Here is a 144,179-nt window from a genome sequence, read left to right as displayed (position 1 = left end):
AGGGGCAGTAGAAGGTGGGAAGTTGGGAGGCAGGGAGGGTGTTTGAGGGAGTAAGATATCCATATTGAAGTCCTAGCTACATTTCCTATCTCCTTTGGTAACATACCTGATTGTTTATTCCTTCTTTTACTCTCCCCTTTGATCTTTTTTTATTTATTAGATCTATCCTTATTACATACAAACATGTTAAAATCTATCAGCTATCAGGGGTCCTCAAACTTTTTAAATAGGGGGCCAGTTCACTATCCCTCAGACTGTTGGAGGACTGGACTATAGTAAAAACAAAAACTTTGTTTTGTGGGTCTTTAAATAAAGAAACTTCATAGTCCTGGGTGAGGGGGATAATTGTCCTCAGCTGCTGCATCTGGGCCGTAGTTTGAGGACCCCTGAGCTAAGTGATTAAAGGCTCCCTCAGACTGGCCAGCTTCTCTAGTAGGTGCTTATACACCAAATTGTATTTGGGGTGGAGGGACAGAGAGGAGAGGCTGTATAGGAAGACCCATTTAACAACTATAGAAATCTATCTGCTCTTAGAATTAGCCCATATTTTTCAGTTCCCCAGTGTTTGAAGAAGGAACATCCATACCACCTTTGCCCTCCATCATTACAGTACTTTGGAGGGTGGAGGCCCCAACCAACCAGAACTTCTTGTATTTCAGCAGCCTCTTAGGAATTCATACCTCCTCCTTTCCTAATTCTTTTGAGTGAGTCACTCATCTCACAAGTTGAAAACTCCCTTCCTCTTCTACCTCCCCATATCGTCTTTATCAGTGTTGCCCTCCTTCTCCTTTGGTACCCATTCTCTATTATTTAACAAGTTTTTCTTCATCACAGATTGATTCTTTTCTCAAATAGTTCCTTTTCTTTCACTCACAGGAACTTGAATATGAGGACCACATTAAATTCCTGACCTCCCTCTCCAGTGAAAATTGCCCCTTCTCCTATGACCCCTGACAAAGAATTGCCTTGCTCCTGCCAGATCCTCAGTCACTATGACAACCTCTCTTCCATAAAAATTCATCTAAACATTTCTGTAACCTGGGCTAGAGCCTTGTTTCTGAAATCTCCTTGCCTTTGTGTCACCTTTTCTTTTATTTTCTAGAAAATCCATATCTGGCTTATAGATGTTTCATTCCATACAGACATGGTACTGATACCTAAACCAGGTAGGTTGAAAACAGAGAAAGAAAATTATAGACCAATCTCCCTAATGAATATTGATGCTAAAATCTTAAATAAGATATTAGCAAAAAGACTCCAGAAAATCATTCCCAGGATAATACACCACGATCAAGTAGGATTTATACCAGGAATGCAGGGCTGGTTCAATATTAGGAAAACTATCAGTATAATTGGCCACATTAATAATCAAATTAACAAAAACCATATGATCATCTCAATAAATGCAGAAAAAGCATTTGATAAAATCCAACATCCATTCCTATTAAAAACTCTTGAGAGTATAGGAATAAATGGACTTTTCCTTAAAATAAACAGGAGCATCTATTTAAAACCAGCAGTAAGCATCATATGTAACGGGGACAAACTGTAACTATTCCCAATAAGATCAAGAGTGAAACAAGGTTGCCCACTATCACCATTACTATTTAATATTATATTAGAAATGCTAGCTTTGGCGATAAGAGTTGAAAAAGAGATTAAAGAAATAAGAATAGTCAATGAGGAAACCAAATTATCACTCTTTGCTGATGATATGATGGTGTACTTAGAGAACCCCAGAGACTCTACTAAAAAGTTATTAGAAACAATCCACACCTTTAGCAAAGTTGCAGGATACAAAATAAACCCACATAAGTCATCAGCATTCTTATATATCACTAACAAAACCCAACAGTTAGAGTTACAAAGAGAAATTCCATTTAAAGTAACTACTGATTGTATAAAATATTTAGGAATCTATCTGCCAAGGGAAAACCAGAAACTTTATGAGCAAAACTACAAAACACTTTCCACAAAAATTGTCTGATCTAACCAACTGGAAAAATATTAAATGCTCTTGATTTGGGTGAGCAAATATAATAAAGATGACCATACTACCTAAACTAATCTATTTATTTAGCGCTATACCAATCAGACTCCCAAAAAACTAATTTGATGACCTAGAAAAATAACAACAAAGTTCATATGGAAAAACAAAAGGTCAAGAATTTCAAGGGAATTAATAAAAAATAAGAAAGAACACTGGGAAATGAATAGAAACTGCTTGCATTTTTGTTTTTCTTCCCAGGTTATTTATACCTTCTGAATCCAATTCTCCCTGTGCAACAAGAGAACTGTTTGGTTCTGCACACATATATTGTATCTAGGATATACTGTAACCTATTTAACATATAAAGGACTGCTTGCCATCTGGGCGAGGCGGTGGCGGGAGGGAGGGGAAAAATCGGAACAGAAGTGAGTGCAAGGGATAATGCTGTAAAAAATTACCCTGGCATGGGTTCTGTCAATAAACAGTTTAAAAAAAAAAAAAAGATGTTTCATTCCAACCCTTGCCCTCATGTCTTCAATATTCCCATTGATGAATCCTCAAACACTTTGAACTACCATTTTGTCAATTTCCTCATCTCCCAAGAACTAAATCTTCACTCTCTCATGGGTATTCACAGGGATTTTTACCATTACTATCATTCATAACTGTTGTCTATGAATTTGAACTCCAAAATTTCTCTTTTTGATTACAATCTAATATTCTTCCCTCTCATTTCTCATGTCACCATCTATGTCTTCTCTTGTTTTCCTAGGCTGTCACTTTGGTCCTGCCTTAAATTATAGTTATTCGATAGTTAACCAATTACAATAAATATTGTCTTCAATCCTTGATTTTTCTCCAGCCATTGTTCTTATCTTGTCATTTTTCAGCCTAGATTATCCCACCATCCACCTTGTCTGATGCTGAATACCAAGGGATTTAAAATAGCATATCACTATGATAGCCAATGCACTACAAATTCATGCTATCTAATCTCAATTTTGCTATCAGAACTACATGGAAAGCCTTTTATACATCTTTGAATCACTGTTTTATCTGGGAGTAATTCAAATCACTCTTTTCTTCGATCCCAATGTCACCCTCAACTATTTTACTATTTTATTCTTATAATCAAGGCTAATTCCTTCCCTACTTCAGGACAACATCTTCACAAATCCTCAAATGGACTTTCTGGCCAAGTTTAACCCTTTCAATTCCTACCTCCTTTGGTAACACACCTGATTGTTTATTTTTTTTTCTTTCTTACCTTTGATTTCTTTTTATTTACTAGATCTATCCTTATCCCCTACAAATATGCTAAAGTCCATCAGTTCCTTTTAAAAAACACATTCTCTTGATCCCACAATAACTAGATACCTCCCTATTAATTTCCTTCTATGCATTGTCAAAAATCTAGTATCATTTATACTTAATGACTCTACTTCCTCACAGTCCTCTCCCATACTTCTATCCAATCAAGTGTTAATCTGTTGATTTTTATCCTCACAATTTTTTTCTTATCTCTTTCTTTAATCTACTCATATAGATACCATTCCAGTTCAGTCTCATCACTTCTGACCTAGACTATTATAATTATCAAATTAAATTATTATCTGTTCTCTTGAAATCAATACTCTTATTATTTCCTGCCTCAGTCCTTTTACCTAAGGTTCCCATGCCTCTGATGGAAAAAATAAGACCCCAACAAAAAGACCCCAGGTTTTTGGTAGATGAGTAAGTCTTAGAAAAGAACATTAACAGGAGAGTGCCTGAGTTACTGTCCAAGCTACTCCCTGAAGCAAGTAGAGAACACTGACAGAATTATCTCATACTAAAATGGACTTTTTATTTTAAGAATAAGACCTTTTGTCGTCCTTAAGTGAGCCTATAGTTGTAGCAGGCCCTTATTGAATTTCTTTTGGAATTCCTTGCATTGACAAAACTTTCATGACCCCACAATTACTTTATCCAATCAGAAGGCCAAATCATGATGTCAATCCCAAAGTTATTTTCCTCCTATAAAAGAACCTGCTGATACCCTACTTCTTTGCTAACTTTAGGAATTTAGCCTACCTTATGGCATTGCTAGTAAATTAGGAATTTAGCTCTTTCTTATTGTATCTTAGGGAACAAAGTTTCCTTTGTTAACTGCTAACTCCTTTTAGGATTAGCCCTCTACCAAACATCACAATGACTGAATCCTTTTGCTTATTAACCATCACAGTAGCTAGTTCATTAGGAACTTAGCCTGCCTTGTGGCATCTTCCCCTGTAATTTATTATGGTGTTTTCTCCTTTGTTAACCAGTTCCACTGGGGAACTGAGATTGTGTCTTTTCCCTTATTAATGACTAAACTCCTCTTTGGATATTATCTTGCTGCCAGCAACATAATAAAATCTTTACTTCTTGATTTGGAAATGGTCTAAGCCACAGATTTTTTTGAGACACCTCATGATACCAGCTGAAGCCCCACCATATTTTGGGGTTCATCCATACTCCAAAATTTGGTGGCCCATATGGGGAGAGCCCTGAAACCTCAATAAATTGGAGGGAGTTTAGTGCTTCTGCAGTCCCATACCTCATCACCTCAATGTATTTATTGTCTCCATGGCTCAGAATTTTTGCCTTTCTTCAAGGCTAACTTCAGGTGCCCTCTCCTCTAAGAAGCATTTTCTGATTTCCTCTTGCTTTCGGGTGTTATTTGTATAAAATATGTTCTGTCCCTACTATCTCAGGGACAGGCAGGGTACTTAGCCTCAGATGATTTTAGGGTGCCCTGAGAGATTGGGGTATTTCTTTTCTACTATCATTGGCTCAAAACACCACTATGCTTCACTTCCCCCCCCCCATCACCACCATTGTTAAGAATCAGTGACTAGCACTCTATGTCCATTTAATCACTTAACATCAGGAAGCTTTTTTTAAAAGGAAAGCAATGGCTACATAGCATTGGTCCCATCAAGTTCAAGTCCAAAGAGAGACATTGCAGCCAGATGAGTCCTTCTACTGGGCTGGAGCCCAGAAGTTTATTTTTGAAATTAATTCTTGTATTAATGACCATTTACCTATGGGACCCATCCTGGATTCTGACTCCTGAATTTCTGTGGTTCACTTTTTTCACTTTTGAACTCTCAAGAGGCTCTACTCCCCTCAATTAGAATGGGAAAGAAAAAATGAAAAAAGTTAAGGAGTAAGTTTCATTTTATGGGTGTGGTGAGGGAAAGGGGAAGCATATAGACTCAAAGTGAGGGAGCCCCATTCTTCATGGCCTTCCTTTAGACATTATATGAGTCATTACCTGTAGGCGATCTGTCCGAACGATCAAAATTTAGATCCCTGAAACCTAGAAAGATATCTTTGAGTTGAGGGGCTAGCTTTTTTTTTTTTTTTTTTTTTTTGCTGAGGCAATTGGGATTAAGTGACTTGCCCAGGGTCACACAGCCAGGAAGCATCAAGTATCTAAGGCCAGATTTGAACTCTGGTCCTCCTGACTTCAGGGCTGGTTGTCTATCCACTTGCCATCTGGCTGCCTGGTAAAGAATTCTCAATGCTACCAATGAAACCTTCTATTTGATCCTAGAACTAATGAGGAACTAATCATATTTTCTCTGGTTACCCTTATGTGGGGAATTCTCTCCCTCCTCATCTCTACCCCTTCTTTAGCTTGGCTTTTTTCAAGTCCCAGCTAAAGTCCCACCATCTATGAGAAGCCTTTCCTGATCTGCCTTAGTGCTAGGGCCTTCACTCTGTTGATTCTCTCCAGCTTATATTTTGTTTGTATACAGTTGTTTGCATATTGTCTCCCCATTTTTCTGTGAGCTTTTTGAGCTTTACCTTTACCTTTCTTTGCATCTCTGGCTTGGCACAGTGTCTAGCACACAGGAAGCAATTTATAAATTTTTATTAGCTGACTGATTGGCCCATCCCTTTCCTGGTCCCACCCACTTGCTACCTAATCCTGTAAGAATACTTTCCATCTACTCTGTATATATTTTATATGTCAGTATTGCCTTTTCCATTAGTCTATATATTCCTTCTGGGCAGACACTGGTTTCATTTCTCCCCAGTATCTGGCTCATAGTATATTTAATAAATGTTAGTTTGTTGATAAATTACAAAGCCCATACTTTATTCATGTCTGTGTGGCTAGTCACCTCTCCCCTATTTCTTCCTCAGGATCCCTCAAACTTACACTCTTATTTGCTTCCTCTAGAGAGGGCACAGAAACTGAGCTAAGCTGGCCTGTCAGGGGTCCTCAAACTACGGCTGTGGGCCAGATGTGGCAACTGAGAACGTTTATCCCCCTCACCCAGGGCTATGAAGTTTCTTTATTTAAAGGCCCACAAAACAAAGTTTTTGTTTTTACTATAGTCCAGCCCTCCAACAGTCTGAGGGACAGTGAAATGGCCCCTTATTTAAAAAGTTTGAGGACCCCTGCGTGAGTGACTAGCTGCTTTAGTGATAGAAGGCAGACGTCAGAGAAAGTTGGAATTTGAAGGAAGGAGTGGTTTCAAAGCAGGAAAAAACAAAATCAATGATGTGGCACATGGCTGACAAGAGTTTCATGGACAGGCAGCATGGCAGGGTAGGGAAAATAACTCAGTTCAACCAATGCATTTAAAGTATCTACACCATGCAAGATAAACATTCCAGTTCAGAAGTTCGAGATTCAAATCCCAGATCTCCTGTACATTTACTTTGCTGTGAAACTTTGGGAAAATCATAAAGCTCTCTGAGATTTGGTTTCCTCATTGATAAAATACAAGAATTGAGCTAGATGATCCCTGAACTCTAAATAATAATAACTAACATGTAAGAAAATTATCATATTAATATTCATAAGTAAACATAGTTAAATAATTAATGATAATAGCAATTATTAGTATTTATAAATTTCATTAGAAATTAGATCCTTACAAAAGCCAGTGAATTAAGTGCTATTATTATAGAGAGTTGGGCTGGATTTTTTGTGTCAATCAATCTTCCTTCCAAAGCAGGTTCTACCCCAAGAAAGCTATTTTAAACATAGATTATTATGAAAAATCTTTGCAAGGTAACCTAGTCCCTTTATGCCTTAGAGGAAAAAAGTATCACCACCATTACTCCACTTTACACTCTGCCCCCCAACTCTCTCACAAATACATTTTAAATTCGGTAGAAATAAGAAAAGAGATAAAGACAGCTTGGAAGAATAATCATGTTAATTAGATTGATTCTGCCTGGAAAAGGCAAGAGGAACAGCCTTCCATAAAGGTAAATCCAATTTCATTTCATTGAACAGAGGCTTAAAGTGAACTCTCCAATCACTTCTGAAAGGCATATAAAGAAAGTCCCCAGAGAATGAAACCTGTCTGAGCTCATTTCCATAGAAAGGACCTACAGGTTAGTGCCAAAGGGACCAGTAAGGAGAGGAAATGTGTAGGAGAGATCATTGAATTGTAGAATCTCAGAGCTGAGGGGACTATAAAGAAAAGTTAATCCAGGAGTTCTTGAACTCCTGTTCATGAATCCCTTTGGCAGATGTGGACCCCTTTTCAGAAAAATATTTCTAAATGCAAAAAATAAAATATATGTGCTTGCAAAAGAAAGCAATTATTTTTAAAAGCTTATTTTCAAAATATATGCATAATTTTCACTATTCAGCCTTGAAATAACCTTGTGCTCCATTTTTTTTCCTCCTCTTTCCCCTATCTCCTCCCCTAGATGGCAAGTAATCCAATGTCTGTTAAGCATGTGCAGTTCTTCTATACATATTTCCACAATTATGTTGCATAAGAAAAATCAGATCATATAAATGGTCAAAGGATATGAACAGACAATTTTCAGATGATGAAATTGAAACTATTACCACTCATATGAAAGAGTGTTCCAAATCATTATTGATCAGAGAAATGCAAATTAAGACAACTCTGAGATACCACTACACACCTGTCAGATTGGCTAAGATGACAGGAAAAAATAATGATGAATGTTGGAGGGGATGCAGGAAAACTGGGACACTGATGCATTGTTGGTGGAACTGTGAACGAATCCAACCATTCTGGAGAGCAATCTGGAATTATGCCCAAAAAGTTACCAAATTATGCATACCCTTTGATCCAGCAGTATTTCTATTAGGCTTATATCCCAAAGAAATACTAAAGAAGGGAAAGGGACCTGTATGTGCTAAAATGTTTGTGGCAGCCCTGTTTGTAGTGGCTAGAAACTGGAAATTGAATGGATGCCCATCAATTGGAGAATGGTTGGGTAAATTGTGGTATATGAATGTTATGGAATATTATTGCTCTGTAAGAAATGACCAGCAGGATGAATACAGAGAGGACTGGCGAGACTTACATGAACTGATGCTAAGTGAGATGAGCAGAACCAGGAGATCATTTTACACTTCGACAACGATATTGTATGAGGATGTATTCTGATGGAAGTGGATTTCTTTGACAAAGACTCAATTTCAATTGATAAATGATGGACAGAAGCAGCTACACCCAAAGAAAGAACACTGGGAAACGAATGTGAACTATTTGCATTTTTGTTTTTCTTTCCGAGTTATTTTTACCTTCTGAATCCACTTCTCCCTGTGCAACAAGAGAACTGCTCGGTTCTGCACACATATATTGTATCTAGGATATACTGCAACATATTTAACATATATAGGACTGCTTGCCATCTAGGGGAGGAAGTGGAAGGAGGGAGGGGAAAAATCGGAACAGAAGCGAGTGCAAGGGATAATGTTGTAAAAAAAATTACCCTGGCATGGATTCTGTCAATATAAAGTTATTATAAAATAAAAAAAAGAAAAAGAAAAATCAGATCATAAAGGAAAAATATGTGAAAGAAAACAAAAAACAAGCAAACAACAATAAAAAAGTGAAAATACTATGTATGTTGTGATCCACATTCAGTTCCCACAGTGTAAGATGTAGAAGGCTCTCTCTGGGTGTACATGGCTCTCTCCATCACAAGACCATTAGAACTGGCCTGAATCACCTCATTGTTGATGAGAGCCACATCCATCAGAATTGATCATTGTATTGCCATGTACAATGTTCTCCTGAAAACTGGTTGTTTTGAAATAAAGTTATCAAAATGTAAATAAATTTTTTAAAAGCTTACAACTTCACAGACCTTAGGTTAAGAACCTCTGATCTAATCCAGCTTTTCTTTGAAAGATGAGAAAATTGCAGCCTAGAGGTATACAGTATAATAGAGCTGGGCAGAGAACCGGCATTTCCTGACTCCCCAAAACAGAACACTTTTGACTTCACAATGCAATAGTAAATGTTAATTCAAAATACTAATTATTTACACCTGTAATATAATATATCATTAACAAGAATATGGAGAACTTATTGAATAAAGGCCCTTCTGTGTGAATGTCTCTGAGATCTGGTTTCCTCATCAATAAAATACAGAAATTAGTCAACATGTAAAGGATTGCTTGCCATCTGGGGGAGGGGGTGGAGGGAGGAAGGGGAAAAATCAGAACAGAAGTGAATGCAAGGGATAATGTTGTAAAAAATTACCCTGGCATGAGGTAAATAAAAATCATTAGAGATCAAAAAAAAAAAAAAAAAAAAAAACAGAAATTAGGCTAGATGATCCCTAAGGTCTAAATAATAACTAACATATAATAAGAAAATTATTATATCAACATTAATAATAACTTATCATAGTTTAATAACAAGTATTTATGCAATTTGTGACATCTCTTATCATTTAAATTCTTCATCTGTATTAGTTTTGTCTCCCCAATGATCTTTAAATCCTGTGAGAACAAGGACTACATCACAGCCTTTTTGTAGCCTCCTATAGGTTAATAAATACTTGATGAATAAGTCAATGTTTCAATTCAGATCAGATTGCTGATATCATGGAAGTTATTGGTATCAACAGAGGAAAGACCTTCATACTTCAGACTGTGTGGGTCAAAAAGCATTAATAAAAAAAACTGGATAGATCTCTAGAAGCAAAGCAAAGTTTATTATACATTCTCACCAGAATCAGGTGCCCCGCCCATCGAGCAGACTATCGAAGGGAGGAAGCACCGTAGGGGCAGGGGTAACACTTTTAATCCCTAACACAAATTCCTCCTCCCACCACTGACCCTCATCCTTATTGACTGAGGATCTCACATTCTAAACGTGGGAACTATCCAAGAAATTGAACTTGACCAATAAGTACATAGTTGCCCATATTTGGCTGAAATAGGGAAGATAACAGGAAGGGAAGTTAAGTAGGCCCTTAGGGGGATAACAGGGAGGTGATAGCAGAGAGGAGACTTTAAGTATGCTCTTAGGAGAATAGCAGGGAGGAGACACTTTAAATATGCCCTTAACTTAATGCTTAAAGTCCTTCAGGCCTACTCAAACTTTGAAATAGATGAAGCCTTACTCGATTTTCACAACTGTCTTGAAAGATCTCACCTTATCTCCTTCACAATGATAAGAACATCCCAGCATCACCTAAATCTCTTTAAATTTCAAAAGCAAAGTCCATCAAGAAGAAGTATTAATTGCTAGGGCTACAATGAGTTGAGCTGAGCAACCACCAGTGCCTCATGTTCTAATATGACAATGCAATAGTAGGTTGAGCATTACTGGTACCAAGCTACTGTGTTGGTGAAAGAGGGAGGAGGGAAGGCACTGAACTTGTAGTCAGGAAGATCTGGGTCCAAATCCTGTATCAGACATTTACCAGCTGTGTGCCAGCCAAGTCACTTAATCTCTCTGTGCTTCAGTTTTTTCATCTATTAAATGAGGAAGTTAGACTCAGTGGTCCTTACAGAATAAAATTCTACTATTTCTCCTATATCTCTCTGTTCTTCATAGGTCATTTTCCTAGTGGCCCTTGCATTTATGAATTTATGGTTCTAAACTCTGTAATTTCTTTTTTCATTTCATATACCAATCCTCTTTGAAAATGTAGTATTTCATTTGAAGCTAATCAAAGGTAGGCAAGTACAAGCATTTCCATTTTACAGATAAGGAAACTGAGATAGTGACTTCAGTCATGTAGCTAATAAATAAGTGAGCCAGAACAAGAAGTCAGTTCTACTGAGTCAACCAGTAGTTTCAGGCAGTCCTGAAGCCTCAATTTGGGCACAGGAAGAGACTATAGGAATACGGAAGAAGAGACTCCAGAGATTATCTAGTCCAACCCACTTATTCTACAAAGAAGGAAAAAAAGAATGGGTGGATCAGCATATCTCAAGGATATCATAAATAACCCATTTTTTTGGTAAATTTTTTATTATTTTAATATTAAATACAAAAAAAAGAACATTTCCATGTATATAGCAGAACATAGTAAATGATTGAAATAGAACAATAACTTTACATTTCAAAAAAACCTATATAATTTAATACACATTATTTTCAAAGCTACCAAGCTTTTCTTTGTTTCCTTCTGGGTTTTCTTTGATTCTCTGCTGTGTACTTTTTACTTCCCCATCTCTTCCTACCCCACTTTCCCACCCTAATTCATTTACAATTAAATGAGATATAAATATATATGTATATATGTACTATATGTGTATATATGCACATTGCACTCATACATAGATATAAAACAGTACTGTACATATTTTTGCTTGTCACCTTTTCTTCTGGAGATTGATAGAATTTTCCTTCACAGATCTAAGTCTTTCCATGTTTTTCTAAACCAACTAACTCATCATTTCCTACACCAAAGCAATATTCTAATACAATCATATCCTATCTGAGAGATTGTCTATGAAAGTGTCTTTCCAATTTTTCTGCATTCCTTCAATTCTTAGTTACTTAAGTTCTATTTATACAAGAAATTTTTAATTTAAAATAATCAAGATTATCTATTTTACACTCCAATAATATTATCATTTTATAATATAGTTTAAGGTGTGATCCTGCTGAATCTTCTTCCTTTGCATTTTTTTCTTTGGTTTCTTTGAAATTCCTGACCTTTTGTCCTTCCAAATGAACTTTGTTATTGGTTTGTTTTTTTTTTCTTATTTGGTAAAATAACTTTTTAATAATTTAAGATTAGTTAATTGACAATTTTTTTATATTGGCTTTACCTACCCATGAACAATAAACATTACATCAATGTAGTATTTTTTTTTAAATTAAAGCTTTTTATTTACAAAACATATGATGCATGGGTAATTTTTAAACATTGAACCTTGCAAAGCCTTCTGTTCCAAATTATCCCCTCCTTCCCCCCAATCCCTGCCCTAGATGGCAGACAGTCCAATACATGTTAAATATGTTGAAATATATGTTAAATCCAATATATGTATACATATTTATACAGTTGTCTTGCTGCACAAGAAAAATCGTATCAAGAAGGAAAAATAAAAACTGAAAAAGAAAACAAAATGCAAGCAAAGAACAATAGAAAGAATGAGAATACTATGTTGTGGTCCATACTCAGTTCCTATAGTCTTTTCTCTGAGTGTACATGGCTCTCTTCATCACTGAACAATTGGAACTGATTTGAATTATCTCATTGTTGAAGAGAGCCATGTCCATCAGAATTGATCATCATATAGTATTGTTGTTGAAGTGTATAATGATCTCCTGGTTCTGCTCATTTCACTCAGCATCAGTTTATGTAAGTTTCTCCAGGACTCTCTGAAATCATCCTGCTGATCGTTTCTTACAGAACAATAATATTCCATAACTTTTATATACCATAATTTATTCAGCCATTCTCCAATTGATGGGTATCCATTCAGTTTCCAGTTTCTTGCCAGTACAAAAAAGGCTGCCCCAAACATTTTTGCACATGTGGGTCTTTTTTCCTCCTTTAAGACCTCTTTGGGATATAAGCCCATCAATGTAGTTCTTGTGTCTGTTTTGGCTGTTATACTTTCAGGTATTTTATACTGCTTAATTATTTAAAAATATTGAATAACATTGGTGACAATGTAGTTTTCTTATTTTTCTTTTTTAATTAAATCTATATTAGCTTTAACTTTGAAATCATAATTACTTCCTCTGCTTTTTTTTATAAAATAAATTCCAGTCCATCCTTTATTTTATCTTTGTGTGTATCTCTCCTTTTTATTGTTTCCTGAAAATAGCAAATTATTGAATTCAAAATTTTAATCAGCTATCCATTTCTACTTTATGGGTAAATTTATCCTATTCACATTCTAAACCCTCCTTCCTATTTTTCCTCACCATTCTTTTCACTCTACTCTCTTTCTTGATACTTTATTTTAAAGAATAGCATGGCCTCTTCTGCTAGGGGAAAGTGACAATGGCCTCATTGGGTCACTTGCACTGATTCATTTTTTGATGACCTGAAAATTACTAAGGGATTATCGTAGTTGGGATTCTTATTCAGATATACTTTGGATTAGATAGATTTTCAGGTACTTTCTTACACTGAGTCTGGGATTCTGAGTTCAGACTTTTCATCATTTGCTTTTCAGTGAGGCTGATGAAATTCAGAGTATGATAAAAATGGTGTGGGGTAAAGATTCTTCTTAGAATTGGAAAACTGAAGGTTTCCAGAACAATCAAAAACCACGCATTTCTAGAGCATTTAGTCTGGTAAAAGCCCTGATAATTGTTTTAATATCATTCACATGCAGTGAAAGAGAGATTGCTGTGCTAAACCTCTCTACTCTAGAGACTATAAATGGAAATGCTAAAGCACTTCAATTCCACTTACCTCCAACTGATGATAATCAAACACCAACTAGTCATGTTTCTACCACTTTGCAGTTCCAAAAACAATTGTGCTTCCCCCTTGTTGGTCTCCTGATGCCAGGAGCTCAAGAATACTAAAGTTCAGTCTCATTTGTTCCCTAAATTTCTTTAGTGGATTTCCACTCTAGAACATCTTTGAAGGAGGAGCCATAAAATTCACTACACCACTTAGAAAAATAAAAAACAAATAAAGTCTTCCCCCTTACCATTCTGATGACTTTAACTCACCATACATATGTGAGAAAATTAGTGGTGTTTCTTTAAAAAAGTTACATGGGTCTCTCAGCATCACCATCCTGATCTTGATGAATTCCAGAATTCATTCTAACGCCAAAATGCAAGGGTTCTATAGTTAAAGTTGCCTAGGGAGCAGGCCCGGTGTAATTGGGGAAAAACCTCAAATACCACCTCCTAAATGTGGTCTCTCCTGATACCCACCTCCATTACCACCACCTCTTTCGCATTCATGAGTACTTTCCCATCAATTACTTTGAATTTACTTACTGTAATAAGGAGAGGGGATGAGTCTACTCCTCACAGATTGCAAAAAAAGCTTTTCAGGTCACCAGTATAAATGAGGGTTGTGGTAACTGGCTTCTAGAAATGTGTGATGACTACATGTGATAGAGAGGCTTACTCTCAGTTTAAAGCATGTACAAGTATCCTCTCTCTGCTTTGCTGGGGAAATTTAGCTGCTAAGTTAGAATGGAGAATGCTCCAGTGGAGGGATTTGACCTTTCTCTTTGTTGGAGGTGACTGAGGCAAGAACTTCTGAAAACCTCTGAGGATAGACAGTGACCTGCTTTCCTCATTTAGGGCAATATGTGGCCGTTGATATGACACCTTTGTTTCTTTGCCTTTTTGCATTTGTTCTTTCCTGTTCTAAGTAGAATAGATCAAGCCATGACCCTCATGACTTTTGAAATGTTGGAGGAGCCACCAAAAGTCCAATGATGAAATCCAGTGGCAATGACTAGTTTGGCTTCAGCTAAGCTAAAGAGCTACTCCAGCCTCAGGGACCTGTAGGACCCATCCCTGGGATACCATTGCCACAGCTATTCATCCAGAACTGAATGTTATAGGGAAAATTAAATTCCTCTTAATTTTGAGTTTATTCTCCCCCAGCACCAAGTAAGAACATAGAAAAGGGAAAGGGTGCCTTCAGTTTTGGCAGTAGTTATGCTTTCTAATTGTCCTCGTTCTAGATACTTCCCTTTGTAAAAGCTAATTGATGTTAATTATTAAAGATTTCACAGAAATATTAATGAGCAATTTATATTTAAGTCCTAATCACTTGTCTGTTAATAGTTGGTTACTGTCCTTCATTCTTGAAGAGGACCAAACAACATCACTATGTTAGAGTCATGTTGCAATGTGTCCAACTGTGATTGATCAGACCAATACAAGCTCAGAATACTCTATGACAGCTTGGACACAGATAGTCCATATGAACATTTGAGATGGATTCTCTATCTTTGCTCATTTCACATTTCTTTCGAGCTTCTTCACTTCTGCTTTGCTCATAGAGCACAGTACCTTCTCTGATGAGTGCACACCATGCTGGGTAGTTGTGAAGGGCTGAAACGCTTGAGTTCATGCACTGAGGTTCAGACAAGTAAGCACTTAAGGCTAATTACCAATTGGACAATACTCCATTAGCATTTGCTTGGAAAATGGCCCGCCCCATCATTCTGTGCTGGCTCGATTTGTTGGTGGATAGAAAGATTGGGAGGAAGGAAAAAAGGGTGAAGTAGGACAAGCAAGTGTGACTCCGGGCGGTAGAAGAAAGAGAAGATTCCTATGTCCACTCTCTCTCCTCTCCCTTCGACAAAGAATAAAGATCAAGAACTTTTGCTTATCTTGACTCCGGCTGATTTTAAAGTATCCAGGATGCTAACACGGTCATCACAGGTAGTCCTAAATCAGTGTCTCCCTTGTTGTATATTCAAACCTTTTAAAACTTTTTAATAATAGTTTTTCATTTTCAAAATATATGCGAAAATGGTTTTCAACATTCACCCTTGCAAAACTTTATGTTTCAAATTTTTTCCTTTACTTCCACCCATCTTTCCTTCCCTAGACAACAAATAATCCAATATAGATTAAACACATGCAGTTCTATACATATTTCCACATTTATCATGCTGTACAAGAAAAATCAGATCAAAAAGGGGAAAAAATGAAATGAGCAAGCAAACAACAAAAAGGTAAAAATACCATGTTGTGCTCTACATTCAGTCCCAATAGTCCCCTTTCTGGGTGCAAATGGCTCTCTTCATCATAAGTCTATTGGAATTAGCCTGAATCACCTCCTTGTTGAAAAGAGCCACGTCTATCACAGTTGATCATCACATAAAGTTGATGTTGCTATATACAACGTTCTTTTGGTTCTACTCACTTCTTTTAGCATCAGTTCTCTTTGTAAGTCTCTTTAAGCCTTTCTGAAGTCATTCTGGTGATCATTTCTTATAGAACAATAATATTTCATAACATTCATGTGTCATAACTTATTCAGCCATTCCCCAGATGATGGTCATTCACTCAGTTTTGTGTATTCAGTTCTAAAGTTCTTAAGAGAGACCTTGAAGGCTGTTGATTAATACATTGTTATGGGAGAGAACTAAATAGGGGTTTGTAACAAGGGTTTTAGGAAAGCCTCACATTACCTTAAGGTGCCAAGAATTAATTCTGAGGACTCAATTTGCTAGTGGAGTTGGGATTCAGAGAAAGTCCCATAATCTATATAAATGCTAAATGTAGTATATTCTTTGCCCTGATGGAATATAAACCTTGAGGGCAGAGATTATTTCATTTTTGTCTTTATGTTCTTATCTCCTAGTTATTGCCTGGAATATAACAGGTGTTTAGTAAATGCTATTGATTCATTGAATGCTTATTACTCAAAATATCTCCCCTAAACACATAGCTACATTCTCCTACTTGCCAGAAAAGTAACCTGAAACCTGAAACTTAGAAATACAAAGTAAGTTGCCCAATGTCAAACAATTTAATGTCAAAAGTAGGACATGAGGGGAGGATTCTGGGAAGATGACAGAGTCGGTAAATTTTAATTTGGTAAGTCTTCAGATTTCCCCCACAAATAGAATACATTTGTACCTTGGGACAAACACAGATTGATCAAAAATTGGAACAGGGATCCTCTAAGTACAACCCAAGAAGATCTGAAGAAAGACCCTGGGACAGGAATTAATCAGAGGGAAGTGCAAACTCTAGGTTACCTGTGCAGAAAAACCTTAGGGTGTTTTTCACCGCAGGTGGAATCACAGAATATTTCACCTTTTGGACTGTTTGTAGAGTCAAAGTCCTGAATCCAGGAAGACTGAGTGAAACTGGACTGGTCAGGAATGCCAGGCCCAGCTGTGCTGCTCACTCACTGCCCTGGGTGAGAAGGAACCAGCACATCAGTACAGAGGCAGTGAGGTAGGGATACCACTCACTGCAGGCACTTGCTGGAGGGAGAGCTCTTGTTTTGGGGTTCCATGTCAGAGGAGATCTGAAGGGAAACTTGAGGTACCATCCTCTCACCCCGTGATTAGAGGTGCTTACACTAATATTTCATTTTTTAAAAAATGAGCCAGCAAAGAAGAAAGAACCCTACCATAGAAACATACTAAAGGAACATGGAAGACCGGGGTTCATCTTCAGAGGAGGATACTGCTGTTAAAAAAAAAAAAAAGCTTCCACCCCAAATAGTAACATTAAATGACTCCCTGCCCAGAGAATTTATAGAATAATTCAAAAAAGAATCAAATAAGAGACATTGAGGAAAAAAATTAAAATCATCCAAAAAAAACAAGATTATGAAAAAAAATTTAACTAACTAGAAGAGGAGATACGGAGTTTCAAAGATGAAAATAACTCTTTGAAAAGTAAAATTGGAACTGTATGGATCTGCACACATATATTGTATCTAGGATATACTTTAACATATTTAATATGTATAAGACTGCCTGCCATCTTGGGGAGGGGGTGGAGGGAGGGAAGAGAAAAGTCGGAACAGAAGTGAGTGCAAGGGACAATGTTGTAAAAAAAAAATTACCCATGCATTTGTTCTATCAATAAAAAGCTTTAATTTAAAAAAAAAATAGATATTCCAAAGTGGAAGCAAAGGTTACATATATCTTGGAATAGAAGAAAAATATTTTCAGACATGATTAATATGTTGATTTGTTTTTTTCTGACTTTCCATATTTGATTCAAAAGAGTTTGTATTTAGAAAGAGGGAACAAGCTAGAGAGTAATGGAAAGTATACCTCTTAAAAGTATCAATTAAACATTTTTTCAAGATGTAGGAAAAATCCAAAAATAAATGTAAAGAGATACAGAAATGAATAAACCAGTTATCTTACTTTAAAAAAATTTTTTTAATTGGGCAAGGGGAAGCCATTGAAGCTATTAGAGACCTAAAAATAACAAAACAGATAATGAAGAATGAAAAAATAGAACAGAATGTGAAACTTAAGAAAAACAACAAATCTGGAGAACAGATCAATAAGAAAAAGATATAAGAATAATTGGACTGCCTGAAAGTTGTGACCAAAAAAAGAACCTTGATTCAATAATGCAAGAAATAATCTAAGAAAATTGTCCTGGAGTGATAGAACAAGAGGGAAAAATAGAAATAGAAAAAAATTCACTGATCACTACCTCAAAGAGATCCTTTGTGGAAAATGCATATGAATATTCTTGCCAAACTTCAAAGCCCCCAAGTCAAAGAGAAAAATATGAAAAAAAAAGGAAAAAAAATCCAAATATGCTGGAGCTACAATTTAAATTGTATAAGACCTGTTAGCAGCCACAATAAAAAATCACAGATCCTGAAATCATATCTACCAATAATCAAAAGAACTAGGCCAGCAACCAGATAGCATATCCAGCAAAATTATCTATAATATTGAATGAGAAAAAATGGACATTCAATGAACTTGCAAATTTTCAGAACTTTCTATCAAGTAAATCTGAATTTAATAGGAAACAACATATAAGAGCCAATATCAAAGATCAGTTTCACGGAACTCAACATGTTTTTTCACATGAGTAATCTATATCATATGTTTAAGATTGACATCACCAATATGGTACCTCAAAAGAAAGATTGAAGCAGAGATAAGATAAAAATAGTAATCATGTTATACAAATGAGATCAGAGGAAGAATAGATACAGAGGTATTAGAGAAGGGTGAAAGGCTCATAGTTCTGAAAACCTACTTCCATCAGGAATGGGTTAAAGAGGGAACTATAACTATAACTATAACTATATATATATGTATATATATATAGTTATATATATGGATGGATGGACAGAGAAGCAAAGGGTGAGGGAAGAAGAAAAGGGAGGGATCCATGGTTGGGAGGAGGTTAAGTAGTAGTAAGGCAAGTTAAGAAGCAGAATTAAAGCAAAAAATTGGTAGGGATAGGAAAGATATGTGTCTGTGTTTGTAGGTGAGAGAGGGTATGTGTGTGTATGTATGTTTAGGTATATATCTACATTTATAAAGATAAATATATACTTTCTTAACTATAGCTTGCTTAGAGGAGGGTAAAGGGGGGAAGGAATAAACTAAAAAAAGATGCACATCAGAGAACAAAATAATTTACAAGGAAGTAAAGAAAAGATGTACACTCATGAATATAATTTCTTCTATATATACTACATATAGGTATGCAGAGTAAAGCTGATTAGGTACCTAGGAGACACACTGGGTAGAGTGAGGGGCCTATAGTGAGGAAGATTCATTTTCCTGAGCTCAAATCTGACTTCAGACATATACTAGCTATGTGACCCTATTTGCCACAGTTTCTCATCTTTAAAATGGTCTGGAGAAGGAAATAGCAAACCTTCTGTATGTTTGACAAGAAAACTCCAAATGGGGTCAGGAACAGTAGGACATCACTAAAAAATAATTTTATGTTAACACTAATAACTCACTGGATATTGATTATAAATTCTTAAGATTTAAAAAAAATGGGGGAAAAGATAAAATTAAAATAAAATAAAAAAAACTTGAAATCAAATCCTCTGACTACAAGTACCAATTGGCCAATGCTTTTTTCACCACACTACAAAGAATCTCAACTTAGTAAAGGTGATCCTGAGATAATATCTCTATTAGGGAATACTTTCACGCAGGATAGTACCCAACAGACTCAATTCTGATACAGCCTTTGGGAATGTAAGGTTATCTTCTAAAACATACTGAGATCATTGGAATAGAAAAATGTATTCTTAAACTGTATTAACAAAAGAAGAATCAATAGCAAGATAGGAAATCATTTAACCTCTGTTTGCCTTAGTTTCCTCATCTGTAAAATGGAGATTATAATAGCATTTACATCCCAGGGTTGCTATGAGAGTCAAATGAAATACATGCAAAGGGTTTAAAGGCACAGTACCTGGCATGTGATACACACTTACATAAATATTGGATAGTGTGATAAAACCACTGTTCTTTGATCTAATTTGATCATTTCTATTATTTCCATTTCTTTATCTCAGAAGGGATTTCGATGAGATGGAGTATCACTAGAAGAAAGTATCTGGGATGGTAAGAGGGGTAAAAACCATGTCATATGAAGACCAGATGGAGAAATTGGGAATGTTTAGCCTAGAGAAGAAAAGATAATATAAAGAAATTTGTTTTGCTTGTTCTCAAAGGACAGAACTGAAACTAATAGTTAGAACTCTTAGGGAGACATACTTCAGCTTAAAACTTTCATAATAATCAGTACTGCCCAAAATAGAATGGGCTGCTTGAAGTTCTCCATCATGACCACACGTCATAGATAGATTCATTGATTTGGGCAGAAGTAAGACTATATGGCCTCAGAATTCCCTTCTAATTTTAAGCTTCTTTGAAACTCGAGGATGTGAGCTCAAGTAAAGTGAAACGTACTATGTACAAAGTAATAGCAACGTTGTAGGATGATCAGCTGTGAATTACTTTGCTATTCTTAACAATACAATGATTCAAGATTACTCTGAAGAACTTATGATGAAAAATGCTATCCACATCCAAAGAAAGAACTGCTTGTCTCTGAATACAAATTGAAGCATGCTTTTTTGAACTTTTTTTTTAAGTTTTTGTTTTTTGGGAGTTGGGAAGATCTATGTGTTTTTTTTTTTCAAAACATGACTTTTATGGAAATGTTTTGCATAACTTCACATGTATTTTCTCAATGCGAAGGAGAGGAAAGAAAGGGAAAGAATCTGGAACTCGAAGTTTTAAAAACAAATGTAAAAAAGTTGTTTTACATGTAACTGGGAAAAATAAAAAATATTAAATAAAAAAAATTATGAAGGTTGTAAACTAGTCCAAGTATTCTGAATGTAATTTTCATTGCATCATGGTCTGAAAAGGATGCATTTACTATTTCTGCCTTACTACATTTGAGTTTGAGGTTTTTATGTCCTAATATATGGTCAATTTTTGTATAAGGTTCCATGAACTGCTGAAAAGAAAGTGTATTCTTTTCTGTCTCCATTACATTTTCTCCAGAGATCTATCATATCTAACTTTTCTAGTATTCTATTTACCTCTTTGACTTCTTTCTTATTTATTTTGTGGTTTGATTTATCTAATTCTGAGAGTGCAAGGTTAAGATCTCCCACTATTATAGTTTTACTGTCTATTTCTTCTTGCAACTCTCTTAGTTTCTCTTTTAAGAATTTAGATGCTACCCCACTTGGTGCATATATGTTTAATATAGATAGTGCTTCATTATCCATGCTACCCTTTAGCAAGATATAATGCCCTTCCTTATCTCTTTTAATTAGATCAATTTTTGCTTTAGCTTGATCTGAGATCAGGATGGCTACCCCTGCTTTTTTGACTTCACCTGAGGCATAGTAGATTTTGCTCCAACCTTTTACCTTTAACCTGCATGTATCTCCCCGCTTCAGGTGTGTTTCCTGTAAACAACATATTGTAGGATTCTGGCTTTTAATCCATTCTGCTAACCGCTTCCTCTTTATGGGGGAGTTTACCCCGTTCACATTTACGGTTAGAATGACCAATTCTGTATTACTTGCCATCTTGTTAACCCCGGTTTATGCTTTTCTCCCTTCTTTCCCCTTTCCCCCCCTTCCCAGTATTAAGCTTGTGAGCACCACTTGCTTCTCACAGCCCTCCCTTTTTAGTATCCCTCCCCCCGCCTTAGAGTTCCTCCCCCTATCTTACCCCTTTCCCTCCCAGTTCCCATATTCCCTTCCGCTTAGCTTATTCCTTCCCTTTTCACTTTTCCCTTCTCACTTTTCAATGAGATGGGAGAAGTTTCACCATAGATTGAATATGTCTTAAGATTTTTCACTTAAAGCCAATTCTGAAGGCAGTAAGATACCCACTATATTCATCCCCCTCCATTCTTTCTCTCAGATATAATAGGTTTCCTATGCCTCTTCATGAGATGTACTACCCCCACTTTACCCTTTTTCTGGTACAATGTCCTTTCCACATCAATTTCTAGAACAAGGTATACATGTATTCTTTATACATTTATATAGTCAAAATATAGTTCCCAAGATTAATCTTTACCTTTTTAGATTTCTCTTGAGTTCTATATTTGTAGATCAAACTTTTTGTTAAGTTCTGGTTTTTTCATCAGAAATAGATGAAATTCGCTTACTTTTCTTCCCTGGAAAAAGATGCTCATTCTCGCTGGGTAAGTTATTTTTGGTTGCATACCAAGTTCCTTAGCCTTTCAGAATATCATATTCCAGGCCCTTTGATCTTTTAATGTGGATGCTGCCAGATCCTGGGTGATCCTTATTGTGGCTCCTTGATACTTGAATTGGGTTTTTCTAGCCGCTTGCAATATTTTTTCCTTCATCTGAGGATTCTGGCATTTGGCCACTATATTCCTTGGTGTTTTGATTTTAGGATCCCTTTCAGTGGGTGATCGATGAATCCTTTCAATGTTTATTTTTTCCTCTGTTCCTATGACTTCTGGGCAGTTCTCTTTGATAATTTCCTGGAAAATAGTGTCCAGGCTCTTTTTTTCATCATGTTTTTCTGGGAGTCCAATGATTCTCAGATTGTCTCTCCTGGATCTGTTTTCCAGGTCTGTTGTTTTCCCCAGAAGGTATTTCACATTTTTCTCCATTGTTTGATTTTTTTGGATTTGCTTGACTGATTCTTCTTGTCTCCTCGAGTCATTCAATTCCACTTGTTCAATTCTGATTTTCAGTGAAGTATTTTCTTCACTCACTTTTTTAAAATCTTTTTCTAATTGTCCCATTGAGTTCTTTTGTTCTGTGGAATTTTTTTCCATTTCGCCAATTTTGTTTTTTAGAGAGCTGTTTTCTGTTTCCAGTTCACTAATCCTATTTTTCAAGGATTTTACTTCTTTATCCACTCTCTCTTTAACTTTCTCCAGGCTCTTTTGCCAAGCCTCCCTCTCCTTTTGCCAAGCCTCCCTCTGCTTTCCCCATTTTTCTTCTAGCTCCCTTGTGAGAGCCTTTTTAATCACTTCTATGAGGTTCATCTGTGCTGAGGAACAGATGATCTCCTCCTTTGGGGATTCACCTGGGGACTGTCTGTTTTTAGTCTCCTCAGGATTTAGAGTCTGCTCTCTATCTGTATAGAAGCTGTCAAGGGTTAAAGTCCTCTTCAGCTTCTTGCTCATTGTGTCTAATAATCAGAGACAAACTACCAAAGAAAAACAGAAAAAACTGGAGTCTTTCTTTGGGGGAGGGGCTGGGTGTGTTATCGAGCTTCCTCTACAGACTGCAGGGGGCAGCAGTGAGGCACTAGCAGGACTGTGTGCGCCTGTGCACTGAGATCCCAGAGCGTGCTGAGTCACTGTGGGGGGGGGGGGGGAAGGAGGGGGCGGCCAGGTCCCAAGAGACTCCAGCTGTTTGGGGTTGTATTCTTCAGCCCTGGTGTTTTTAGCTTCTCTGCTGGGCTGCTGACTTGCTGCCGGAGCAAAGTATCCAAACCTGTAGCGAAGCTCTCTCCGCAGAGACGGCTGCGATCACTCCCCACCCCCTCTCCAGTCTGCTCCTGTGCTCTCACTGCTGCTGCCCGCCGCCTGCGCCCGATCTAAAACCGCCCCAGCCCTCCAGTAAAGACAGACCTTTCTTGGCGGATCTCAAGGATGGCTTCTCTTGGTAACTATTTGTGGGTTTTTTTTCAGTCAAGCATTGATTCAGAGGCTTGTAATAAAGTGGATAGTGAGAGAAAGCATGGAGCTTATGCAGCTGTGAGCCTCCTCTCCGCCATCTTAACCGGAAGTCTAGTCCAAGTATTCTGGAGAACAATTTGAAACTATACCCAAAGATATAAAACTGTGCAAATCCTTTAACTCAAAAATACTACTATGTCTGTGCCCAAAGAAATCAGAGAAAAAGTAAATGGGCCTGTCTGTATAAAAACTATTTATAGCAGCTTTTTTTTTTATAGTGGAAAAAAATTGGAAATTGAGGGAATGCCCATCAATAGGAATGGCTGAAGAAGTTGTGGCATATGATTGTGATAGAATATTATTACATTATAAGAAATGATTTCAGAAAAATTTGGTTCCAGAAAAATCTGGGAAGACATATGTTAACTAATGCAGAATGAAGAGCAGAACCAGTACACATGTTGAGCCCTATTTTGGGGGATCTGTGTTTTGTCTTCTCTGTTTTTATAAAAACCTTAGAAATGCTGAAGTATCAGGAACAGCTAAAAGTACAGACAAAGCTACCAAAACCTGGAAAAGTGACATGGTTTTTCCAAGATCACTCAACAGGCTAGTGTCAGAGTCAAGACTCAAGCTCATATCTTGTGCTCCTGGATCGGTGTCATATAGAAACTGTTCTTTACAAGATTACTAGAAATTTTTTAACTCTTGAATCTTATGGCCTCTTCTCAGCCCTCTTCCTTCCCCCTCTGGAGTACCTGGGATTCTTGAAACTGCCTCAGAGATTAAGGACATTGCAGCAGAATACCCAGCAGTTACAGTGAAATTTCTAAGTGATTACTAAACATAATGCACCTAACCAAGCTACATCTGGCCAATTGCTCCAAAATGACTTTTTTAGTGGTATTTCTTGCTGCCAGCTACTTCCATGGAGTGAAGACAGAATTAAGGGTGGGAGAAGGGCAGGAACTGGGAGATTCAGTCAGAGTAGTCTGGGAAGATACAATGAGTAATATAAACTGCTTATCTGAACAAGGCATGGTCACTGGTGCCATGATGTCTACTAATCTCATTTATTTCATGATTTGTTGCTTTTCTCAAAGAGAATAATCTATTCCCATGTTTTCTTTAGGGAAAAATACATCATAATTATCAATATTGTCACATTGTATGTGGATTAACATGGTAGCACTATTAGAGGAATTAAATTCACATGATCTCTCCAAGGCAAAGGTTATTATAGGGAACAAGAATATGAAAGCTTTATTTCACTCTCAAATTTGGTAAACTCACCCTTTTTTTTCTGCCTTTTATAGATTTCCTGTTTTAACATCATCATCCATCATCCCCTAGTGTTTTGCTAGGCCAACAAGGTGAGGTTTTTTACATTCAATTCAACTCAAGTTATTGAGTACTTCTTGTGTGCAAAAGGGAGTGAACATATGAAATATTTGAAGTTTTCCTTTATATTAATAACTGATATAGCATATTAGAGTTTATAAAGCACTTTATGTATATGATTTCATTTGATCAATCATTTTTTCACTCATGTCCTACTCTTTGTGACTCCGTTTAAAGTTTTCTTCGCAAAGATATTGGAGTGATTTGCCATTTATTCTTCCAGTTCATTTTATAGATGATAAAACTGATGCAAATAGGGTTAAATAACTTGCCCAGGATCACACAGCTAGTAAGTGTCTAATACTATATTTGAACTCAAGAATATGAATCTTTCTGACTCCAAGCTCAGCACTCTATTCACTTCAATCCTGTGATATGTGTTATAGATTTTATTTTTCCTATTTTGTAGAAGAAGAAACTCAAACTCAGGGCTCAAGATCATACAGTTTGTGTCAAAATTTGAATTTATACCATAGTATCTTTTAAGGCCAGAACCATTTCATCATTTTGTCTCTCTTCCCATAATGCACTAAAGACCTCATTTTTTTTCCTGAGTGGCTTTTTCCTTGCCTGAAAGAAAACATTGTTAATAATAGGGTACTCATCAATTGATAGAATAGCTAACTACATCAAGGAATGTCAATATAATTATTGTCATTTATGCTATAAGAAATAATAAAAGGAATAGTTTTAGAAAAAACTGGGAAGGCTTAGATGAACTGCTTCAGAGTAAAGTGAGAAGAATACTCTTGTTCCTTGTTATTTGACTTTGCATATTTACTTCGAGAGTTTTCTTTTTGTTGTTGTCCAATTGAGCAAGGAGAGATCAAAGGAAGAGAAAATAGGGGCAGCTAGGTGGTTCAGTGGATAGAGCACCAGCCTTGAAGTCAGAAGGACCCGAGTTCAAGTATGATCTCAGACACTTAACACTTCCTAGTTATGTGATCTTAGGCAAGTCATTAACCTCAATTACCTCGGGGGGAAAAAAAGGAACAATTTTAAAAAGAAACCACTGTTAACTTTTAACAACTGTTTTGTTATGTTTTTGGGTTTTACATCTTTCAGAAAAGATCACAAATTGGTTGATCACAAATTCATTAAGAGTCAACAATATGATACAAATAATAATTTTTAAAAAGCTGATTAAGGCTGCATTAATAGAACTACAGAGGTTTCTCATCATTCATAATAATTATGTTCTATAAAGTTGCCACAAGTTCTGAATTAGTGACTATTAAATCATTATACATAGAGAAAATACAGGATCAGATTCTTACAAACCTCTTGTCATAATATTGATGTTAACATTTTCTAGAAAGGTCTCATGCACAGATCAGCAAAATTCCTTTTCCTTTTTCTAGATGCACTATGGTGTTGGTTCATTAACATTGAAGTCATGAACCTTGACACTATAATTCATGCCTGAACAAAGCTCATCTGACATTTTCCATAAGACACATCCCAACCTTCTTGGACTTATTAACAATAGTAACATTGTGCTTGGGGACCATTTCAACCAAGAGAATATTGTATATAGTAACAGCAATAATGTGTTAAGAACATCTTTCCACTATACTCAAAAAGTTATCAAACTGTGCATACCCTTTGATCCAGCAGTGCTACTACTGGGCTTATATCCCAAAGAAATACTAAAGAAGGGAAAAGGACCTGTATGTGCCAAAATGTTTGTGGCAGCCCTGTTTGTAGTGACTAGAAACTGGAAACTGAATGGATGCCCATCAATTGGAGAGTGGTTGGGTAAATTGTGGTATATGAATGTTATGGGATATTATTGTTCCATAAGAAACGACCAATGGGATAAATACAGAGAAGCTTGGGGAGACCTACATGCACTGATGGTAACTGAAATGAGCAGAACCAGAAGATCATCATACACTTCAACAACAAGACTATATGAGGATCAGTTCTGATGGAAGTGGCTCTCTTCAACAATGAGAGAATTGTTCCAATTGATCAGTAGTGAAAAGAAACAGTTACATCCAGCAAAAGAATACTGGGAAATGAGTGTGGACCACAACATAGCATCTCCTCTCTTTCTGTTATTGTTTGCTTGCTTTTTGTTTTTCTTCCCAGGTTATTTTTACCTTCTTTCTATATCTGATTTTTCTTGTGCAACAAGATATGTGTATAAATATGTATACACATATTGTATTTAACATATACTTTAATATATTTAACCTGTATGGGACTACCTGCCATCTAGGAAAGGGGGTAGAGGGAAGGAAGGGAAAAGTTGGAACAGAAGTTTCTGCAACGGTCAATGTTGGAAAATTACTCATGCATATGTTTTGTCAATAAAAAGCTATAATAATAATAATAATAAAAGAACATCTTTCCAGGCATTTTGACTATTATAAATAACCATATTGATTGCAAACAACATATGAAGAAAGACACTATCTGCATCCAGAGAATAATTGACTGATAAATAGAAATATATAGAGAATGATTTTATTTTTGTGTTTAATGGTAGCTATCTCTATGGCAGAAGGTGGAAGAAAAAAGTTTACATGATAATTTTATTATATATTTAAAAGGAATAGTAAATTGTACATAATAGATTTGTAGCTGTGTGTATTATCATCTTTTTATTATGCTATGTAAATGCTTGTTTTGTTCCATAAATTAAAATAAATAAATAAATAAGATTTTTAAAATAGCAAAACTGCCAACTTTAAGCCCAAAAATGTGGAAAATTTGGCATCAATTAAACCACAAAAAGGACATTTATTTACAGTATGAAAGCTGAAACAAAAAGGCAAAAAATAAAATCACCTTGTTCAACTTCAATTGGGAACCTCTAAGTCAGCCAATTCAAAATTTTTGTCCATCTATGCATATCCATGAATGACCACAAAAGGTCCATGAGTTTTAATTTTGGTGTTACAAATAAATTTTAGTTAGTAGGTGAATTTCAAATATGGAATCCACAAATAGTGATAATCGATTGTATAAGGTTAAGAACAAGACAGGCAATAGTAAGTTTGTGTTTTGTTCTGGTCCAGCCACAACTGAAGCAGAGTATTCAGATTTGGATATTAGAAACTATATTTTAGTAGGAATATTAACAAATCAGAAATCTAGAGTAGGATTATAAGAGGTGTGAAAATAATGTCATATAATTTTCTTTTGAAGAAACAAACTTGTGTTTAGCCTAAAGAAAAGGAGACTAAATGAGGATGGGTTTGCTACTCTCAACTATTTGACATACTATTGCATTAGAAGAGGAAGCACTATTATTTTCTTTTGCCCCAGAACTGAAAACTAGACTCAAGGAATAAAACTTCCAAGAAGAAAGATTTTTACTTCAATATAGTAGGGAAAATAGAATCAAGAAAACTTGAGTTCAAACATGGCCTCAGGCATTTTCTAACTGTATAACTCTCATTAAGTCATGTAACCTGTTTATTTCATTTTCCCCATCTGTAAAATAGGGATAATAATAATGCCTACCTCCTAGGGTTATTGTCAGGATCAACTAAGATTATAAGTTCAAAAAAATTAGCACAGCAACTGGCACATAATAAGTTCCATAAAAATGTTAACTATTATTATTTTTATTATTAATATAAGAGAGTTGTAATGCAAAGTAAGAGAACTCAGGAAGACCTGAGTTCAGATATGCTCTTACACACTTACTATCTGTGTATCCTCAGTAAATCACTTCACTCGGTTTACCTCAGTTTCCTCATCTATAAAATGAGCTAGAGAAAGAAATGACAAATTATTCAGTATCTTTGTCAAGAAAACCCCCAAATGGGGTCACAAAGAGTTGGACTGCACTGAAAATGACTAAACATTAGTGAGGGAGAGAGAGAATTAAGTATAGATATCTAAAAATAGAGGACTAGGGGGAGGGTAGAAGTTCACAAGCAAAGGTTAGATGATCATTTGCCAAGAGTTCTAGTTAAGAGATTATTGTACTGAATGGGAGGTTGTACCAAATGACTTCTAACTTCCTTTTCAATTATTTAGCTAAGGTTATTCAGTATAAATCCATTTTAGAAGGCTATATGGATGGTCACCTTTTCTGAGTGGGTCAAATCTTCAGGGGTGGCTACAGACACTAAATAAATTTGTATTCAAAACAGAAAAGGAATATTGTTTCTAGGCCTAGCTATCAGTTCTTTTCAGGGAAAGAAGAAAAACACCTGGCTCTTTTTTGCACTGGAAATGTCAGCCCCACTGCTGTCTACAGAGCATCTTGAAATCCCTCCCAGTAAATATTTACTTATCTCATCTCCTTTCTCAAAAAGCAAACATCTGAACAGGTGCTTAGGCCCATATGAACTCTGCATTATGTTTAACTTGGGGTGGTGAGGGAGAGGGGAACCTGGGGAAAGGACAAAAGCTCTGTTTGTTTTATTTACTGGAGGATGTCTTAGGTAGGGCCTCCTTATCAAGCCTTGGACAAACTCCTATTAGAAGATAAACCTTTTCCTGAAAGAACCTTGGCAGTCAAGCCTGATTCATTAAAAATCTAAGCTTAAAGAAAATGAGCCTTACCCTAATCTTTGAAAGAATAGAAAGCTGGAACTTTCCCCTCAGCCACTTGCCACATTCCAACCTGCCTTTCCATAAAGCCCTTGTCAATTTAAAGAATACTTTTAAATAAAAACTTTAAAAGATAAATAAGCAAACATAAACAAATTTTAACAAGTATTAATTGAACACCTACTATGTGTCTAATCCTATGTCATATATAACAGAAGATTGCGTATGGTGTATATAAAGACCCATGCAGATATTTAAAAGAAGAATAGATACATTGTTAGTGTTTAAACAAGTAAGAATCAGCCAGTCTTTGAACCTACTTGCTCTAAACAGAAAAATGGCAAGAAATTCATCAGACCAGTAAAACTGGAGCAACTCAGCTCCCTCCAATAGACTAGACTGACAAATAGATAATAAATAGATATAGTTATAAATAAAATAGAAAAAAACTACAATGGATGAATTAAAGTCAAGAAAAGCAATGGATCAGGAGACTTTCATTCAAATTTCAAATTAGAGATGAGTACTATTTCTTGCTGATGGTAAGATAGATACTATGCCAAGCTTAAAGTCAATAAGCTCTGAGTTCAAATCAGACTTTGTATAGCTAGCTATGTGACTCTGGGCAAATCACTTAACCATGTTTGTCATAGCTCCTCATCTGTAAAATGAGCTAGAATAGGAAATTGCAAACCACTCCAATATCTCTGCCAAGAAAATCCCAAATGAAGTCATAGAGAGTAAAACATAATATGACTTTTTGCTAGCTGTGTGACCTTAATCAAGTCATATCTTTGTATCTCAGTTTCCTCTTTTGTAAAAGGAAAGTGTTGGACTTAATCTATGGTTCTTAACCTTTTTTCTGCCAAGGACCCCATAGGCAATCTGGTAAAATGTATAGCTCCCTTTTCAGAATTATGTTTTTAAATGTATAAAATAAATATGCTGATTTTTTTCTTAAAAGATCATACTTGGTCTCTACTCAGAGTACAATTTACTTATGCATTACTTTTCTAACAAAAAACAGACACATAAGATACTACCCATATGCCAAGTCAAGATGTACTTTGGTACATCTGAAATCCAGCCTCATCTCATCATTATAGGTGAGCTGTCATTATAGTCAAAAGAAGTAGGGCCTCCTTATCAAGCCTTGGACAAACTCCTATTAGAAGATTAACCTTTTCCTGAAGGAACCTTGTCAGTCAAGCCTGATTCATTAAAAATCCAAGAAGTAACAGAGATGACATCAGCAATGCTGAGATTTATTCTCTGCTCTCAGAGTTTCAGGTTAGCTTTTTTTGGCTCATATCATCTTCATTAGGAAGATTTTTATTGTTTGCAAGAATATTCTCCACTAATAATCAGACCTTTTGATTTATGTTGATAATATTCTTTGCAGATGTTTTGAATCATCCTATAAAAATCATCCTTATAAAAAACTGCACAGAAACATTCTAGATAAAATTTTGCAGGAGAATCTAGAGATGAAGGAGCTATAAACAATTACAAATCATCTCTATGTTATCTTTTGTTTGGTGGTGTCCAATACTTCATGAACCTATTTGGATTTCCTTGACAAAAATACTGGAGTGATTTGCCATTTCTTTCTCCAGCTGGTCATCCAGTGGTTATATAGAAAGAAATGGATGTCTACTCTTTGAGATACAAGGTAATAGGATTTATTATGAGTAAAGTGTGGATTAATGTCCTGCTTTTGAAATTTATTGTGTGAACATTGGCAAACTCCATAATCTCTTATAGCTTTCATTTCTTCACCAATAAAATGGGGATAGTAAGACTTAAAGTACCTACTTTATAGTATTTCTATGAGATTCACAAGAGATAATGTATTTAAAGCTTATTACACATGTTAATTTTTTTTTCTATTCTTGAAATTTGTATTCCCAAGAGAGTTTGGAAATTCACTGAGAAATCCTAATTATAATCCCCAGTGTTAGCATTCAATTCATTTACTACCACAGATTTAGAGTTTCTCATTTTTTCAAAGATGATAAAATTTAGATCCTTAGAGTTGTATGTGGCTAAAAGATATGTAATATAACTCAGAGAGATATCTAGATGGGCCAATGGATAGAGTGCTGGATCTGGAGTCAGGAAGACCTTAGCTCAAATCTGGCCTCAAACAGTAACTGGGTGACTCTAGGCTAATCACTTAACCCTGTTTGCCTCAATTTCCTCATTGTAAAATGAGAATGTCAAACTAACTAATCTTAAGGACTCTTCCAACTCTATGTTTTTTAGAATGGTCTTGGTTTTATCATTTAATACAGTGCCTTGTGAATAATAGTCAATTAATAAACACTTGTTGAGTTGAATAGTGTCTTAAGTTGATTCCATTCATTAAATATGGAGCTTGTTGTCAATCAACAACAGGTTTTTTGTTTGTTTGAAGAAGTATAAGAATAACACTTTATTAGCTGGAGATTTCTTGTAATACACAGACTTTTAGCTAATTAAGTGGCCCAGCTTTCCTCTACTAATCCAAGCTATTTATTACTGGCATTTTAACCAACTACTTTTATTCAGGTCTTCAAAAAGCCTAGCACACTGTATTTAAACTTAAATACTCCCCTGGAATTCCTCAAATTATGTCCACTATATTGACAGCAGTAAGACAGTCTAATGTACAGGTTTGATATAGCTAATTTTCAGGCATGCTGAACAAACCTAATAAAGTACCCTTTTCTCTCCTCATCCCTGCAGTGGTCACAAGCTTCCAATCAGATACCAATAATCTCAAAAGGAATGCTATTGTGTGAAGGAGTTTTATCTGGTTTATGGAAAAAAAAAGCATAAGCTCTCATTCAGCAAGACGTGACTTGAAAATGTAAAATTTTATATTATTTCAATTTGTTATTGGAAGAGTTCCTGAATAGGATGGAACAATTGTATGATTTAATTATATTTCAAAAAATTAAAAGTTACTGGATTTAGAGCCAAATGATACTTTATGGATTATCTAACTTAACCCTCTTGATTTACAAAGGAGGTTACTGAGATACAGAGAAATGACACCATTTATCCAAGGACATAGTAAATAGTCAAGAGAAAATAAGAGGGGTGGTTTTTCCTTTCATTTTAAATTAGAAGAGATCCTGCCTATATCTTGAAAAGTAAAATGGAGTGAAAGATAACACTAGTTTGGCATTTAATTAATTAATAAACTTTTTTGAGCATCCAACAATATACAAGGCATTACAGACAACACAGATATGTGAAAACATGACCCTTATCCCTGAGAAGTTCACAACCTAACTAGAGTAGGAAAGAAAAAGACATTATATATATACATATATATATGCACACACAGGAGTATGTGTGTGTGTGTGTGTGTGTGTGTGTGTGTGTAATAAATGGCAATATTAATTTGACAACTATTTCTAAAGCTATTGTTATATTCAAAGCACTTTTTCTGGGAGCTGGGAGATATAAAAAGAAAAATAAGATATACTTACATAACTTACAATTTAATGAGGAAAATAATGACATGTAGTAGAAAGAACACATGATTTGTAGTCAAGAATGGAGAGTGCTGACACTAATTAATTATATTGCAATAGGAAAACTCAACCTACTTCCATATTTGCAAAATGGGGATCATAGCACCAGCAGTATCTACCCCTATACTGTTATTATAAGGAAAGGATTTTGTAAAAATATGAATCGCTAATATTGGAACATGTAGAAAGTGCTACAGGCATTTTATTTTTGGCATTCAATCCTGTTCCACTCTTTTGTACTATTGAGGTTTTCTTGGCAAAGATAAGGGAATAGTGTTATTTCTTTTTCCAGCTCATTTCATAGATGAAGAAATGGAGATAGAGTACAATGACTTGCTCAGGATCACATTAGAAAATGTCTGAGGCTGGATTTGAGTTCAAGTCTTCCTGACTTCAGGCTTGGCACTCTATCCACTGTACCACATAGTTACTCTACAGAAATTTAGAATAGATACCAAATTGGTGATAAAGAAGATGAGTTAGCTCTTCTATAAGAAACCTTGATAGTGTAATTAGCTCACTTTAGAATTCAACATTTTTATTCCTAACCTACTCTGCTTGCCTTTAAGGGGCTGTTTTTAGTCTAATTTTTGCCTATTTAAAATGTTTTATCTTTGATCTAGTGCCTCCTCCATTGATATAAATAAGGTTCATTAGGGTCTTATTTTTTCTATGTTACGTATAGTGCCTGACTTGTTTAAATATTCAATAAATGCTAATGGATACTGACAAAGAGCACTCCTTGTATCTTCAAATATGCATCCTAAACCTGGTATTGTAGAGGCTCATACATTCTAACTCAGAGTTTAAAGCTTGCATCATAATTGATCATAAGTGATTCCAATTATGGGTTTCTGCTGTTTCTTATATAGACAACCCTCAATTATCTATGCAGGGGAGAAGTAGCTTAAAGAGATAGAAGGCATAAATGAAATCTGGCAGGAGATATAAGAAAGCTTCATTTGATTCATTTTTTAACCTCTTTCAATCACCATATATTTTGCAGCATGTCTGATAAATAAGAATAATAACTAAGTTTTCCTCTTTTGTGGTTCACTTTCAGATATTTCTACTAAGAAAGAGTGAAATGATCAAGATGAGCAGTTGAACAGAAAAGGAATTTCAAAGGCAAGGGGATACATTCAACTGTTTAATTGCTAACAGGATAATCCAAAACCAACTCTCTTTTTGTGCAGAGCAATTTCCAGGCAATGAATAATCCCACCTCCACTCTCACTAACAAAATAATCTTAAATTAATATTATTTTTTGAAGAATTGTGGTAATTTTTATAGAATAACCTTGCTGGGAAGGTATTCTTTATTTTCTATTTTCTCCCTAAATAGCAAATATATGCTCCTCCATTCCTCACTAGAATTTGAATTGTCTTCTCAACAGCAGACTTTCCTTTAGTTGGATAAAAGTGTCAAGCAGGGTATTTATAATTATTAATGCCTTGTATAGACTAGGTGCTCAATAAGTGCTCTGTCCCTTGAAGTTAAAAACATGCAAACATTATCATTTCAAAACCATCAGACTAAAGGGATAATACAAAGACAGACCTCACCAATAGCTTAAGCAAGGCAACATTTGCAGGAAAATACCTAAACCCCAGAGGGGATATATGTTTCATAGCATGAGTCAAATGATGTTGTTTTCTTTGAATTTGAGGAGAAGTTAAAGGGCAGGAGGCAGTGAGCCATGAGAATCAGTGACAGATGCTTTCTTCAGCTACCCATCAAAAAAGTAAGAATCTAACTCTCCTTGACCAGCATAGCTAGTTGAGGAGAGGGAGGTGTCTCTGGGAGCCAACACGATGGAGAACTGGGCGGTCTTTCGAGCTGATCCCTCAGAAAACCTTGTGCTCCCTTGAGCTCTGGCATCAGAACAGCATTACTGGCGCCAACTATACCTCTGCTGCTCTGAGCTCTTTTCCTCAGTGCCCTAGAGACTTTGTGCCACCTTTGCTGCTTGCTTTAGAGAGGGGAAAAGAGAAAAACATTTTCCATAAAAGAAAAGAAGCAAAGGAGAACGCAGAGTGGTTGAAGAAGGGAGAAAAGGAAGGGGAAAGAGATAGTTTCCAGGAGTTCTGCAAGTCGTAGTTATTTTCTCTCCGGGCCAAAGCCAGAATCTCGCATTCAGGACCATGGACAGAGACATCAGCGTTTTTCTGGGGCCGATTGATGCTGCAGCTTTTCTGCACATCTGGCAGCGCTTTGATGTTGATGGTAAGTGATCAGTAAGGATCAGTAAGTAATAGCCATGATGGCTATTGGGTAGGATATTGAGTACAGTTTTTCTGCCTCTATTTGATCATAGAGTGATGGGATTTTTTTTTTCATCTCTGTATTTCTCTCCAAGTTTGTTAATTTGAAACTTGTCTACTCCAAGTATCTGAAAGTAAACTAGAGTAAATAAAGGATAGGGCAAAGGAGTCATTCTAGGTACCATACAAAACAAATCGAAGATATTGGGACAAGTTCTTATCATTGAGGTGTGGGAAAAGCAGTAGACTCAAAGAAAGATGAACAGTTCTGCTACTTGTTAACTATATAGTTTTGGGGCAAGTCATTTCCCCTCTTTCAACTATGGTTTGTAAAATGATGGGTAAGACTAAACTGTTTCTAAGGTCCCTTTCTACTTTTTACTTTCTACTCCTAGAATACTGGCTTGTGGACTGTATTGTAGATTACAAGTCAGGGTTCTCTTTTTAATATAAACTATATCTTCTGGGTTTGAGAGGTTATTATCTAAATAAAATTAATTTTCCTTTCACAGTTCTATCATCACTTCCCTGGCACTATTACTTCCTGAATGACACCTTTATTTTAAATTAGAAAATTTTACTAAATTAAAACAGATGCTTATTATGAATTAAAATGAGTGTCACAAAGAAAATAGCATGAAAATTGCATACTGAATTTTAACTTGCAGTGTCTGCTATAACTATTGGCCAAATTGGGGCTCATTACAGTAAAATACTTCTTTAGTAACTGAGATCACTTGATCTATGTTTAATCATGCATTACTAAGATTTTCTTATTAAGTAGTTTTTATTTTAATTATTTATAAATTTTGGAGGGAAAGGACTTGTTTTCACAAGGTATTCTTGTGCTAACTTTTAAAATCTCTTAAATATGAGTGGTAGAGTTGAATTCAATTTCAGTTGTTGATGTAACTAAACAACAATCTGCCAAGGAAAATTTATAGATTAAAAAAAACTGGCAATATTGTGTTATTTTTTATTAAACAATTTATGGTATCCATACTTGCTTTTAGATAATGGGTACATAGAAGGGAAGGAACTTGATGATTTCTTTCGTCATTTACTGGGGAAGATGGGTACTGAGGTAAGTACTTGTTCTATCATTGCATTTCAAAATCAAATTTAACACATCTCAGAGACTAATGTCCTTTTATTCCCATTAATCTTGCCTGACCTGTTTTTTTTTCCGGATGAAATATTTTCCCCCTCTCCCAGCAACAAGGTGGGATTTAGATAGATTTTATAACAGAAATAGCTGTTGCCTTAAATACTGTGATTCCTGGCTCTCAGTTGTCACCAACCTGAAGGTCATAGTAAGACAATAAAAAAGCTTATATTTGGAAATCTATTTGACTACTGCAGTTAATGAGTGTAAAGCTAGATATAAGGCTTTGGAGCCTTACTCTGAAATTGGGAGAGATGCTGATAGCTTGAGGTTCTATTGGACCACTTTCTATCATATATATGAAAAGTTACTAATTCTTTTTGGTAAAATCAGAGAAATTCAGAATTTTGTAGTTGTAATTTTGGACAAACATGTGGGCATTCACATAATTTATGGAAGTGAAATGTACAAAAGAGGAATAAAACATTTCCATGCCACAGTGATAAAGAAGTTCATAATGTATGTATTCCTATGTCACTCTTTTACTATCTTCATTATTATTTTTAATTTTTAAAAAGCTCTAAAATGGCTTAGAAATTGACATAGCAGAAACTTCACATAATACATAGAGATCTAGCAATATGTAAAGATTTTTTTAATTCCCAGTTTATTTTATTCCATTGTATTCTATGTGTCTAGGTCCTTTCCTGGCAGTAAGGATGGAACTTAGAGAAATAAATTAACTCATTTAGGCCATTAGGCAACTGCTTAGCATAGACACTGAAGCTGTGGGAATGCACAAAACACATATGCACATCCCATAATTGATCAGAGTGTAGTCAATATAGCCTTTGCTATAATTTTATTGTTATAAATATAAATATAAATATAAATAATAATGAAGATAGTAAAAGAGTGACTTAGGAATACATACATTATGAACTTCTTTATCACTGTGGCATGGAAATGTTTCATTCCTCTTTTGTACATTTCACTTCCATAAATTATGTGAATGCCCACATGTTTGTCCAAAATTACAACTACAAAATTCTGAATTTCTCTAATTTTACCAAAAAAGAATTAGTAACTTTTCATATATATGATAGAAAGTGGTCCAATAGAACCTCAAGCTATCAGCATCTCTCCCAATTTCAGAGTAAGGCTCCAAAGCCTTATATCTAGCTTTACACAAAAACAAAATTGATTTATTGTTTTGTTGATTGTCTAAACTTTAGAAAGTATTAATAATTAGTTTAAAAGTAAAAATGTATACATTTTCCTTCCAGAAGATAATTTTTAAACACATTAAAGCAATTTATAAGTTCACCCTAGAACATAAATGAAAAATACCTACTTTTTTTCGTAAAATCAGATGCATGCAGCATTTTATATTACTAGGACTAGTGCATGTGAACAAACGTAAGAGAATGATCGTATGGGAGGAAGATAGACAAAAGAGGGATGAAACCTCTCTATGCCACAGTGATAATAAAGTTAACACTATCATTAAGAAAATCCAGTTATTCTCTTGTGATTGGTTAACAGCTTCTAACTTTAAAATGCTAATGCCAAAATTGGAACTTGATATTTATTTAGAATATTCCTTCATTTGATGTTTTATAGCAAAATCAGGGGAACCTAAGTATAAGCAGAAAAATCGTTCAAGATGGATGATGTACTTATCAGATGGAATACAGAGGGAATGTGGCCATGGAAAATATACCCATTGCAGTCCAAAGTTCATAATTGAAAATGTTTGATCATAAGAGTCTGGATGAACCTTGGCTTTATAATACAAGTGAAATAGGGCAGAGCAGTCCTCAATATCTCTTCATTAACCTCTGAGTACAAGGCATTTATGCTTATTTCCTTCAAAATTGACAAAGATTCAAAATTCCCAGAAGACCACTTAAAATTTGGTTATTGGTATCATCTTTGCATCTTATAATTAACTTTCCTAACCTTTTTCTCAAAGCACTTTTTAAAAAATAACCTTATGAGATGACAAAGCAATTTTTGTCATTTTCCTTTATAAAAACTAATGATCAGAAATTCTATATAGCCAGAAATAATACCATATCAGAATCAAGAGTTTAATTTAGGTCTTTTAGATCTTGCTCAGACTTATTCTATTATGTCATACTGCCTCTCACCAACTGGTGACTTTATGACTTATTTCTAAAACTTTTAACCTAAAGAGGATTATAGGGCAGTTAGATGGTAGAGCAATGTCCAAGTTCTACATATGTGGGAGAAAAAAGAATGAACTTGAAGGTCAATATGGAGGAAAATGGGGAAGGATATGGAAAATATCACAAAGAGAGCATTAGTTCAATAAAAATTCTTTTTGCATGTATATGTGATGGAACCTATCCCCACAGCTCCAGAGACTAAACATTGAATCTCTAAGGGAGCAAAATCCAAAGGTGCTCTCCTTGCAAACAGGTGAAATGAAGTTAGGAACATATTCTCAACATATTTTTCTATCAGTGATTTGGGATGAAATTATGTTTATGAAATTTGTAGATGACATAATATTAAGAGGGAGTAGTTAACACTGGATACCAGAATGGGATCCAAAATTATCTCAGACTAGAAGAATGAGCCATACCTTATGTGACAATTCAATAGAAATAAAGATAACATTCAATGCTATTAAGTTGTTTCAGTTGTGTTCGATTCTTTGTGATCTCATTTAGAGTTTTCTTGACAAAGATTGAATAATTTGCTGTTTTCTTCTCTAGCCCATCTTACAGATGAAGAAATTGAGGCAAACAGGGTTAAGTGATTTGCCCAAGATCACATAGCTAGTAAGTGTCTGAGAATGGATTTGAACTGATGTTTTCCTGACTCCAGACCTGTGCCACTGTGCCACCTATACTTGGCTTCAAATAATAATAGCGCAGGTAATGAGTGGAACCATTGAATCTAGGCATTAAATTCTTGTGAAAGAAAGATAGGAGAGTCTTGGCAAAATTAAAACTCCTATGATCAAGTGAATAATGGAGTAATAAATGCAGCATTAATTTAATCTTATTCTGAATCCTATATTCCTTCTAACAAATTTAAGGGAGATGATTATGGGGAACAGGTTTTAAAAAAAATACAAATAAGTTAGAACAGAACAAGAATGATCAGGGAACTAAAAGCCAAACCACATGAAAATCCTTTCAGGGAACAAATGATACTTAAATTTGTATAAGTGAAAGGTTATAATGTGGAATTATGTTGCTTGACCCCAAATGGGATATCTAAAAGCAAAAAGTAAATGTTGCAAAGAGGGAGATATTGGGTCAATATAAGAAAAAGGTTTCCTTACAATCAAAATTGTCCAGAAGGAGAATGGACTGCTTCAAGAGATAGAATTTATTATCACTGAAGGTCTTCAAGCAGAAATTGGTTGGCTTGTTGTTAGAAATTATATAGAACAGAGTCATTCCTGGGTATAGTCAGATTATAAAATCTTTGAAGTCTATTTCAACCTCTGATTTTATGATTATAATTGGAACTCACAGATTTTGGTTTTTGTTTTGCCTTTAGAATATATTTCTACTGAAATATCACCTTTTCATGATGGGTTATAATTTCATCTGATTTTCATGGAAAATTCACAGTCAACTCCTAACAACCTAAAATTTCCATATGAAAGTTTGAATCTGATGGATTCTTTTCTTTCATTTTACTTTAAGTTCTTCCTTCCTCCCTCTTTCCCAAAACTGCTTTTATAGACATATTCTCAGATCCCCATGCAGGATTGAAATATAAGAGAATCTACTATGGCATTTCACATGGGAATTGGAGCTCCAAGAACCCTCTCTGACATAAGCTCTCAGGAGCTGATTCTGTTATCCATGTTCCCAGTAGTAGGGTTAGCTGAAGGCTAGCCCTAAACCATTTTATGAAGTAAGTAAAGTTTATCTCTTCTATTTTTCTATTTCTCTTTTTAGTCAAAGTCCTAAGTAGATTTCTTGGCATCAGAGCCTACAAAAAGTGAGTTTATTAGGCATAAAGTGTTACCTTATCCCACCTCTACTCTCCTGTCTCATTACACCCACCCCCACAATCCTGGAGATATTTGCATTTTATCTAAAGCACAGTCAAGATCCAAAGAGATGAGTTTCCAGAAATGTAATGTCAGACTAATGAGAAATGTTTGGAGGACAACAGGCCTTCCCAGTGCCCTTTAAGATACATCATTTCTGGGGCATCTAGTTGGTGTAGGGGATAGAGCACCAGCCCTGAAGTCAGGAGAACCTAAGTTCAGATCTGGCCTCAGACACTTGCCACTTCCTGGCTGTGTCGCTTAACCCCAATTGCCTCAGCCAAAAAAAAAGAAAGAAAGAAAGAAAGAAAGAAAGAAAGAAAGAAAGAAAGAAAGAAAGAAAGAAAGAAAGAAAGAAAGAAAGAAAGAAAGAAAGAAAGAAAGAAAGAAAGAAAGAAAGAAAATAAGTACTTTTAGGGGCAGCTAGATGATGCAGTGGATAGAACACAGCCCTGAAGTCAGGAGAACGGGAGTTCAAATCTGGTCTCCAACACTTAACACTTCCTAGCTATGTGACCCTGGGCAAGTTACTTAACCCCAATTGCCTCAGCCAAAAACAAAAAAAAAGACACATCATTTCCTTATAAAATGTATTGATAAGGGATATCTTGCCATTCTGAGTGGACAAATGGCACAATGGAAAATAAAGTATACTATGGAAGATTTCAAGACTTGTAGTCTGTTCTCTCAGGATGAATGTTCCCCCAAAAATTAATCATTGGGATTAGTCATCATCTCCTATTTCTTGACTGTTATTAAAGTTTGTGTTATATTGAGAATAAAATGACAGTTCAATTCAGGAAATATTTTTGAATACACACTATATACCAGAAGTATTTTAAAATTTTAAATTAATGAAATAGTAATACTCATTTTAATTAAGTTCTATGTATGTCATATTCTAATCATTAAGCAGATGGATTTGGGAGGTATATTTAAAAAATCAATCTTTTCAAGTACCCTTATCTTAATAAGTCCATATTTTTAAACAAATGGCTTGAATCATCAGTATAACAGTTGGTATTGTGTTTGACTAGAATGAATTTGATTAATGAATTCTGTCAATCATAAGTGAAAGTGGTTTGGATTTTGTTTTTTTTTGAGTATACAGATGCATGTATCTTATGTTGAAATGATATTTTCAAAAGATTGAATGGTTTGTAGTTAGGCAGATGGATTCCAGTCCTCTGGGGTTCATTTCAAATATGTCTATGATTATTAACTGCCTTGTCATTGATTATTGAGTTTGCAGATTATACTATCTTTTTTCTTTTTTCCTAATTTTCCATTCAGTCTTTGCAAGGAACTTCATGAGTTGACAAAGGAAAGAATAGGAGATAAAAATAAATTTATGTACTTTTTATCAGAATTGGAAAAGCCTTGGTCAGAAAAAAAGTGCAACATTACTGGTTTGAGAGTTGATAGGATATTATACACACATGACAAACTTGGATTCTGGTATTAAAAACAACTTCAACAAGAGAAATTTTGAATTGTTGCTCTAAGGACAGATTTTCCCCCCTTATCATAATTAAAGATTTGCATTTCCAGAGCTCATACAATTCCCTCACCTAAGCACTAGAATCCCAAGAGTAACTGAACATAACTTTGCTTGAGCAAGATTATATCTGTTCTTACTCGTGTTCCCTGATACTTCAAGAATAATAATCTTCACAGAATTTTACAATTGGAAAGGACTTTAGTGACTATCAAGTTCAACCCATACCCCAAAAGACTCCTTATAATAGCATCTCCAACAAGTGGTCATCCAATCTTTTTAAGATCTCCAATGAAAGGAAGAATCCCAAGGTGGTCCCTTCTACTTAGGACAATTCTAATTATCAGTAAGATTTTCTTCACATCAAGCCAATATCTGCCTTTAATAATTTCCATCAGTTATTCCCAACTTGACCTTCTGAAACCAAACTGAATGAATTTAATTTCTTTTCTACCTTTTATTACTTAAAAAAAGTATCATGCTTCTATGTGAATTTTCTTCTTCAGTCTAATGATCCCCAGTTGCTTTTATTAATAACAATAACATCTATACAATGCTTTAAGGTTTGTAAAACCCTTTACATATCTAGCACAATGATTAGCAATATACCATTTCAGTGAGGCTATAGGGTTGATGACCTATATGAATTTATCTACTTTACCTTGCCTTGCCCTGGATTCTTTGCTCCAGGGCTGTTTGGCTTTTCACTAGTGGAGTTAAAATCTCCCAGTGATTTATTTTTAAAGAAAAAAATCCATCTTTGGTCCTAGTCTACCAAAGGAGGAAATAAAGAAAGGATCCAATAAATAACATGAATTTGTAATAGAGCAGATCCTTTCATTACCAAATGGAAACAAAAATCACTGTAGAGGTTATCGGGTCCATTAGAGATGCTTAGAGCCTAATTCAGTAAAAAGTCATCAGGGAGGCCAATATTTAAGCCTAGTCGGAACACAGTTTTTGCAAGGCTGTTAATTAACAATTTTATGTTTCACCTCTGCACTGGCATTGTTCAATCAAATAGTCAAATACGACTTCTGGTGGTTTCTCTCTCCCTAGGTGGACTTTTTTCCCCAGGGGCCACCATTCTGCCACTGTTGCTGCCACAACTGTTCCAATAGCAATGTAGTCTTGCTGGTGCCCTTTACTTGGGTGCAGGTGGGGGAAGAGAGAGTGACAGTTCCCTTTTTAGATCAAGATCTTCTGCAAAAGGAGGAAGATGCAAGTGTTGGAGAAGGATCCATCCCAGGTAGAACATATGCTTAAGTTTGGGACTAAATAGAGAGTAAACAAGCTTTCTTCTCCCCCTTGACTCTCCAGAAAGTCTACTACCAGTCCCATGCTTCAAAGCTAGCTGAAAGAGGGGACCTGAGGAACAGCTTGCCCATTTAGCCGAAGAGTTCTGGCTCAGCAGCCAATGAAAAGACTTTTCATTATTACATGCTACAATTCCCTGATTTATAATGGCTGACAGGAAGCAATATACATATGTTCTCTGAAGTGTGTATGTCTGGGGGGAGGAGGGAATTGGTGGAGAGGAGAGAAGAAATTAATGTACTTGACTGGAATGCTGATTGAGCATGCTCTAAGTGGAGTAGGGTGCCACTAGGGGACATTATACCCACTTATCATCTCATTTGATCCTCTTGACACCTCTGTTGATTATACAGATGTGCAAAGGCAGCTGACAGATTGATACAGAAAAACTTTAAAAGAAGAGAAAACATTTAAAAAGCTCAGCACCTGGGACTATCTAGAATAGGAGGAAATAGTATTAAACACTTCAGTAGCCATGAAAGCATTCTTTTTTTTAACAGTACAGTGAAATTGATAAAAAAAAAAAAGATGATCTTGTCTTTAAAAGAGGTTAAATTAAATTCACCTACTCTAATAAGAAATTCAGTTTTACTATTTCTATTTTAAAAGGCAGTTTCCAATCAATAAATAAGCATCAAATACTTCTAAGAGCCCAGCATTACAGTAAGTGCTTAGGAGAATAAAGTAATATTAAGACTGGTTCCTGCCTTTATGCTTATAGTATGGCTGTGGAGACAGTGCTAAAAACATACAACACAATTAAGGATCATGGTAATGCTTAGGAGAATCTAGATGGCACAGTAAATACAGTGCCAGACCTGGAGTCAGGAAAAACTCATCTTCTAAAGTTCAAATCTGACCTTAAACACTTACCAGCTGTGTGACTCTGGATAAATCATTTCAGCCTGTTTTCTCATTTTCCTCATCCATAAAATGAGCTGGAGAAGGAAATTAGTATCTTTACAAAGAAAACTAAGTGGGGTCATGAAGAAAATGACTGAACAAATCTCTGAACAACTTTAACTCCTCAAATCAAATTGTGTAGTGCAACAAAGGTCAGATTGATATATTTTTTCAGCCAAGACACTGTAGGAGGTCAGTAGGAAAAGTATAACATTGGAGTAGTCACTGACCTGGAGTACACACAGCAGCAATAGGTGTGGGCCTTAGAGGTGGTTGCAATAGTAGCAGTGGTTTCAGGAGCTCTCAGTCTAAAGACAGTAAGGAGGAGGGGGCAGACAACTGGTCAAAAAGGCATTATAGCAACCCACTGGCACTGATTGGTGACTTTATTGCCCATTTTCATTCTGTGTTGTGGTTCCAGGGTGAGAGTAGTCAGTAACAAGGGAGCAGGAGCTCTGGTTGCAGTTCCAAGGCCAAAAGAAACACTAGCACTTGTGGCTGCAAAGGAATAGAGGGACCTGGTCACAGTTCCGGGGCCAAAAGAAGCACTAGCCCTTGCAGTTACAGGAGAGCAGGGGTCCTTCCTGGACAAAGATCAGAGTACAGACCAGAAGAGCAGAAACCATACCTCTCTCTAGATCATACCACCTTAAGGGAACCAAAAATTTGCAGATTCCAGAACTAGCTCTGAAAACAGCAGTACAAACAGCCTCAAGCAAAAAATGCTAATTGGACCCAAGATCAACAAGATTTCCTAGAAAAGATAAATCAAGAAACAATAGTGATAGAAGAAATATTAGGAAAAGAAATGTGAATGATGTAAAAATATGAAAAGAATTTTAAAAGAGGCACAAAAGTTCTCTAAGGGAAAAAAAAAAAAAACTCCTTAAAAAGCAGAATAAGCCATATGAAAGAAAAGACGTACAAAAGCTCACACACACACACACAAAAAAAAAAATTCCTTAAAAATTAGAAGTGATGAAGTAGACACTAGTGACTCCATGAGAAATAAAATCCCCTAATAAAACCCACAAAAGTTTATAGGATAAAAAAGAAGATAATTTGAACTATCTCATCAGAAAAATAACTGCCTGAAAAATAGATGGGAGAGAGATAATTTAAGAATTAGTATACTACCTAAAAGCTATGATGAAAAAAAGAGCCTAGGTATCATATTTCTTTTTTTAATAATAGCTTTTTTATTTTTTCAAATACATGCAAATATAGTTTTCAACATTCATTCCTGCAAAATCTTGGGTTCCAAATTTTTCTCTCTCTGTTCCTCCCTTCTAGACAGCAAGCAATCTACCATAGATAGGTTAAATGTGCATTTCCATATTCATCATGTTGCACAAGAAAAATCAGATCAAAAAAGGGAAAAAACAAGAAAGAGGAAAAAACAAGCAAACACCACCACCAAAAAAGTGAAGATATTATGCTTCGATCCACATTCAGTCTTTATATTTCTCTCTCTGATTATGGATTGCTCTTTCCATTACAAGTCTATTGGAATTGCCTTGAATGGCCTCATTTTTTTAAAAGAGCCAAGTACATCATACAATCATATAATCTTATTGCTGCTTTCTGTAAAATTGTTGCCTCTTTGCAAGAGTAAGTACTACAAAAGGAGGATAATAATATCTTTTCTTGGCTCTTTGTCTCCTTCTTTCCCAACTTATTCCTTTAGTTCCTGATAGTCTTTTTTGTCTATAAGCACACAGCATTAATTATCTCCCAATCAAGGAGAGTATTTCTCTTCTTTCTTCAAATGTGTTTGATGCTGCACTTCCGCACTGCCTCTTCTGCTCATTTTTTTCTCTTTCCCCCTCTCTCTTCTTTCTTCATCTCTTTTCTTTTCTTCCTTACTTTCAAGGACTATTTATTTACATCTCTCCTCATTATTCTTATATCCCACATTAACCTGCAGACAAAAAAATAAACAATAAAGAAAAAAGAATCTACCAGTTTACTTGCTGAACTCCTATTACTCTCTCTTTTAAGATTAACTAAATTAACATGATTGCACGTGTATAACCCCGATCCAATTTCTTATCATTTTAGGGAGGGGAAGGGAGGTAAGGAGAAGGGAAAGAATATGAAACTCAAAACTTTGGGAAAAAAATCCAAATGTTAAAAATTGTTTTAATATATAATTGGAGGAAAATAAAATATTTTTAAAATTAAAATTAAAAATACTAATTAAATGACCATTTCCTCTATGAAATCTTCCCTCACTCCAGTCATCAGTGACATTCCCTTTGGACTTCACATACCACTTTGTTTCTAACTCTTTTGGAAGCCTATCATATATTTATCTTATATTACAGTTATCTGTGTGTGTGTGTAATATTAATATATATACATATATAATATTTCATCTCTCGCCTCAAAACCATAAGGTCCAGGATGTCAAAGACCTTATTTTCTCTAAACTCTAGGTTCCCCTCAGCATTTATTATAGTGTTTTGCATAAGCTACGTATTTAATATTGTATTATTGTTTTATTATTAATGTTTTATTAGTATTATTAGTATTAATGTTTATTGAATGTATCATTAGGCAGAGTCTGAAATTAAAGGGACATTGTCTCTCTAGAGTCTGATGCCTTCCTCAAATGGATGCCATGAACTTTAAACATCTTATTTCCTAGATGGAGGGCATTGTTGATTTTTCTAAGTAATGTGTATCCCATGGGGATATCTATGCCTAAATTATTAGTCTGCCTAAATATCTTCCCTTAAACAATTAACAAGTATGCTAAACAAGCAACTTGTCTGGTGTTGTATAGGCACTTAGGGGATTACAACATTAGACATGTATTCCTACTATGCAGGCAGGTAAGAAGCTGAAGTAAGAATCTGAAATTTGAGCCTAAACTCTTGTTATCAGCTGAGCTTAATCTTCAGGTACTGATAAATTAAAGTGAGTCCAAGAAATAACAATGATGGAGAATTTAAAATAGGATTAGAGTCAGGGATGCCAAAGTATCTCATAAACTTGAATTCTCTTGCTTTTTGGTTTATCATGTCTCAGTGGTGAACTGATTCCATGCAATGGTGAACACACTAAGGAAAACAATGTCAAATAAGACTCTTATTGATAAAAGTGAAATCTATTGCAGAAGATTAATGCTCCTCAGCAGCCATTTGAGAGGTAGCTTTTGAATACAAATGGTCTCAGAGTCAATCATTACTTCATTCACTTTCTTCTAAAGAGGATTTTATAGCCATGACATGTATAAGGACAGGGAAAGAACTGGGGCTATGATTTCATTCATTTGGTGAGTTCTTGATAAACAACTTCTTCTACCAATTCCAGCTGGCACCTCAGTACCTTACAGTTTTAGACCAAAAGGGTTCTTAACAGTTTTTACCTCCTGAACCTTTTTGGTAATCTGGTGAAGCATATGAATCTCTTTTCAGAATAATAATTTAAAATTTGTCAGTTTTCTTAACTGTAAAATGGAGAGAAATAACAGTCCCTGCCTTGCAAGGTTGTTCTGAAAATCAGATGAGAGAACATTTGTAAAGCATTATTGTAAAGCATTAGTAAATTATTATTACATATTGTAAAGCACATAGTAGGCACTCTATTTATGCTTATTCCCTTTTCCTTCTCTTCCCCTTTTAAATGCTTAAAATAAAATACATATGATTACAAAATAAGCCAATAATTGTAATATGATTTTTTAAAATTCTTTTTTTATTCTCACAGACACCACCCATGTTTAAAAACCCCTAAGAGAGTTACTTGGAGCACTAAGATGTCATGATTTAGTATGTGTTAAAAAGTAAGAGCTTGAATTCAGACCTCTCTGGTTTTAAGGCTAGCTCTCCATCTATTCTGCCATGTTGCCTCAGCAATACACCTATATAGAACCAGAAAAAAAACCCAACAACTATAACCTATGTGGGATGGAAAGGAAGGCAGAAGTAGCATACTTTTGTTCCCTTGTGTATAGTCCAGGTAGATATTCAAAATATTTTTATTATCTGATATTAGAATTAATATTGTGAAAAAGATTATAATTAAATATTCTAGTCTCTACCAGCTGGATGATCCATGACCATTTCTACTATAAATACAAATGGTCTGAACAGTCTTAAAAAGAAACTTTACCTTCTCAGTAAACAGGACTTGCTAGTTGATGTATTAGACAGAGAGATCCTCATGTTGACAAACCTCTCAGTGCTGCCCTGCTGGGTCCTCCCTTGAACATCCCTGCTTCCCCATAGGGAGCCATTTCTGGTTGTCTAGCTCTTCCTCTTTTCACCTATCATGATGACATTCAGGGATGGCAGGTGGAAATGGGTTTATCTATATGACTGAACAGAAAGCTAAATTTTAAAAAGCACCAGAGAGCATGATGCTTCAATTGTAAGTACTTTTTAAAAGTATATTTAATGATAACTTCTTTCCTTCCCTAGTTTTTTAAAAATAATTTTAGTATTTTTGTCATTTGTGATTTTGTGATGATGGATCATGTGATTTAAGCATAGGCAAAAGATAAGACAAAATCATCATCATTTGTAACTGATACAATGTTTCTTTAGGGAAATCATAGAGAATCAATGCAAAAATTAGTCAAAAGAAATTAACTCCAATAAAAATGGCAGATTGTAACAAATCCACAAAAGTAGATAAATAAATTCTATACAATGTAACTACAAAACATGAAAAAAATCTGAGAGTTGACCTGCCAAGATATACTTAGGACTTATATGAATATTTTGATATATTTTTTACAGAAAGAAAACTTAATTAGAAAATTTTTCATTGTTCATCGTTGGGTTATACCAATATAATAAAAATTATAATACTTATTTTACATATTTAGTGGTCTGCCAATCAAACTACCAAGGACAATTTTATGGACCTGGGTAATATAACAATTTCATTTGGTGAACCAAAGTTCAAAGATTTCAAAGGAAAATCATGAAAAAAATAGAAATGAAGAATAATTAGCTTAGTAGATCTGAAATTATATCATAAATCAGTAATTAGCAGAACTATTTGGTTCTTGTTTAAAAATTTTAGTAGTGTAACAGATAATAATGCCAATGCTTCAAGATTTGCAAGTGTTTTACATATATTATCTCATTTGATCTTGACAAAAACCTTGTGAAGTAGATGTTATTTTGTCCCCATTTACAAATGAGGAACTTAAGGCTAAAGGAAATTTAATGACAAGCAATTTCTGGGATAGAATTTGAACTCAGGTTTTCCTGAGTCTGATTCTAATACTTCATCAATTATAACATCTAACTTCCTAGACCAGATAACCAAGACTAAGGAATAATTTAACATTGCCTGGTATTCACTATAGTAGAATCATATATTACCAGTCAGCTTCTAAAATCTGAACAGAAATACGTAAAATGAATATAAGGGAGAGGCTACTAACAGGTAGAAAATCAGGAAAAGTCTCATTAGCATGGAGCACCTAACATGAGGCTCCAAAAGTTGGAGGTAAAGAGATGAAAAATTCCAGGCACTGGTAACAAACAGAGGTAAGAGATGGAATATCAGATAGGTAAGATTGGCTGGGATGTAAAGGAAGTGTCAGGAATGATATGTGATCAGCATGAGAGAATGGGCTTGAATCTAGTTGGTGAGGATTTCAAATACCAGAATAAAACCAAAGCAGATTTATTTTGCTTAAATATTTCTTCAATCATATCTGACTCTTCGTGACCCATGGATCACAGCATGTCAAAAATGTCCAAGAGGTTTCCTTAAGATACTGGAATGGTTTGCCCTTTTGTTCTCTAATATATTAAGGCAAACAGAGGATAAGCCACTTGTGCCAGATTACACAGGTAGAAATGCCCATGATGCACTTTTCTAAGCAATATATAACTAGTTTCCCTTCCTAATAATAGTCACAGACGATGTTTTGTCAGCTTGTTGGGGCTACCCTTCTTCCACCTACCTTATTTACAAGTAGGAGGGCACAGGGATGATAGAGATAGTAAAAGTGAGAACAAGTAACTGAATAATGGGTTTTCCTTATTCAGTAAATATTTGTGAAGCACCTACTATGTACAAAATGCTATCTTAGATGCTAAGGAAATTAAAAGTTATGACAGATCCTGTTCTCATCTAAAGATACCAATAATAATTGTTATTCCAAAGGATTATTATTCTTTGGAATCAAATGAAGTGATGTATGTGGAAGTGTTTTATAATTCACAAAACTTTACAAATATAATTTGCATATTCTAATAATTCATGTAAATATTCTAATACTTATTATTATTGTTATTTTAGAATTAACCATTGGTTGGAATTAGCCAACACATATTGAGAAACTAACAATGAAAAGTTAATTGTACATAGTCCTCACTTGTATGTAGGTCACTTGTAGCATCAATACTCATACACTCAAAATGAGGACTAATGGGAAGAGCATTTGGTTTTGGAGTCAGAGATCCTGGATCCAAATTCTGGATCTGCTACTTATTGACTATGTGACTTGGAGCAAGTCATTGCCTTGCACTGCGATCCCAATGATTTTTTAACATGTAGCTTTGTTTGATTTGATGCAGGAAGCTGTAGCAGAGGAGAAACTTCAAGAGATGAAAAAACGTTTTTTGGCTGCCTACGGCATCTCTGAAGATGGCCACCTGCAGATACAAGAGGTACCTTCCAAACTCCTGTTTGCCCCAGTTTCCTCATTTGTAAGATAAGTTATAATAATTGGGTATTGTTTTCTTTGTTCTAGTTGTTTAATTTTGTATATTTCACATAAATCTTCCCATGTCTCTCTGTTTTCTTCATACTCATCACTTCTTACAATGTGAGTTTACATTATATTCATGCACCCACAGTTTGTTTAATCATTTCCCACTTAAAGGTACCTATTTTGTTTCTAGTTCTTCTCATGAGTCTTCAGCCAGAGTAACTGAACGGGAACTTAACTAGTTTCCACCTTCCCTCAAAGACAGAGAAAAAAAGTTGGTCATCCTTATTCAGAAATGATTCTGAAAAAGAGCTAATTTTGTTAGTAGCTCCTGCTACTTCACAGAACCTTTGATCTCTGAAGGCAGATTTCAGACTAGCTTTCACTATCATTCCAGGATCCAGAGGGGGGATTCGTGTAGCTCGATTTTCCTAGGACTTCATCTGCCTCCTCCATTTCTGGTTATATTCATTCACAAAAAATATAAAGGAAATTAGATGAAGATCCATCATGAGGAATATTCCTCTATCGTTCCTATCTTTCCATTGCTGAGCCCTCTTTCACCAAGGACTTCTAGTTGGTGTGGAAACAAATGGGAAGACACATTGTGCAAAAAAAAACCACACACACACAAGGTCTCAGAATTCATTTGTGTCCAATGGATAGTCCTGGTTACTTTAATAGAGTTTCATTTATCGTATTAGAAGATGAAAAATGCTACATGAGAAAGGATTTGAAAGATATTATCAAGAATATGTCTGAATGGAAAAGAAGATAAGACAGTCATAAAAGTGATGAGAGATTACAGAATCATAGACTGAATGGCAGAGTGGTACTGCTAAAATAATAAAAATTTCAAGGTCTTCATCATGCTGGGTAGATTGAGCCTCTGTGAAGGCATTTACAGAAAAGCCTAAGAAACACAAAATGAGAAAATATGGATGGATTTTTATTTGTGTTTGTGGTGCAAATATATATATATATATATATATATTCAATTTTTAAAAATCATTGCTCCATTGAAGAAATATCGACTAAAAATATACAAGCATCTTTGTGAAGGCTCATAGATTTACAGAGCATAGAAATGAAAAGGATTTAAATGCTCATTTAATCTGACACCTTTACTTTACAGCCCAGGATGCTAAGTCCCAGAGATAAAATACTTTGCCCAAAGTCACAGAGTTCAATTAGATAACAGCCAAATCTCAACCTGAGGTTCACTGACTTCAAGGTCACTCTTCATCAGAGTGGGCAAATGTCCTGGCATGTGAGCAAGGAACTTATACCACTAGTGCTTCACACAGTACTGGAAACATTGTGTTTTTGTTCAATTGGGTCATGGACCATAACACATTAGACCTTTCTAGCCTTCACTGTCTCCCAAAATCTACCCAGATTGTTTTCATTTCTTCCATGACATATCTAGCCATCTCATCTCCTTTTGCTTTTGCTTTTGATCTTCCTCAACATTAGGGTCTTTTCCAGTGAATCCTATCTTTTCATTATATGGCAAAAGTATTTAAGCTTCAGCTTCAGTATTTGACCTTCCAGTGAATAGCCTGAATTAATTTCTTTAAGTATTGACTGATTTGATCACATAGCTTACCAAGGGACTTTCAAAAGTTTTTCATAGTTCCACAATTTGAAAGCAGTGATTCTGCAATAATCAACTTTCCTTCTAGTTCTATAGCCATACATTGCTACTGGAAAAACCATAGCTTTGACTATGTACAGTAAGCACTTAATCAATGGGGATGGGATTTTCTGATTAATTTGTGATTCTTCTGTCAAGGTTGTTTTTTTTTTTTTTGTAAAATAGAAGCAAGTTATCCTTCCTCTTCTCAACCTCATCAAAATATATGACCTCAGGAACCATTTTTGTAGGAAAAATAGAAGTATTTTTCCATTATGTTCCTGCTGGTTAGGAAGAAGCACTTACTTTGCTTTAGCCTTCTCATTTAGCCCTAGAATCCTCTTAGTTTATTTGATTGTCATGGCAGCTGGCTCTGAGGAGCTCAGGACTCCTTTGATGAGTCACTAAACTCCAATCCTTCCCAGCTGCAATAAAAAGAGGGTGTTAAAGGACCATTGTCAGAAAACAAGTTAAACCCTGAGTTATTCACAAATAATTTCTATTATCTCTTCCACCTACTCCCTATTGTTTCCTGTTGCATCTGGAATTGATTTTACCCTAAGGGAGAAGACAGAGAAAGGGGAGAAGGAGAAAAAAATCTAGGTTCCTTCATTAAGATGGGATGATGAGTCACCAGAGTAAAGGATGCCCAGGAGACTCCTGGTATGTCTTTCCTTAGAGGGATTGATTTGGAACCACTTCATGTGTACTTCAAGGCCAGACTATGCCCTTAAATTTGGCCTTTGAAAGGGAGATCAGAGACAGAAAGAAGGAACTTAAGAGAGCTGGAAAATGGCTACTCAAAAGGACTCAGATTAGATTTCTTAGAATATGAAGCCTTGGAGAATGTAAGACTATAAGCCTACCCTCTACTCTTCCCAGGAAACTATGTGACCCCCTACATAACCCTGGCTGAGAGGTGAATTCATACCCTGCCAAAGAAATATCAATGTCAGTCCAAAGATCTCATCCCTGAGGAATAAACTTCACCAACAAATTAATCCTGTGAAAGGAATCCTGCAGTCTTTTAGAAAGTAAGAGAGGAATTCAGAAGGCCTTCTCAGGGAAAATCCTCTGAAATAGGTATAGGCAACTTCTCAGTCAAAGAGGAAAGAATAACAAAATAAAACAAAACATAGCAAAAAAAATTTTTTTTGAAAAAAAGAAGGAAAAACAAAAAATCAGGAAGGAAGGAAATCATTAGAATGAAAACCAGAACAAAACTAAGACAATTTGGAAGAGAGGGTAACTAGGGAATACATAAAACCATATATTTTAAAAGTATTTCAGGTTCCACAGTTTATGGATCTTTTTCTAACCAGTCTTGTCTCCCACTTTTCATCCTTAAATTGATCACTTCTCTTTTCCTTTTATTTTATTTTTAACTTATGAAGTAAAAAAGATTATTGTACATGAAATTGCAACTCTAACATGTATAACTTTTATCAAAGAATGAAAAGGGAAAGAAAAATTCAAGGATGATGAGCAGATGGATTTGCTTTGTCATTTGTTATATGTATGGTATGATAGGGAAAGAAACAGTAGCTGATGGCAGAAAAAAAGCTTGGGAATGTCACATATCTAGCTTCCATTGCCCCCCCGCCCCCCACCTCATTACCTCAGATTGATAGTGGGTTATGTTCTAAAAACCTGGTTCCTGGAATTCCATAGTAATTGGCTTTCTTAGCCTGCTCCCCGAAAGAGCTTACTTATAAAATCCATTCCCTATTAGCAGAAACTGTGTTTTATAAATGAGAAGGATTTCTAATCCCATATGATGTTGTTGTGTGACCTTGGGCAGACCAATATATCTATCCCATCCTGTAATTCTTCAACTACAAAATGTAAATGGTGAGATGTGATACTGATACTCTATACGAGAAGAAAATATAACCTCACAGTTTAAATTTATCAACAGGACTTGTTCGATAAACAAAATAAATAGCAAAAAGCGATTAAGCTTGAGGCACTTTGGTAGACATTGGGGATTCAAAAATGAAATACAGTATAAACTCTGCCCTCAAACAATGCACAGGGAAATGAAACAAGTATACAATTAACTGTAATACAAGTATGAAAATTACAAGGGCACTTTAGCAATCAAAAGAGTGTTCTGAGAAATTCAAGATGCAATCCCTGTTAACTATAGATTAGAAATTCAATTCAATAAGCATTTAAATACCCTACAAGGGAGTGTGCTAGGTCATATGGTTACAAAGACAAACAAAAACAGCAATAACTACCAAGAAAGTGACATTCTTTTTGAGAGGGAGTTTGAAGATATTTAAGTATACAAAATACATGTAGATGAGGTAATTTTATTGGAGAATGATTTAGGTACACTAGGAAGAAGATTTTATAAGCAGATGGATAAGGATTCCAGAGAGCACAATAGAAGGTAGGAAAAAGTCAGAGGAAGAAAAGAGAGATGGGTCATAGAGCAAGAAGCAGGGAATGGCAGCCAGAGAAGAGGTTAACTGATCTAGCCAGTTTCCAAGTCAGAAGCTCAAGATTATTGACTGGAACAATAGAGGAGTAGATTGCCATGTCTTTCACAGATAACAAAAGCTGGTTTGATTCCATTTCCCTTAGAAAGAGATGGAAAGCATGTATGGAAAGGTGTACATGTTGTAACAGAGATGGATCTACTTGATGGTCAAGACATAAGTTGGAGTTTTAGGACTAGGCTAGTTATAGAAGGATAGGAGAGAGGTACAAACTCTCAGATTGAGTTTACTTCAATGTTAAAATGATTGTTTTCCCCCAGGGTTAAGATAGTGGGGTACTGTATCAGGTGGGCCTTTTTGAAAAGGTCTAATGTGGAGTGAGAGACATAACAAATATTTATATAAAGTTCCCTCTCTCCTATGAAATACAGACAACAAGTTAGCTATAGAAGTGTTCTTGTTGTTCAGCTGTTTCAGTTGTGTTCAACTTTTTGTGACCCCATTTTGGATTTTTTTGGTAAAGATAATGGACTGGTTTGCCATTTTCTTCTCTGATTCATTGTATAGATGAAGAAACTGAGGCAAACAGGATCATGCAACTAAGCTCAGATTTGAACTCAAGAAAATGAGTCTGCCTGACTCTAATCCAGCACTCTAAACACTCTGTCATCTAACCACCCATGGTTATAGAAAGTGCTTCATGGAAATTGTAAAGGGCTAAAACTCTGAGTTGATGCACTGGGGTTGGACAATGGGGCACTTAAGGCTAATTACTGATTGGACAATACTCTATTAGCATATGCTTGGAAAATGGCCCTTCCCACTATTCTGTGCTGGCTCGATCTTTTGGTGTATATAGAGAATTATGGGAGGGATTAGGGGGTGGAGTAAGACAAGCCAGAGTCACTTTGGTAGTAGATAAGGAGAAGGAAGGTCGTGGAGATCTTGTGTCCATTCCCTTCACTTCTACCCCTAAAGACCAAGAATAAAGGCCAACAAAAACCAAGGAGTTTTGCTTATCCTGACTCCGGCTGATTCTAAGGTATCCAGGGAGCTAACTTGGATTTCACAGAAAAAATGGTACTCGATATGATGTTAACAGATGAGAAGCCTTCTAATAGGGGAGAGGAAGGTTTTGTTCAAGATATGAGACATAACAGAAACAAAGAAGCAAGAGGCAAATTGGTTGAGTGGAGCAAATAATATGTGAAAGGATATAATATAAAATAATATTGGTAATGTTGCTTAGAATCATAACATAGAAAGCCTTCAATTCCAGTCAATGGTATGAGGGATGTATTAGAGCTAGAAAGAACCATTAAGAGACTTATTGTGGTCCAGGTTAGAGGTAACAAGGTCATGAACCTCAAATGAATTCTTGCTGGTTTATAAAAATTTTTATAAATAGAATCAATAAGACTTAAAAATTGGTTGACTATGGAGAAAGTGAGGGAAGTAAAGAAAGAAGTCAAGAAAGATTCAAAAGATTCAAGTCTTTTTTTTTTTTAATAACTTTTTATTGATAGAACGCATGCCAGGGTAATTTTTTACAGCATTATCCCTTGCATTCACTTCTGTTCCGATTTTTCCCCTCCCTCCCTCCACACCTTCCCCCAGATGGCAAGCAGTCCTTTATATGTTGAATGGGTTGCAGTATATCCTAGATACAATATATGTGTGCAGAACCTAACAGTTTTCTTGTTGCACAGGGAGAATTGGATTCAGAAGATATAAATAACCCGGGAAGAAAAACAAAAATGCAAGCAGTTTATATTCATTTCCCAGTGTTCTTTCTCTGGGTGTAGCTGCTTCTGTCCATCTTTGATCAATTAAGGCTCTCTTTATCAAAGAGGTCCACTTCCATCAGAATACATCCTCAAACAGTATCATTGTTGAGGTATATAATGATCTCCTGGTTCTGCTCATTTCACTCAGCATCAGTTCATGTAAGTCTCGCCAGTCCTCTCTGTATTCATCCTGCTGGTCATTCCTTACAGAACAATAATATTCCATAACATTCATATACCACAATTTACTCAACCATTCTCCAATTGATGGATATCCTTTCATTTTCCAGCTTCTAGCCACTACAAACAGGGCTGCCACAAACATTTTGGCACATACAGGTCCCTTTCCCTTCTTTAGTATCTCTTTGGGGTATAAGCCCAGTAGAAACACTGCTGGATCAAAGGGTATGCACAGTTTGATAACTTTTTGAGCATAGTTCCAAATTGCTCTCCAGAATGGCTGGATGTGTTCACAATTCCACCAACAATGTAAGATTCAAGTCTTGAAGAAAGATGGTACCACCAAGAAAAATAGGGATGTCAAAGATTCTCAATGATGACAGGAACCTCAGAGGTCATCTAGTCTAATATCTACATAAAGAATAAAAAAAATTACATTTCTCTGCCTTTCCTCTCTTTCATCCATATATTTCTATATATCTTTATTTAATGAATGTCAACAGATTCATCATCTCATTGATATGCCTACTTTCTTCAATGAGATTATAATTTTCCATGCCTTCTCTTCCTTTGACATTTCTATGTCCTCTCATAAAACTGGCAAAGAGATGTATTCCATGTCCTAAGAGGCCATGCTCCAAGCCTTTTAAAATTCTAAAGTTGCAACATTTAACTAAGGACTTCTTGGACAGAGCATTGGGACTAGAATCAAGAAAACCCAAGTTCAAATCTGACTTCAGACACCTCAATTTCCTCATCAGTAAAAGGGGAATAACAGCACCTGATATAATTCTTATGAGGACCAAATTAGATAATTTTTATCAAGCAACTCTCAAATCTTAAAGCATGGTATAAATGCTAGTTAATAGTAGTAGTAGTAGCAATAGGAACAGCAGCAGTAGTTGTGTTAGTGGTGGTAATATTGGACTATCTCTGCATTATTTCTCAATCTTCCTTTATAACTGTCCCAACTTTTGCTACCCTATATTTTCAAAGTATTGTCTTTTATGTCAATTCTTTTTTTTAAATAGCTTTTTATTTACAAGTTATATGCAAAGGTAATTTTACAGCATTGACAATTGCCAAACTTTTTGTTCCAATTTTTCCCCTCCTTTCCGCCCCCCCTCCCCTAGATGGCAGGATGACCAATACATGTTAAATATGTTAAAGTATAAATTAAATTATGTCAATTTTTGTGGGTAAGTCATCACTGATAACATGATAAAGCCCACTGTGTATGTTTCCTTTGCTCTTTTTTTTTAATTGGAATGTATTCTTTTAAGATTGCCTTTCATGTAAAATCTGGACTCCTTGAGGGATGGGGCAACTTTGATTTTGCCTCAGTCACTCCACTGTTCAGCACACTGCCTCTTATATAGGGTGCTTCCAACTGCTTATTATATTGTGGCACAGCCATATAGCATTACTGGAAGAATAAAATTATTTTTAAAAATAAAAGAAGGGATTTTGGGGGGAGGGGAGCTTGGGATCATTGAAAATACTATTCAGTTTTCAAAACACCAGAGCCTTTTCTCTTCCTGCTAGAACCAACTCTCTGTGCATTTATAACACTTGTTCATGTGTAGTAATAGGCTAAAACGATGAGCTGCTCATAAAATCATGTCATAATATGGACTATATATATTTCATCTATTTAGTTGTTATTGCATAAATTATTAAGTCCATTTCTTGCTTCTGAACCTCACAAAGTTTTTAAATATGCTGGGATTTGCTATAATTAATACAATGCCAATCACAAAAAGGAACATCTTAATACACAAATTCTAAGGTCATGCATGATACTTGGTAAACAATCACAACATTTTTCATTCAGTGATCCCCTGATTATTATTATCAACAAAGCATAAAACAGGGAAAGGTAATCCCTACTATTATGGAGAATATCAAATACAGAGTCCAAATGGATGAGAAATTTCTTATAGTTGATGTTCTTTTGGTAAATAAAATGTTGTTTTGTTATTTTTTTTCCCTTTGGCTAAAGCCTATATTTTCAGAAACTTAACTCCTAGCTGGGAAACTGCCTCTGACAATATAAATCTTCAACTGTTTTACCATTTATAATCTTAGGGAATTGCCTGAGCTCACTAAGAAATTAAATGACTTGGCTACCTAGGGTCACTCAGCCAATAATGTGTCAGAAGCATATACTTCTTGACTTGAATATAGATCTATTTAGCTTTAGGTGAAATCTCTATCCTCTATGTGAGGATATCAGTGTTAAAGTTACATATCTATAATAGTAATATATATTGGGATAATCAATATAATTATATTAGTATATAACATCTTTCATTAAGTCCTTTTTTTGATTCTTCATCAAGTTATGGAGAAAACCTTAAGTTCTGACAGCCTATGCTAGGGTAATGTTAGTTCTGCTAGAACCTACTAAACTGGAAATAATTTATCATTAACCAGTGTTGTTCAAGAAACATCCTAGCTAAATGTAGAAAGAATCAAAGGCCAAACAGTGATTCACTTTGAGACACATTCACACAAAAAGACTATTAAACAAGTTTTTAAAAAATGATGCTTTGCATCCTTAGACAATATACATGCTGACAAAACTACAGATCCTTATAGTATGTGTCTGCATAGACAAATAGTTTGGAATTTATTGCTTCATTCTTTATTTTTATTAATGATTACTATGTTTCCTATTTTTAAAACATAAGCAAGAAAGCTAGGAGGATACATTTTAGAGAAAGAAAAATGATGAGGTCAATCCTGGTTGAGTTAAAATTTCAATATGTCAACTAGGTAAAGATAACTATAATAATAATAATAATAGCTAACTTTTATATGGTATGTTGTAGTTCACAAAGTGCTTTTTACATATATATATATATATATATATATAATTATTATCTCATTTGGTTATCACAATCCTATAAAGTAAATACTGTTGTTATCCTCATTTTACAGATGAGGAACCTAAGGCTGAATAAGTTAAATGGCTTTCCAAGGTCACATAGATGATAAATGGCTGACATAGGATTTGAACTAAAACTTTCTTGACTCCAAGTCCAATATTCCATCCATTATTGCATCTAGCTGTCAAGAATTCAGCAAACCTTTGGGATTGCAAACCTGGTGCTGGAAAAAGATTAGAGCTGCTTTGGTTGATTTGGAGGTTATCTGCTCTGCATTAAGATGATAATTGATGTCATGGAAATAGAATCTCTAAAGGAGAGAATGTAGAGAAAGAGGAAAAGGAAACTCAGAACAAATCCTCGAGAGACACTATACTTAGCATTTTTCTTTGTATTAGAGATCTAGAAAGATCTCTTAGCCATCTAGAAAAGAACTGGAAGAAAATAATTTCATAGAAGACAAGTGAAGGAAATTGAGGAGAAGTGCTCAAAGAGGAAAATTTCAAAACTAAAAAGTGGAAATTATTAGTGATAGTAACATTCAGGTTTGGAACTCCCTGGCAGAAAAACAAGGATGTAGAATTGGCAATATAGAACAAAGAGTTTGTAGAACTTTCTCCTACTACAAAGTAGGGGCATGAGAGAAGTAATAGCTAATACAGAAGGTGATGATGAGATCTCAAGATCATAGATGTGATATCTTTAGGAAGAAGTCAGGTTTCAGTTAATCTGGGGAAATAGAATTGTATGAAGAAGAAGAAAAGAAGAATGTGAACAAGTTGTGGCATATAATTGTGATAGAATATTATTGTGCAATAAGAAATGACAAACAGGATGATTTCAGAAAAATCTGAAAAGACTTATATGAATTGATGTGAAGTGAAGTGAGAAGACCAAGAGAACATTGTCCATAGTAACACTAATATTATGCAAGGAAGAATTGTGAATGAATTAGCCATTCTCAGCAAAGCAATCTAAGACAAACCTGAAAGACTCATGATGAAACATACTATTCATTTATAGACAGAACTGATATTGTCTGAATGTAGCTAGAAACATACTATTTTTCACTTTGTTTCATTTTTTGTGTCTTCTTGTACAAAATGATTAATATGGAAATGTTTTATATGATTGCATATTTATAGCATATCAGATTGCTTACTATCTCAGAGAGGGGGAAGGGAAGAAAGAAACAAGGTGAGGAGAAAGCAAGAGATTTAGAACTCAAAACTATTAAAACAATGTTTAAAATTATTTTAATATATAATTGGGGAAAAAAGGAAAGATGGCATTTGATAAGGTATAGGAATGGCATGATATTGATTAGGTAAGGACAGCAGGGAAAAAAAGAAATTTGTGTTTAGAAAAACATCACAGAGATTAGAGAAATAAAAAATTAGAATATAAACCAGAAGACATAACTATTGGGCAGGGAAAGGTCAGAATAGATAGAAGTTTATAACTTAAAGCAGCTTTGGGGCATTAAATGGTTTTTTGTGGTTTTGCTGTCTATTCATATTCATTGGTTTTCTGCCCAGACATAAGACTGAATTGATTCTTCATCTTCATGTAAACTTTACTATATAGTCCCAGAAGACTAAAAAATATGCAAAATTTTAGGAGAATCTCTTCCTGTCCATTAGGAACTCATAATCAAAGGAGTGGCAATGTACATTAGGCTACCCCAATAGTACTGAAAATATCCATCCTCTCAGTTTTTTTTAATTGGCAAATTGATCAGTGGGGGCAAAGGGGACTAAGAAGATATTTAATGACGGATAAAAACAGGTCACTGACTGACAGGACACCCTAAGTAATACTGATTTCTATGACTAACTCCAAACGTTTTTGTCTTAATCCTTTAGCTTGCCAGCATAATCTTGCCAGAAGATGAAAATTTTCTTCTGCTCTTTCGTCGAGAAACTCCCTTGGATAACAGTGTGGAGTTTATGCAGGTAAGTAGCTTTTCCTTTCCTGTACCAAACCAGACAAAGGATATTCATAGAAGGTTTCAGATTGTATGGGGATAAGAGAGGGAAGCAAATATTCATCGTGATTTTCTATGTGGTTGGTTCAATTCAGAGAGACAGCAAGATGTCACATAAAGAGTATTGGACTTAGAGCCAAATCCTTTTTCTGACTTACTAAGCATGTGACTCTGAAACTCATTTATTTAGTTTCCTTAAATCTCACTTGTATCATCTATTAAATGAGGATATTAATACATCTAGCACCATCTTCACAGAATTAATATGGGGTTAATGGTTTAAAATACTACACAATTTTTAAAGCTATGTGCTAGGTTTTAAAGTTTAAGCTTTACTTGGGAGGAAAAAAGAGGAAGCGGGACTTCCGGTTAAGATGGCGGAGAGGAGGCTCACAGTTGCATAAGCTCCGCGCTTTCTCTCACTATCCACTTCATTACAAGCCTCTGAATCAATGCTTGACTGAAAAAAACCCACAAATAGTTACCAAGAGAAGCCATCCTTGAGATCCACCAAGAAAGGTCTGTCTTTACTGGAGGGCTGGGGCGGTTTTAGATCGGGCGCAGGCGGCGGGCAGCGGCAGTGAGAGCACGGGAGCAGACTGGAGAGGGGGTGGGGAGTGATCGCAGCTGTCTCTGCGGGGAGAGCTTCGCTACAGGTTTGGAACCTGCAGCAAGTCAACAGCCCAGCAGAGAAGCTAAAAACACCGGGGCTGAAGAACACAACCGCAAACAGCTGGAGTCTCTCAGGACCTGGCCGCCCCCCCCTTCCCCCCCCTCAGTGACTCAGCACGCTTTGGGATCTCAGAGCGCAGGCGCAGCACAGTCCTGCTAGTGCCTCATGCTGCCACCTGCAGTCTGTAGAGGAAGCTCGATAACACACCCAGCCCCCCCCCCCAAAGAAAGACTCCAGTTTTTTCTGTTTTTCTTTGGTAGTTTGTCTCTGATTAATAGACAGAATGAGCAAGAAGCTGAAGAGGACTTTAACCCTAGACAGCTTCTACACAGATAGAGAGCAGACTCTAAATCCTGAGGAGACTAAAAACAGGCAGTCCCCAGGTGATTCCCCAAAGGAGGAGATCGTCTGTTCCTCAGCACAGATGAACCTCATAGAAGTGATTAAAAAGGCTCTCACAAGGGAGCTAGAAGAAAAATGGGGAAAGCAGAGTGAGGCTTGGCAAAAGGAGAAGGAAGCTTGGGAAAAGGAGAGGGAGGCTTGGCAAAAGAGCCTGGAGAAGTCAGTTAAAGAGAGAGTGGATAAAGAAGTAAAATCCTTGAAAAATAGGATTAGTGAACTGGAAAACAAAATTGGCGAAATGGAAAAAAATTCCACAGAACAAAAGAACTCAATTGGACAATTAGAGAAAGATTTTAAAAAAGTGAGTGAAGAGAATACTTCACTGAAAATCAGAATTGAACAAGTGGAATTGAATGACTCGAGGAGACAAGAAGAATCAGTCAAGCAAATCCAAAAAAATCAAACAATGGAGAAAAATGTGAAATACCTTCTGGGGAAGACAACAGACCTGGAAAACAGATCCAGGAGAGACAATCTGAGAATCATTGGACTCCCAGAAAAACATGATGAAAAAAAGAGCCTGGACACTGTCTTTCAGGAAATTATCAAAGAGAACTGCCCAGAAGTCATAGGAACAGAGGAAAAAATAAACATTGAAAGGATTCATCGATCACCCACTGAAAGGGATCCTAAAATCAAAACACCAAGGAATATAGTGGCCAAATGCCAGAACCCTCAGATGAAAGAAAAAATATTGCAAGCGGCTAGAAAAACCCAATTCAAAAATCAAGGAGCCACAATAAGGATCACCCAGGATCTGGCAGCATCCACATTAAAAGATCGAAGGGCCTGGAATATGATATTCCGAAAGGCTAAGGAACTTGGTATGCAACCAAAAATAACTTACCCAGCGAGAATGAGCATCTTTTTCCAGGGAAGAAGATGGACATTCAACGAAGTAAGCGAATTTCATCTATTTCTGATGAAAAAACCAGAACTTAACAAAAAGTTTGATCTACAAATATAGAACTCAAGAGAAATCTAAAAAGGTAAAGATTAATCTTGGGAACTATATTTTGACTATATAGATGCATAAAGAATACATGTATACCTTGTTCTAGAAATTGATGTGGAAAGGACATTGTACCAGAAAAAGGGTAAAGTGGGGGTAGTACATCTCATGAAGAGGCATAGGAAACCTATTATATATGAGAGAAAGAATGGAGGGGGATGAATATAGTGGGTATCTTACTGCCTTCAGAATTGGCTTTAAGTGAAAAATCTTAAGACATATTCAATCTATGGTGAAACTTCTCCCATCTCATTGAAAAGTGAGAAGGGAAAAGTGGAAAGGGAAGGAATAAGCTAAGCGGAAGGGAATACGGGAACTGGGAGGGAAAGGGGTAAGATAGGGGGAGGAACTCTAAGGCGGGGGAGGGACACTAAAAAGGGAGGGCTGTGAGAAACAAGGGGTGCTCACAAGCTTAATACTTGGAAGGGGGGGAAAGGGGAAAGAAGGGAGGAAAGCATAAACCGGGGTTAACAAGATGGCAAGTAATACAGAATTGGTCATTCTAACCATAAATGTGAACGGGGTAAACTCCCCCATAAAGAGGAAGCGGTTAGCAGAATGGATTAAAAGCCAGAATCCTACAATATGTTGTTTACAGGAAACACACCTGAAGCGGGGAGATACATGCAGGTTAAAGGTAAAAGGTTGGAGCAAAATCTACTATGCTTCAGGTGAAGTCAAAAAAGCAGGGGTAGCCATCCTGATCTCAGATCAAGCTAAAGCAAAAATTGACCTAATTAAAAGAGATAAGGAAGGACACTATATCTTGCTAAAGGGTAGCATGGATAATGAAGCACTATCTATATTAAACATATATGCACCAAGTGGGGTAGCATCTAAATTCTTAAAAGAGAAACTAAGAGAGCTGCAAGAAGAAATAGACAGTAAAACTATAATAGTGGGAGATCTTAACCTTGCACTCTCAGAATTAGATAAATCAAACCAGAAAATAAATAAGAAAGAAGTTAAAGAGGTAAACAGAATACTAGAAAAGCTAGATATGATAGATCTCTGGAGAAAATGTAATGGAGACAGAAAGGAATACACTTTCTTTTCAGCAGTTCATGGAACCTATACAAAAATTGACCATATATTAGGACATAAAAACCTCAAACTCAAATGTAGTAAGGCAGAAATAGTAAATGCATCCTTTTCAGACCACGATGCAATGAAAATTACATTCAACAAAAAAGCAGGGGAAGTAGACCAAAAAATAATTGGAAACTAAATAATCTCATACTAAAGAATGATTGGGTAAAACAGCAAATCATAGACATAATTAATAACTTCACCCAAGAAAACGATAATAATGAGACATCATACCAAAATGTATGGGATGCAGCCAAAGCGGTAATAAGGGAAATTTCATATCTCTAGAGGCCTATTTGTATAAAATAGAGAAAGAGAAGGTCAATGAATAAGCTTTACTTGACATGCCATCTAATCCTCAGCTATTGTTTTGTTTTGTTTTCAACATCTGGTGACTAATAATATTTGAAGAGAGGCTTGCTGGTCACATTTAGGCAAATGTTCCTCTTTAAATCAGCCAGTCAATAAATATTTATTAAATGCCTAATATATTTCAGGCAATAAATCATTTCCAAAACTTATTTTCTAGAATTGGTAGCTAAAAACCTGTTTTCCATGTTTTGTTTCCTTCCTAATCATCTGCAGGCCATAGGTAGGAGGTGAAAAAGATAAGTGTGTATGCATGGTGGGGGGAATTGTTGCTGATGTTGGTCCTTCATTTTTTGAAGAGATGCAATGACATTGCAGGGTGATATCTTAACTTATGCATGAATTGGATTCAAGTGAGGCAGAGTTGCACAAAATCATCAGCCTCACTCACTCCTCCAGCGTCATCAAAGCCCAGTGGCATGGTATAAATCAAGAAAACTGGCAATGGCCAATAACTGGTGGCTGAGAATGTTGTGGGTGACCTTAGCCTTTCTAAATTAAGGTCTTTCTGAGGCTGCAGTTTGTCTGAGGCAACACCCATTCAATGACTAATGGCTAGGTAAGAATTGAGACAAAAGATAAACTAATTTACCATCACAACACATTCATCTGGATCACATAAATCATCTTTTTTTTTTAATTTTAATTTAATTTTATTTAATAATAACTTTGTATTGACAGAATCCATGCCAGGGTAATTTTTTACAACATTATCCCTTGCACTCGCTTATGTTTCGTTTTTTCCCCTCCCTCCCTCCACCCCCCCCAAGATGGCAAGTAGTCCTATATATGTTAAATATGTTGTAGTATATCCTAGATACAATACATATTTGCAGAACTGAACAGTTCTCTTGTTGCACAGGGAGAATTGGATTCAGAAGGTAAAAATAACTCGGGAAGAAAATCAAAAATGCAGATAGTTCACATTCGTTTCCCAGTGTTCCTTCTTTGGGTGTAGCTGTTTCTGTCCATCATTTATCCATTGAAACTCAGTTAGGTCTCTTTGTCATAGAAATCCACTTCCATCAGAATACATCCTCACACAATATCGTTGTCGAAGTGTATAATGATCTCCTGGTTCTGCTCATCTCACTTAGCATCAGTCCATGTAGGTCTCCCCAAGCCTCTCTGTATTCATCCTGCTGGTCATTCCTTACAGAGCAATAATATTCCATAACATTTATATACCACAATTTACCCAGCCATTCTCCAATTGATGGGCATCCATTCATTTTCCAGTTTCTAGCCACTACAAATAGGGCTGCCACAAACATTTTGGCACATACAGGTCCCTTTCCCTTTTTTAGTATCTCTTTGGGGTATAGGCCCAATAGAAACACTGCTGGATCAAAGGGTATGCACATTTTGATAACTTTTTGGGCATAATTCCAGATTGCTCTCCAGAATGGTTGGGTTCGTTCACAACTCCACCAACAATGCATCAGTGTCCCTGTTTTCCCGCATCCCCTCCAACATTCATCATTATTTTTTCCTGTCATCTTAGCCAATCTGACAGGTGTGTAGTGATATCTCTGAGTTGTCTTAATTTGCATTTCTCTGATCAATAGTGATTTGGAACACTCTTTCATGTGAGTGATAATAGTTTCAATTTCATCATCTGAAAATTGTCTGTTCATATCCTTTGACCATTTATCAATTGGAGAATGGCTTGATTTTTTTATAAATTTGAGTCAGTTCCCTATATATTTTGGAAATGACGCCTTTATCAGAACCTTTAATTGTAAAGATGTTTTCCCAGTTTGTTGCTTCCCTACTAATCTTGTTTGCATTGCATTTTGTACAAATGCTTTTTAATTTGATATAATCAAAATTTTCTGTTTTGTGATCAGTAATGGTCTCTAGTTCATCTTTGGTCACAAATTTCTTTCTCCTCCACAAGTCTGAGAGATAAACTATCCTATGTTCCTCTAATTTATTTATAATCTCGTTCTTTATGCCTAGGTCATGGACCCATTTTGATCTTATCTTGGTGTATGGTGTTAAGTGTGGGTTCTTGCCTAATTTCTGCCATACTAATTTCCAGTTATCCCAGCAGTTTTTATCAAATAATGAAATCTTTGGATCACATAAATCATCAAAGATCATTTTGGCTGAGTGGCTTCTGACTTATCCAAAGAAGCTCTTTTAGCTGAATGTCTTTTTTGTAAAGACAGTTAAAGAAATGGCTCCATAGGAACTGAGAGATTTTATTTCATTTTTTTAATTGAATATTTCTGTTTGTTCACTGCTACCCAAAGAAAGCTAAAATATTGCTTTTGTCTTTTTTTTTAATTGACTGTAGGAGATAGAGAGCCAGAATCGAATCAGCAAAACCTGAGAACAAATCATACCCCTAATGTATACTGATTGTATGACCCTTAACTTCTTAATGCTCTGGGCAGCCCTCTAAGATTATAATTTGTAAAGAAGTCAATGACTTGCATTGGTAGAGAGAGTTTCATATACCAGTCAAATCACAGATCCAGCCCCTAAACCACCTATAACTAAATGTCAACTGCAGATTCTGTCCCTGTAAGATTGTTTTTGTTCTTCAGTCATTTCATTGTGTCTGACTCTTTGCGATCCCATTATGGGGTTTCTTGGCAAAGATTCTGAAGTGGCTTGTCACTTCCTTCTCCAGATCATATTACAGATGAGGAAACCGAGGCAAACAAGGTTAAGTGACTTGCCCAGAATCACACATCTAGTAAGTGTCTGACGGCAGATTTGAACTCAGAAAAATGAATCTTCTAGACTCCATTGCACCACTGAGCTGCCTGTAAGATTAGCAGGAGTCTATTTAGCTCAATGATTTAAGGACTGACTATTGATTAGGTCTTGTGTTTCAGATTTGGCGCAAATATGATGCTGATAGCAGTGGGTTTATCTCAGCTGGGGAGCTCCAGGTAAGCTTTGTCTAATGTATTCTGAACCTGCTGAAGGTTTGGATAATGTGTGGTTTTGTGTATTGCTAGAAATTTGAGTCCAAATGTGCTGTGCACATAACTTTCAATGGAGTGGAGCCAAGAATTTCAAGTTTAATTTTATCACCAGTTCTCCAAGCTGTCCACTTTTGACTCTCTCTTCAAAAATTCAGATAGTGTTACTCTTATAACCATAGAGACAAAGAAGGAGAAATCATCATTTTAATTATTCATTCATTCACTTATTCTCTAAACAAGGACTATTATGCACCTGCTATGTTCCAGACACTGTGGCAGGTGTTGGTAATACAAAGACAAAATGAGGAATATGAGGGAAATGGGTATCTGTTTTCTATTTCTTGCTGCTATAAAAAGAATATTGGATTAGGAGTGAGAAAAGTTGGATTCAAATCCTGGCTATATTATCTTCTGACTATGTAACTTTGGTCAAGTCACAACCTCTCTGTAGTTCAGATATTTCACTTACAAAGTAAAGATAATAACACTTACACTCCCTATCTTCTGGGATGATTGCAGAAAAAATCCCTCTTTAAATCTTAAAATGTTATATAAATATGTGGTGATATGAAACTCTAATCATAAATGAATGAATAAAAAGTATTTACTATGTGCCAAGTTTTGTGATAAGTGCTGGGATACAAATACAGAAACTTTTGGGGAACTTAATTTATTAAGTGGAAAAGAATATTCACAGGGGAGTGGAAGCCAGAAAGGGCTCTTTTTTCCTGGGAAATTACTGGAATGATGAGTGGGGTCCCAACAGAAGCTTATCTAAGAACATTGGGAGGTTGGTTTGAATTTAATTCCTAGTTCCAGAACTGGAAGGAGGAGAGGAAAAGGTAAACGGACCTTGGCAAAGAAGTTGGCCAAGAAGCTTTGGAAGAGTGGGTGACAGAGGAGACAATAAAATAAAGTGTAGTTGATGATTTCCTGAAACAAAGTATTCTCAGAGAAGCTATCACTAATCAAATGAATGGGTCCCAAGGTAGAAGCTCCTCTAGGGAAGAGTCTCTAGTGGTGGCTACTACTGTAGAAGTGATCAGTCAGGTCCATATTACCTATTAAAATGAGTTTTCTTAAAAAACAAAACAAAAACAATCCAATCTTTAAAACATGGAACTCATGGAGGCTTTATGCCTTTTGTAAAGTAGTATTTGCCTACAATAAAGGACATATGGAGAAAGACATCCACAGAAAGAACTGATAAGTATGTATAGAATAATTTTACATATATATATATACATACATGTGTTTGCAAAAAGTGTATGTGTATATACACACACATATATACCTATTTATGTCTAAAAGTTACCATATCTAGGATGGGGGAAGAAAAAAGGGAGGGAAAAATTTACCTAATAATTTTATTATGTACTTATAAGGAATAGTAATTTGTAGTTTCATGTGCAATCATTTTTATTATACTATTTCATAGAAATGCTTCTTTTATTCCATAAATTAAAAATAAAATTTAAAAAAATATTATTCATTTATATAATCTTTTGTAAAGTGGTAATTTATACTTTTTGTGAAGTGGTAATTCTTTTTGTGTGTGTACCTATAGAATTTTCTTCGAGATCTCTTCCTACATCACAAAAAACTCATTCCTGAAGCCAAACTGGGTGAATATACTGATACCATGGTAAGTAAACTCTCAGATATGCTTCACAATAGCAGTAAGAATAACCAATCTTAACTTCTTAATGCCCACTCAAATTCTATGTAATCATATGTGAAAGATGATCACTTTTTTAAGGGAAGCCTAGAAGATCCCATTTTTATTAGGTAAATAACCACAATGTTAATCTAAATCTCTTGGAAGTTTGATTCCTTCATACTTTCTCCTCCATGCCTATGACATGATACTATAATTGTTCTCCTCCAAACTATCTGATCTCTCCTTTCTGTCCTTTGCCTTTTTTCTTCCTCTTGATACCATAATATCTCATTTTTACCTTTTTTCAGTCTTATGATACCATTCTTCAAAGCTCCATTCTCTTCTCTTTTAATACTCTCTGCTTTAGAAATTGTATTCACTACTGTCACTTTAACTATTATTCCTATTGAGGTGATTCTTAAATCTGTCTCCATACCCATTTTCTCTTCAGTGTTGTAGCTTTGCATTTCCAGCTGTCATATCCGCACTAGAGTTTCTACTAATATTTCTTTTTTTTTATTAAAGCTTTTCAAACATATATTTTCAGAATATATACATGGATAATTTTCAACATTCACCCTTACAAAACCTTGTGTTCTACTTTTTTTCCCTTCCCTTCTCCCCGACCCTTCCCCTAGATTGCAAGTGATCCAATGTATGTTAAACATACTCTGCTAGTATTTCAATTCAATATTTCTGGTGTAGTAGCAAAAATAGTTTGGAATATGTCCGAATCCCAGCTCTGCTCTTCGCTATCTATATCATTTGGGGAAAGTTTCATAGTTTCAGATCTTTGTGACCACCACACCTAACCATCTGCCATATTTTGTCCATTCAAGCTTTGTGATATCTTTTGCCAACAGCTTAATGCATATTCTCAGGATTTCTCAAACTAGATTGGACACAGGCATTATGTCAAAACTGTGCCATTTTTTCAATCTTTATATCCCCATTTCCTAAGACAATGATCTTTACTTATAGGAGGTACCTAAGAAATGTTTATTGATTGAATTGATTTTGTACATCAAATGCTATAGACAAAATAGGATGCTTGTGTTTTTTTAAACATAATCAATGTTTTCCTGATTTCATATATTTGCTCAAAACTGGAATGCCATTCCCACCATCATTACCCATTCTTTAAGGTCTACCCCAAGTGCTGGTTACTCCATGAAATCTTTTCTAATTCTTTCCTTCCTTCCATTCAGCCAGAAGTCATTGCTCATAACATGTGTTCTTTCTGCATTCTCAAGTATATTCTATTTTATATTATGATTATATTTTATTTCCCTTCCCCTCTAGATAATGAGCTGTTGGCTTATTTCTCTCTGAATGAATACTGGCTTTGAAGTTAGAGGGGATTCCTGAGTAATTTTGGAGAAGTCACTTATCTACCTAGGGGCTGTTACCTCATTTGTAAAATGAGGGATTGAACCAGATGGCCTCTGAGGATCCTTTAAGCCATGTAGGTTCTTCTGATTCTTTCTCAGTGTCTAGTACAGTACCTAGGAATTTTGATTATGAATAGACATATAATTGCCTAATTCTAAATAAAGTTTTTTAATATCTTCCTAGTTGGCCATGGTGTTGGTAGTGGTAAAAACCATAATGTAGTTATTGGGTAGTTCTCCATCCATTGACCTGAAAGTGATTTGGGCACCTTCTAAATTTGAGGGTGTGGGGCAAAGTCCCATTCTAGTAATGGTTCTATATCTCAAGCACTTAGTACAGTGCCCTTTTATCTAGCAGAATATTCATAAATGTTCATTTAATTGAATTCAATATATAGAGAATACTAAATTATTCATCTCATTTTGTAGATGTTGAAGATTAAGGCTCCTAGAGGGTAAATGATTTATGGTTACCTAACAAGCTGAAACTAAGATTTCCTGACTCTCAAACTTATTTACTATGACTTTGGGAAAGACAATTTGGTCTTGGTCACAGTTTCTGTATTTCTAAAACTGCAAAGGTTTGCTCTAGATTGCACTAAATTCTAAGCCCCCCAATCAAGTGTTTTTATACTCTTTTATCTTGATCCCTGGTCAAAAGAAGCATATATGAGCTCAAACACGAAATTATTTTAGATGTAATCATTTGTTAATAGCACAAAAAAAAATCAAATCCTAGGACAGATCTCAATCGTGGTAATCATTGCTGTGTTTATCTCTTTTCATCGCTAGTAAAGCAATGATAGAAATCCTGAGTAAATATGTGTTCAGCAATAAAGAGCAGAAAAGGAAATCCCCCAGAAGCAGGAAACTGTTTCTTAGATACAGAGAAATCTCTAGGTCCCGTATTGATTCAAGCTTCTCTGAACCTCTTTAATAGAAAGATGATTTGGAAAATGAATAAAAATGAAATTGACTGAAGAAATTCACATAACATTCTAGGAAGTTTTTTAATTGAAGAATTTTTTGTTGCCGCTAAATGATATGATCTCAATTTCATTAATTGATTAAACAGGCTGAACCAAATGAAATATTGACTTTCAGAATCTCTGGATTGCAGAGAGGACTTTCTTTGAAAACAGTCGACTTTAATTTTTTTGTTCCTTAAAAAATAATTAAACATCTTTAACCAGATGGCCAGTCGGGGTTGGCACTAGCCCAAATCATGACGGAGATTAAGCTTATCTCTTTCACCTGCTTACTTCCTACTAAGTGCCAAAGGGCCTTATACCTATCTTTTTCTGTCATCCCTCTGCCCTGCCTGAAGACATTTGGCAATTTCCCATTGCCTGCCAAGTATTCAACTTCCTCAGAGTTGTGCTTCACAAATAAGCATTTTATTCTAGCATAATTATAGCATTACCAATCATTCATTCTAGCATTAAAGCATCTATTCCCTCAATGTCCTGGGTTTTGCTAGCTACAAAATGAAGAGAATGATCAGATTTTTAAGAACTCATACATTTTAGAAGAAGATCAAATGAGCGATGCTCTAATAGGAGACTATGAATATTAATTCTTCAATTAAGCAGGCAGAGGACATGTATGTCTTCCATGTGTCATAACATATATTTGTATAAATTTCTCTATAAATATAAACATATTTATGTGTGTTGGAATGGTGGGAAGGTTCTCAGGTTTCTGTGAATCATATTATATGTATTGATTTTTATTTTGTTTATAACCTAAAGCCAGTGGTAGAAATTGGAACAGAGGAAAGGAGGAAAAATATAGCCCTAGTAGCTCATGGGTCTATCAATAAGGAAATAATTTCTATAGTGAATAAACCAGAATAGTATCACTCTGGTTTTCCAGAATAATTTTCTCTGCTATCCATGAATATAGGGGGCAGTTATTGGTACTAAATCCTTTGAAACAATCTTCATGTTAAAAGTTCTCACTTTGGGAGTAAGTGACCAAAAAAAAAGCTGATATCCTCTGGATTTTGTCAGTTTATTCTGTACTTAGTAACAGAGGTCACTAGGGATCCCATTTCTGGAAAGTATGGAAAGAAAGGAGAAATTGCTTGGATCTGCATGAAATGTATGTTTGTTTTTCTGCTGTAGCCAAGTGACTTTCTAAGCTTGATGCAGAATGGTTTCCTTCTGATAAGAAAAGGTAGATGAGGTCAAGGAATTCCTCTCTACTCTCCAAGTTACTAGGAAGAATATCTTTGTTTTTTTCCTGGGGAAAAAGGGGAGAGGCTTAAAAGGGACAATAATAAAGAAAATGGAGCTGAAAGGGAAGCACAAAATTTTGATATGGGTCAAGAATTTGTAAGATGAAAGCATGTAACACTCAGAAGAAGAGGAAGTAAGACTACTGAACACTCAGGAGTTAATAAGAGATATGAAGTTCTTATAACAAAAAGAATTATTTGTACCTTCTGTGGAAGGGGTAGCTGTTTGAAATGCAATAATTCTCCAAAAGGAGTGATATGTGTCTCAGGAAGTGTACATTCAATGGGATATGTGAAGAGAATATTAAAGCTGAGAAAACCAGCACAACTATTAAGCTCACATGCAGGGAGCCCACTGCATACTTCCAATGTTCTTTCCCTCTGTCTATACTTCGTTGGACTATCAATCATGTATATTCCTTCCCAAGGGGGTAGTCATTCCCCAACTGAATCTTGTTTTCTCCTGACCTTGTGTCCACTGGAGTAACAGTGTGCACTTCTTATAAGTCCTGATGCCAAGAGCCCTAGGTTTTGTCCAGAATAGGCAGATTCTGTTTCCTCTGGAATAGGGACACTTCTGGGTCCTCACCTTGGATGACAGAGAGGGATGATTGTACAAGTGAGTCTCTTGCGATGGAGAATGGACATATACACACAAAAATAACCTAACACCTTGGAAGCAAATGAAGAACTCCATAAACCACGAGAAAAACAGAGTTCACTTGGACATCTTGCCATCTTTTGCCTTTCCACTGTCTCCTTTCTCTTTACCTACAAAAGTCATTTTATGTAGTAACCTTTAGAGACCATCCCTGTCTCCAACCCTGTCCACATGAAAAATTTCTGGCTAAATTTTAACAAAAAACCTTTGCATAGCTGATGGATAGTATTAAAAACTTAGTATCTTGATTTGTTAAGTGCAACCAATGATTCACTCTTTCCATTTGCCCTGTGAGATATTTTTATCAGCTATGACATCAATTAAAACGAGATATTGGAATAAATTAAATTCAGTTAAGATATTGGACTTCCTACATCTCAAATTGTGTAAAAACTCCAACATTGTTCTCATTTTTAAAACTGTCATTTTAAATGTCTAAATGAGCTAAAAGTGTTTGCCACTAAAATAAGATACTGTTAATATATTATTTTATATTAAATCCTTTTTTATTTCTGTTTTGCACATGTTATAAAGTACACAATATTTTAGTATTATGATATATTCATGTAATTGTATATTTTGAATATGTGCTAAAAAAAATTTTATTAATAAGGATGTACAATCCAAAAAGTCTAGGGAGCACTGCTTTAAGGAATAATGCTATGTATTTATCAATGCCTTCAGGAAAGAGATCATCCAGGAAGATAGACAAAAATAAGCCATGTAGTGATAATTGGTGATTCTCTACTCCAGGTGACTGAGAAAGTTTTTTGTTGACCTGATTCTAATAATAGAGAGGTTTTCTCAGTGTGTGAGATATCTGTCAATATTTGTCAAACTTGGTAACTACTATCCACTTCTGGTGATTGATTTGAGCACAGATGTTACAGCTGGGAGGAATATAGAAAGTATTTCTAGAGAAGACTTTATGAGAAGAGGTTGTGATGCTTCTATTATATCTGCCAAGGAGGATGATCTTTAGATTGGATAGAATAGAGAGTCAAAATGTCTAGCTACCCTTAATAAGTTCAGATTGTTGCTTTCATTCAAAGTACATTCAAGGTCCTGAAAGTCTTGGCAGATACAATGATTTTTGAAAGATCTTAAAAAAGAAAAGATCCATGGCAGAATTGATGTAGGACAAATGGTGTTCAGGTTTTCAATAAAGGGAAGAGAGTAGATTTTGCAAATGAAAGACCCAAATGAATAAGTCTTGCTACAACTCTTGGAATTATTCTAGAGTAGAAAAATTCTAGAGAAGTTATATCAAATTCAAATGAAAATGGGGGATACTAATCCATACATAAAAATCCCTGTGGATCACATATTGATTTAGTTTTAAAATGTAATATTATTTACATTTTATTATATTTTTATTTATTTTGTTAAATACTTCCCAGTTATATTTTAATCTACCTTGAAATATTTGGGCCATTTATGACTCACAGGGCATTTGTTTAACACTGTGTTCAGAATAAACTATTAAAGTGCTGGTTTATGAATATTTAAAAAGGAAACAGTCATCATAAAGAATTAAATTCATCAAGAGCAGTTCATTCCAGGCTAAACTTAGTTTTTTGTTTTGTTTTGTTTTTTGTTTTTTTTTTTTACAAAATTAATAGACTATCTTTATTTCAGCAGTCCTGAAGACATAGAAGCAACAAGGGGACAAGGTGAAACAATATTTTAGCCCAGGAAATTTGTAGGATTGGCAGGAGGGATCCATCTTACTCAGGTAAGGGAATTTAGGACAGGAGGCTAGTCAGTGAGCCAGCAGCAAGCCCCACATCAGCAAACCAATAGAATGTCCTGATCCCCAGTGTAATGAAACAGGTGAATGCTAACACTTGAACTCTCCAACTGCCTTGGTGTAGCTAAGGGAGTAAGGGACTTTAGCTCTAGAAACCATCACATACTTTGGTGTAGGGCCATGATGGGCAGACATCCTCCAGCAGTTGGACTTCCATGTGCTTTAGCATGGCCCTGAGCAAACAGGTATTCTTCAGCTGCCAGACTGCTGCATGCTTCAGGATAGCTCCAGGTAAACAGAGAAACACTCACCAGACCTCAGCACATGCTAGTCACAACCACTTGGATTGCAACTCAGCACCAGGTAAGCTGCTAGACCCCTATATCCTCCAGCAGTACCTGTCATCCCCCATTCCACCTTAACAGTGCAACACTGGACATGAGGGTCCCCTTAGGACAACATCAGCAGCTCCAGGTAAACAGCCAGGGCCTGCAGTCACTGACACAGGAAGCTTGGGATTGTGCTCCTTCCACCCTGGGAGCTGAGTTCAAATTTTTTAAAAATGCCAATTTTTTTTTAAGATGAGCAATAAATAAATAAACAGAAGAATCTGACCATAGAAATTATGGTGACAGGAAAGACCATGACACAGACTCAGAAGAGGGTAACAATGTCAAAACACCTATGTGTAAAAACCAAAGAAAAATGGGAAGTGAGCTCAAGCTCAAAAAGAACTCATGGAAGAGCTCATAAAGAAGTTTAAAAATCAGAAAGAAAGATAGAAGGAAAAAATAGGAAAAGAAATGAGGATGATACAAGAGAATTATGAAAAAAAAAAGAGTCAACAGCTTGGAAAATGACTCAAAAAGTATAATTGGTCAAAGGGAAACATTTAACAGTTTTACCAATGGTTAACCATTTTACCAATGATTTATCCAATAGTTTGGATAAGAGGCATGGATGACATGCCTATCAATTTTTCAGATAACACAAATCTTGGAGAAATAACATTGACAAAGTCAAAATTCTAGAGCTAAATTTAAAAAGATAATTGTGAAGTCTTATCTGTGGGATCAGAAAATCATTTTATAAGTATAGAACAGAGGCACTGATACATAGGAGGTTGTATGATTAAAAAATATTTGGGGGATTAAATGAACTTCAAATGGAATATGAATGCATTCCAAACCTTCTCTTTGCTCTTCAGATCAGTTCTAAAACCTTACTATTTCCCACTCAGCACAGGATCTTTATACTTATCAAGGAAAGTATATATACTTATATATCAAGGAAATTGACACCACTCCTTATGAGCTCCTTTTTCTTCCTGATTCTACATCTCAACTCCCCTCAATAACAAGTACATCCCATTCTCTCTTCCTTTTCTGTGGTCTCAGAGAAAAAGATAAAAGGAAAGAATAAGGTTAGCTTCATTATTTATGCCGTGATTTCATCTCCTCACATTAACCTTTGAGAACTTTTGCCTCTGAGCATTTCCTATCACTCTTTATCCACTGGATTCTTTTTTGATATAACATAGAGACAATCAAATCATCTTCCCTACTTTATCCTTAAAAATTTTTAATGAATCTTGCAGTCCTCTCAAATTATCATATCGCATCCCTCTTTCTTTTCACAGCCAAATTCTTAGAAAAAGCTGTCTACCCTTGTAACCTCCACTTCCTCAAATCTCTCACATTTCAACTCATGAGATCTGGCTCATGATATCACCCCTTAAATGAGCTTTTCTCCAAGATCCCCAATGATCTCTTAATTGTTGAATCCCATGCATTTTCTCAGTCCTCATCTATCTTGAACTCTCTGCAGCACTTGTTACTATATAATCTTTTGTATAATTTTATTTCACATTACTCTTTATCATGAACTGAAGAATCCAATCCAACTGGTCTACTTACTTTTCCCTGTTCATGACATTCTATATTCTATTTCTGTCCTTTGCACAGGCTACATGTCTAAAATGTTTATCCTCTTCACCTTTGCTGCTTTTAATCACTCTTCAAGACAACTTCTTGAATTCCTCCCATTTATTGGTATCCTCCCTCTCATATATTTAACAACATTCATCCCATAAATTTTATTAATTACTTACTGGTTGCAGGGCATTGTGTCAAAGGTTTAAGGAGAATCAGCATCTAGATAAGACATAGTCCCTGCCTCAGAGAGCTTACAGTTTAGAAAGAAAATTAGGTGTATACTATAATTAACTAATAGTAACAGCCTTTTAAGAAATTAAGCTTATGTAACTAGTTAATAAGTGAAACCTAAACTATTATTTTTTTTAAAAAATAGAGAGAGAGAGTTACAGTGAAAACTGAATTAGAGAGCTAGAAAAAGGTGTTATTGGGAGCTCTAAAGTTGTGCATATGGATGAGGATGGGGAGGGGAGAATCCTGGTGGATCTCTTCTCTTTAGCTTTATGGAAGTTATGATATTTAAGTTGGCCTTTAAGGAATGGATAGGAAGTCACCAGATGAAGGAGATGAGGAAACAGCATAAAGTATTACAGAAGGAAAGTTCAAAACATGGTCTAACCACATATGTATAACAACCATCAAATTAAAGTCTGAATGCATAATATTCTACCAATTTTTAAACTTCTTTGAAAAGGAAGAATAGCAATACAACTAAGAACATTATCTGCTTGGCTCTCTAAGGCTCTGTCTGAAGACTGACCAAAAAATCTGATAGAGAATGAGACACAATTTGAGGGAAAGGCCACAGAGAAAGTCTGGCTTCATTACATTTTTTAAAAGAAAATAACACAGCAACACCTTGCTCATCATCAGGCTTGTCTTTCAAGCCCAATATCAGCAAACTGATTATCCAGAAAAATTGATTTTTGTAGACTCATTAAGTCTACAAATAATCCCAATAATTGACATCCTATCATATACTCAACAGAACTATGGTGAGGAAAGTCAGTGGAAAAGCAGAAGGGTCAGAAAAGCATTTCTATGGGGAGAGGGAAGTGTTACTGTCAATACAAAATGAGCTAAGGGTTGAGGCAAGGCTTTAAAATGGATGGACTAATTCTGCTAGTAATTAACAGAGCAGTGAAGTGGCACAGTGGATAGAATCAGGAAGATGAGTCCTCCTGTGTTCAAATCTGACCTCAAGAACTTATTAGCTGTGTGACCCTGGGAAAGTCATTTAAAACTGTTTGCTTCAGTTTCCTCATCTGTAAAATTAGCTGGAGAAGGAAATAGTAAACCAGTCCCCTATCTTTGCCAAGAAAAGTCCAAATAAGTTCATGAAGAATTGGACATGACTCAAATAACTGAACAACAACAAAATTAACACTAATAGGTGCTGCTAAACCCCTACCACCTTGATTAGGCAGAGCTTTTGTGTTAATGGTCTCTACATTTGAATTGGGAAGAATTCAAAGCAGCATAGTGTCATGAAAAACACACTGGACTTGATCAGAAGACATGAATTCAAATTCTGATCCTACAACTTACTGGCATCATGTTGGGCAATAACAATTCAGTCTATTATATTCATTCTCTCCTTGCCCCTTTATCTCCCCCTGCCCCCACTCTTTTCTCCATCTCTTTCCCTCTCTCCTTTTTTTTTTTCCCCTATTTCTTTTCCTGCCCTTCTAGCCCCTTCCCCCTTCTTTTATTTCTTTCTCTATCTCTCTCTCTCTTTCCATATTTTTATGTCTCCATTTATTAATCTCTCTTCTTTCACCTCTCTCCTCTTTCTCCCTCTTTCTCCACATTTTTCTCACCCTTCACCTATTAATCTATTTCCTGTCCTTCCTCTTTTTTCTACCTCTTCCATCTATTTTCTGGTCATCTATCTCTTGTTCTTCCACAACTGTAATGTCCAGGCTTCCTTCATTCCTTCCTTCCTTCTTTCTTTTTAGAATCAAATGTTTTACTTAATAAATGACTGCAAGATGGCTTGAATGAGTATGATAACATTTAAAAATTGATAGAAATGCTAGATGAGCCTTGGTAATATACTCAATGAGCAGTAGAGGAAGGAAGATTCTGTTAAACTAGTCTTATTTGACTTCCCGATTAATGGCCTGGGCAAGGAAGGAAACAGCATGTTAATGAAATCCATGTATAACATATAATAAGGATGTGCCATCAACAGGAGGTAGGGAGAAAAAGAAAAATTAATGATGTAGATGGAGAAAATTTTTTTTTATTTTTTGAAAAGCAAGCTATAGTAACAGCCCTTGAAGAAATTAAGCTCATATAACTAGTTAATAAGTGAAACCCAAACTTTTATTTAAAAAAACATTGACTACCACCTCTTTCATGACGCTTCCTATAATCCTATCTTCTGCCTATCCCATAATATAACACATTTATTGCCATTCTAATGCCAGCTGAATTTTTTTTTCTTCTTTCTTGTACAATCCCTTCCCCTATACAGGAAGACTGAGCATCAGTCTTGCAGTCAGAATGAGCTGATTTTGAATTTGATCTCATATATTTTATTTAACCTCTCTGGACATCAGTTCCCTCAAATGTAAAATGAAGAGGTTTAATGTGGCCTCAAAGATCCCTTTCAGCTCAAAATCTATGATCCTATGACCTTAGCCCATCATTGTCTCCTCAGATTCCTCATAGTACTTTGCCTGGATCTATCCATTATACTTATCTCATTATCTCTTTTGTCAAAGTTATTTGTGTATATGGCTTCTCCCCCCAATATTAGATTATAAGCATCTAAAGAAAAGTGCTCATGTCATATTTCAATGCATAAATAATAAGCAGAAAAAACTATGGAATTGATTGTTATGACCCATGAAATGATCATAAAATGGGCCCTAATCCTGTGTAGTCTCACTCAGGTTCTGCCAAGTTGGTAACAGAGTAGTAGAAAAGGTGACAAAGGATGCCAAAATATGTAGGTTTTTAGGCCATCTATAAACATTAACTTTTCTCTTGATGATACTCTAAATATGGGGATTTTGTCCAGTAACTAATGACTAGATGTTATTAAAAGAATGAAAACATCAGTCTTGACATTCGTGTTAGAAATAAAACCAAAAGAATTGAATTCAATGTCTTTCTTCTCTTCAATAGTTCCTCAAAATTCCCTACTTCTTTCTCATTTACAAGGCTCACAAATAGCTAAAAAGGACTATGAATTTTTAGAATCAAGTCAAAAAGCTATATTGATAAGTATAGTCAATAATCATGAGCTATTCACCTGAGTCTCTTCCAAAGGCTTGTATAAAGACTCTTCCTAGTTACTCAATCCTGAATTGTGGCATTAAGAATATCTTTGTCCTTAAACTACATTTAAATTTAATTGGATTCCTTTGAAATCCTGTGTATTAATATTTTATGTATTAAAAACATAATGTTAGAAAGTCACATATGGGTTTCAATAGACTGGCAAAAATATCTAACACACACACACACAAATAATAATAACCCCTCTGTTAGACTCTAATCTTCTTTCTGTCTTAGGTATGGTAACTTTTGTTTGGAAGAATGAAAAAACTGCCTTAAAAATCAGTTAAACAATTATCTAATATCCATCTACTAACAGCTATTTGGGATGAGGGGAAGAGCCTGACTGTTCCAGTTTTAGTATTTTTGCAGTGATATCTTGACCATTTTGAGGTGGAAAGGAAATAGCTAACACAACAAATGAAAAAATTCAGAATGCAAATATTCTTGACAGGTTAAAACATCAGGCAAAATAGAGCAAAATGACATTGAACAGGAATAAATGGAAAGTTTTTCCTGTGAGTTGAAAAAAAAACAACTTATGAAATATAAAGTGGGTTACAGATAACAAGCCAGAAAATATTCAGAAAAGATAATGAAGATGTTGAAGGAAGGGCCTCAAATTTATGAGTAAAAATAGCTGTTGAAAAATTTGGAGACACATAGGCTGGAGATGAGATTATTGCCTTAGTGTATTTAAAGAGCTGTCAAATGGACAGGACTTGGAATTGGTCCATTTGGTCCCAGAGGGCAGAATTAGGTATAATGTGTAGAAAATGAAAAGAAACAATTTTGGCTTGATGGAAGGAAATACTCTCTAACAACTGGCTATTGAATATGTAAATAGGCTCTTTGAGAAGACATGTACTTCTCTGTTTTTGGAGGTCTTCATGCAAATGCTAGATAACTACTTTTTGGGTATGTTGTAAAAGGAATTTGTTTTCAGGCATGGGTTGCACCAAGACTAAAGTCTCTTTTAATTCCAAAATTCTGTGATTCTATTTCTGTGACTCACTAGCCAAATCTATTATGGGAGCCACCTGCTAGTGGCTGCTGGGGATCTAATTCAGACCAACAGAATAGATCCCTCATCTGAGAGGATGATAATGATACAAGGAGACTAAGAGGCAGTTTCATTCTCTGACCTCTCTCCTCTTCCCTCTTGCTTCCGATTTATTTCATTCCCATCTATGTCAGTAAAGGCTACTTGCAATTCCTTCAAGTGTGTTATGATTCACATCTGTAGGGGTTTTTGCATTTATGTGAGCACCCAGATATTGTATATGTGTGTGAGATGGGGGGTGGGGGTGGGGAGGGTGGTCACACAACTCATCAAATAATCTATCATGAGACCCAGAGGGGCTTTTAAATGAAACTATATTGAAGATTCCTTTTATATGAAGAAGACTGATAAACATGACAAAAGACAGGAATAGTCTCAATGAAAGGTCTTTGAGAAGATAGAACATACTAGGACACTTTGGGTATAGCTGTGAACTTGTCCAACTATTCTGGGGAATAAATTTTTAATTATAGAGAAAAATCATAGAATCATTTCTTACACTTTTAACCTGAAGTCCTTTTAATGGAAATAAACCTGAAAGAGGTCAAAGAAAAAAAAAAGGCTCCATATATAACCAAATATTCATAGCCATAATTTTTATAATTGCCAACAATTGCAAACAAAATTGTTACCTTACCTATTTATTTGGAGATCTTTGAATAAGTTATGACATATAAATGAATTTTATTGTGCCATAAGAAATGGGGAATAGGAAAAATTCCAAGAAGCAAAGGAAGACTTATATGAACTACTGAGCAAATCACTTACCAAGCATTTATTAAACATCCAAAAAAATTATGCAATAATAAAAAAAAAAGTTTACAATAATGAATATTGTTACATGAAAGAACATTTTGTAGTAATGAAAAAGAGGACACAAATGGATTATATTGACAAATAATAATCCTGGAGATTTTATACTTTCTTTCAGTATAGGGAGGGGAGGACTGTATGTGTGTATAATGTCACATATACTGACAATGGTGCTTGTCATGAATGGTATCACATCTGTGATATAAACTGGGTATCACATCTGTGATATAAACACATAATGCATTCATAAAATTTTAAAAGAAACTAGTTAAGGGTGCTGTGAAAGAACAAAACCCAGAGAACATCATTCATAAGTTATTTAGCAGTAATGAAGTAGGATATGATTCAGAACTCTGTACATAGTGGCAGCTCATGATAGAGTCAAATTCTGGACCTGTAGGTTTGGTCCATTAAATCAGAGAAATGTCCTATCTTTATAAATCTGTTGGAGAGAGTAAAGTTCTGTGGAGTTCCATGACTTTTCTGTACATATGTTGTGGAATTAAACCTGTGGAAAAATGAACATCAATTACCATTACTTGAGAACTGATAGGCTGGGCTACAGAACATATACTAATTAATTTTGGCTGAGCTGTTTTCCTTCCCAATTACAATATGAACCAGATAGTAATAGCATGATGGATGTAAGCTGTCAGCTTTTTTAACTTGGAAATCAAAGCTCTCAGAAATATATCCTTGCTTCATCCTTTTTGGTTATCCTGACCTCTTAATACTCACCTCTATGTAATCACATCTGCAGCTAAAACGGACTATTTCTCATCTCCTCATCTCATTTTATCTCCTCCCCCTCTCTCCTCTCATCTCTCCTACCTGTCCTATATTTTCCTTCTTGACCATTTTTGCTTTGTTCCTCCTCACACTTAGAATCCTCATCTTCTATTCCCCCATCTGGTGAATCCTTACCTATCTAGAAATACTCAACTCATATACCAAATCCTATATGAAACCTTCTCTAATCAATCCCAGTTTTGTAGGAACTTTTCTCCCCTTAGATGTAACTTGGCCCTTTGATTGTATCTTTCTAATGTATTTAGTATGTATGATTTTTAAAAAAATAGTTACTTGGATTTGTAAATTTCATTTGAATTCAACAAATATTTACAAAATATCTAGTGCAAGGGATGCTTAAATACAGAAATGGGTTTGTGAACTCATCTTTGTGAATATTCTAGATAGTGACCCACTGGATTTGCACCTGTTCATCCATAGCCCATAAATTTATCACATGCAATATGCTAGGAGCCTCCCTTTCTTTCTCAGTGCTGTAAGGATACCAAGGGAGCTTACAGGCTCTCCATAAGTTGTTTCTCCTTCTTATCATGTGACCCTCTCATCTTCTTTTAGGTTCTTATATTTCTTAGAAGACATCCTTTTCTGTACTTCCCCCTTGTGACTACTGGCTTCTAATATGTGGCAGCCAAGTCATATCTGATGTCCACTTTTTTATTGTGCTCTAAAAGATACTTATTTTCAACTCTTCACACACTGGAGTGTTCCCTTTCTTATGGCCATGAACTACCTGAATACTATTATTCAACAAAAGAGACTTTGTTTCAGAGAGAAACTTGGTGTCATTAAGAGTACTTTGCATTTTTCCAAAGGTAATGCAACTCACCCCCACCTCCTATTATTCATTTATGGACTCAACTAATTGTACATTTACAGTATCAAGCAAAGATACAGAAACAAATAAACTCTGCAGGGTTTCCATCCAATTGCATGCTGTTGTTGTTACTGTTGAGTCATTTTTCAGTCCTGTCTGATTCTCTCTGACCCCATTTGGGGTTTTCTTGTCAGGGATACAGGAACAGTTTGCCATTCTCTTCTCCAGCGAATTTTTACAATGGGGCAAACCCAGTTAAGTAACTTGCTGAAGGTCCTACCGTGTCTGACTGTAGTCAGACATTATTGTGTCTGAGGTCAGATTTGACTCAGGAAGATGAATATTTATTAACTATGTAATATCACCTACCTGCCCAGGTTGTTGTGAAGTGCTTTGAAAACCTTAAAGTGCTATGTAAATGCTAACAATTATTAGTTAAAAATGAAGCAATTCCTGCCATTAAGAGACATATGTTCAATGGGGAGAGGATTTGCTAAGAGGGGGCCACAATATGTACCCAGACAAGCAAATACAAAATTCTCAGAAGAAAGAGAGAGTACTAAGGGATCAGGAAAAACTTTTTTTTTAATATTTTATTTAATAATTACTTTATATTGACAGAATCCATGCCAGGGTAATTTTTTTACATTATCCCTTGCACTCATTTCTGTTCTGATTTTTTTCCCCTCCCTCCCTCCACCCCCCCCAGATGGTAAGCAGTCTTATATATGTTAGATATGTTGCAGTATATCCTAGATACAATATATGTTTGCAGAACTGAACAGTTCTCTTGTTGCACAAGGAGAATTGGATTCAGAAGGTAAAAATAAACTAGGAAGAAAAACAAAAATGCAGATAGTTCACATTTGTTTCCCAGTGTTCTTTCTTTGGGTGTAGCTGCTTCTGTCCATCATTTATCAATTGAAACTCAGTTAGGTCTCTTTGTCAAAGAAATCCACTTCCATCAGAATATGTCCTCATACAATATCGTTGTCGAAGTGTATAATGATCTCCTGGTTCTGCTTATTTCACTTAGCATCAATTCATGTAAGTCTCGCCAGTCCTCTCTGTATTCATCCTGCTGGTCATTTCTTACAGAACAATAATATTCCATAACGTTCATATACCACAATTTACCCAGTCATTCTCCAATTGATGGGCACCCATTCATTTTCCAGCTTCTAGCCACAACAAACAGGGCTGCCACAAACATTTTGGCACATACAGGTCCAGGATCAGGAAAACTTCATGGAGAATGTGGTACATCAGCTGAAACTTGAAGGAAGGATGTTGTGTCCTGCTTTCTAGACCCCCCCAAGTTGGAGTGACAAAACATACCATTGCTTTCTAGAGCTCCCACACTGGGGTGATTAAAATATCCCTTCCTAATGGAGAAGTGATGAGGTGGGATCCCATTTTCCCACCATCCTCGGGAGTCTCCACTAGGAAGGGATATTTTAATCATCCTGGTGTGGGGACTCTAGAAAGCAATGATATGTTTTGCCATCTCAACTTGGGGGGGTCTAGAAAGCATGTCACAACAGAAGGAGGCAAAGATGAGGAGGCCATGAATTCTAGGCATAATAGTGAGTTTGAAGTATGGCCTTTGCTCAAAGGTGGAAAATGGAGGTGACAGAGTGTAAACTTCATGAGCTCTAATATCTTGTCTAATCTGAAATTTGCATCTCTCTAGAGGCCTCAGGTTTAGCACTCTGGATGAGGTGGGCATTTGATAAATGTTTGTTGAATGAAACAGAGTAGACTCATGTATTCTAACTAATGGATGCCTGTGGAGTGACTGATTGGTTGATTGATGGAACTTCCACCACTGTCTGAGTTTGAGCTGAGAGTGGAATGAGAGGAAAAGAAATTAAACCACAGTTTTTGAGAGTCTAAATATATCCCACCAATGTTTCACAGCCCAACAACTGCCCATTATGGCGTTTTTATCATCATTGAAACAGTTAGCCTCCTGACAAGCCTGGCTGCAGCTGTGGGAGCCCTCAAATTCCTGGCTTGCTCCGTCAGCAGAATTTACTCTGAAGAATCACACTTGCTGACAGGGAAAAGGGTTTACTTAAGTAGTATTTCTTCTTCAGCAAGTCTTCAAAATATCATGGAAACTTGAATCTGAAAGGAACTGTCAGAACTCAGCTAGTTTTATAGAATATTTCAGTTCACAGAATCTTACCATCTACAAATGTTGGGCAAAGAAGCAAACTGACTTTATCCCACATCACACAGCTACTTAATAGTAGAATCCAAACTAGAAATCTTGTATTGTCTTTCCCAGCAAACATGTTTCAGGTTAAACTATAAACCACAAAACTATTTGCAGTTAGAGAGAGAATTACTTCACCACATAATTCTACACAGAAGTATGCATGTACAAATACACAGATGGAAAAGAAACATACAAGCAAATGGGGATATGATAAAATTCCCTTCTGCTTTTGAAGAACACCACACCTCTAGTTTAATCAATGACAAACATCCACTTACTCCAGCATTCTATGATTCCCTCCGGTAACTACAATCTCCTTTCAAGACTCATGGAATACATATTGAATTTTTCTAAAGTCTTTATGCAAAGTTATATATTATTGCTCTCATTTACTCACATTTACTCACTACTAATACTTCTAATACTCTCTACTAATAAAAATCTCTACTACTACTGCATCTCCCTTCTGATTGATGTTGTTCAGTCATTTTAGTTGTGTCCTACTCTTTGTGACCCTATTTGGAGTTTTCTGGGTAAAGATGCTGGAGTGATTTTTCATTTCCTTCTTCAGTTCATTTTACAAATGAGAAAACTGAGACAAAAAGGGTTAAGTTTCTTAATTTACCCAGGGTCACATAGCTAGTAAATGCAACAGATTTGAATTCAAGATGAATCTTCCTGACTTCAATGCCCAGTACTCCATCCACTATAGCTGTCCTCCTAGATTGTAAGGCATATAAATGCAAAGACTGTTCTAGCTAAATTACTAGGTTCTCACTTAATAAATACTTGCTAGATTAAATGGAATGATAGGCACTACTGTTTCTCTGATACTTGCCTCATGCTTCTCCTCCTGGCTCTAGTTCATCTATTATATCCACATATTTCTTCCAACTTTCTCAATGATTTCAGTGCCTAATAGTTTCCCTTTCTATTCCATCCCCTGAAATCATCCTCTAGGACTTCAGTATTTATATTGGCAACTGCTCTCAATTCCTCAAACTCCTCAATTTTTTTCAATTCTTTAAATTCCTCAATTACCTTTTCCTTCCTTATCACACCTTAGGCCTTATCACATGAAAAATTTCACCATCTGCAAGACTTCAAAGTTCTCCTTTTAGCCAAAATGTCCTGCCTTTCCATTCTCATCACAATTCTATTGCTTCAACACATCACTATTATCCCAGCCTACCACTCCAACTGTGCTGTCACAGTTGTTTGGAGAGAATGTTCTCTGTTGTGTAGCTGAGATATTATATATGGTGGGGAGGGGAGGGGGGCACGGAGGGCAAGGAGTGGAAAAGACAACGATCTGAGTAACTTTTTTTTGACATGAACTTTCTTGAAACTATTTTGAAATACCTTTCTTACTATGTTTTACAGGGTGCATACCCATAACTTTGCTTAGCCAGGTTTATCAATATCATCCTTTTCACAGTTATTTTCCCTTCTTTCCAGATGAAGATCTTTGACAAAAACAAAGATGGCCGGTTGGATCTGAATGACTTAGCAAGGTCAGCAACAATAAGAAAATCCATTGGGTTCATAAGTAAACTTTGTAATGTTGTGATGATATATTAAATCCTTCTTTTCTGGAAAACAAAGATAGAGTTGGGTATTAAGGGTCTTTATTTGTGGAATGATAAGAGTATATGTCATCACAGGACAAATGGTATTCAGATAGAAAGTGTGTTTTTCTTGTCTATTACTAAAATTTTAATCTTTACATAAATTTAGACCCAGTTCTGAGTTCAATTCCTAACAGATAAATAAGAATTAATTAAACATTTATGTGCTAGACACATAATGAAGTGCCTGTCCTCAAAGAGATTTTGTTCTAGTAGAGGAAGACTACTACAAAGAAAAGCAGGAAAGGGGGAAGTAAAGGGGTCTGTCTTTGAGTTTTTGACCAGCATGTTCCAAATCTAGCATTTTTCATAAGACAATAGCTTGTTTCACACAGTATTTCACACAGATTTCAGTATTTTTTTTTAAAGGCCACACAAGGACCTAGTTTTAAATCAGTCTGCCATTTACTAACTATGTGACTTTGAACCCTTTTGGCTCTAAATCTAGGAACCTGCAATTCATGGAAATACATGGAACTGATTTTTGCATAGATATGGTCATTGTAAAAGCATATCATCAACTGAAGAGTTTTTGCAGATGGAATATCTGTCATGAGTAGGAAGCCAAGTATAACCTGAAGGGTGGTTATAAGAAATAAGTAGAGAAAAGGGACCATCAAGGCAGAAATCTTTAGTATACAACAAAGCAACCTAATTATGAAAATGCACTCAAACATATTTTGATTTTTTAAAACTAACTTGTTCTCATATGTATTATGGTGTTACAAAAATATTTTCCTATTGTTGAGCATCATAAATTTGGGTTCAGTGTCCTTACTCTATCCATACTCACTTGGCTTGTGCAAATTCCTTTACCTATTTAAAACTCAATTACTTTCTCTGGAAAGTAGGTGTAATGTTACTTACCTGGCAGACTTATTGTGATAATCAGATAATGAAACTACTTTATAACTCCTTACTTGTTATAGAAATATAAATTATTCATATTACAGAACTTCAAAGATTCATGACCTCGTCTGTTCAGGTACTCTTGTCTCCAAGAACCCTGCAGTTCTTTAGCAGACAGCTTTATGAATTGTGATAGCAGAAAAATTCATTACCTGGTGATAAGGATCTCAGATAGGGGTCCTCAGCTTGAAGTTACACTAGAGTTAAGTAGAACCAGTCAGTGCTTGTACTTTGTATAGATAGCCATCAAGAAGCCAAAATCATCTCCCTTTCAAGATGAGTTGTTTAATTATTATAATTATCCTAAACAGTAAGAAATTCAACAAGCATTTAAGCACTAGAATAATAATAATAATTAGTAATATGATTAATAATAACTTGCATTTATTTAGTGATTTAAAGTTTGCAGAACACTTTATAAATATTATCTCATTTTAATCTCACAACAACCCTAGGAAATATTGACTATATTATTTCCATTTTGCAGATGAATAAACTGAGGTAGGTGACAATTAACTTGCCCAGGGTTACATAGCTATGAAGTGTCTGAGGCAATAAAGTTATCCCTTCAACATTATAAGTTTCCCCAACACAATTTTGATATCTTGGGTTAGCGTAAGAAACTAAATGGGAATTTTGGGAGGAGTTTTGTGCAAGCTACAGATAATACACAAAGGCCAACAGATAACACAGAGCCTATGACCAAGTACTTAACCCAAATTTTACTTACTTAAGCTGTTTACAACCGTCCATGAAAGAAAAACAAAAACAAAAAAATTATACTTCTTCTCTGGAAGGAAGGAAGAGCCAAAAAATTTTATTCGGATTTTCCAGATCAAGGAGGCAATGTGTTCCTAACTCCTACTAGGTGGAAATAATAACTGTATTTGAACTCAGGTCTTCCTGACTCCAGGCAGAGTGTTCTATCCATTGTACTACCTAGCTGCCCCCAGGTCAAAAAGACCTGAGTTGAAATTCTGTCTTTGACCCATATTGGCTATGTGACTAAGCAAATCCTCTAGACAAAGTACCCATCGTGTTGCTAAAACTTACTCTATTGTGTAACCTGAAGTTATATACCTCTGGCAATAGTAATTCACAGGTGACTATGGATTTTTTTTTTCCTCCATGTAGAATTCTGGCTCTCCAGGAAAACTTCCTACTTCAATTTAAAATGGATGTAAGTAGCAGTATTTTTTCTACAGTAATTCATGCCATTGTCAATAGATTTAAAGGGAAGAGTAGAAGGGAAAAAGATCACTGAAAATTTGGATTTTCACTTATCGGTTGCTTAAATGGTTCAGAGAGGATTCAGTGGAATTATAGACTGAAGTATACAAAGGGGACCCTGATTCCTACAGGCCTTCTGTGGAAGTCACTCAACAAACATTTATTAAATGCTTATTGTGTGCCAATCACTGTACTAAGCATTTAATAAAGGGAGGGAAATCCCACAAAAAAAAAACTGCATAATTTTTGCTCTCAAGGTTGTCTGATTCTTTCTTTCTTTTTCTCAATAGTATTTTTATTTTTTCCAATTACATATAAGAGTTTTCATCATTCATTTTTGTAATATTTTGAGTTCCAAATTTTTTTCTCTTCCTCCATTATCTCCCCCATCCCTAAAACAGCAAGCAATCTGATATGTTATATATGTAACAATCATTTAAACATATATCAGTCATGCTGTGAAAGAAAAACCAGAACAAAATGAAAACCCACGAGAAAGAAAAAGCAAACAAAAAAAAGGTGAAAATAGTATGATTCAATCTGCATTCAGTCTCCCATAGTTCTCCCTCTGGATGTGGATGGCATTTTCCATCCCAAATCTATTGGAATTGTCTCGGATCACTATATTGATAAGGAGAACCAATATTGATCATCACATAATCTTGCTGTTACTGTATAAAATGTCTGTCTGGTTCTGCTCATTTCATTCAGCATCAATTCATGGAAGTCTTTCCAGACTTTTTTGCAATCATTCTGCTCATCATTTCTTATAGAACAAAAATATTCCATTAATTCACATAACAAAAATTATTCAGCCATTACCAATTGATGAGCATCCACTCATCTCAGTAGTGGCACTGCTGAGTCAAAGGGGAAAAAAAGTTTGATAGCCCTTAGGGCATAGTTCCAAATTACTCTCCAGAATAACTAAGATCTGTTCACAACTCCACCAGCAATGCATTAGTGTCCCAGTTTTCCCACATCCCTCCAATATTTATCATTATTTTTCCCTGTCATCTTAGTCAATCTTACAGATGTGAGGTGGTACCTCAGAGTTGTTTTAATTTGCCTTTCTCTAATCAATAGTGATTTAGAACATTTTTATATGACTATAGATGGCTTTAATTTCTTCATCTAAAAATTATCTTTTCATATCATTTGACCATTTATCAATTGGAGAGTGACTTGTAGCCTTATAAATTTGACTTAATTCTCTATATATTTGAAAAATGAAGTCTTTTTCAGAAATATTGGTTGTAAAAATTGTTTCCCAGCTTTCTACTTCCCTTCTAGTCTTGGCTGCATTGGTTTTGTTTGTACAAAACCTTTTTAATTTAATATTATCAAAATTATCCATTCTTCATTTTACAATGTTCTCTATTTCTTATTTGGTCATAAATTCCTCCTTTCAAGGAGGGCAGATTCTAATGAAGGAAACAAGTGTACATCAAGTTGAATATTAAAATAACTGCCTATTGAATGTAGTCCTCCTCTTAACCTCCAATTAGGAGCTGAAAGTCTAATTAAAGGTTACCTGAATAAAGTGGTATTTGAGCAAAGTATTTAAAAAAAAAAAAAAGCCAGAACTCAGACTAAGGACTCAAGAAACTGAGACTGCTTGGGGAGAGGGATTGTTTTTAATTGTGGTCAGTCTGGGGCTTTATTTAATTAACTACACCTAGTTGTAACAAAGAATTTTGTTTTTCTTACTTTCTCAATGAAGGGTAGAAAGAGCTGAGAGAAAAAAGAAGGTGGATCTTTATTTTAAAAAATAATTAAATACAAAATATAAAGAAAGAGGGGAAGGAAAGAAGGAAGGAAGGAAGGAAAGAAGGAAGGAATGAAGGAAGAAAGGAAGGAAGGAAGGAAGGAAGGAAGGAAGGAAGGAAGGAAGGAAGGAAGGAAGGAAGGAAGAAAAAAAGGAAGGAAGGAAGGAAGGAAAGAAGGAAGGAAGGAAGGAAGGAATGTTAGCATTGTAGGGAGAAAAGAATAAGGTGTGAGGCTATGTTATAGAGATGTTTAAATGCCAAATAGAAAAATTACTATTTTTTCCTGAAGGTGATAAAGTGCCCTGGAGCTCCCTTGTAGAGCAGGCATGGAGAGTGATATGACCAGACCTGCATTTTAGAAAAATCCCCTTGGTTGCTTAGTGGGGAGTGGATTGAAGTGGGAAGAGACTGACAGTGGGGAGACCAGTTAAAAAGTAGTCCAGTTGAGAGATGATGAGACTCTAGCCTAAGATCCCATGAATGGAGAAAAGGGAACATACATAAGAGATATTGTGAAGGAAGAAACAAGATTTACCAATGAATTTGATGTGTAAAGTGACCAGGAGGAGCTAAGGATAACACTAAGATTTCTAGACTAGGAGCCAAGAAAAGTTCAGAAGAAGATTGTAAGAACAGCGGGAAAATAAGGAGCTCTATTTTGAACATTTTGGATTGTCTCTGATGTAATTTCCTTTCCTCCCAGGCCTGTAGTACTGAAGAAAGAAAGAGGGATTTTGAGAAAATCTTTGCGCATTATGATGTTGTAAGTACCTTGTTCTTTGTATTACACTCTTGAGATTTTTGAAGTGGAGTTTCAGATAGTTTTGAAACTCTTGATTTAAACTTTTGGGACTTTGAGGTTAGAAAATTGTATAGTCACTCAGTTGAACATCATTCTAACTCCTAGTACAAGGACTCTACATCTCTTTGAGTACACAGAAAATTCTGGCTGCAAGATTTTTTGTTTCCACTAAGGTTTACTCACAACCCCATGCCAACTGCCATTGGGGAGGACAAACTAAAAATGGCAGTCTGTAAACATATCATTATCTAAAAGTGGGTTTGTCCATATTCTAAGCAAAAAGGAAAAAATCATCAAACAATGTTGAAATTTTTGAAATAGTTTAGTTTTAATTGCCTTAGGAGCTGAGGAAGATGAGAAAATGCTTATAATTACAATGGCTACTGAGAGGTGCAGTTTGGAATAATGAATTGAGAGAGCTAGCCTCAGTCAGGAAGAGATGAGTTCAAGCTGCATAGACAAGTCACTCAACCATAGTACCCCAGAGAATTCTCTAAGACTATAAGTTGCTAAAAAGCTGCTGTCTCTGGTAGTGACACCATTTTAATTACAAATTGGTTTGAAAAGCAAAAATAAAAAAAGACTATGTGATGTCAAATAAAATACATTTAACTGGATTGTCATATTAATGTATAACAAACATTGCTGAATTCAAACTGACTACTGGCTTGTGTCTGATTTTGGCAAAAAGAAATTGAACAATTGAAAAAGGAGAGACATTTTGAAACAAGGTCAAGGGGAAAATAATGCATATAGAAACTTGAGATTCATGTCCTCTTATTTCCTGCTGAATTTTAATTCCATGTTTGAAATATACAATGAATCTGTAAATGGTGAGTCTGTACCTTATTTGCCAGTAATAATCCATTGGCTAATGTACATACAACTAGCTTTTGGTTTAAAAAAAAAAGTTCAGACATTTAATGTGCAAGAGTTTTTGTTCTATCAATTTCAAATATAAAATGAACATTTTTTTTGACCCCCACGTGTAGCATGTCAAAATTTCTAAGTTAACTCTAAGTCTAATGATGCCAAGCCTAGCTTCCTTGAAACAAGAATTCTTTATCTCCTTGGAACTGATGCTCTAGGTAAAGAAGCTCAATTTGGGCCCTAGGTTTGAATCCTATCTCTGTCATTTAATACCCTTGTGAATGATGGCAAGTCACAACCATTCTGAACTTCAAGTTTCCTCATTGATAAAATAAGGAGGATGGACTAGGTGGCCCCCAAAGTACCACTTCTTGCCAGAAACTCAAGATCTTCAATGCTATGTATGATCTTTTTGACCCTGAATTGAAAGGAGGAAGTAACAATTATTTAGTTGGTTACTAAGTCTCAGGTATTGGTTTTCTTGAGATTGAGGAAGAACAATGTAAAGAGAAAGGCACAGAGGATGATGAGAAGAACTTAGAAGAAACAATCCTGATAGTTACAGAAAGTAAAGTATTGTGAAAGGAGTCCTGAATTTAGAACAACAGTATCTAAACTACTTATCTGTATGACTCTGAGTAGGTCACTTTAACTCTCTGGGTCTTGTCTCATCTCAATAATGAAGAGATTCTAGATAGAATCATAGTTCCAAAGTTGAACAAGACCTCAGTTCAACCTCCAAATTTTATATATAAGAAAACCGAGACCAAGGGAGGCTAAGTAACTTAGATAATGTCACACCAGTAAATAAATGTCAGAGATGGGATATGATTTCTGGTCCTCCTACTCCAGAGTCTGAATTCTTTCTTTCATTGCTTCTAGTTCTAAATCTAAGACCCTCAGATTGGAAAATGGTAAAGATGCAATTGGAAAATGTTGTGCTATTTAGGATTAGGAATTGAGAAACTGAGAACAGGCAGAGACAATATGATGGAGTAAAAACAAGGAGGAATTGGCCTGAGCTCTCCCAAATTTCCTTCCAAACTATTTTAAAGTAATACCTCGAAACAAATTCTGGAATGGCAAAACCAACAAAAAGAAAAGATGAAACAATTTTCCAGCAGGAAAGATCTGTTTCACTGGAATAAAGATGGAGCACAGTTCACCCCTCTCAAGACAGCAGTGAGGCTCTGTGCCCCTACCCTATATAGCCAATTGGTAACAGTAGCTTCTGGAGTTCTTGGCCCAGAGATGGAAAATAGGTCAGACAGCTGGTCAGAAAGAAATTACAAGGGGCAGCTAGGTAGCACAGTAGATAGAGCACCAACCCTAAAGTCAGGAGGACCTAAGTTCAAATCTGGCCTCAGACACTTAACACTTCCTAGATGTGTGACTCTGGGCAAGTCACTTAACCCCAATTGCCTCATCAAAAAAAAAAAGGAGGAAGAGGAAACTAGAGAGGACCCTTTCTTGGCACTCAAGATAGGTCTCTATTGCATTTCCCATACACAGTTCTGAATTGCAGTTCCATGGCAAGGAGAAGCACTAGCACATCACTCTTGCTGCAAGGGTACAAAGGCCCTAGTTACCTCTGCATCCAGGGCAGAAAAGAAGGTTTGTGATTGCTCACAGATCAGAGCATAGGCCAGGAGAGCGATGATTACATCTCTTTTTAGACCATAACACCTTGGAAGAACTGGACAATTATAGTACACTAAAATTAGCTTAAATAGCAGCACAAAAACCCTGAAACTTGCTACAATGTCCCTTCAATCCAAATAAGAAAGCCCAACTTTAACATAAAATTAAAAGTTAAGAAAGAGACTGGAACAATGAGCAAACAATAAAAAAAGAACCTGATCATAAAAAATTACTATTGTGACAAGAAAGATCAAAACACAAACTCAGAAGAAGACAATAAAGTCAAAACAGCTACATCCAAAGATTCAAAGGAAGATGTGAATTGGCCTCAGGCCTAAAAATAATCCCTGGAAGAGCTCAAAAAATTATTTTTAAAATCAAATAAGAGAGTTTGACAAACCCAAAGATTCTAACTTTTGGGATAAGAATTCATTATTTGATAAAAACTGCTGGGATAACTGGAAATTAGTATGGCAGAAATTAGGCAAGGACCCACACTTAACACCATATACCAAGATAAGATCAAAATGGGTCCATGACCTAGGCATAAAGAACGAGATTATAAATAAATTAGAGGAACATAGGATAGTTTATCTCTCAGACTTGTGGAGGAGAAAGAAATTTGTGACCAAAGATGAACTAGAGACCATTACTGATCACAAAATAGAAAAATTTTGATTATATCAAATTAAAAAGCCTTTGTACAAACAGAACGAATGCAAACAAGATTAGTAGGGAAGCAACAAACTGGGAAAACATCTTTACAGTTAAAGGTTCTGATAAAGGCCTCATTTCTAAAATATATAGAGAACTGACTCAAATTTATAAGAAATCAAGCCATTCTCCAATTGATAAATGGTCAAAGGATATGAACAGACAATCTTCAGATGATGAAATTGAAACTATTACCACTCACATAAAAGAGTGTTCCAAATCACTATTGATCAGAGAAATGCAAATTAAGACAACTCGGAGATATCACTACACACCTATCAGATTGGCTAAGATGACAGGAAAAAATAATGATGAATGTTGGAGGGGATGCGGGAAAACAGGGACACTGATGCATTGTTGGTGAAGTTGTGAACGAATCCAACCATTCTGGAGAGCAATCTGGAATTATGCCCAAAAAGTTATCAAAATGTGCATACCCTTTGATCCAGCAGTGTTTCTATTGGGCTTATACCCCAAAGAGATACTAAAAAAGGGAAAGGGACCTGTATGTGCCAAAATGTTTGTGGCGGCCCTGTTTGTAGTGGCTAGAAACTGGAAAATGAATGGATGCCCATCAATTGGAGAATGGCTGGGTAAATTGTGGTATATGAATGTTATGGAATATTATTGTTCTGTAAGAAATGACCAGCAGGATGAATACAGAGAGGCTTGGAGAGACCTTCATGAACTGATGCTAAGTGAAATGAGCAGAACCAGGAGATCATTATACACTTCGACAACGATATTGTATGAGGACATATTTTGATGGAAGTGGATTTCTTTGACAAAGAGACCTGAGTTTCAATTGATAAATGACGGACAAAAGCAGCTACACCCAAAGAAAGAACACTGGGAAACGAATATGAACTATCTGCATTTTTGTTTTTCTTCCCGGATTATTTATACCTTCTGAATCCAATTCTCCCTACGCAACAAGAGAACTGTTCGGTTCTGCAAACATATATTGTATCTAGGATATACTGCAACATATCCAACATATAAAGGACTGCTTGCCATCTAGGGGAGGGGGTGGAGGGAGGGAGGGGAAAAAAATCGGAACAGAAATGAGTGTCAATATAATGTAATTATTAAATAAAAAAACTTTTAAAAAAATAAATAAATAAATAAATCCAATCCAAAAAAAAAAAAAAAAAAGAAAGACTCACATTAAAGTATGCAAACTGAAGTGAGCAGCATTGTATACAAAAACAAAAAAAAAAAATAAAATAAAATAAAATAAAATAAAATAAAAAAAAAAAACAAAGTTATTATTAAATAAAATAAAATTTAAATTAAAAAAAATCAAATAAGAGAGGCAGAGGGAGAAAATAGGAAAAGAAATTAGAATGAAAAAAGAAAATTATATTTAAAAAAGAATCAACACTTGGTTAAAGAAGCAATAAAAAAAATACTGAAGAAAACACCACCTTAAAAATAGAGTAAGCCAAATGATAAAAAAGAGACATAAAACTCCATTGAAGAAAATTCCTTTAAAAAATTAGCATTGGACATATGAGAAAAGATATATAAACATTCAGTGAAGAGAACCCCTTAAAAAGTAGAATTGGTCAGATGAGGAAAGAGGCACAAAAGTTCAAAGAAGAAAATAATTCCTTAAATATTAGAAATGGGGGCAACTAGGTGGCACAGTGGATAGAGCACCAGTTCTGAAGTCACGAAGACCTGAGTTCAAATCTGGCCTCAGACACTTTACACTTCCTAGCTGTGTGACCTTGGGCAAGTTACTTAACCCCAATTGCCTTGGCCAAAAAAAAGAAAAAAAACATATATATATAATATGAATTGGGCAAGTAAAAGCTAATGATTCCTTGAGACATAATAAATAAAAAAGGGAGGCAGGTAGGATAGAGCACTGGCCCTGAAGTCAAGAAGACCTGAGTTCAATCTATCTCAAACAATATTTTTTAAAAAAATTTATTTATTTTTACTTTTTATTATTATTATTATAGCTTTTTATTTACAAGATATATGAATGGGTAATTTTTCAGCATTGTCCCTTGCAAAACCTTCTGTTCCAACTTTTCCCCTCCTTCCTCTCACTTCCTCCCCTAGAGTTAGGTAGACCAATACATGTTAAATATGTTAAAGTATATATTAAACACAATATATGTATATACATCCATACAGTTATTTTGTTGCACAAGAAAAATCGGACTTAGAAATAAGGTAAAAATAATCTGAGAAGGAAAACAAAAATGCAAGCAGACAAAAACAGGCGTGGAAATGCTATATTGTGGTCCATACTCATTTCCCAGAGTTCTTTCTCTGGGTATAACTGGTTCTCTTCATTATTGAACAAATGGAACTAATTTGGTTCATGTTATTGTTGAAAAGAGCCACGTCCATCAGAATTGATCATCATATAGTATTGTTGTTGAAGTATATAATGATCTCCTGGTTCTGCTCATTTTACTCAGTATCAGTTCATATAAGTCTCTCCAGGCCTTTCAGACAATACTTCTTAGCTGTGTGACCCTAGGAAAATCACTTAACCCTAATTGCCCCAGCAAAAAAAGAAAAAAGAAAAGAAAAGAAAACTATGTCAAAGGATCATAAAGGGCTGAAACTCTTAAAAGGTATGCTTATATCAGACAATCAAGCAGTTAAGGCTAATTACCTATTGGACAATAACTTTTAGCACGTTTGGAAAAATGGCCTTTCTCACTATTACATGCTGGCTCAATTTTTTGGTGTATACAGATAATCTTAGGAGGGATTAAAAGGTGGAGTGAGACAAACCAGACTCACTTTGCAGGAAGATGAGGAGAAGGGAGGTTGGTGGAGAGCTTGTGGCAGTTTTGTCCATCTTCTTCACTTCTCCCCCTAAAGACCAAGGACTTTTGTTTATCCTGACTCTGACTGATCCTGAGGTCTCCAGGGAGCTAGCCCGGGGACTTTGAAAAAAAGAAGAATCTTACTGGGAAACAATTGACCTGGAAAATAGATTCGAAAGAGATAATTTAAGAAGTATTAGACTACCTGAAAGTCACATTTTAAAAAAAAGAGCCCAGACATCATATTTCAAGACATTATCAAGGAAAACTGCCCTAAAACCAGAAGACAAAATAGAAATAGGAAGAATCCATCACTACCAAAATTAAAACTCCCAGATAGATTATAGATAAATTCTAGAACTCCCAGGTGAAGGAGAAAATATTGTAAGCAGCTAGAAAGAAACAATTCAAATTATCATTGAGCAACAGTCAGGATAATACAAGATTTAATATCATCTACATTAAATGATTGGAAGATTTGGAAAATAGTATTCCAGGGTTCAAAGGAACTAGGATTACAAACAAAAATAACTCAGCAAAGTACCCAAGAAATTTAGTATAATCCTTTGGGGATAAGAGGTTGGGAAATTGATATTTAATGAAATACAGGACTTTCATGTTTGAGTCTTTGAAAAGACCAGAACTATATAAAAAAATCTGACTTTCAAATTCAATACTCAAGAAAAGATAAAAAGGTAAAGAGAAAAGAGAAATTATAAGGGATTCAATAAGGTTAAACTGTTTAAATTCCTACATGGGAAGATGATACTTGTAACTCCTAAGAACGTTATCATTATTAGGATAACTAAAAGGAGTATACATAGACAGAAGGCACAGATATGAATGGACTATGATGGGATGATATCTAAAAATATTATGGGGTGAGAAAGAGGGATTCACTGGGAGAAGGGAGAAGGCAACAATAGAGTGGGGTAAATTTTCTCACATAAAACACAAAGTAGCTTTTATAGTGGAAGAGAAGATGGGAGGTTGGCAGAGAATGCTTAAATCTTATTCTCATTAGTACTGGCTCAAAGAAAAAAAAAATAACATACACTCAGTTGAGTATAGAAATTCTTACCCTATAGAGAAATAGGAGGGAAAGGGATAAAAGACAGTGGGGTGAGGAGCTAATAGAAGGGAGGGCAGACTTTGGGAGGCAGTGGTCAGAGAAACTGTGAAGAAGAGTGTTTGTAATGCTCATGACAAGAACTTTGTGGGAGGAGCACTTTTGCATTTGGTATACATATATGCATTTTTTTTAGTAAATATGTGACTCACTGATGTGGGTATTCCTGCCAACAGAACAGATGGCAATTCATTTATATGTTCTCATCCTATGTGACTCTTGTACGTGCCCTTCCATAAATTCTACACTCTTAGAATTTTAAAAAATGTGTTTTATGTTATGTGTGTTGGGCAAAAGGAAAGAAGATTTTTTTTTATGTTCAGAACATGTTGAAATACTCTAATATGTCCCCTCTGGTACCATCTCTCTCTTGATCTGTTTCTAATTATATGCTTTGCCATTCTCTGAGCAAAAACATGATATTGTGGCTCTTGATTGACTTAAGACAGCCAACAGAAATGTGTGGCAAATACTTCCTGCTCTGAGTTTCTGCTATTTGGAAAGGGGAGAAAAAAAATAAATCAATGTATTTTATTCATTCATATTTCACATAAACTCTGCCTGCAGAAGTCAAGCACTCAGAATGAACAATTTCCATTTAGTTAGGGGAGATTTATTTGGGATTAATTCTTTAATCATTTTCATGTGGTATATCAGTGTTCAACACAAAAAAACTAAAGTAGGAAATTACAGAATTCTGTAATCTATTGACATACTGAAAAGATTTTTGCCTTGGCCTGTCTGCCATATTTATTCTTGTATTTTCTAACTTCGTTCAATTGTTTGGACTTTTTTTCTTTTTCCTTTCAGAGTAAAACTGGAGCTTTGGAAGGCCCAGAAGTGGATGGATTTGTCAAAGATATGATGGAACTTGTCAAGGTGATCTCATGAGGCTAAGTAAATTTTTCTTATGCTGGATTTTTGCCAGAATTGCAGAGTTTTAAGCATTCATACAAGAGAGAATATCCAGAAAGATTTGTTTGTTCACCATTGGACTTTTAGTAAAAATCCAAAGACATCTCCCCAAATTCTTTCTTTACCTCTTAAAAAAAAATCTCATTTAAGCGACAAAGAATCTGTAAGCTTCTACATAAAAAATGTCAAGTTTGTCATAGATACACTATGCTGTTTGAACATATTTCATATTTAAGATTGTTATGCTTTCCTTGCACTCAATAGAATTTGAGTCACATTTTTGAATTTAATTCTCTTTGAGAAGATTTACTCATTTGTATTCCATTAGTAATCTAAAGGCTTCTCTTAACGCTTGTAAGGGATAGTTGTTTCTCTTTTGGAAGACAGGAGCGTCCTTGATTATCTTAATTTAGGTTATATCTCTCCAAGACAAAGTAAAGCTGAGAACTGGCAATTATCCACTGAATTTAGCCTAGATAGACAAATCTAGAAATCTAAGTTGGGTAAAAATTATACCAAATTGACTATCTTCCCTGATGAAGTTAAAACATTAATTTGTAGCTTTTCCCTTTATTTGGTAATATAAAAATAAAATGTGGGTAGATGTTGGGGATATATTTGCTTAGCAAACCACAGATACTGGCAGTCAAGGAGGCACAATGACCAATGAAAAACTGATTTTACTCCCGAGAAGTTAGCTGTCCTTTTGCTACTAAAATGAGGGCTGAGGGTGGGGGTGAGAATGGGAAAAGTAGCAAAACTACAAAAGGCAAGTGTTTTGTTATTTTATTTTATTTTATTTTGGGCTTCTGTGGAACAAGAATGGATTTACAGATTGTTAACTTTCTTTTTTTTTTAATTTTATCATAATCTTAATAATCTTCAGTAAATTCTGTTAACTTTCCTCAGTTTCATTATGTATACTAAACCTAATCGCTTAGATTTATTTCCTACCCCCAACCATCCCCATACCCTTCACAAAGTGCTCTAAATGAGAAGTCTTTGGCATTTCATCATGCAGTAGGCTTCCTACCTGTTTGGATAATAGTACCTGGCAATTAAGCAGATTTCTATATTAGCTTAACTTGGAATGCTAAGGAATATCCAATAGTAGAAAATGAATTCTTCCTAGGGCACCTTAAACTTCTTCCACAAAAAGAAAGCCCAGTCAGACTGAAGCATTAATTCCCTTTCAATAGGACCTACTGAACAGACAAGTTTGTCTTCTCCAGGGGCTGTTTTCCTCCACAATTTAGAGAGAGGTACATGGTCGTGGGACTATTTGATCTTCAAGGCTTTACAAATGTCCATTTAAGGAACTGAAGTTATCTAAGCATTCTCTGTATGCTGAAGTCATACATCACTAGCTAAGGCAGATTCAAGAAATAATCTGGAAGCACAGAAGCAGTTATAAATCTAAATAATTCGATTGACAGCATCTCCCTTTCTTTCTCTGATCTCACTCCAAACTTGAGGAATATCAATTATTCCTAGCCAAAAAAAAAAAAAATGTATTCCCAGACTTTAGGTCTAAATTGAGCAGAAAAAGTTCTCTGACAGACTTTTCTCATTTATTGCCCATGTAACCATGGTGATGCCTAATCCTATAGCAAACAGGAGGCTTCTGGCTCAGGATAGTCTTTTTCTAAAAAGTTGCTGCTCCTGAATCCTTTCTTTCTTTTCTGTGATCATCTTGGAATGGGAGAATGTTAGAGGTAACCAGAACCTTGGGGATTATCTAGAATCCACCCTTCATTATTCAAAAGAAGAGACTGATGTTTACTCTTTTTTCCTTCCTTTTTTTCTTCCCTTTCCTTTCTCTTTTTAGATTGTTTTTTTTTTTAATTGGCCCTTTAAGCTCTCCATAACCATATTCTGCCTTGACTTTCTTCCTCTTCATTCTATGCATTCTGTGATCCAGTGACAATGGCCCTTTGCTGTTCCACCTTCTCTCTCCAGCCCTTTGCACTCACTAGCAAATCTTGGCCATAGGAGATGGAGTGCTCCCCATGTCAGTAACATTTTTCCTTCTCCCACCTCTCCCAGTTTGCTTCTCTGGCTTCCTTCACCGTCCATTTGAGACCATTTAGTCCTTTCAATTGCTAGTGTCTTTCCTTCTGGATTGATTCCACCTGTGCTGCATGTTTGCTATTTATACCTAGTTACTGACATATTATCTCTTCCATTAGAATGTGTATCCATGAGGACTGGTACTGCCTTTGCCTCTCTTTGTGCCCTTAGCACCTAGCACACAGTAAACCAGGCACATAGTAAAGCATTTTAAAATCTGCTTGTTGAAAGTGTCCATTTTTGCCACCCCTTATAGTATTGAGTGGAGACCTGATCCCATAACTAGGAATTGTGCACATGGAGAAGGTTCTGGCCACAAAGGGCTTCAAATGGAGTATAAAGAAGGAAAATCATAGGAAGCAATGAGAATAGGAACTGGAGTCAGACTCCCTAGATTATTCTTCTAGAGTCAATCTATCAATCTGATACCCGTTCCTGGTGACAAGGCCCTTTCTCTGTTCCGTGGTCCGGTGAGTAAAGGGAACCTCTAGGAAGATGGATATTGGTTTTTTCTTACCATAAGTCTTCTTCAAGGTTGAGAGAGACCCATGAGGATAAACCAACTTCCAACTGTGGGGAAATTCTGGCGTGAGGACAGATATATTCCCAAGGCAGAGCAGCTTGGGACCCTACCAGAGGTCCTCAAACTATGGCCCATGGGCCAGATGCAGCAGCTGAGGACGTTTATCCCCCTCACCTAGGGCTATGAAGTTTCTTTATTTAAAGGCCCACAAAACAAAGTTTTTGTTTTTACTATAGTCCGGCCCTCCAACAGTCTGAGGGACAGTGAACTGGCCCCCTATTTAAAAAGTTTGAGGACTCCTGCGTGCCTAACCCATAGGAAAAGTGGAGAAATGAGAGAATAGGCTAATACAGGGACTTGTGTCTAAAGTCACATATGGATACGACATGATAAAGGATTCACCAGACCTGAAACCTAGATCTTTATTTTTCCAGCTTAACAACTCTAATACTTTCCATCAGCCTTTATATGGCACAGACTGAAGCTGTCTTATCAGTGCCTTTCCTAAATTATGGCTTCCAAAATGGGACAGTCAGAGGTGATAGGACCAAAGCAAAGTACAATAAATTTGTTAACCTTATTCTGAATGGTACTTCTGTTAACTCACCTCTAGATTACATTAATTTTTTTGTTTCTTATCCTGTTAATCCTCCCTATCAATTTGATTGAGTTCCCCACTTCTACTTCTCCACCCTACCCTATCCCTGTTTGCAGGTGTGTGATTATGGTCAGTGAGACAAAATTTCTGGGAAAGTTTGGGAAATGATATAAGATTGTAAATTTGTCACCCAGAGAGATATATATGGGAATGAACCTGCTTGCTTCAGAAGTAGTTTCAGTAGTCCCTCCAGTTGTACAGCTTCCTGACATATCCTAATTTTTTTTCAGAATGCTGCAGGGCCCAATCCCCAACCTGTATCCCTGTAACTACCATGGATTTTTTTTTCCTGAGGATCATTTTGTTTTCTTGTTGTCTAGCCCAGCATCAGTGGAGTAGACTTGGATAAGTTTCGAGAGATTTTACTTCGTCACTGCGATGTGAACAAGGATGGGAAAATTCAGAAGTCTGAGCTGGCGTTGTGTCTCGGATTAAAAGTCAGCCCCTAATCATCAGTGATCTTGATCCTGTGCTCTGTGTATATTTGCGTGTCAGCCCCTGCTGGTAAAATTGTTATCTAATCTTTGCTAATAGTATTTCAGTGGATCTCATGTAATTCTTCCCATAAATGTTCAAGGGTAGCAATGAGTGGGAGTAGGGGGAGGTGCCAAAGGGCCTTCCTTGCAATGTGGGGATAATTGTCCAGGCCTTGAAGGGAAGTTACCCAAAGAATTGGTCTCACTTTTATAAATCAAATTTTTCTGCCTCTTATGAAATTCATCTAGCCCACAATGACTACCTTCCTAACTATCTTGTTATCACTCACTCCATCCTAAGGAAGGTATTTCCTGAGCATTATCTATTTGTCCCTTTATGCCTGTTGGGCATCCCCAGCTTCCTGTGAAGATTAAATTAGTGTGCTATGTAAATGTCTGTTCTGTCATTTGTGCAAATAAAATTGGAAATTAAAATAAACCCTAGAACTAGATTAAATAGAAAAGTTCCTGTCATTGGTGCTTGTGTCTCATGCTATGTTTTATTTGCTGGATTTGGACCACTTCTAACCTCATGGACAGTGAGAGAAAATTTGGCAAGACTCCGGATACAAAGTTTTTCTCACTGGGGCCTCATTGGACCTGAAGTGGTGAAAACTGAAAAAAATTAATGTTATGTTGCATTATTCAGTAATCAATATTATTCTGTAACACATCCCATTACCCATTTTCTCAACCCCAATTTTCAGCCTAGTTCAAAGAGTCCTAACTAAAGGCAAGATTAAAAAAAGTCATCAATCACTCGCCTGCAAGCTAAACAATGTAAAGTGGGACCTTGACTTTGTTTACAAGTAAACAAAGAACCTGCTGCAGGTAGGCCCCTTTTCAGAGGATAAGTCTCCTGTCCTTGCTGTTTCTGTCAAAGTTAGGGGTGACTTGGTCTCCAAGAGGAAGGCTAATGGGAAAGAGAGAGGATCCCGATTGGAGTTGGGTTCCCCCCCCCTTTTTTTTTTTTTTTTTTTAGTCCTTACAGAAAAGGTTCATGCCCATTGAGCAATTAACATTCCTTTAATTGCCAGAAAGGAGTGTGATCATCCACAGCTGAAAGCCAACCCACCTACCAATAAGGATCATTTCACCAAAAGTGGTACAATCAGGCCAAGGTTTAAGAGACTCTGCCGGTCTCACTAGGGGTCTCTGGTCATTGAGAGAGGCCATTGACCCAATTTCTTGGTTACTGTTAGCTTAGCTAATAAATTAATCATGGCTTTTTGCTGAGACTCCAGTGTGATGCAACACTTAATAAAAGATATCTTGTCCTGGAGAAAACTGCCTCAGGATCATTTTTAATCACTAATAAAATTGTCTTAAAAATCACAATTTCCACTGTCAGGTAGTTATTGTATAAATGAGATTTCTTATATTCTTCCTAATTCTGTGCCAGGAGAATAAATGGACTCTCACTACAAATTTGTCAGCAAAACTTGTCTTCTAAACTTGGAGATCTTTTAGTTTTGATTTCACTCTATCTCCTATCTCTTTTTCTCTCCTCTCCATTTTCCCCTTATTTTTTCTTTTTCTCTCTTTTCTCTTCTGCTTTTCCTCCCCCTCCTCTACCACTTCTTAATCTCTCTGTGTATGTGTCTCTCTGTCTCTGTGTGTCTCTATCTCTCTGTCTGTCTCTCTCTGTCTCTGTGTGTGTGTATCTCTCTCTCTTTCTCTCTCTCTCTCTCTCTCTCTCTCTCTTCTCTCTCTCTCTCTCTCTCTCTCTCTCTCTCTCTCTCTCTCTCTCTCTCTCTCTCTCTCTTTCTCTCTTTCTCTCTGTGTGTCTCTGTCTCTCTGTCTCTGTCTCTCACACACACATACATACACACATGCAATTTCTCCTTATAATGTGACTTCTTAATTTTTCTTCATAATAGTCTAGAAGAGTAAAGGAAAAGGATAACATGTGACTTTTTGGATCAACGAAGTAAAATTATTAAATGCATAAGATTAAAATAAACATTTATAACTTTAAGAGAATTTAAAAGAAATAAGTATTTGGATCATACATTTTATTCTAGTACAAATCCTCCTTGTAATAGAGTCTTGTGTGAAAATGATGGTGGTCTTAGGTATAACAATACATAGCCTCAATTTTTTCCCTTACTCTGTACTTTTTTTGGGGGGGGGATTCAGAATCTTCTTATCTCATCCTTAACTTTCACTGTATTTTATTCACCATCTCTTTAAAGGCAAAATCTGCCCTCAGTCCCTTCCCCTGGATTACTTTCAACCAAATTAGGAAATAATTAATTAGTCAGTCAGAATTGGTGGTTACCAATTTTTCTTTTATATCAATAGAGATAACTTTATACAAAAGGAAAGGTTAGAAAACAATTGAGGAATAATAGATTTGGAATGGTTACAGCCTAACCTGCTGACAAAAGGGAATAAAATAGACTTCTTTTTCCCCTTTAACACATTTTTTCTTTTGAGAAGGAGGAGAAAACACAAAGTGAATACTTTGCATGCTTAACAGAAAATGGCTTGCCTGCTGGGGCAGAGGAAAAGAATATAAAAATTTCAGGGACTGGGTGTGTCTGTGGCTCACTAGCCCACTCCAATGGTGTTGCTTTCAGCTCTTTAGCCCTAATAATCATCATCTGCATCAGAAACTAATAAGATTTTGGGGGTGGGGGGATGGGGAGAAACAGGACACCTAGGGACAGGGAACATCACTCTGACCCTTTCCCAATACTCCACTTGACAGGCTAAATATGTATATTCTTTATCCTTCTTGCCAGAAGTCTCTTAATGTTAAGTTTAAACATCACAAGTCTTTATGAACTTTAAAAGTCTGTTTAACTGCCCATGGTTACTCCCTGAATCTTATATCTCTTTTAAGATGTTCATGAAACTGGTAAGCTAGGAAGGGTTACACAAAATTCTAAAAATCCACTTACACAAATAAATGCCAATAGAAGATGAAAGTGACATGTTATAGTACTTGGATGTCAAACTCAGAAATCAAAAAGTTCCTTTATTTAGCCAAACCGTCAAAGGAAGTGAATGAAATGGAAGGATTGGGGTTTAAAACAAACAAACAAAAAAATTATGTTACTCTGAATTTGATAAACACTATCAAACAAGAAAATTCCCATCTACAAAGAACAGAAAAAGAAGTTTTCATAGAAATCTGTGAATCTATAACATACAACTGGGGGGTTGGGAATTGAGTATATAATACATTCAACATATTAGTTTCAAAGCTATTGTGCTTATAAGTATCTCTTTGTGAACTACCTTTTGTTTGCTTCTGTGAATTCTTTCAAATGTTTCATTAACACTTTTCTTTTCTCTCTCTCGCTCTCTTTTTTTTTTTTTTTTTTGGCATCATCACTAACTCCTCTTCTTCTGCCAATTCTTCAGTTTAAAAATCCTTCTCATAAGAAATGAGCATAATCAACTAAGACAAAACAATACATTGGTCAAATATATATATATATATATATATATATATACACATATATACACATACATACACACATATTTGTCTCATTCTACACTTTTAGTTCATTGCTATTCTCAGTAGACAGGAAACATTTTTCAATTCCCTACAGCCATGAATAGTCATTATGTTGCTTATACAAAGATGTTTGCATTGACTATGTTATAGTCTTACTAAAAAAAAATTTATCCTGGTTCTACTGGAACCCTCTCATCAGTTCCTCTGTCAGTTTTCCCAAGTAGAAAAGTTCCCTTAGTCAAAGAATGAAGAAGCACACTTCTTTGCTGGGGCCCTGTAAGGTCCAAAATTAATCAGAAGACTTCTATCTTCTAAAGAACATAAAAGTAGTATGACCACATGCCTCATCTCTGGCACCCAGAATCAGAGGGGACAAATACTCACTTGCTCTACAGTTAAGAGTTTTTCTTCTAATTCTGATCTGGCCAGTGATTACACCCACTGTATATCAAAGCCAACATTTTCCTTAACAACTTTCTGGTTTGACATTTTTGGATGTGAAAGTCACAACTTCAACCATTTAATGTGTCACCATAGGGCAAGAAAAAAAACAGAAAGAGGATCCAAATATCACTGATTTCTATAGAATACTAAACTGTTTTATGTGAACAGGGATTGTTTTATGTGAATAGGGACTGATCAAGAAAGGTTTTCAATCAACTTGTGTAATGACCGCGTATTTAAAATCAGCTGGAGTCAGGAATTCAGGTTAAGGGAAAAATCTTCAATCTTTATTGAAGTGAAGAGGTGAAAAAAGATTGTGATAGCAATATGGGCAGCTGCGACAGGAAGCCAGCTAATAGAGAGAGACCTGAACTGAAAGCAGTCTCTCCTTCCCCTTCCTTTTCCACTCCCCTGCCTCCACCCACCAAAATCGTCATTTCCTATACAACACATCAGGACTTGCACAAAGAGTGGGCGGGGGCCATTCTTTCTCCAAGCTTATATATTAATAGATTATGGTCCAATTACTATTTAGCCTCACGTGCTTGGGACCTCAGTGCACCAACTCGAGCCTCAGCCCATTTCAAACTTGAAGTTATAGGATTTTGAAAAGTTACTCTTCCTATATTGGGACTGAATATGATCACTAGAACTTGGTTAAGAAAACAAAGACAGTTCATTATTGGGTCTCAAAACCTGTGACTGCCTCAGAAATAAATTGTCTGATTTGGAGTCATCTCTTAGTTTCTCCTAAGGAACAAGTTCCAATGACAATGAATATGGTTTGGTTAGCTGGGCTTAATTTGCAATATATGGGATGTTCTATAGTGAGGGCAATGAGGGCTTGCCTTTTTAGGGCTATTCATTCCTGTTTGATGTCGACCTAATTTACCTAACTCTCACTAGTGGTTCCAAAAACCTATAGCATGCATAGGGCCACAATGTGGTAAAGCCAACTCAACAAATGGGCTAAACTAGATTGTGGGTAACTGACAGACCTCAAATCTTTTAGTGAGAGAGAGAGATCAAAGCATGTGAAGATGTCCCTTGGCAGAACAGGCAGGTAAATGAGAATTATTTGTTCCCATTTTCTCCTTTAGTCTTCTGTGTCCTATGGAAGGACATAGGACAGAACAACTAGAGATGGCCCCAGTTACAGTGGGAGCTAAGGTTTTTTCCCAGGTTTCAGTTTGTCTGAGGCAAAAAATAATGATTTAAGACTAGATAAGAATGGAGACAAAAAAATGGCCTAGTTTACCTTCATAAAAAGGATCAATCAATCTGGGATGGGATGATCTACTTACACCTGGTGTTCCAAAGAATTTTAGCTATTAAAGCTTAAAATTGCACTAAGACTTTTTTAAATTACAGCTTTTTATTTACAAGATATATGCGTGGGTAATTTTACAGCATTGACAATTGTAAAGTTCCAATTTTTCCCCTCCTTCTCCATACCACCTCCTCCAGATGGCAGACCATGTTAAATATGTTAAAGACAATATATGTATACATATCCATACAGTTATTTTGCTGCACAAGAAGAATCAGATTTTGAAATAATGTACACAACCTGTGAAGCAAATCAAAAATGCAATCAGGACAAAAATAGAGGGATTGGAAATGCTATGTAGTGGTTCACACTCATTTCACAGATTCTTTCACTGGGTGTAGCTGGTTCTATGTATTATTGAACAAATGGAACTGATTTGGTTCATCTCATTGTTGAAGAGGGTCACGTCCATCAGAATTGATCAACATATAGTATTGTTGTTGAAGTATATAATGATCTCCTGGTCCTACTCATTTCACTCGGCATCAATTCATGTAAGTCTCTTTAGGCCTTTCTGAAATCATCCTGCTGGTCTTTTGTTACCGAACAATAATATTCCATAACATTCATATCCCACATTTTATTCAGCCATTCCCCAATTGATGGGCATCCACTCAGTTACCAGTTTCTGGCCACTACAAAGAGGGCTGCCACAAACATTCTTGCACAAACCCTTTCCCTTCTTTAAAATCTCTTTGGGATATAAGTCCAGTAATAGCACTGCTGGATGAAAGGATATGCACAGTTTGATAACTTTTTGAGCATAGTTCCAAATTGCTCTCCAGAATGGCTGGATGTATTCATAATTTCACCAATAATGTATCAGTTTCCCAGTTTTCCCACATCCGCTCCAACATCCATCATTATTTTTTCCTATCATCCTAGCCAATCTGACAGGTGTGTAGTGGTATCTCAGAGTTGTCTTAATTTGCATTTCTCTGATCAATCATGACTTGGAGCATCTTTTCATATGGCTAGAAATAATTTCAATTTCATCATCTGAAAATTGTCTGTTCATATCCTTTGACCATTTATCAATTGGAGAATGGCTTTATTTCTTATAAATTAGAGCCAGTTCTCTATATATTTTGGAAATGAGGCCTTTATCAGAACCTTTGAGTATAAAAATGTTTTCCCAGTTTATTGCTTCCCTTCCAATCTTGTCTGCATTAGTTTTATTCATATTAAAACTTTTAAATATGATCAAAAATTTATATTTTGTGATTAATAATGATTTCTAGTTCTTCTTTGGTCACAAATTCTTTCCTCCTCCACAGGTCTGAGAGGTAAACTATACTATGTTATTTATAATCTCATTCTTTATGCCTAGATCATGAACCCATTTTGACTTTATCTTGGTGTGGTGTTAAGTGTGGGTCAATGCCTAGTTTCTGCCATACTAATTTCCAATTTTCCCAGTAGTTTTTGTCAAACAATGAATTCTTATCCCAAAAGCTGGGGTCTTTGGGTTGATCAAACACTAAATTATTAAAGTTATTGACTATCTTGTCCTTTGAACCTAACCTATTCCACTGATCAACTAGAATATTTCTTAGCCAATACAAAATGGTTTGGTAACCGCTACTTTATAATATAGTTTTAGATCTGATACAGCTAGGCCACCTTCATTTGATTTTTTTTTTCATTATTTCCCTTGAAAGTCTTGACCTTTGTTCTTCCAGATGAATTTTATCGTTATTTTTTCTAGGTCATTAAAATAGTTTTTTGGGGGTCTGATTGGTATAGCACTAAATAAACAGATTAGTTTAGGTAGTATTGTCATCTTTATTTTATTTGCTCATCCTATCAAAGAGCACTTAATATTTTTCCAATTGGTTAGATCTGACTTTATTGGTGTGGAAAGTGTTTTGTAGTTTTGCTGATATAGTTCCTGACTTTCCCTTGGCAGATAGATTCCAAAATATTTTATGCTATCAGCAGTTACTTTAAATATTAAATGGAATTTCTCTTTGTAACTCTAACTGCTGGATTTTGTTAGTGATATGTAAGAATGCTGATGACTTATGTGGGTTTATTTTGTATTCTGCAACTTTGCTAAAGGTTGCACTAAGACTTTTAGGACTCTTTATGTATATATGTTATTTCTTCTGATAGAACATAAGTTTCTTGAAATCTAATACTGTTCTTTCATTTGTCTTTGTATCTCTACCACTTTTTACAGTAAACGATATACAAATGTTTGATGATTGATTGATAGATTAATTCTGGTCCATAAATGAGCTTCTCTTCTTTCTCTGAACTCCTGTATCTTAGAATATGCACTACATAGTTTAACACAGTAACTCTGGTTGTTTTTTTTTTTTCCACATCTCTTCATCTAGATGATAAACTCTTTGAGAGCAGGAATCATTTTTTCACACTTCATTGCATACCATACTCTTATTTATACTTAACACAGTGCTAGACAGGTAGTAGATATATTTTTTAAAATACTTTTTGATTATTAATTGGTTGGAGAAAAATGTCCTTTTACTAATCAAAAATTTTAACAACTTTTGCTGCCTAACTTTATAATTCTTGTAATAATCCTGGAAGATCAAATACCAAAACAGAAGCTTAAATGCTTTGGCCACAGAATGAAAAGAGAGTGCTCATTTGAAAAGATTTTGATATTGGGAAAGATTGAAGGGAAAAGGAAAGGGGGATGGCAAAGAATGAGAAGGATAGATAGTATCATGGAAATACCAATCATGAACTTGGACAGACTTCAAAAGATAATGAATGATAGAAGGGCCTGACATGCTGTGGTCCATGGGATCATAAAGATTCAAGCACAACTGAATAATTGAATAAGAATGTTAAAAATTTGCGTCTGTCAAAATAACATTTTGTCCCAGGCATATGTTCCATAATGAGTAAGAGGGAGAGGGAAGTAATCTGTGCTATTTGTGGTTATAGAATAAATTTAAATATTTATTATCCTCAGGGTCCCCCAGGCAGGAGAAGGAAATACTTTTTCTTGGAAGAGATCATGTAACAATTAGTACTGTACAACGTGAAAAATTATACAGTGACATCCCACGACCATTTAAAGTCCAAATTGGGAATTGATAAAGCTGAAGTAGAATTAATTAGGACAACTACCTACATCAGAAATCAGATCATTCAGCTTTTTAGAAGGGTAATTTCTACAAATGGGGCTCATCTTTTAGAAGAATAAGTGAATTTCCATTATACTAAAAACCTCCCCACAGTGAGTGGAGATTGACAATAAGAACATTTTAGGAATGGGGGAGAGAAAACTGTCTTGTAGAAAGCTGAAGAATTGTTTTTGTCAATGCTCTTTTTGTCCACTGTTGTTCTCCCATAATAAAATTAGTGTTTGGCTAATTTGCTTTTCTAGAAGCCAATTATTTTTCAACAAAATATATTTTGGACATGTGAATGTGGAGGTTAAGTTGAAACCAAAAGCAGTTTAGGGCCAGTTCTCATGAGCTCTTAAGAGCTGATTATTAAATTTTCAGGGGGAACATTTACACCTTAGAAATCACCAAATATTACAAACCAGGGGGTAATTTATTGTTTTATTCATAATTTAGATTTAAGAAAGTGATAGAGAAAATGTTTGTAATGCATATTAAACTTGGAGTATAGCTTCTAGGGGAGACAGTAGTAAGAAGATCCCCACCCCCAAGTTGGAGTACTATTGTTTTAGCAATCTGTCAATGATTGTAAAAATCCTCTGGCCTAGGAATATATTCTTAGACCTTAAGGGAAGATATATTGGTGATCCTGAGATGCTCTAATCTTAGAATGTTATTGTTCTGACAATCTTGTCTGCCAATGATTTCAAGTTTCCTGGCCTAAGAGTAGTCCTACAAACATTACTGTCAGATAGATGATCTATTGGTCAATGATAACCAAATTCCTGAGACTTTCTTCTCCTTCTAGATCATAAAATTAGCTTCAGTGATATGAAGAGCTGGATGAAGTTGTCTCCTTTTTCTTAGTTCTTTGCTAAATTCTTTTGAAACTTAACCCACTTCAATTGGTATTACAATAAACTTTGCCCCTTGACTTGGATATGGGTTTAAGCCTGCAAATTCTTTTGAGATACCCCATAACATCAGTCTGTGACCCTAACCTTTTGGGATCCCTTTCCAACCTCAATAATCTTAAAAGTATATCATGAATTAATTTTTTTTTACAAAGCTGATGGTTAAACTTTTAATATCATATCCCTGGTCAAAACAAGCGTGTTCAGGCAACTATTCATTATCCACCCTGAAAATATAGTCATTTATAGAATTTTAGAGCTTCATGGAATCTTTGAAATTGCATAGTTCTACTTCCTTGTTTTATAGAACAGGGACAAAATGTTAAAGGAATCCTGGGAGGAAATATCCAGGTTATAATTTATTTGTTAGTTTATAATCTTTAGCAATCTTTTTTTAAAAATATCACCTTCATTAGCATATATATTCCTCCCCACACTGCAACCTGGGAAATCATCCCTTGTAACAAAAAGTTAAAAGAGAGGTGGGAGTTCATAAAAACTAATCGATACATTTTTAACTATGAAATATATATGCTTGCAATGCTTAGCACCTATAGTTCACTACCTCTGAAAAGATCGGAGAAAGAGACATTTTGTCATATATTCTTTAGGCTAAACTTGGCCATTACAATCGCAACATTCAGTTTTGTTTTGTGCTTTGCTTTGTTTCATTTATGTAGTTGTATTCATTCTTTATATTTTCCTGGTTCAGCTAACTTTAGTCAGCACTAGTTCCCTTAAGTCTTCCCATGTTTCTCAAAATTTCTACTATTCTTCAATTATTTCAATGGTGTTTGATTCAATGACTCAATTTGGGGTTTTCTTGAGAGAGATACTGAAAAAGTTTGTCATTTCCTTCTCCAGTTCATTTTATACATGAGGAAACTGAGGCAAATAGGGTCAAGTGGCTTGCCCAAGGTCACAGAGTTAGTTAGTGTCTGAAGTCAGATTTGAGATTAGGAAAATAAGTCTTCCTAACTTCAGGCTCAGTGCTCTATCTTTGCCACCTAGTTGCTCCAAATTTTCTATATTCATCAATTAAAGGCAAGTAAGTGGTACAGAAAATAGAAACCTGTTCTTGGAATCAAAAATACCTGAGGTTAAATATGGCCACAGATACTTACTAGTAACTCTGTATAAGTAATTTAATCTCTCTCAGCTTCAGTTTCCTCAACTTTGAAAAATCTAGACTATCAGTAACTGTATCTTAGGGATTATAATAGTATCTATTTCCCTGATTATTGTGAAGAACAAATGAGATATTTGTAAAGTACTTAGCACAGTGCCTAATGCCCAATAGGTGTTTTATAAATATTCATTTTCTTCATTCCTTCCTTTTCTAATGGTACAGTAATAGTCCATCCATTTGCATGCCACAATTTGTTGACCATTCTTGCCATTTCCAAATTAATGGGCATGAAAGTAAATGTTTAAAAACCAGATCTCCAAACCACACATGTATATCACACACACACACACACACACACACACACACACACACACACACACACACTTTTAAGTTTAATTGAAAAAAGTCCATTTGATTTGGCAATTACAAGATTACTAGTAACTTTGGAGATAGTACTTTCAGTGGAATGATGAGGTCAGAAGTCAGATTGTAAAGGATTAAGAAAAAAGTGAGAAGAGAGAAAATGGAGAGACCTATTTTAGACAGCTTTCTCAAGAAGTTTATCTGCTAAGAAAAGATATAGGACAAGAGTTAGCAAGAAAGGAAGGATTAAAGGAGGATTTTTGGAGGATGAGAGAGGTGAGTATGTTTGTAGACAGTAGTTTAGTTTGTATTATTGACATTTTCTCATCACTTTGTTAGTATAGAGAATTTACAAAATAAGAAATCAAGTCCTTAATTATGGCATTTTGTATTTTCTGAGTTGTAAATACTCTCACTGAAAATTTAGCAGTTGACTCCTAGGACCAGTTTGAACATTTTATTAACTCATGTTTTTGATTCTTTGCTACCACAAAATTTCTGCAAATATAAGACCTTTATTCTGTCTTTAGCCTCCTTGAGTATCTTTGCCTGGATAGAGTTCACAATAGATAAAAAGAATCTAGATGATACTTAATTCACTAAATATAAAAGAGTTAAGGAAATAGATAAACAGAAGCTCATGACCTAAGATTAAAAGCAAAATAATCACAAGAGTGATGGAAGATGAGACAACAAGAATCAGTCAAGCAAAACCAAAAAAATGAAAAAATAGGGGAAAAAATGTAAAATATCTAATTGGGAAAACAATCAACCTGGAAATAGATCTAAGAGAGACAATCTAAGGATTATTGGACTCCCTGAAATACACAAGGAAAAAAAATAGCCTAGACACTATCTTTCAGGAACTCATCAAAGAGAACTGCCCAGATATCATAGAATCAGAAGGTAAAATGACCATTGAAAGAATTCATCAAATACCTCCTGAAAAAGACCCCAAAATTAAAACCCCTAGGAATATCATAGCTAAATTTCAGAACTATTGGACCAAGAAAAAAATATTACAAGCAACCAGAAAGAAACAATTCAAATACCAAGGAGCCACAATAAGGATTACTCAAGACATAGCAGTTTTCACTTTAAAAGATCGAAGGGCCTGGAATCTGATATTTTGAAAGGTGAAGAAACTTGGAATGCAGCCAAGAATAAATTACCCTGCTAAATTGAGCATTTTCTTTCAGAGAAAAAGATGAACATTCAATGAAACTGGTGAATTCCATTTATTTTTCTATGGTTGAATTATTTCAAATCTTTATCAACTTCTTTGAAAGCAATGAAATCTTTGATCTTGCTTCTTTATTTAAAAATGACCCTACTTGTAAGGGTCGGGTCATGGACAAGTACAAAATTGCCTGTGATCCCCAAAAGTGATTTCTATAACTAAAAAGAGACCACCTCAGGGGCGGAAACTCTGGCCACATTGAGATTGCTTTGTTAACAGAAGGCATCTCCTTCTCTGATTGGCTGTGCACATGACCTCATAGACTCTATTTAAGCAGTGGGGAGGAGGAAGTCACCCTCTTTGAGAGCAGGAGATCTGCTAGTCAGGATGTGAACATGTGAATAAAAGACTTTGAGCTTGCACATAATCATCTTATAGGATAAAGTTTGGAAAAAAATCTTTAAATGTTATTTAGAATTGAATTCTAATTAGAAATTACAGTGTTTATATTCATTTATATCTTATCATTTTTTAAGATGGCAAAACTAAATTTTAAACTTACCCATGAAATTATATAGTTATTCAACCAGTCAGTAAAGATTTATTAAAGCCCTACTCTATGCTAGGAAACATGCTAGGTGCTAAGGATGCATTTTTTAAAATTTAATATATTCTTTACTTTCTTTCCTTTTTTAATTTATTTTTTATTTATAAATCATATGCATGGATAATTTTTCAACACTTACCCTTGCAAAACCTTCTGTTCCAACTTTTCCCCTCCTTCCCTCCATCCCCTCCTCTAGATGGAAGGTAGTTCAATACATGTTAAATATGTTAAAGCATATGTTAACTCCAATATATGTATTTATATTTATACAGTTATCTTGCTGCACAAGAAAAATTGGATCTAGAAAGAAAGAAAAAAAAACCTAAGAAGGAAAACAAAAATGCAAGCAAACAATAACATAAAGAATGTTCCATTTATTTTTTTCATTTATTTTTAATGAAAAGACCAGAGCTAAACAAAAAATTTGACCTCCAAATATAGAACTCAACAGAAGCATAAAAAGGTAAAAAGGAAAAAAAAAAAACTCTAAAGAACCGTATTTCTGTTATGGGTATACATAGAGAGTACATGTATAATCTGATTTTACTGTTATAATATAAAAAAGACTAGAGGTGGAAAGAGGATTGTAATATTAAAAAAGGGGGAAATTGGAGGTAAAATGAGGAAAATTACATCTTAGGAGAAGGCAAAGAAAACATATTATAATTGAGGGAAAGAAAGGAGGGTGACAAATATTGTGTGAATGTTACTCTCATCAGATTTGGTCCAAAGAAAGAATATTAGATATAGTTGCTTTCACCCAGAAATATCTCTCATCTTATAGAAAAATGGGAGGGAAAAGGGGAAAAGAAAAGGGGTAGGCTAAATAGAAGAAAAAAGAGAAATATAGGGGGAAAGTATAAGAAAGGGAGAGAGTCTCTAAAGGGGGAGGACTGTTTGAAGCAAGTAGTGCTCATAAAGTACTGGGAAGGAGGGAAAAGGGAAAAGGAAAAAGAAAAATATAATTTGGGGTTAATAAAATGGCAGGAAATACAGAATTAGTAGTTTTAACTGTAAATGGAAATGGGGTGAACTCTCCAATAAAATGTAAGTGGATAGCAGACCAGATTAAAACTCAGAATCCTACAATATGTTGTTTACAAGAGACACATTGATATATATACAGAGTAAGGGTAGAAGGCTGGAGCAGAATCTATTATGTTTCAGGTGAAGTAAAAAAAAAAAAAAAAGTAGGGGTAGCCTTCCTGATCTTAGATCAAGGAAAAGCAAAAATTGATCTGATTAAAAGAAATAAGAAGCAATATCAGTGTTAAACATATATACACCAAGTGGTGTAGCATCTAAATTCCTAAAGGAGAAATTAAGAGTGTTGCAAGAAGAAATAGACTGCAAAACTATAATAGTGTGAGACCTCAACCTTGCTCTCTCAAAACTAGATAAATCAAACCACAAAATAAATAAGAAAAATGCTAAAGAGGTAAATAGAATACTAGAAAAACTAAATATGATAGATCTTTGGAGAAAATTGAATGGAGACAGAAAGGAGTACTCTTTCTTCTCAGCAGTTCATGGAACCTATACAAAAATTGACCATATATTAGAACATAAAGACCTCAAAATCAAATGCAGAAAGGCAGAAATAGTAAATGCATTTTTTCAGATCACAATGCAATAAAAATTACATTCAATAAAGGGCCAGGGGAAAAATAGACCAAAAAGAAATTGAAAACCAAATAATCTCATCTTAAAGAATGAATGGGTGAAACAGCAAATGATAGAGATAATCAATAATTCATTCCAGAAAATGACAATAATGAGACAACATACCAAAATTTGTGGGATGCAACCAAAGTGGTAATAAGGGGAAATTTTATACCTCTAGGGACTTACTTGCATAAAACAGAGAAAGAGAAGATCAATAAATTGGGCTTGCAGCTAAAAAAGCTAGAAAAAGAACAAATTTAAAAATCCCAAATACCAAATTTGAAATTTTAAAAATAAAAGAAGAGATCAATAAAATTGAAACTAAAAAAACTATTGAATTAATAAATAAAACTAAAAGTTAGTTTTATGAAAAAAAAACTAACAAAATAGATAAACCTTTACTTAATTTGATTAGGAAAAGTAAAGAGGAAAATCAAATTATTAGTCTCAAAAATGAAAAGGGAGACCTATCCACTAATGAAGAGGAAACTAGAGCAATTATCAGAATTACTTTGTTCAACTTTATGCCAATAAATTTGACAACCTAAGTGAAATGGAGGAATACCTACAAAAATATAGATTGCCCATATTAAGAGAAGAGGAAATAAATAACTTAAATAGCTCCATTTTAGAAAAAGAAATAGGACAAGCTATAAATCAACTCCCTAAGAAAAGATCCCGAGGACCACATGGATTTACATGTGAATTCTACCAAACATTTAAAGAACAATTAACTCCAATACTATATAACTGTTAGGATAGGATAGATCTAAAACTATATTATAAAGCGGAGGTCATCAAAACCATTTGGTACTGGCTAAGAAATAGAGAAGTTGAAAAAATAGGGAATGAAGAACTCCTACCAAATTCTTTTTATGACACAGACATAGTACTGGTACCTAAACCAGGTAAAATGAAAACAGGATAAGAAAATTGTAGGCCAATCTCCCTAATGAATATTGATGCAAAAATCTTAAATAAAACATTAGCAAAGAGATTACAGAAAGTCATCCCTAGGATAATACACCACAACCAAGTAGGATTTATACCACAAATGCAGGGCTGGTTCAATATTAGAAAAACCATTAGCATAATTGACTATATCAATAACCAAATTAACAAAAACCATATGATTATCTCAATAGATGCAGAAAAAGCATTTGATAAAATCTATCACCCATTCCTAGTAAAAACACTAGAGAATATAGGAATAAATGGACTTTTCCTTAAAATAATCAGTAGCATCTATTTAAAACCATCAGTAAGCATCATATGTAATGAAGATAAACTAGAACCATTTCCAATAGGATCAAGGTGAAACAAGATGCCCACTATCACCATTATTATTCAATATTGCATTAGAAATGCTAGCTTTGGCAATAAGAAAAGAAAAAGAGATTAAAGGAATTTGAGTAGATAATGAAGAAACCAAATTATCACATGATATAATGGTATACTTAGAGAACCCCAAGATTCTACTAAAAAGCTATTAGAAATAATCCATACCTTTAGCAAAGTTGCAGGATACAAAATAAATCCACATAAATCATCAGCATTCTTATATATCACTAACAACATCCAACAGCAAAAGATACAAAGAGAAATTCCATTTAAAATAACTATTGATAATATAAAATATTTGGGAATTCATATGCCAAGGGAAAGTCAGGAACTATGTAAGCAAAACTACAAAACACTTTCCACACAAATAAAGTCAGATCTAAGCAAGTGGAAAAGTATCAAGTGCTCGTGGATAGGTTGAGTGAATACAATAAAGATGACAATACTCCCTAAACTAATCCATTTATTTAGTGCTATACAATCAAACTCCCAAGAAACTATTTTACTGACCTTGAAAAAAATAACAACAAAATTCATCTGGAAGAACAAAAGGGCAAGAATTTCAAAGAAATTAATGAAAAGAAAAGCAAATGAAGGTGGCCTAGCTGTACCAGATCTAAAAACTATATAATAAAGTAGTGATCCTCAAAACCATTTGGTACTGGCTAAGAAATAGAGAAGTTAATCAGTGAAATAGGTTAGGTTCACAGAACAAAATAGCCAATGACTATAACAATCTAGTATTTTACAAACCCAAAGGCCCCAGCTTTAGCGATAAGAATTAACTTTTTGACAAAAATTGCTTAGAAAATTGGAAATTAGTATGGCAGAAAGTAGGCATAGACTCATACCTAACACCAAATACCAAGAGAAGGTTGAAATGGGTTCATGATCTAGACATAAAGAATGATATTATAAATGAATTAGAAGAAGATAGTTTACCTCTCAGATTTGTGGAGGAAGAAGGAATTTGTGACCAAAGAAGAACTAGAGATCATTATTGATCATAAAATAGATAATTTTGATTATATTAAGTTTAAAAGTTTTTGTACAAACAAAACTAATGCAGATAAGATTAGAAGGGAAGCAATAAACTAGGAAAACATTTTTATATCCAAAGGATCTGATAAAGGTCTCATTTCTAAAATATATGGAGAAGTGACTCAAATTTATAATAAATAGTTCAAGCTATTCTCCAATTGATAAATGGTCAAAGGATATGAACAGACAATTTTCAGATGAAGAAATTGAAACTATTTGTAGCCAAATGAAAAGGTGCTTCAAATAACTATTGATCAGAGAAATGCAAATTAAGACAACTCTGAGATACCACTACATACTTGTCAATTTGGTTAAGATGACAAGAAAAGATAATGATGAGTGTTGGAGGGGATGTGAGAAAACTGGGACATTGATACATTGTTGGTGGACTGTGAACAGATCCAATCATTCTGGAGAGCAGTTTGGAACTATGCTCAAAAAGTTATCAAACTGTGCATCCCTTTGATCCAGCAGTGTTTTTACTGGGATTATATCTCAAAGAGATCTTAAAGGAAGGAAAGGGATCCATATATGCAAAAATGTTTGTGGCAGCCCTCTTTGTAGTAGCAAGAAATTGGAAACTGAGTGGATGCTCATCAATTGCAGAATGGCTGAATAAATTATGGTATATGAATGCTATGGAATACTTTTGTTCTGTAAGAAATGACCAGCAGGATGATTTCAGAGAAACTTGGATAGGCCTACATGAACTGATGCTAAGTGAAATAAGTAGAACCAGTAGATCATTATACATTGCAACCACAAGATGATCAATTCTGATGGACGTAGTTCTCTTCAACATTGAGATGATTCAAAACAGTTCCACTTGTTCAGTGACAAAGAGAGCCATTTAACTCAGAGAGAGGACTGTGGGAATTGAGTGTGGAACACAACATAGCATTGTCACTCTTTCTGTTGTTGTTTGCTTGCATTTTGTTTTCTTTCTCAGTTTTTCTTTTTCTTCCTTCTTGATCTGATTTTTCTAGTGCAACAAGATAACTGTGTATATATATATATATATATATATATATATATGTGTGTGTGTGTGTGTGTGTGTATATATATATATATTTCAACATATTTAATATGTATTGGACTACCTGCCAGCTAGGGATGGGGATGGGGAAAAAGAGGGTAAATTTGGGGAAAAAAAGGTTTTTCAAGGGTCAGTGTTAGAGCAATTACCCATGCATATGCTTTGTAAATAAAAAGATTTAATTTTTTAAAAAAGAGAGTGATGGAAGGGTCTCCAAAACAAATTTGGATGATAAAACATATTTCAATCAGGAACAAAGGTGAGGTATCTAAAGAAATCTGTGTGATTCTACAAGGAAATCATCAACCAACTTGAATTTTTAAAAGGATGTAAAGAATAATTTGACATATATAATAGCACAAATATATACATGGCACATAGTTATATACACATTTGTGTGTATACATATTATAGATATATGTACATATATATGATTTATATTTCACATATATATATATATATGTAACTATAGAGATAATCAGACAGACCTCTATTTGTGTCTAATATAAGTCATCTCTAATGTGGAAGGGAAGGGAAGATAAAAAATAAATTTATATGATCATTTTGTTACATATTTGAAAGGAATAGCAAGTTGTGCATAGTAGATTTGCAGTTTCATGCACAACCATATTTTTTATTGCACTATGTTATGGAACTGCTTATTTTATTCCATAAATTAAAATTAATTTTTTAAAGGCAGTACAAAATATAACAGCAAAGAACTGAGATTGTATACTAAAAAGTAGCACCATCCTATTATGATAATATAATTTATTTTAAATCCCAGAACAAGTTAGAACTTATAATGAAAACAAAAGGCAATGAAAATGTTTTTTCAGCTTTAACACAGGCAAGGGGCAGATCAAAGAAAGTATAGAACAGCTGCTCAGGACGGATGGGACAATGATAACAGATGACAGCAAGAAGATATTTATTCAATCCTCAATTTGTTTTCTCTCTCCATGAGAATTATATTCAAATAGAAATATAGAAGAAAAATTATTAAACATGGAATAGAAACCCAGGCTAAGTAGGGAAATGTTGAAAAGATCACTTTGCTACTTTCAATGAGGTTAAGTCATCAAGGTTGGAGAAATTTCATCCCAGGATACTGAAAGGATTTGGGAATATGATTATTAAGCCATTCTCAGTTATCTTTGAAAACTGTGTAGAACAAGAGTGGTCCTATAGAATTGAAGATATATAAATGTCTTGTCTTATTTTCAAAAGTGAGAAGACATTTATAATGTGAGACAAGTGAAATCTGAAAGAACTGAAGAAACAAAGATTTGAGCTTCTGAGGATATCAATTTATTAAGCAATACCTGCCAATTGAATAATAAATCAGGACCAGTCCTCATCAGTTTGGCACTTGACTCTGTATACTAGGGAAGGCAGATTTTTAGTTATTAAAAGAAAATATTTTATAGGATATAAAGCAGAATACAAGATTAGGTCATCTGATTTCCAGTTGGAGGAATAATTAGGGAGGAAAAACTCAGTTTTTGAGTTGAGAGAGGCAAGAGTGAAAGTTGAAAAAGGGGAGAGTAAGCAGGTAGACTTTTCTGGATGTGAAATAGGATGTTACTCAATTCCTCTGTTAGTCAGCAGGTAGCATTTACAGGAAAATGAAATTTAGGTCCAAAATGGAGCTTCATAAGATGGAGTCACTTTGATTTATATAATTCTCTCAATAAATTCACTACAAAATTTTCAAGTACATAATTAAAAGACTAGTTCACAAAATCTTTAGAAGGAAAATAGTTATCAGTGTAAGATCCTATAGCTTCATGTTAGACTAAATGGAAAATTAACTTTATTTTAAAAAAAAAGACCATTCAACTGGTAAATTGAAGTTCATAAATTCTATATTTCTGGATTTGCACAAAGTATTTGTCAAAGTTCCTCATTACTATCCTGATGGACGAGAAGAAAACAGGCAGAAGTCAATGATAGGCTGAAAACTATTTAAATGACTGAGTCCAATCAGTGACCATATGCAATTTAATATTTTCATCAATAAATATATAAATGACATGAGGATCACATAAAGATAAGAGTGATAGATAATAATCATAAATTAGCTGGCAAGAAAAGATCTCAATAACTTGAAACATTGCACAAAAACTAATATAGTGAAAATATCAGTATATCATGATTTTTTAAAAATGCTAATACCCCATTGATGAAGATCACAATACTTTTATGTTCATAGACAATCTTCAAGAGTTCCTATGCAGCTACACACACAAAAAAAATGATTGTATTAGGACATCAAAATCTCATAGTCAAATAAAGAAAGGCAGAAATATTAAATGTATACTTTTCAGATGATGATGCAATAAAAATAACATGCAATTAAAGGCCATGGAAAGAGAGACTAAAAATTAATTGCAAACAATAATCTAATCCTAAGAATGAGTGGGTCAAACAACAGATCATAAAAACAATCAATAATTTCCTCTGAGAGAATAATAATATGAGCCAACATACCAAAACTAATGGGATGTTGTCAATGTAGTTTTTAGGAAACATTTTATATCTCTAAATGCTTACAGGAAAACAAAATAGAAAAAGAGACACATCAGGGAGAACAAAAGAGCAAGAATATCAAAGGAATTAATTTTTAAAATACAAGGGATGGTGGCCTAGCAGTACCAGATATAAAACTATGTTATAAAGCAGCAGTCATCAAAACCATTTGATACTGGCTAGAATCAATAGAATAGGTTAGATACACATGATACAATAGTCAATGATTATAGTAATCTAATAGTTGATAAATCTCCAAACTCCAACTTCTGGGGTAAGACCTCACTTTTTCACAAAAATTGCTGGGGAAATTGAAAAATAATGTCAGAAATTCAGCATAGATCTACATCTCAAACCTCATACCAAAATAAGGTCAAAATGGGTACATCATTTGGGTGTAAAGGGTGATACCATTAGCAAATTAGGAGAGCAAGGGATAATTTATCTTTCAGATATTTGGAGAAGGAAGGAATTTATGATCAGAAAAGAATTACAGAACATTATGAAATGCAAAATGGACACTTTGATTAAATTAAATTAAAAGGATTTTGCACAAACAAAACCAACACAAACAAGAATAAAAGGGAAATATAAAGCTGAGGGAAAACATTTTATGGCCAGTGTTTCTGACAAAGACCTCAATTCTCTTTATAAGAATACAAGTCACTTTCCAATTGTTAAATGGTCAAAAGATATGAATAGACAATTTTCAGATGTTGACATTAAAGCCATCTATAATCATGAAAAATGCTCTAAATCACTATTGATTTGAGCAATGCAAATTAAAACAATTTTGCAGTACCACCTCACATCTCTCAGATTGGCTAAGATGACAAGAAAAGATAATAATAAATGTTGGAAAGGATGTGGGAAAACTGGGCCACTAATGAATTGTTGATGGAGTTCTGAAATGAACCAACCATTCTGAAGAGCAATTTGGAACTATGCCCAAAGAGCTATAAAACTATGTATACCCTTTGACCCAGCAGTGCCACTATTGGGTCTTTATGCCAAGGAAATTGTAAAGGAGTGAAAAGGATCCACATGAGCCAAAATGTTTGTAGCAGCTCTTTGATGGTGGCAAAGAATTAAAAAATGAGTAGATGCCCATCATTTGGGGGATGAGTGAATAAGTTATGATATATAAAGTAATAGAATATTGTTTTTCTATTTAAAAATGTTCAAGCTGATTTTAGAAAAACCTGAAAAGATCTACACAAACTAATGCTGAATGAACAAAGCAAAACCAGGAATACGTTATATACAAGTAACAGTAAGATTGTGTAATGATCAATTATGAATGAATTGGTTTTTCTCAGTACTTCAGTGGTCCAAGACAATCTCAATAAACTTAGGATAGAAAACACCATCTGCATCCAGAAAGAGAACTATGGAGATTGAATGTAAATCAATATAAGCTATGTACACTTTTTTTTTTGGATTTACAAGTTAATTCTATCAAACATTTAAAGAACAATTAATTCTAATATTATAAAAACTATTTGAAAAAAAATAGGTGAAGAAAGTGTGCTACCAAATTTCCTTTTTTGACACAAATGTGGTACTTTTACCTAAACCAAGAAGAGCCAATACAGAGGAAGAAAATTATAGACCAAATTTCCTAATGAACATTGATGCAAAATTTTTAAATAAAATAATAGCAAAGAGATTATAGCAATTTATGACAAGGATAATATATACTATGACAGATTGGATTTATATCAGAAATGCAGAGATGTCTTAAAATTAGGAAAATTATCAGTATAACTGACCAGACCCAAAAAAAAAAAAAAAAAACTAACAGAAATCATACGATTATCTCAATAGATTCAGAAAAAGGTTTTTGAAAAAAATACATCCCCATTAAAACACTGGAAAACAAAGGAATAAATGGAGTTTTCTTGAAATGACAAGCAGTATCTATCTAAAATCTTCAATAAGCATTATATTTAATGAGGATAAGCTAGAAAAATTTCCAGTAAGATCTAGGGTAAAATAAGGATGCCCATTATCTAGTATTATTCAACATTGTACTAGAAATTAGTTTTTTTTAGAGAGCTATTTTCTGTTTCTAGTTCACCAATCCTATTTTTCAAGGATTTGGTTTCTTTATCCACTCTCTCTTTAATTGACTTCTCCAGGCTCTTTTGCCAAGCTTCCCTCTCCTTTTCCCAAGCCTCCCTCTCCTTTTGCCAAGCCTCACTCTGCTTTTCCCATTTTTCTTCTAGCTCTCTTGTGAGAGCCTTTTTAATTTCCTCCATGAGATTCATCTGTGCTGAGGAACATATGATCTCCTCCTTTGGGGATTCACCTGGGGACTGTTTGTTTTTAGTCTCCTCAGGATTTGGAGTCTGCTCTTTATCTGTATAGAAGCTGTCAAGGGTTAAAGTCTTTTTCAGTTTCTTGCTCATTCTGTCTAATAATCAAAGACAAACTATCAAAGAAACAGAAGAAAAAAACCCTTGAATGGAGGCTGCTTTCTTTGAGGGAGGGGCAGGGTAGCCGTGAGGCACGTGTCCTACTGTGCTGCAGCGCCTGCGCTCTGAGATCCGAGAGCGTGCTGAGACACTGTGGGGGTGGGGTGGCCAGGTCCCGAGAGACTCCAGCTGTTTGGGGTTGTATTCTTCACCCTTGGTGTTTTTAGCTTCTCTGCTGGGCTGCTGACTTGCTGCCAGAGCAAAGTATTCAGTCCTGTAGCGAAGCTCTCCCCGCAGAGACGGCTGCGATCACGCCCCACCCCCTCTCCGCTCTGCTCGGCTCAGAGCCGCTTTCCGTGCTCTCACTGTCGCTGCTGCCCGCAGGCTGCTTCCGATCTAATAACCGTCCCCGCCCTCGCATAAAAACAGACCTTTCCTGACGAGTCTCAAGGATGGTTTCTCTTGGAAACTAGTTGTATGTTTTTTTTCAGTCGAGCATTAATTCAGAGGCATGAAATGAAATGGATAGTGAGAGAAAAACGCGGAGGTTACACAGCAGTGTGCTTCTTCTCCGCCATCCAAAATTAGTTTTAATAATAAAAATAAGAAATTTAATAATAATTGCTAGCATTTATATAATACTTTAAGGCTTACCAAATATCCTACATTTTGCACAATGTGATCTTATTTGAACCTTACAACAGTCCTGTTAGGGAGGGTATTAATTGTATTTTTATTATTATTGTTATCCCCAATATTTTTACTATCATTCACATTTTGCTAATGAAGAAAGTAAGGCTAATAAAAGGCAATGACTTGCCCAAATCAAATAGCTAGTAAGAATCTGAAGCAGGATTTGACTTGATGTATTCTTGACTCCAAGTCAGATTTTGTGGACTCTCTGCCCCAAAAAGGCAATTAAGCTATGTTTTCAGGTATTGGAAGATAAGACTATTAGGCCACCTTAGTAATATCAGAAAGAATAGAGATAAATTGAAGAAGGACAAAATGTCTCAATTTTTTTTCGACATGAAAAGAAAATGTCTGAGAATTAGAAATCAGTGAACTTGATTTTGACCTTAGGAAAATTCTAGAACAAGTTATTATGAAAGGATGCTTAGTAAACATCTAGCAAAGGAAACAATGATTCCAAAGAGCCAATAGAGCTTCATCAAGGATTTTATTTCTTTTTTTTCATTTCATTTCATTTTCCAGTTTCTGGCCACTACATAAAGGACTGTCACAAACATTTTGGCACATATAGGTCCCTTTTTTTCATTCACTTTTGTTTCTCATTGAATTTATTTCCCTTTGTGTCACTGGTTTGTTGAATGGGCCAACCAGGAAAATGTTATAGATATAATTTACCAAATTTTCAGCAAAATGCTTAATGTGTGAAATGCCAAAGACAGGCCAGCTGTATTGGCTCTTGCAGTGACCATGGAAGCAAGAAAAGAGACACTGGTGTTTATGATCAAGATGTTTACTGTAGCAAAGCATTCTCTATTTAAGCTCTAAAACCTCAAGGTACCAAGGAAATATAAAGCAGATAAATCAAGCAGTACATGAAGGGACAATGTATTTTTGGGTTCCAAGAAAAAACTTGCCATTCTCTATAGAAATGACCTCACCCCTAGCCATCCTGTTTAAAGTAGGCATCCAGCACACCTATTCCCAATCTTCCCCAGTCTTTGCTGGTGTGCTGGTTGGCACTTAGAGGGGGTCTAAGCCAGGTCAAGATGACCTTGAGTATGAATATGAATATCTCATATAATAAAAAATGGAGAGATATGGACTAAACAAAATTATTAGATCGATTTAGAAGTGAATAAAATCTGAATTCAGTATCCTAAATCCAGAGTATTTTGGTATGAAGTTGCCATATCCTGTGGAATATCCCAAAGATGGTCCTATGTTAACATTATCAATAACCCTGAAAAAGGTTTATATGAGGATGGAGGGAAGAAAAATAAGCACTTATTACAGGCACCTATTATATACCAGGTCCCGTGCATTATATATATTATCTCATTTGATAATCACATCAACCCTGGTATATAAGTGTTATTATTATTTGGGGTATTTTGGGTATATTATTTTACCCAATTTATTTTTTTATTTTTTAATATTTAAAATATTCTCTTTTTTATTATTATAACTCTTTATTGACAGTACATATGCATGGGTAATTTTTTACAGCATTATCCCTTGCACTCACTTCTATTCTGACTTTTCCCTTCCTTCTCTCTACCCTCTCCCTTAGATGGCAGACAGTCTCATACATGTTAAATAGGTTACAGTATATCCTAGATATAATATATGTGTGCAGAACCGAAAAATTCTCTTGTTGTACAGGAAGAATTGGATTCAGAAGGTAAAAATAATCTGGGAAGAAAAACAAAAGTGCAAGTAGTCCACATTCATTTCCCAGTGTTCCTTCTCTGGGTGTAGCTAATTCTGTCCATCACTGATCAATTGGAACTAAATTAGATCTTTTCTTTGTAGAAGATATCCACTTCCATCAGAATACATCTTCATACAGTATTGTTGTTGAAGTATATGATGATCTCCTGGTCCTGCTCATTTCACTCAGCATCAGTTCACGTATGTCTCTCCAAGCCTCTGTATTCATCCTGTTGGTCATTTCTTACAGAACAATAATATTCCATAACATTCATATACCACAATTTACCCAGCCATTCTCCAACTGATGCTCATCCATCCATTTTCCAGTTTCTGGCCACTACAAAAAGGACTGCCACAAACATTTTGGCACATATAGGTCCCTTTTCCTTCTTTAGTTTCTCTTTGGTATATAAGCCCAGTAGTAACCCTGCTGGATCAAAGGATATGCACAGTTTGATAATTTTTTGGGCATAATTCCAGATTGCTCTCCAGAATGGTTGGATTCGTTCACAACTCCACCAACAATGCATCAGTGTCCCAGTTTTCCCGCATCCCCTCTAATATTCATCATTATTTTTTCCTGTCATCTTAGCCAATCTGACAGGTGTGTGGTATCTCAGAGTTATCTTAATTTGCATTTCTTTGATCAATAGTGATTTGGAACACTCTTTCATATAAGTGGAAATAGTTTCAATTTCATCATCTGAAAATTGTTCATATCCTTTGACCGTTTATCAATTGGAGATTGGCTTGATTTCTTATAAATTAGAGTCAATTCTCTATATATATTTTGGAAATGAGGCCTTTATATTATGCCCAATTTTTGTTGAGAAAACTAAGGCAGACATGTTAATTATCTTACCCAAGTTTCCATGGCCAGTAAGTGTTTGAGGCAATATTTGATCTCAAGTCTTTCTAACTCTAAACCTAGCACTGTATTCAATGTGCCACTTCATTGCCATTAACAAATTTCCAGATGATACAAAGCTTAGAGAAATGGATAACACACATATTAGATTATAGTTAACATATTGGATGACAGTCAGGACCCAAAAAAATCTTAGCATATTGGGCTAAACCTATCAAGTTGGAATTAAGTCGGGACAAATGTAAAGTTGTATAATTCTTTTAAAAAAAAAAATCAGCTTCACTGGTATAGAATGAGTTTGACATGCTTAAAGAGCAGTAAAGTATTAAAAAGATCTGAGAGTATCAGTGGGACACATGCTCAATCTGAGTCAGAATAGTTGAGGCAAGCCCCCCCCTAAAAAAGCATTAATACAATCTTGGGCTATATTATGAAAAGTGTTGCTTCCAAGAATAAGGAAGAAGCTCTGTACTCTGCACTTCAGAATATATCTGTAGTATTATGTTGAATTCCAGATATCCCAGTTTAAGAAGGATAGTAATCAACTAGAAGGTATATAGAAGTACACAACCTAGATGATGAAGGGTCTTGAGTCTATGTCTTATCGGAAGAGATAAAAAAAAGGGGGGGTGTTTTTGTTGTTGTTTTTGCTTGGAGAAGAGACCACTTAGAGGGATATAGTAACTATTCTGAAATTTAAAGGATTTGTGGGTAGAATAGAGATTAAATTCATTCAGTTTGATCCTAAAGACAGAGTCAGGAGTAATGGACAAAAATTTCAGAGACAAAAGTAAGCTTGATGTCATGTCAAACATCTAACAGTTTGAGGCATCTAAAAGTACAATGAGTTACTTTGACAAGTAGTAGTGGAAGTCTTCAGCAGGTGAATGAACATATATCACACATTTTGTTAGGAAGAACCTTCTCTCCCTGACAAATTAATTTACCCCGAGCATAACAATTACTAATTATAACTATCTTCAGGATCAATTATAGATAGGTCAAATAATTGTATTTCCATTTTATAGATGTAGTTGCTGAAGCACAGAGAAGTTAAGCAACTTGCCTAAATTCCCACAGCATGCCAACTGGAGAATCTGGATTAGAACATTTCTCTTTACTTTCATTCTAATACTCTCTCTACTAGACCACTTTTAGTCCCTTCTAGTCTCAGGTTCAAGTAAGTTCAAATCACCATAGGTAATCAACTAGATAAATGTGTCATCCGGCACAGTTCAACACATCTGAAACATTTGATGTCCTAATTTTAGCCAAAACATGTTTTCTTTTTAGAAATTTCTTAGCTTGATCAAATTATCTTCAAGAACATGAAAGAAATGAGAAATGTCTTTGGAGAAATCCTCCTTATTCTTACCTCCTGCTCAGACAGAATGAATTCAGTCATTTGCCTGCTTCCCTGCTTGGTAGAGAAGAAAAGGAACTTGGAATATGAAAACAAACAGATTGTTTTGATTAATCTTTCTCCTTTTTTTCTTTGCTTATAGTTGTTTGCAAGACAAGAAAATGTTGTCATCAATGAAAACAATGACTAGCAGTGAGCAGTGCCAAAGCTAATATCATAGAAACATCTGCTGTGATATGAGCCTAAGCCAACATTTCCTTTTAATGCCCTAATTATAGATATTATCTTTGAAAATGGTTCAGCAGCAACTGTTGCGCTAATCTAATCTGAAGTTGCCACTTGCTGCTGCTGCTTATTGGGTCTGACTGGGGTGGTTATGATAGCAAAGAAAAGGCAGAGCCCTGGGTTCAAAGAAATACAGGAAAGGATGCTCATATCTGAGCACTCTCTAAGCTTTTGGTTTAAGCTGGCTTGATTGCCCTAGGCTGTAATTTTCAGAACACAATTCAACCAGAATATTTCTCAGGGAAGATGAAAGAAAGGGTGGAAAATGGGAATAGGATTGGAGGTGGGAACCATGACTTGAAGTTAAAGGGCAGGATTTCTGGTTGAGAAAAATCATTTTTCACTCTAGTTTTACAAAGAAAAAGTAGCTTCTGCTGAGCTTTTGACTCATAGTACCTCCCTACCCACTCCCAACTGTATGTTGGCTCTCTAATTCCTTCAACTGATTGCCATATTGATAAGGTTGACATAATAATACCTAGTTCAAAATAGTGACAAATTCACAATGCCTAGTCTCTTTGGCAAAAAGCAGGTTTTGCCTATTTAGAAAATAGGTTACAAACAAAATAAAGGGGTAAAATAGGAACCAGCAGTGGCAAATATGAAATAAAGTTGAGAGAGCATATAGTTAGCAAGGAAAAAGACAAGTTACCCAGGGAAACTCAAAATCAGCCCCCAAAAAGGAAATATTCTGTGAGGTAGGAGTAAGCCATTGACTGGCAGCTTAAACTGAAAGGCACCATTAAAGGGAAGACACTATGAGCAGGGTTAGAGAGAGTACCTCATAATGGGCTTAGTCCTGAGAAGAATTTAGCAAAGATCTTCATCATAAACAAATCTTTTATAGGGGAAATACAGCTTTGGGAGTTTCTCCCGGAGACCAGAGAAATAAAGGCAGGAACTCAGAGCAAGGGGTCAGGAGCTACATGGAATGTACCTGGCAAACCAGGACCCAAAACTGCCTAAAGATATGCTAATCAAAATCTCAAAAGGTTGTATGAAGATACTCAAGAGGTTACAGATGTACAATGGGGGTTTCTAAAGAATTCTTTCCTGGATAATCTGAGAATTAAATCTGAATAGAATTCTCTGATAATAGCTTCTTCCTGACTGGGGAAATCATCCCTTCATATCAATATGACAGAAGCCTCAATCTCCCACTATTCCTCGAGAGGTTGCCATTTGCCAAAGCCCTTCTTCCTACAATGTGATACTCAGCTTAATTCTGGATAAAGTTGTTTGTCCTTCATTTTCAAAGTTGACATGACATCAAGGAGGTGATGCGAGGACATGGAAATGAATTGGATTTGAAGGAGAGAGAGCTGTGCAAGATCATCAATCTCCATTTTTCCTCTAGAACCATCTGGGTCCAGTGGTCAGACAGAGATTAAGATGACTAGATATATTTTTGAATGAAGTAAGAGACCTTGGCTTTTTTAAACTAAAGTCTTTAGTAGGTTTCAGTTTAATAAAGACAAACTGTCCATAACTAGATTGAGGCTAGATTAAAAAAAAGAAATGAGGCAAAGAATGGCCTTTTTTACCTAGTCAAAAAAGAAAAAAAAAAAAAAAAGGAATCAATCTGGGAAGGGAAGATCCCAAAAGAGCAACAATGGCTATTTATATTCACTCTGAGGCAATTAGGGCCAAAACAAAGACAATATGGGGCTTGGTCTTTTGTTGGCTAGTCAATGAGAGCCAGAGTGATTTGGGTTTAAGGAATGGCCTGTAAGAAAAAATGTAGGACAAGAGAGGAAGGAAGGAAGGGAAGAAGGGAGAGAGGGAGGGAGGGAAGGAAGGGGGAAGGGAGGGAGAGAAGAAGGGAGAGAGGAAAGGAGGGAGAGAAGGAGGGAGGGAAGAAAGAAGGAAGAAAGGAAGGAAGGAAGGAAGAAGGAAGGAAGGAAGGAAGGAAGGAAGGAAGGAAGGAAGGAAGGAAGGAAGGAAGGAAGGAAGGAGGAAGGAAGGAAGGAAGGAAGGAAGGAAGGAAGGAAGGAAGGAAGGAAGGAAGGAAGGAAGGAAGGAAGGAAGGAAAGGAAGGAAGGAAAGGAAGGAAGGAAGAAGGAAGAGAAGGAGGAAGGGAGGGAGGAAGACAGCTCTGTTGCCTATTTCTTGATGGGGCAGCCCCTACTCACAGAGGTTGTTGCTTGTCCTTTGTTCTTGAAGAAGGTGGTGACATCAGGGAGGTGATGCCATAACAAGCAAGTGAATTGGATTTGCCGCATTCAAAGCAGTTTGAGACTGTTTTATCTTGGAGTGGGAGGAGGGGCATGGTAATCATAGTCTTGATCCATGTTAAGCTTTCAGTTTACTAAAACTGCCAGATCATTTTTATAAAGATTAATGTTTATTAATGATTTCCATCCTATATTTGTGAGGTTGTTTTTTTATGTTAAGTGTAGAATTTATTTATTTATTTGCAAATTTCATTTTAGAGTGGTGGTATTTGGTTTGTGGATATTGTGGATAAACAGTTGTCCTTGGAGTCAACAAAATTGAGTTTATTTACACTCATTTTGTTTTTCAGATAAATCTCTAATATTCTAAATTGCAGATGAGTTATCAAACTGAATTGAGAATAAAGTTTCTTCACTAGAATTGCCCTATAAAATTGAAATCACAAGTCCCATCCAAAACAATCTTAATCTTATCCAATTCAGCCACTCTTTTTGGTCTGAGTTGGTATTGTTTTTGGAGCCTGACTCTAAAATCTGTTAGCTATTTGTCCCAGCTTTGTGTCCTCTGCAAATATGGTAAGTATGTAATAAATGAAGATTTTTTAATAAAAATTTGAATAGTATAGGACCAAAGGATGATCTCAGGAGCACCTCCCCAGACACTTCCATCAAAAGTGACAATCCATTTTTCCTTATCAGTCCATCAGTTCTGAACTTAATTGTATGATAATCTAGCTCATATCTCTTCATCTCATCCAAAAGAAAAGTGGAAGAGATCTTGTTAAATGTTTTGTTGAAATAAAGATTCAGTTTATCTATAGCACTATTCTGATCTATCAGTATAGTAACCCTGTCAAAAAAGAAAATGAGGTTATTTTGTAAAGAATTTGCTTTTGATGAAGCTCCTGCTGGTTCTCAGTGATCACTGCTTTCCTTTCTAAATACTTTTTTTTAAATCCCTTTAAGCACTCTGAAGTATATTGCAAAGAATTTGGATCAAGCTCATTGGCTAAAGTTCTCAAAATCCTCTTTCCATTTTTTAAGAAAACTACAATAATATTGTTTGTCTTTCTTTAAGCCTGTAACATCTCTTCTTTCCATCACTGAAATTTACCCTAATGCTTACACTGCAGTTTCCCATTCCAGCCATTTCTAGATTTCTTCACATTATTATACACACATATACAATTCACCCTAAAATAAAATACAACTTCACTATCTTCTTTATCTGTTTTCTATAACAGGTCTAGGTTAGACCTAAGCTTGAGTCCTGCCCTGATACATACTAGCTTTGTAATGATGAACAGATTACTTAACTATTCAGTTCCCCAGGCAAGTTTCTATGATTCTAAGTTCCAGATGAGCTATGGCTGGAGAAGAAGTTTCTTCCCAAGGAATTTTTTATACCAGTGAATTTTTTTTTTATCTCTAGTAATAATAATAATAATAAAAAACTGTTTCTGTTTGTTTGTTTGTTTTTAAGTCAGTCATAGTTAACCAAGTGAGAAAAGAATTTAAAAGCAAAGGCATTTCATTTCTTTAATAAAATGGGCACTGTACTTTTTTTCCCCCAAGGGTTGCCACAAGAAACTATTAACCTGATTATTTGAATGAAGTTGGAAAAGAATTCAGAGCAAGCACAGTTCCTAAAGTCCTACCCTACTCCAAGAAAATGATTCTCCTATTCTATGTTCTACCACAGCATCAGATTTTGGTATGAGGACGTATGGATACACCACCAAGTCTTGAGTGCACATGTGTGTCACTCTGCATCAAAGCAGATTGCTAGCTGGTCCTTCACACAATTGTAGTGATCTACAAACAAGAACTAATATGGCTAATGATATTGCTTCACAGGGTGGCTGCCTGCTTGCTTCAGTCACACCAGCATTTCAGCATTGTGAGACTCTCAATTCAAACAATTATGAAAAAACAAGCATTTATTCAGACGAAAAGAGCTGTCAGGAAGAGGGCAGCCTGCAATTAGGTGGAGCATGTCACCATCAGGGGGTTGGCAGGCTTAGTTCATGTGCTTGAGGGCTGGAAATGACCTTTAACAGATGTAGATTTTCAGAATAAAACCCTTGAGAAAGGAGCAAATAAATTAACCAATGGTATTAGCTCTGCTATTTCACCCATTCTTCTCTTCTTGGATAAGCATTTTCCATGCTTGGAAAGATCACTGTTAACATTTATTAAGCACAAAAGCTAACCTACCCTATCAGTGACCTTGTATCAAAAGAGACCAGTGGTCAATTAATCCAACTGGGTAGCATATTGTGTGAGAGATGGAGCACTAGACCTGGACTCAGAGAGGGCTGTGTTCAAGTCCCACTTTTGAATAGTGCCCATGAGCTTTTGAGATCGACTCTAAGCCTCAATTTCTTCATCTGTAAAATGAAAGGATTGGACCAAATGGCACTGAAGATCCCTTCCACCTCTAAATCCATGTTTCTATCATCTTTTAACATTCCTGAGGGATCTATGATTGTTTATTCATACTCAACCTTTCTGGATAAAAATAAATCTTAGGAAACTCCCCCATAAATAGGATTTTATACAACCATCAGTCTCACCATTAAATCTCCATATCTTTGTAGAAAATCCAAATAGGTTTTGCTCTAGCTTAGGTTAAATATCCATCCAAATAGACTGAGGAATTTAATCTAAGTAGACTTGGATGTCTAGTAACCCTAGGGCTTTGCTGATTAGTTCACTGAAAGCTATTATTCATGAGTGTATTAAAGTTGTTCACAGAGACATTTTAACCTCCTTGTAGGAAATGGAATTGAATATCAAACCTGCTGATAAATGACAGATCATTATAATTGTTGATATTTGTATAGTGAGGAATTTACATTTATTTCTCATTTGGTGAAGATCATCTTAACAATTCTATGAGGTAAGCGGAGCAAATATCCCCAGTTTACAGGGGAGGAAAGTAAGGTTCAAGGAGCCTAACTGATTTTCCCAAGGTTACCCAAGAGATATTGCCAAGACTGGAATCCAGGTCTTTTGACTACAAATTTGTGCTCTTTTCAGTGTTGCTTCAGAAGGAGACAAAATAAAATACTGAATAGAAAGTTGAATCTCAGTCTGAGTCTACAACCTCTAAGGTCCTTCCCAGCCCTAAATTCAAAATCCTATCATTCTGAAATCTGGCACTTAACATGGCTTTTTATCATGTCATTCTTCACCTCAAAAACCTTCAATGTCTCTCCATTATCAATAGAATAAAGTTCAAATTCTTTTCTGCAATTAAGCCCAAATCTACTTTTTCTGCCTTATGTCTAACAATTCATTTGAATTGTCTTGGAAAGATTCTGAAGATCACCTGGAAGTGTAAGACACCAAACATTAAGATCTTTTCTCAAACTAAATTGACAAGCATTCAAACTCTACTGCAAAGAATGCAACTCTTTTGGTCTGGCCACATTGTTTGAATGCCAAATGTCTGCTTGCCAAAAAGACTATTTGATGATGAATTCACCTTAAGGCAAGAGACTTCATAAGGGTCAGAAAAAAGCGATTAGAACGTTACAATTGATTACAGGACATGGGAGATATTGGCACAGGATCACCAGGATGGTGTGCCCTCCTCAGAGAAGGTTAGAGGATCTACTCCAAATGTTCACATGAACTATTTGTTCATGGAGATTGATGTAACAGCCATAAGGTTGTAGTGGCAGAAGCTGAGGATTTGGAGTTAAAAGACCTGGATTCAAATCTATAGTTTACTATCTCCTTGAGTGAGCTTTGGTAAATTGATGAACCTCTCTGGGCCTCAGTTTTCTTATCTGTAAAATGATGAGATTGTATTAAGCTCAACTAAGTTTCCTTGAGGCCTTAATACGCTCTGTTTTGGAGTCTATTGTTTATATGACACCATTTATTGCCTGGAACACTTTTTTGTGTATATATCTCTCCATCTCTCCTATTTATAAGCATCTTCATGCTTTTATTGGTGGTAGATGCTCAATGAATATTTGTTGATTGCATGTTCAATAAATTACATTTAACAAATATTCATTAAATGCTCACTATGTAAAAGATACTATGTTAGCTGTTGAAGGGATAAATTGAAAATTATGAGATGGTGTCTGACTTCCAGGAGCTTACAATCTAGTCGGGGAAAGGGGGAAAATGGGAGTGAAAGACATATATATATATATATATATAGAGAGAGAGAGAGAGAGAGAGAGAGAGAGAGAGAGAGAAAGAGAGAGAGAGAGAGAGAGAGAGATTGATATAGATAGATAGATCAATGGGAAAACATTTATTTTTTGTAGCTTTTTATTTTTCCAAATTTTTCTCCCTCCTATCCTTCTTCCCCCTTCCCCTAGATAGCAAGCAATCCAATGTGGGTTAAACATGCACAGTTCTTCTAAACACATTTCCATATTTGTCATGCTGTGCAAGAAAAATCAGATCAAAAGGGAAAAAAACACAAGAAAGAAACAAATAAGCAAACAAACAACAATAAAAGTGAAAATATTATGTTTTGATCCACATTCAATCTCCATAGTTCTCTTTGGACATGAATAGTCCTTTCCATCACAAGTCTATTGACATTACCTTGAATCATCTCATTGTTGATAAGAGCCAAGTCCATCACAGTTGATCAGAACATAATCATGTTGTTGCTGTGCACAATGTTCTCTTGGTTCTACTCACTTCTCTTAGCATCAGTTCATCTAAGTCTTTTCAGGCTTTTCTGAAATTAGGCTGCTCATCATTTCTTATAAAATAATAATATTCCATTCCATTCATATACCATGACTTACTCAACCATTCCCCAACTAATGGACATCCACTTAATTTCCAGTTCCTTGCTAGTACATAAAGGACACTACAAACATTTTTGCATATGTGAATCCTTTTCCCTTTTTTATTATCTCTTCAGGATAAAGACCTATTAGAGACACTGCTGGATCAAAGAGAATGCAGTTTTACAGCCCTTTGAATATAGTTCCAAATTGATCTCTAGAATGGTTGAATCAGTTCATAACTCCACCAACAATAAGAGTATCCCAGTTTTCTCACATCTCTACAACATATATCATTTTTTTCCTGTCACCTTAAGCAATCTGAGAAATATGAGATGGTACCTCAGAGTTATTTTAATTTGCATTTCTCTAGTTATTAGTGATTTAGAGTATTTTTTCACATGACTAGAAATAGATTTTATTTCTTCATCTGAAAATTGCCTGTTCATATCATTTGACCATTCATCAACTGAAGAATGACTTGTATTCTAACAAATTTGAGCCAGTTCTCTCTATGTTTTGGAAATGAAACTTTTATCAGAAACACCATGTAAAAAAATTTTCCCAGCTTTCTGCTTGGGAAAACATTTATTAAGCATTTAGTATGTGCTAAACTTCATGTTAAGTTCTAGGAATAAAGAAAAATGAAAAATGATGACTAATTAGGAACTAATGTTCTAAAAGAAAGACAATATGTGCATTAATAAGAATAAACAAAACACATAGAATGCATGGAAGGTTATGTGACATATAAAAAGTTCAAGAGACATAGTTTCTATGTAATTAATCATTTTATTAATCATGCTAGCCTATAATTAATAAAAAAGCCATTGTCACTCTTGAATTCCAAAGACCCCTCATGGAACCCATTCCATGCTTATAAGTCCTTGAAAGAGTGGTGTTTCTGAGATTGCAATCATTTCTCTCATTGGTTAACAAATAAGAAGAGAATGAATGTTATACTAAGAGGTGAGCTTATTCTAATGAGGTCTGGAGTAGGTGATTCTAATCAGTCTTAGTTAGAGTCTTATTTATACTAGATCACCCTGTTTAGGGTAATCTAAACAGATAGTGAATCCACTTTTACCCGAACCTGTCTGGGTCCATCAATTCACCTAAACTAAAATTTCTTTACCTTTTGATCATATCTGTGTTTTTCAGTTGGGTCAGTTTCACCCAAGATTTCATCTCATTGTAAGTCCTGAACTTCAAAGGCTTCCTGGATAACTTACAGGAATTGATTTCTAAGTGAGGAAAAGAAGGGGAGAAATCTTAGTCCTAATTCAATAGCTAGCTATTACAAGAAGAGAGATAATTACTTCTTCAGTAATCTTAATGGGGAAGGTACTAGCAGCTAGGAGTGAAGGGAATCAGGGATTCTTAAGAGGCAGAGATGAGTAAGGACTATATCCCGGTAGGGAACACAGTCAGCATAAAAGCACAAATAGAGGAGGGGAGTTGCTGCTAAACAAAGCAAGTAGGCCTGTGGAATCCATATAAATTCTAAGATATTTTCATCCCAACTCCCATTCTCAATAATGAGTTGATGCCTCACAAAAAGGCTTGTTATATTTTCCCCTCAGGATTCTAGAGATATCTCTGAAGATTTGGAATTCACTTCCTCTAATGTTATTGATTTTGGAATTCACTTCCTCTAGTGTTATTGATTCAAGTCCTACAAGTATACTTTCCCTCAAGATTATCAGTTAAAAAATCATTTAGTCTGCCTAACTTATATAGCTTTTTAGAAAGAGAATTTTCTAAGATGATACATCAGAATAATTGTTACAAAATGTCCCTCCCCCCCAAAAAAAAAGTCTATGACACACTCTCTTCAATACATACAGAATCTAGGGGAAAGAAGGTTCAAGCTTAAGAGAGTACTTGTGGAAAGGATAACTGGAAGTGCTTTTTTCACATTCATAGGGTGCTCAAAAAGTTCTCCTTAAGCATGATTAAATTTCTTTTGTTGGATTGTGAATCCAACATGTCCTTGGTTCCTGCTGATGTCGATACTAATGTCACATTATTTGGTGGATGAAAGATAGTTAAGTAAGTTAACCTAGATGGAGAAGAAACTCTGTGTGGAAGAGAAGTGAGGAAAATGGCTAGAAAGCAGGTTGGGATGAAATTCTGGGAGGATCTGATCTCACAGTACTTACTAGCTACGGGATCTTGGGCAAGTCAGTCATTTAATCCTATTCATTTACTCCTATTTGCCCCAATTTCTTGGCTATAAAATGAGCTGAAGAAGGAGATGGCAAACCACTTTATCCTTGCCAAAAAAAACAAACAAACAAACCCAAATGGGGTCATGAAGAGTCAGACACAACTGAACAACAATTGAACACACATGCACACACACACACACACACACACACACACACAAATATTTTGCTTATTGGACCACAAGCTTCTCAAGAACAAGAACTTTATCATTTTGCTCATGGTTCATTTTGGTGACTCAGTCAGCAACACAACTGACACACAGCAGATGCTTAATTAACATGTCTTAAATTGTACTGAATGTTTAAAATGGCTTAATTCAAACACATCAAGATTGTGCTTTTGCATAAAAATTGATGGCAAAACTTTACTTACTTGTGAAAAACATTTTCAAATGTGGCACAGGAGGCCCCATAAATCCCTGCATATGAGCACACACAAAAAATGTCATTTAGTCATTTCATTCACCACATTGCTATAATCTGGATTGTATAAAGCAACTGTATTTTAAATGTTCTGCTTTTAGTGGAATAATAAAAAGTGAAAAACATTAAAGTCATGATGATTCAGATCATAGGTTCTAAAGATTAAAAGGACTTCATGTATTATCTAGATACAAATTAGTACATGAGACATTTTGTAATTAGTAATAAAATGCTTTTTCCACACACTGGGATGAGGATCAAGCTTAAGTGATGTGATTTGGGATGATGAAAATCCAAAATACCTCTCCCACTGACCTGTTACATATCCCCAAATCTCCAACATAATGTTATGGGGTGAGTGTGTGTGTGTGTTTGTGTGTGAAAGTACTCTAACTCCTGGAAGCTTTTATAAAAAGAAAAAAAAATCTCACATATGGCAGAAAGGGGAGTCTCTAAGCTTATAAACATGTATATATTATCAGACATTTTTACTTCTATAGTTTTTTTGTATTTTGAAGGAAGGTACCTTGTTAAATGGTACCATATTTTCTCTCATTTGTGCTGAGAATTCTAACGTGACAGTAAACGGAGATCTGCTCCCATGAAGCTTATCCCCAAATCCAACTTTCCTCTAGAAAAGAGAGATTAAATAAATTTCTAATTAGCACATTTTCCAGCACTTCAACATTGAAGTGAGATAGGTTTTCTAAGTTTGGCTTTTGATATTTTTATCCTCCAAGGAATTCCTTAGATAGAATGACATTGTGTCAGTGGGGAATTAAACAGTCTGAAAAGTGTGCTCTCTGTGAGGATAACCACTGCATTCACTGGTGAAATTACTTGACTTGTTCTCCCAGTGGCCCATATATGAGTAATAAGTTCTGCTTTTATAGGTACTTATTTCTCCATAATAACCCTAGAGGAAAGATCAAACAAATTTTACTATTCTTGGTTTGCCAACTGCTAATGCCTTCTCCCAAGGTTACTTTGTGCCTGTTTTGTATATAGCTATGTGAGTGTGTGTTGTCTCCTTGTTGATTGTAAGCTTCATTTTGGCTTCTGTATTAATATCTCCAGTGCTCAGCATAATACCTAGCATGCAGTCAGTGCTTAACAAATGTTCATTAATTCACTAGTTGTGATGTTAAATGAACAGTTAGATAAGAAGGTGGGGTACTAGTGTGTCTCCAGTAATTTAAGCATTTCTTTTGTGTAATTTGTATCTCCTTTGTAATTTACATTGTATATTAAATACCTTTCTGCTTCTTAATTTGGGGAAACCCTGAAAATGAGCCAAAAACGTAAGCTTTAAGTAATTTCCTTCAAACTCATGGTTAGGGATATAAAAGGTCAATCAACAGTGAGATGAAAAAAGACTGACTCCTTTCTTTAGAGCCCAGGATCCCCCGGGGTTTAAACTTTGTCTTTGTGCAAGGACTCAGACCTAAGAGGGATCTCTTAGCAGAAAAGGAAAGGGTGAGTACTCCAGCCCTTCTGGGTCCACCAAGTGATGCTTGGTTTTTATTGTCTCGGTTGAATTCCTATTAAATGAAAGTTGAGGATGTGGAATTCAAAATTATGTAATTATCCTCGAATTTGTGAAAGTAAGCAGGTCACCATCCTTCTGGATGTGTTTCTTTGTCAGTAACAAAAGGGAGAATCAACTAGATAATGTATAAACTCCCCCATGGTCTGAAATTCTACAAGTACAACTCTATTCAACAAAACATTCATTAAAACAAACTATCGCTCACACCATCCCCACCTCCCAGCTAGCTTCACCTTGCTCACAGAGAGCTGGAAAAGAAAGCATTAGGTTAATTGA

At 35.4% G+C, this 144,179-nt stretch overlaps 1 protein-coding gene across 1 annotated transcript; it reads left to right on the top strand.

Annotated features, from left to right (window-relative positions):
* Window positions 1-35,156: 35,156 nt before the first annotated feature.
* On the top strand, window positions 35,157-105,733 carry SCGN (secretagogin, EF-hand calcium binding protein). The gene is made up of 11 exons (XM_051970585.1): window positions 35,157-35,493; window positions 36,545-36,615; window positions 50,945-51,037; window positions 61,885-61,974; window positions 68,401-68,457; window positions 70,061-70,138; window positions 88,599-88,654; window positions 90,812-90,857; window positions 93,380-93,439; window positions 101,438-101,506; window positions 105,114-105,733. Exons 1-11 carry the CDS (start codon window positions 35,412-35,414, stop codon window positions 105,240-105,242), a joined length of 831 nt encoding a protein of 276 aa, XP_051826545.1. The 5' UTR covers window positions 35,157-35,411; the 3' UTR covers window positions 105,243-105,733.
* The last annotated feature ends 38,446 nt before the right edge of the window (window positions 105,734-144,179 follow it).

Source organism: Antechinus flavipes, chromosome 1 (assembly GCF_016432865.1).
Source record: "Antechinus flavipes isolate AdamAnt ecotype Samford, QLD, Australia chromosome 1, AdamAnt_v2, whole genome shotgun sequence".
Lineage (NCBI taxonomy): Eukaryota > Metazoa > Chordata > Mammalia > Dasyuromorphia > Dasyuridae > Antechinus > Antechinus flavipes.
This window is presented reverse-complemented; position numbering and strand designations above follow the sequence as displayed.

Coding starts and splice junctions, on each gene's coding strand:
- SCGN (XM_051970585.1), top strand. CDS start 35,412: ATGGACAGAGACATCAGCGTTTTTCTGGGGCCGATTGATGCTGCAGCT. Junction 61,975..68,400: donor ACAGTGTGGAGTTTATGCAG/GTAAGTAGCTTT, acceptor CTTGTGTTTCAG/ATTTGGCGCAAATATGATGC. Junction 68,458..70,060: donor TCTCAGCTGGGGAGCTCCAG/GTAAGCTTTGTC, acceptor GTGTACCTATAG/AATTTTCTTCGAGATCTCTT.